Source organism: Sus scrofa, chromosome 1 (assembly GCF_000003025.6).
Source record: "Sus scrofa isolate TJ Tabasco breed Duroc chromosome 1, Sscrofa11.1, whole genome shotgun sequence".
NCBI lineage: Eukaryota > Metazoa > Chordata > Mammalia > Artiodactyla > Suidae > Sus > Sus scrofa.
In genome coordinates this window covers 138,397,462-138,541,640 of record NC_010443.5, presented here as the reverse complement: position 1 = coordinate 138,541,640, position 144,179 = coordinate 138,397,462, and the positions used below count along the sequence as shown (strand labels likewise).

The 144,179-nt window shown below is 36.5% G+C and overlaps 1 protein-coding gene across 2 annotated transcripts; it reads right to left on the bottom strand.

Annotated features, from left to right (window-relative positions):
- On the bottom strand, window positions 33,002–143,371 carry MEF2A (myocyte enhancer factor 2A; the record flags this gene model as incomplete). Of its 2 annotated transcripts, none has more annotated exon segments than NM_001097421.1 (10): window positions 33,002–34,414; window positions 35,908–36,034; window positions 39,584–39,710; window positions 43,644–43,667; window positions 55,340–55,425; window positions 69,228–69,287; window positions 70,289–70,508; window positions 73,082–73,213; window positions 110,726–110,929; window positions 143,348–143,371. In NM_001097421.1, coding segments are annotated over 9 exon segments (1,362 nt in total), but the record flags the coding sequence as incomplete, so codon positions are not given.

Here is a 144,179-nt window from a genome sequence, read left to right as displayed (position 1 = left end):
TGTATATATATGTGTGTGTGTGTATATATATATATCTGAACATGTTTGTAATATATTTATACCTAACATCCTTATCTCATAATTCTGTCATTGTGGGTCTGATTCTATTTGTAGATTTTTTTTTCTGGTTATGTATTATTTTTCTGCATGCCAGGTAATTTTTGGTTGGGTGCTAGACATGGTGAATTTTATACTGTTGGGTATGAGATTGTCTTCACTTAAATATTTTTTATACTGTATAATTTTATACTGTATACTGTATAATTTTATACTGTTGGGTATGAGATTGTCTTCACTTAAATATTTTTGGGCTTTGTTTAGGACTGAGAATCAGTTTTTTCCTTTTGAGGGTTGCTTTTAAACTCTGTGAGGGCCAGGCCAGAGAATCCTTTAGTCTAGGGATAATTCAGTCCCACTACTATGGTGAAATACTTCTGAAGATTCTGGTTAATGCTGCATATGTTATGAGGTTTCACCACTCTGGCTGGTGGGAGCACAGATTATTCTGGCTCTGGGTGAAATCTGGGAATTGCTGCACCTGTTTTTCTCTACTGTTCTTTTTCTAGCCTTTGTGATTTCCTCACATGCATGAGTGGGTCAGTCCTCAGCCAGAGACTTGGGGGAAATCTCTGTCAAGTTACCCCTCTTTCCCCACAAATTCTAGATGGCTTGGCCTCTTTGAACTTTAAACTGTTTCTACTTAACTCAGCAAGATTGCTGTTGTCATCTGGAAGCTTAGGCAGGCAATGAGCTGTGGCACTCATCACTTTTACCTGGTTTATTTCTCTTTTCTCAGGATCTCTCTCCTGTATTGCCTGTTGTCCAGTGTTTCAAACATTTTGTTCAGTTCTTTAAGGTGAAAGAATATATCTTATCCCTGTTACTTCCCTATGGCCAAAAGCATTATTAGAGGAGGGGCAGCCAGAATGGTGGCACAGGGGGCAAGACTGGATCAGAGGTAGATCCAGTAGAGCAGGTCTGTCATTGGACACTTGATTTGTGGCTCTGGACCAGATCATGTGAAAGTAAGTCGGAAGGGCAGATTTTCTTGAAGGGGCTTCAAAATGAGTCCACTAAATTCCATGCACTGCAAGACGGCTGTACTGGAGGCCTATAGTTAATTTTGTTCAGGAAACATTATTGCATTCCCCTATGTGCCAAGCGCTAGACCCCCTGGGATTGAATCTATTGTCTCAGCTGGGTACTTAGAAAGGAAGGACAGCCCATGTACCAGTAGTCCAGGCTGTGGCACTGTTTTCCTCTTTCTTTACTGCTACCTTGAGATCATTGTTCCACCCTGTTCCCTAAATCTCTTGCTCCTTTGAAGCATGTGTCACCAGAACAAGGTATCTACTACCCTTATGTATTACATCATCTACAGATATTCTGGTCTTTCCCTCTCATCCACTGAAGACTTCAGCCCCTGTTCTTATTCTTGCTGTCCATGTAGATTCTCATCTTTTTCAGGTCACATCACATATAGAAAATAATAAAATGTGTACATCACTTTGAAGGAAACTGGAGGGAATTTGATGATTTTTCTATGAGCTCCCGATAGCCAGAGGGGGTCGTAGTTAGAGAGTTTGTACTTTCTGTGGGTTTTTTAAATGGGTGATCAAAAGGAGTGCTTTTTTGCTGATGGGAGAGATCTTGAAGAGTGGGAGAAATTGATGCTACCAGAGAGAGAGAGGATTGTTGCAGGAGTGAAGACATGGAGAAGGAGAGAGGTGGTGTGGCCCAGTATACAGCATGAAAGATACCTTTGCCTAATATAAGAGCAAAGGCTCCTTGAGGGAAGGTAGAGTTGGTACGTACAGGTACAGGCAGATGCCTGGATTTTATGGTGGGAAGACCAGGTCGGTCTCATTTGATTGTATCTATTTTATCAATGGAAAATTTGAAAGAAGGTGATCAGCTGAGAAGAAGAGGAAGTGGTCTTTGAGGTTGGAATAGAAAGGAGAAATTAGTAAAGAAAGAAAGCAAGGAAGTCAAGATACTAGAAAATTGGAGTTGCATTTCTGGGCAGTGCTGAGAACATTTTAAAATTAGTGATCATAGTGGAAACAAAAATAAAAAATCCAGAATTAGTCTCAAATGCATATAGAAACTTAGTAAATGACAAAAGGCATTTTTTTTTTTTTTTGATTTTTAGGGCCATACCCGAGGCACACAGAGGATCCCAGGCTAAGGGTCCAATCAGTCTACACCACAGCCACAGCAATGTGGGATCCAAGCCGCGTCTGTGACCTACACCACAGCTCACAGCAATGCCGGATCCTTAACCCACTGAGTGAGGCCAGGGTTCAAACCCGCAACCTCATGGTTCCTAGTCGGATTTGTTTCTGCTGCACCACGACAGGAACTCTGACAAAAGGCATTTTTAATCCATGGGATAATAAGTGGCTTTGGGACAACTAGCTAGCCATTTTATAAAACTATATCTTTATAAAAATTAAGTACAAATGGGAACTCCTGTTTTGGCTCAGTGGGTTATGAATCTGAATAGTATCCATGAGGATGTGGGTTCCATCCCTGGACTCAGTCAGTGGGTTAAGGATCTGGTGTTGCTGCAAGCTGTGGCATAGGTCACAGATGTGGCTTGGTTCTGCTGTGGTATAGGCTGGCAGGTGCAGCTCTGTTTGGACCCTCAGCCCAGAAACTTCCATATGCTGTGGTATGGCCCTAAAAAGGAAAAGAAAAAATGGATTAGGGATCTAAATATAAAAGATGAAACCATTCTAGCACTAGAAGAAAACATGGGTGAGTTTCTCTCTGACCTGGGTGTATTCTAAATTTATATCAAAATCCATAGTGAATAAAAGAAAAATGCTGATAAATTTGACTACATAATAAAAATTTTGCATAGCAAAATTATCACAAAGTCAAAAAGTCAACTGACAAGCTGAGCAAACATATTCATAGCATATATAACAAAGGGCTCATATGCATAATATAAAAAGAACTTAAAAATTGAAAAATTTTTATCAGACTAGTAAAAAATAAAAAAAAAAATGACAATATTCTGTTGGCAAAGTTGTGGGAAAAACAGGGATTCTTTTTTTTTTTTTTTTTTTTTCTTTTTAGAGCTGCACACGCAGCATTTGGAAGTTCTCAGGCTAGGGGTCCAATCGGAGCTTTAGCTGCCAGCCTACACGACAGCAATGCAGGATCTGAGCCATATCTGCAACCTACACCATGGCTAATGGCAACACCAGTTCCCTGACCCACTGAGCAAGACCAGGGATCAAATCCACATCCTCATGGATACTAGTCAGATTCATTTCCGCTATACCACAACAGGAACTCTGGGAAACAGGCATTCTTAAACATTGCTGGAGGCAATGCAAATTGATATGTGTCCTCTGGAGACAGGTTTGGCAATATTGACAAACTATACGAGAACTTAACGCAGCAGTCCCACTTCTAGGACTCCACCTTAAGGATAAATATCTAACAATATGAAAATACTCGTGAATAAGGTATTTGCTGATGGAAATAAATTAAATGGCTATTCATGATTGTAAACTAAAGGACCTACATGCCATGTGGAGTACTGTGCAGCTGTAAAAACTTAAGATTTCTATGAACTTATCACTTTACGGAGTGATTTCCAATTATGCTGGTTTTTTCCCCCAGATTTTGATGCAATCAAATTCATAAAAAATTTCATTATAGTTTGTACATTGAAAGTTTCTCACTCTACATCAGAAAACTGTTGTACTATGTCTTCTATAATGCCATTGTTGTGTTTTAACCTTTAGTTATTTAATCCATTTGGAGAATATTTTTTGGGTCATGTTAGATAGGAATCCACTTTTATTCTTCTTTGTGAAGTAAACTAATTTTACCAACACTATTTACTAAGCTGTCCTCTCCCTAATTATCTTTGGAATTAACTATGTTGTACATTAAATTTCATATAGGTGTACCTATCAGCTGTCAAATATATTCCATTTGTCTATTAGGCTTTGGGTTTTTTTTTTTGGGGGGGGGAATGTTTCACTTTGTACCAGTACCACCTTCTTTTATATTTGTGGCTTGGTGATGTATCTTAATAGGGTAGGACATTCCTACTTCACCCTTTAAATATTTGTAAGTAATTGTGGATGATTTTTTTTAAAAATGGAGATATAATTGTCATATATCATTGTGTAAGTTTAAGGTATACAATGTGTTGATTTGCTCCATTTATGTATTGTTGTATGATTATCACTGTAGGACTGGCAAACTCCTCCATCATGTCACATATTCATCATTTCTTCTTTTGCGGTGAGAACATTTAAGATCTAGCCTTTTAGCAACTTTGAGGTATAACACAATATTGTTAATATAATCAAAATGCTGTATATTAGATCTACAGAACTTACTCATCATCTAACTGTAAGTGTATGCTCCTTCACCAATATCTTCCTGTTCACCCACCCCCAGGCCCTGATAACCACCATTCTACTCTGCTTCTGCAAGTTTGGCTTTTTAAGACTCCACATATAATATATCAAGCAGTATTTGTCTTTCTCTGCCTCACTTGTCTAACTTGGCATAATGTGTTCAAGGTCTAACCACATTGTCTGAAATGACAGAATTTCTTTTTTGTCTCACAACTGAATAATATTACACACATATGCACACTCACCCCACATCTTTATCCATTTATCCATTGACAGACACTTAAGTTGTTTCTTTCTCTCTCTCTCTCTTTTTTTTTCTTTTTTGGCCATCCTGCAGCACATGGAGTTCCCTGGCCAGGGATCAGATATGAGCCACAGTTGCTGCTAAGCCCAGCCGGGACAATGCTTAATCTTCAACTCACTGTGCTGGGCCGGGAATCAAACCTGTATCTTAACATTCCCAAGACACTACCTATCCTGTTGTAGCACAGCAGGAACTCCATAGATCCCTTTTTGATACCTTGTTTTCATTTATTTTGTATATGTACCAGAAGTGGACTTACTGAATCATATGGCAGTTTAAAAAAAATTCGGGGGAAACTCCAGTTTTTCAAAGTAACCAAAGCAATTTATATTCTCACCAATTGTGCTTAGGGTTTCCCTTTTCTCCATACCCCTGTTAAACTTGTTACCTCACCTTTTTGATGACCACCATCCTAATAAGTGTGAGGTGATATTTCATTTGCTTTTGGTTTGCGTTTCCCTAATGATTAGTGTAGTGACGTTGAGTATCTTTTTGCGTTACCCGTTGGCTGTCTGTACATTTTCTTTGGAAAAATTGCCTATTCAAATCCACTGCCCATTTTTTAATCGTTTTTTTTTTTTTTTTTTTTTTTTTGCTATTGAGTTATATCAGTTCCTTAATGTATTTTTTTATTAACCCCTTATCAGATATATGGTTTACAAATATTTTCTCCCATTCTCTACTTTGTCTTTTCATTTTGTTGATTGTTTCTTTTGCTGTGCAGAAGCTTTTTAGTTTGATACAGTCCCAAATGTTGATTTTTGTTTTTCCTGCTTGTGCTTTTGGTGTTGTATCCAAAAAATTGTTATCAAGACCAAAGTCAAGGAGATTTTCTGTTGTGTTTTATTCTAGGAGCTTTAAGATTCCAGGTCTTATGTTTAGGTATTTAGTCAATTTTGAGTTAATTTTCGTGAGTGGTGTAAGACAGGGGACTGCTTTCATTCTTTCATATGTCAATATCCAGTTTTTCTCAGCACCATTTATTAGAAACAGACTATTGAGTTTTCTCAATACCATTTAAAGTATTTATTTAAGTACATTTAAAGGAAAGAGACCATCCTTTCCCCCAGAGTGTTCTTAACGCCCTCGTAAATATTTGTTGATCAAATATGCAAGGGTTTATTTATAGGCTCTTGATTCTGTTCCATTGAGTTGTATGTCTATTTTTATGCTAGTACCACACTGTTTTGATTACTATATCTTTGTAGTACAGTTTGAAATCAGGAAATATGATGCCTCTGGCTTTGTTCTTCTTAGGATTGCTTTGGCTATTCAGGATCCTTTGTGGCTCTATACACATTTTGGGATTGTTTTTTTCTATTTCTATGAAAATGCCTTTAGAATTTTGACATGGATTGCACTGAATTCACAGATGGCTTTGGGTAGTATAATCAATTTAACAATATTAATTCTTCCAATTCATGGACACTGATTATCTTTTTGTTTGTGTCATCTTCAGTTTCTTACATTATAGTCTTGTAGTTTTCCGAAATTTTACCTCCTTAGTTAGATTTATTCCTAAGTATTTTATTGTTTTAGATGCTGTTGTGAATGGGATTGTTTTCTTTTTTAGATGTCTTATTGTTAGTGTATAGAAACACAACTGTTTTCTGAATGTTTATTTCATATACCGTAACTCTACCAAATTTGTTGATTAGTTCTCGCAGTTATAGGGTTGTGTCTTTAGGATTGTCTATATATGAGATCATATCAACTGAAACCAAAGATAATTTTACTTCTATCTTTCCTATTTGGATGTATTTTATTTCTTTTTCTTGCCTAATTTCTCTGGCTGAGATTTCCAGTACTATGTTGAATTGGAGTGGTGAGAATGTGCACCTTAGATATTTTCCTGATCTTAAGGAAAAAACTTTCAGCCTTTCATTAGTTAAGCATAATGTTGGTTATGGGGATGTTATTTATGGTCTTTATTGTGTTGAATTATGTTCCTTCTATGCCCATTTTGTTGAGCATTTTTATCATGAAAGGATGTAGTATTTTGTCCAATGCTTTTTCGGCATTTACCTTTTATTCTATTAATGTGGTGTAGCAAATTGATTGATTTGCATATGTTGACCACCTTGTGACCCAGGGATAAATCTCACTTGATCATGGTAGATGATTCTTTTAATGTGTTGTTGATATCAGATTGCAAGTATTTCATTGAAATTTTTTCGTCTATATTCATCAGAGATACTGGCTTGTAGGTTTCTTTTCTTGAATAATCCTTTTTAGATTTGGTATCAGAGTAGTGGTGGCCCTATGGATGAATTTGGGTATGGTCCCTCCTCTTCTTTTTTTGGGGGGGGAGTTTTGATAAGGATTGTCATTATTTTTTAAATGTTAGATTGAATTCACCAGTGAAACCATCTGGTCCTAGGGTTTTCTGTGTTGGAGATTTTTGAGGTATTTAAAAAAATTTTTAATGAAATATGATTGATTTATAGTAGATTTATTCTTTATTTTACATTCTCTTTCATTATAGTTTATTACAAGATAATGAATATAGTTCCTTTTGCTATACAGTAGATCCTCATGGTTTATCTTCTTATATATAGTTGTGTACACATTTTAATCCCAACCTTGTAATTTATCCCTTCCCCATGCCGTTTGGTAAACATAAGTTTGTATTTATGTCTATGAGTCTATTTCTGTTTTGTAAATGAGTTCATTTGTATCCTTTTTTAAAATTCCACATATAAGCAGTTCATATGATATTTGTCTTTTGCTTACTTCACTTTGTATAATAATATCTAGGCCCATCCATGTTGCTGCAAATGCCATTATTTCATTCATTTTTATGGCTGAGTAATATTCCATTGTATATATATACCACATCTTCTTTATCCATTTCTTTTCAATGGATATTTAGATTGCTTCCATGTCTTGGCTGTTGTAAATAGTGCTGCTATGAACTTTGAGGTACATGGATCTTTTTGAATTATGTTTTTCTGCAGATTTATGAACAGGAGTGGGATTACAGGATCATATGATAGTTCTATTTTTGTTTTTTTAAGGAACCTCTATATTGTTCTCCATAGTGGCTATACCAATATGTAGTCCTACCAACAGTGGAGGTTTTCTTTTTTTCCACACCCTCTCCAGCATTTATTATCTATAGACTTTTTAATAGTGGCCATTCTGACTGGTATGAGATGATACTTCACAGCAGCTTTGATTTGCATTTCTCTAATAATTAGAGATGTTGAGCATCTTTTCATGTGCCTTTTGACTATCTATATGTCTTTTTAGATCTCTTCCCATTTTTTAATGGATTGTTTGTCTTTTTGATATTGAGCTGTATAAGCTGTTGTATATTTTGGAATTAATCCCTTGTCAGTCACATCATTTTCAAATATTTTATCCTGTTCTATAGGATGTCTTTTTGTTTTGTTTATGTTTTCCTTTCCTGTGCAAAAGGTCTTAGGTTTAATTAGGTCCTCTTTGGTTAGTTTTGTTTTTATCTCTATTATTCTAAGAGACAGATCCAAAAAGATATTGCTGAGATTTATGTCAAAGGGTGTTCTACCTATGTTTTCTTCTAGGAGTTTTATGGTATCCAGTATTATGTTTAGATCTTTCATCACTTTTAGTTTATTTTTGTGTATGATGATAGAGAATGTTCTAATTTCATTCCTGTACATGTAGTTGTCCAGTTTTCCCAGCACTATTTATTAAAGAGACTGTCTTTTCTCCACTGCATATTCCTGCCTCCTTTGTTGTAGATTAATTGACCATAAGTGTGTGGGTTTATTTCTGAGCTTTCTATCCTGTTCCATTTATCCATATTTCTATTTTGTGCCCGTACCACACTGTTTTGATTACCATAGCTTTGTAGTATAGTCCAAAGACAGGTAGCCTGTTTCCTCCAGCTCTGTTCTTTCTTTCTTTTTTTTTTTTTTTTTGGTCTTTGTGCTATTTCTTGTGTTCTTTCTTGATGATTTGTGTATTTGGGGTATTTTTTATTTCCATACAAGCTTTAAAATTATTTGCTCTATTTCTACGAAAAATGCCATTGGTATTTTTATTGCATTGAATCTATAGATTGCCTTGGGTAGGTAGTATATCATTTTGACAGTATGGATTCTTCCAATTCAAGAACACAGTTTATCTTCCATTTATTTATGTCATTTTCAATATCTTTCTTCAGCATCTTACAGTTTTTGGAGTTCAGATCTTTTGTTTCCTTAGATTTATTCCTAGGTATTTTATTCCTTTTGATGCAATGGTAAACGGTATTGTTGACTTAATTTCTCTGACTTTTCATTGTAAGTGTATATAAATACAAGAGATTTCTGTGTATTAATATTGTATCCTGAAATTTTACTGGATTCATTGATGAGATCTAGTAGTTTTCCAGTAGTGTCTTTAAGATTCTCTATGTATAATATCATGTCATGTGTAAACAGTGACTTTTACTTCTCTTCCAGTTTGGATTCCTTTTATTTTTTTTCCAGTCTGATTGCTGTAGCTAAGACTTCCAATGCTATGTTGAAAGTGACAAGAGTGGACATTTTTGTCTTGTTCCTGATCTTAGAGGGAATTCTTTCAGCTTTTCATCATTGAGTATGATGTTAGCACTTGGTTTGTCATATATGGCCTTTATTATGTTCAGGTATGTTCCTTCTATGCCCACTTTCTGGAGAGTTTTTATCATAAATAAGTGTTGAATTTTGTCATGTTGCTTTTTCTGCATCTATTGAGATGATTTTATGTTTTTCATTTTTCAGTTTGTTGATGTGGTGTATCACACTGATTGATTTGCAGATATTGAAGAATCCTTGCATCCCTGGGATAAGTCCCACTTGATCATGGTGTATGACCCTTCTAATATAGTATTGGATTCATTTTGCTAGTGTTTTTGTTGAGGATTTTTGCATCTACATACATTAGTGATAGTGACCTGTAATTTTCTTCCTTTTTTTTTTGTGCTATCTTTGATTGGTTTTTGTATCAGAGTAATAGTGACCTCATAGAATGAGTTCAGAAGTGTTCCTTTCTCGGCACTTTGTTGGAATAGTTTCAGAAGGATAGATGCTAACTCTTCTGTAAGTTCTTGTTTGAAACCATCTTGTCCTGGGGTTTTGCTCGTTCAGAGTTCTTTAATAACAGATTCAATTTCAGTACTTATAATTTGTCTGTTCATGTATTCTCTTTCTTCCAGGTTCAGTCTTGGGAGAGTGTGCTTTTCTAAGAATGTGTCCATTTCTTTCAGGTTGTCCACTTTTTTGCATATAATTGCTTGCAGTAGTCTCTTATGATCCTTTGTATTTCTATGGTGTGGTTGTAACTTCTCCTTTTTCACTTCTAATTTTATTTATTTATTTATTTTTGCTTTTTAGGACTGCACCTGTGTCATATGTAAGTTCCCAGGATAGGGGTCAAATTGGAGCTGCAGCTGCCAGCCTATGCCACTGCCACAGCAACACTAGATCTGAGCCACATCCATGACCTACACCACAATGCATGGCAATGCCAGATCCTTAACCCTCTGAGTGGGGCCAGGGATCAAACCCACATCCTGTGGATACTAGTCAGATTCGTTACCAATGAGCCACAATGAGAACTCCCATTTCTAATTTTATTGATTTAGACCCTCTCTCTTTTTTCTTGATGAGTACTGCTAATAGTTTATCAATTTTATTTATCTTTTCAAAGAACCAGCTTTTAATTTACTTGATCTTTTCAGTTGTTTCCTTCTTCTCTATTTCATTTATTTCTGGTCTGATCTTTATGCTTTCTTTCCTTCTATCAACTTTGGGTTTTGTTCGTTCTTCTTTCTCTAGTTCCTTCCGCTGTAATATTAGGTTGTTTATTGGGTATTTTTCTGGTTTCCTGGGGTAAGCGTGTATCACTATAAATTAAATGTCCCTCTTAGAACTGCTTTTGTGGAGTTCTTGTTGTGGCTCAAATTCATTCCTGTGTGGTTAACAAATTTGACTAGCATCCATGAGGACTCAGGTTCCATCCCTGGCCTCGCTCAGTGGGTTAAGGATCTGTCATTGCCATGAGCTGTGGTGTAGGTTGCCCATTGCTGTGGCTCTGGCTTAGGCCAGCAGCTATAGCTCTGATTGGACGCCTAGGCTGGGAACCTCCATATGCCTTGGGTGCAGCCCTAAAAAAAAAAAAAAATATTGCTTTTGCTACATCCCATATATTTTGGATCTTGTGTTTCCATTTTCATTTGTCTTCAGATATTTATTCCCTTTGATTTCTTCAGTGATCCATTATTAGTTCAGTAACATATTGTTTAGACTTCATGTGGCTTTTTTTCTGTTTTTTTTTTTGTCTTGTTTATTGGATTTTATTTTATTTTTAGTTTTTGATTCTTGTCATTGACTTTTAATCTCATAGTGTTATGGTCAGAAAAGATGCTTGATATAATTTCAGTTTTCTTAAATTTATTGAGGCATGCTTTGTGGCCTAGCAAGTGATCTATCCTGGAGAGAATGTTCTGTGTGCACTTGAAAAGAATGTATATTCTGCTGCTTTCAGGAATGTACTATGAACATATCAACTAAGTCCATCTGTTCTAAAGGATCATTTAAGGTCTGTGTTTCCTTGATTTTTTTTTTGTCTGAATGATTCATGCATTGATAAGAGTGGGGTGTTAAAGCCCCCCAGAATTTCTCCTTTTATGGCTGTTAGCAGTTGCCTTATGTTTTGAGTTGCTCCTATGTTGAGTGCATATATATTTAAAATTGTTATATCTTCTTTTTGGATTGATCCCTTGATCATTATGTAATATCCTTCTTTGTCTCTTGTAACAGTCTTTATTTTAAAGTCTATTTAGTCTTATAAAAGTATTGATGTTCCAGCTTTCTTTTGATTTCCATTTACATGGAAGACTTTTTTCAGTCCCCTTTCAGTTTGTATGTGTCCCTAGAACTGAAGTGGGTCTCTTATAGACAGTATATATACGGACCTATTTTTGTATCCATTCAGCCAGTTTCTGTCTTTTGGTTGGAACATTTAATGTATTTACATTTAAGGTATTTTTTTTTTTATTTTCCCACTGTACAGCAAGGGAGTCAGGTTATCCTTACATGTATACATTGCAATTACAGTTTTCCCCCCACCCTTTCTTCTGTTGCAACATTAGTATCTAGACATAGTTCTCAATGCTATTCAGCAGGATCTCCTTGTAAATCTATTCTAAGTTGTGTCTGATAAGCCCAAGCTCCCGATCCCTCCCACTCCCTCCCCCTCCCATCAGGCAGCCACAAGTCTCTTCTCCAAGTCCATGATTTTCTTTTCTGAGGAGATGTTCATTTGTGCTGGATATTAGATTCCAGTTATAAGTGATATCATATGGTATTTGTCTTTGTCTTTCTGGCTCATTTCACTCAGTATGAGATTCTCTAGTTCCATCCATGTTGCTGCAAATGGCATGATGTCATCCTTTTTTATGGCTGAGTAGTATTCCATTGTGTATATATACCACCTCTTCCGAATCCAATCATCTGTCGATGGACATTTGGATTGTTTCCATGTCCTGGCTATTGTGAATAGTGCTGCAATGAACATGCGGGTGCAAGTGTCTCTTTTAAGTAGAGCTTTGTCCGGATAGATGCCCAAGAGTGGGATTGTGGGGTCATATGGAAGTTCTATGTATAGATTTCTAAGGTATCTCCAAACTGTTCTCCATAGTGGCTGTGCCAGTTTACATTCCCACCAACAGTGCAGGAGGGTTCCCTTTTCTCCACAGCCCCTCCAGCACTTGATATTTGTGGATTTATTAATGATGGCCATTCTGACTGGTGTGAGGTGGTATCTCATGGTAGTTTTGATTTGCATTTCTCTTATACTCAGCGATGTTGAGCATTTTTTCATGTGTTTGTTGGCCATCTGTATATCTTCTTTGGAGAAATGTCTATTCAGGTCTTTTGCCCATTTTTCCATTGATTGATTGGTTTTTTTGCTGTTGAATTGTATAAGTTGCTTATATATTCTAGAGATTAAGCCCTTGTCAGTTGCATCATTTGAAACTATTTTCTCCCATTCTGTAAGTTGTCTTTTTGTTTTCTTTTGGGTTTCCTTTGCTGTGCAAAAGCTTTTCAGTTTGATGAGGTCCCATGGGTTTATTTTTGCTCTAATTTCTATTGCTTTGGGAGACTGACCTGAGAAAATATTCATGATGTTGATGTCAGAGAGTGTTTTGCCTATGTTCTCTTCTAGGAGTTTGATGGTGTCTTGTCTCATATTTGAGTCTTTCAGCCATTTTGAGTTTATTTTTGTGCATGGTGTGAGGGTGTGTTCTAGTTTCATTGCTTTGCATGCAGCTGTCCAGGTTTCCCAGCAATGCTTGCTGAATAGACTTTCCTTTTCCCATTTTATGTTCTTCCCTCCCTTGTCAAAGATTAATTGACCATAGCTGTCAGGGTTTATTTCCGGATTCTCTATTCTGTTCCATTGGTCTGTCTGTCTGTTTTGATACCAGGTTTTTTGTATTTCTGCTGTATCCGTTGTGATTTCTCCTTTTTCATTTATAATTTTGGTTATTTGGGTTCTTTCTCTCCTCTTTTTAGTAAGTCTGGCCAGGGGTTTGTCAATTCTGTTCACCTTTTCAAAGAACCAGCTCTTGGTTTTATTAATTTTCTCTATTGTTTTTTGAGTCTCTATTTTATTGATTTCTTCTTTGATCTTTATAATTTCCTTCCTCTGCTGACTTTAGGACTTTTTTGTTCTTCTTTTTCAAATTCGTTTAGGTGGAGGGTTAAGTTGTCCATTTGGGATCTTTCTTCTTTTTTAAGAAAGGCCTGTATTGCTATAAATTTCCCTCTGAGCACTGCTTTCGCAGCATCCCATAGATTTTGAGAGGTTGTGCCTTCATTATCATTTGTTTCAAGGTAGTTTTTAATTTCCTTCTTGATTTCCTCATTGACCCATTGGTTTTTTAGTAGCATGTTGTTGAGTCTCCATGTAGTAGGTTTTTTCTCTTTCCTTTTCCCATGGTCGGTTTCTAATTTCATGGCATTGTGGTCAGAGAAGATACTTGAGATAATTTCTATGCTCCTAAATTTATTGAGATTCGCTTTGTGTCCCAATATGTGGTCGATTCTTGAGGATGTTCCATGAGCATTTGAGAAGAATGTGTATTCTGCTTTTTTTGGATGTTGTGTCCTGAAGATATCAATTAAGTCTAACTTTTCTATTGTTTCCTTTAGGATCTCTGTTGCTTTATTGGTTTTCTGTCTAGAGGATCTGTCCATTGATGTGAGGGGGGTATTAAGGTCTCCTACTATGATTGTATTCTCATCAATATCTCCCTTTATGTCTGTTAATATTTGTTGTATGTATCTGGGTGCTCCTATATTTGGGGCGTATATGTTGATGATAGTAACATCCTCTCCTTGGATGGATCCCTTAATCATTAAGTAGTGTCCTTCTTTGTCTTTCTTTATGTCTTTTTTTTTTAAAGTCTATTTTGTCTGATATGAGCATTTCGACTCCTGCTTTTCTGTCATGTCTATTGGCATGAAATATTTTTCCCCACCCTTTCACTTTCAATCTATATGTATCTTTTGTCCTAAGGTGAGTTTCTTGTAGGCAGCATATTGAAGGTTTTTGCCTTTTTATCCACTCAGCCACTCTGTGTCTTTTGATTGGGGCATTCAGTCCATTGACATTTAAGGTGATAATTGATAGATGATTATTTATTGCCATTTGAACCTCGTGTTCCAGTTGATTCTATGGTTCTCCATTCTTCCTTTCTTTTTTCTTTTTTCTTTTTTCTTTTTTTTGGTTGGATGGTCTCCTGTTATTATCTGCTTGAGTGTATTTTTTTTTCATTTTTTGCAAATGCAATATTTGGTTTTGGCTTGTGGTTGCCCTGTTTTTTAAGTATGCTAACCCCTTCCCATAATTGTGTGTTTTAGCCTGATGGTCCTGTAAGTTCAAACACTTCATTACTATATTAAAATTAAGAAGAGAGACATACATACAAACAAAAAGGGTTATTTACCTCCTGACATCCCTTGCCCACATTTTATGGTTTTGATGACTCTTTTTTATTTTTTTCTTTTTAATTTTATTTTGTTTGAAGCATGTTCATATCTGTATGCTGGCTTATTTGAGTGACTGCTCTCTGATTGCAGTTTCCTCAGTCCTAGTTCTTCCTCTTCTTCTTCTTCTTTTTTTTTTCTTTTCTTTTTTCTTCCCTTTCCTTCCTTTCTTTTTGGTTTAGAGAAGCCCTTTCAATATTTCCTTTAACCTGGGTTTTGTGTTGCTGTATTCTTTAAGTTTTTGTTTGTTGGGAAAAATTTTTATTTCCCCTTCTATTTTAAATGATATTCTTGCTGGATAGAGTATTCTAGGTTGCATATTTTTTCCTTTGAGCACTTTAAATATCTCTTGCCATTCCCTCCTGGCCTGTAGTGTTTCTGTAGAGAAATCAGCTGATATTCTTATGGGGGTTCCCTTGTAGGTAACATTCTGTTTTTCTCTTGCTGCCTTTAGGATCCTCTCTTTATCACTAACTTTTGCCATTTTTATTATGATGTGTCTTGGTGTGGGTCTGTTTGGGTTCAGTTTGTTTGGGGCCCTCTGTGCTTCTTGTATCTTGAATCCAGTATCCTTTAGATTTGGGAAGTTTCCAGCAATAATTTCTTCAAATATATTTTCCATTCCCTTATCTTTTTCTACTCCTTCTGGAATTCCTATTATGCGTAGATTGGCCCGCTTTATATTATCCCATAGGTCTCTTATATTGCTTTCCAGTTTTTTGATTCGGTTTTCTGTCTGTTGACCGGATTGAGTGATTTCCATTATTCTATCTTCCATATCACTGATTCGTTCTTATGCATTATTCATTCTGGTTTTTACTGCCCCTAGTTCAGTTTGCATCTCTGCAAATGAATGTTCTAGTTTTTCTTGGCTCCTCCTTATCTTTTCTAGTTCCTTTCTGAGGGTATCTGCATTACTGTTCATATCTTCTCTTAATTCCTTCAGTATTTTCACTATTTCTCTTTTGAACTCCAGGTCTGTCAGACTGCAGAGATCTGTTTCATTGTTGACTGTTTTAGGTGAGTTCTCCTGTTGGTTTGACTGGGAGTGGTTTCTCAGCTTCTTCATCTTGCTTGTTGTTTTCTTTCTCCTGAGGGAGTTGTACTCTCCGTTATCGGGCAGTGTTTGCCTTGTCACTGCCGTGGACTATTTCCTGAGGGCTGGCATTGTTGGTCAATCTTTTTTGAGGCAGTGTGGCTTTTCTGGTGTGTTGATGGGGCTAACAGTGTTTCTTTGAAGCAAAGGAGGACTTCCTGAGGGCAGACAGGACTGGGAGGTCCACACCACGATGGTAGCAGATTTCACTTGGTCATGCAGAGCTTGCTCTGGTGTTTTTAGGCTGTGGGGTTCTTGCAGGGGGTTGGCGGTGTTGGGCAGCTGTTCCTCAGGAGTGCAGCACCCCCTGGGGGCTGGAGCAGCTATCTGGGTCACTGAGAACCTAAGAGGCTCTTCCCTAGGGCAGCCCAACTCAGAAGGACGGCCTGAGAATGTAGGCGGATCTTTTCACAGTCTGGCCAAACTTGTTGCAGCTTTTCTGGGCTGCAGGGGCTCCTCCAGGGGGCTAGTGGTGCTGAGCAGCTATTCCGCGGGAGTGGGGCACCCCCTGGGGGCTTGGGCGGGTAGCAGGGCTGTTGGAAACCCAAGAGCCTCCTCCCCATGGCAGCCTGAGTCAGAAAAACCGTCCGAGAATTAGGCAGATCTATTCACGGCCTGGTTAGGCTTGTTCTAGCTTTTCTGGGCTGCAGGCCTTTTCTCGGGGGCTGGTGGTGTTTGGTGCTGCTCTGCGGAAGTGTAGCCCCTCCAAAGGGCAAGCAGGCCTATGTAGGGACAGCCCCTGCAGTGGTAGGCTTCAGGCAATTGTTGAGGCCAGCCCTCCTGGATGGCAGGCAGCTCCAGGGTCAGTGAGAGCGTAGGGGGTGGTGGGGGTGGTGGGGGTGGGGGGAGGGGATGCACTGGGAAGCACAGCTTTCAGCTAGCTAGCGGGCCTGTAAGCTTGCTGTGGTGTGGGGGGTATTCTCTGGGGACCCACCCCTTTTTCTCTCCCCTCCCCAGCACGGGCACAGACCAGGCTCTTCTCCCAGGTTCCCTCTGATGTGGCTTTCCACTTCCCCGCCCCTAGAGTATTGCTCCCTTCCTCTGTGACAGCTTTGTTTTCTAGTCTCCCAGGCAGTCTCTGCCCCGTCAAATGGTTTCTAGACCTCCCAAGCTGTTTCCGCTCTGCCCCGTCCCCCCAGCCCGGGGACTAACCTCTGGAGCTGAGGTCTCAGTGCCCAGCCCCCACCCAGGCGTCCCCTGGCCCCCTCTCGGGGACTAACCTCTGGAGCCGAGGGTTCGGTGCCCAGCCCCCACCCAGGCGTCTCAGTTTTTGGTGACTGTGCCCGTAGTTCAGATGGTCCATTGGGTTATTGATCGGTTTTTCCATACTCCAACTTACTGCTACACTCTTCTCTGCATCTGGAGATTCCTCCGGTTCATTTGATCTTTCCCCCGGTAGGTGACTTTCCAGGGTGCGGGATCCCTTTCTCCTCCGCAGTTCCCTTTCGGGAGCACCCGGCCCGCTCGGATTCACCTTCTCTCACTCTCCTCTTTTCTCCCGTTCTGCCCAATAATGTCACGAACTTCTTGCCGTTATTGAAGTTTAGGTTCCTCTGCCAGCGAATGGTTGCTGTTCTGTGCGAGTCATTTATTCTGTAGATGTGCTTTTTTTGTTGTGTTTGTGGGAGAGGGCGAGCGTGTCTCCCTACTCCTCCGCCATCTTGTCCTCTCTCTCGGTAATTTTTGATATATATATTCTTGTTGTCATTTTGTTAATTGCTCTGGATTTGTTTTTCTCCTTTCTCTTTTGTTCTCTTATGATTTGATGACTTTCTTTAGTGTTGTGTGTATTCCTTTTCCTTACTTGTGTGTATATCTATTAGAGATTTTTGGTTTGAGGTTTTAATATAGTAATTTATATATGTTCAGGATTGCTTTAAGTTGCTGATCTCTTTATTGCAAATGCATTTCCAATATACTGCATTTGTATTCTCCTCCTTTCATGATTATTAATTTAGGTATCATACTCATATGTGGATGGTTTCCTACCTTTTCTGTATGTCTTCCTTTACCAGTGAGCTTTCCTGTTCATAATTTTGTTCTTTCTGGCTTGCAGAATTTCTTCTGGAAAATCAGCTGATAACGTTATGGGGAATCCCTTCTATGTTATTTGTTGTGTTTCCTCATTGCTTTTAATATTTTCCTTTTAATTTTGTCAATTTGATTACTCTGGTTCTGGATGTGTTCCTCCTTGGGTTGATTCTGTATGGTACACTCTGCTTGTCCTGGACTTGGTTGACTGTTTCCTTTCCCATGTTAGGGAACTTGTCAGTTATAATTTCTTTAAATATCTCCTCAGACATTTTCTTTCTTCTCCTTCCAGGGCTCCTATAATATGAATGTTACTGCATTTGACATTGTCCTCGAGGTTTCTTAAACTGTTTTCATTTATTTTCATTCTTTTTACTTTGTTCTGAGGCAGTGATTTTCACCACTCTGTCTTTCAGCTCACTTGTCAGTTCTTCTGTCCCATTTATTTTACTATTGATTCCTTCTAGTCTACTTTTCACTTTGGTTATTGTATCCTGAAGCTCTGCTTTGTTATTCTTTATTTTTTCTAATTCTTTGCAAAAAAACTTGTAACTTCTTCCTCTGTGCCTCCATTCCTTTCCTGTATTCTTGAATCATCTTTATGGTCATTACTGGGAACTCATATTGCCTATATCCACTTCACTTAGTTGTTCTTCTGGTGTTTTGTCTTGTTCCTTTGTCTGGAACATATTCCTCTGCCATCTCATTTTGTTTATATTTGTATTTTTATGAATGTTAAGTAGCTTAATTACATTTCTTAACTTTGGAGAAGTGGCCTTCTGCAGGGGATGTCCTATGTGTCCCAGCAGTACATTCCCCTTTCATCATCCAAGGTCCAGGAACTAGCTGATCCCAGGGTAGATTCTGACCTGTGTTTGAAGACTCAGTTCTGCAGGCTAAAGTATCATAATTGCCTTTCTTCTGGTGCGTGAGGCTGGTCTAGAGGTTTGTGCAGGCTTCCTGGTGGAGCTATCTTGGCCTTTTGGTGGCAGAGCCATGTCAAGGTGTGTGTTGAGAGGTAGCTGTGGGATCAGAAACTATTAAGGCAGCCTGTCTATTGAATTGGTGGAACTGTGTACCTGCCCTGTTGGTTGTTTGGCCGGAGGCATCCCAGCCCTGGAGCCTACAGGCTGTTGACTGGGGCCAGGTCTTGGTGCTAATGTCTTAAGCAAGACATCAGCCTTCAGATGAGTATTCCTGGATATGTTTACCACCAGCATTTATGTCCCCACAGTGAGCCAGAACTTCCCCCCATTCACCCCAGCTCCCCAAAGATGCTCCAAGACCAGCTCATAGGTCTGGCTCAGGCACCTATAGAATCACTGCTTTTGTGCTGGCACTTTTTATGCACAGGACCTTATGTGACATCTCCAAGAATGGAATCTGTTTTCTGCAGTCGTGTGGAGTTCCTGTGATCAAGCCATGCTGACCCTCAAAGCCAAATGCTCTGGGGGCTCATCCTCATGGTGCCAGACTCCTAGACTGGTGTGTGACCAAGATCTCTCACTCTTATGGGAGAACTTCTGTGATAAAATTATTCTCTAGTTTGTGGGTTGCTTGGCTCAGGGGGTAGGATATTTGATATTATTGCAGGTGTGTCCCTCCTACCATCTTGTGATTTCTTCTTTGTTTTTGGATTTAGATTTTCTATTTTGGTAGGTTCTAGTCTTTTTAAATTGATGGTTGTTCAGCATTTAGTTATGATTTTTTTGCTCTTATGGGAGGAGGTGAGCTCAGCATCTTCTACTCCACCATCTTGTCACTCTCTATATAATATGTGCTGGAGTTTTTTACTAATTCAATCACCTTACTAATATCGGTTTACTAAGATTTTCTATATCTTTATTTTTGGTAGGTTGTATGTTTCTAGGATTTTACTATTTCTTCTAGGTTATCCAGTTTGTTGGCATATACTCATAGTAGTTGCTCATGATCCTTTGTATTTTTGTGCTGTCAGTTATATCTTCTAATTCATTTCTGCTTTTATTTGACTAATTTCTTTTTTTTTCCAATCCAGTGTAGTTAAAGGTTTGTGTAAAAAAATCATATATTGATTACATTGATCTTTTCTCTTATTTTTCTGGTCTCTATTTCTGGTCTTCTGTTTCTGCTCTGAACTTTTTATTTCCTTTTTTTTTTTTAACTGAATTTAGGCTTTGTTCATTCTTTTTCTAGTCCCTTGAGGTGTAAAGCAAGGCTGTTTACATTAGCTCTTTTTTGTTTCTCAGTGTAGGCAGGCATTTATCACTGTAATCCTCCCTCTTAGAACTGCTTTTACAGCATCCCCTAGAGTTTGTTTGTTTGTTTTAGGGCTGCACCTGTGGCATATGGAAGTTCCCAGGTTAAGGTTCAAATTGGAGCTGCAGTTGCCAGCCTATGTCACAGCTGCAACAATGCCAGATCCAAGCCATGTCTGTGACCTACACTACAGTTCATGGCAATGCTGGATCCTTAACCCACTGAGTGAGCCCAGGGATTGAACCCACATACTCATGGATACTAGTTGGGTTCATAACCCACTGACCCACACCAGGAATTCCCCAGCATGCCATAGATTTTGATATGTTGTGTTTCCATGTTCATTTGTTTCAAGATATTTGTTAATTTCCCTTTCTGTTTCTTCTTTGACCCATTGGTTGTTCAGGAGCATGTTTTTCAATTTCCATGTATTTGGGACTTTTCCAGCTTTCCTCCTGTTATTGATTTCTGGTTTTGCACCATTGTGTTCAGAAAAGATACATGGGGAGTTCCCATCATGGCTCAGTGATTAACGAATCTGACTAGGAACCATGAGGTTGTGGGTTCGATCCCTGGCCTTGCTCAGTGGGTTAAGGATCTCGCGTTGCCATGAGCTGTGGTGTAGGTTGCAGACGCAGCTCAGATCCTGCATTGTGGTGGCTCTGGTGTAGGCCAGTGGCTACAGCTCCAATTCAACCCCTAGCCTGGGAACCTCCATATGCGGGAGAGGCCCAAGAAATTGCAAAAAGACAAAAAGAAAAAAAAAAAAGACAAAAAAAAAGATACATGGTATGAATCCATTCTTCTTAAATATGCTAAGACTTTTTGTAACCCATCATGTGATCTATCCTGAATAATGTTGCATATGCACTTGAGAAGAATGTGTATTCTGTAATGTTTGTGTGTATCTGTTAGGTCCATTTGATCTAAGATATAATTCAAGTCCAGTGTTTTCTTTTTGAGTTTCTGTCTGGATGATCTATGTATTGTTAAATATGGACTATTAAAACCTCCTTTTATTGAATTGTTGTCTATTTTTCCTTTCAGTCTATTATTTAATACATTTTGATGCTATATTGGTTGCATACATATTTATGATTGTTATATATTCTTGATTAATTGACCCCTTTATTATTATATAAGGATGATGATTGTTTCTTGTTACCATTTTGGCTTAAGGTCAATTTTATCTGATATAGTATAGCTATCCATGCTCTTTTGACTTGCACTTGCATGAAATATCTTTAGCCATCCCTACACTTTGAACCTATCCATATCCTTAGAACTGAGGTGATTCTCTTCTAGCCTAGAGTTGGGTGTTTTTTTTTTTTTTCTTCAATCCATCCATCCAGTCTGTGCCTTTTGATTGGAGAATTGATTCCATTAAAATTTTGAGAACTTATTGATATGTAAGGTTTTACTAATGGTATTTTACTATTTTTCTGGCTGTTATTATGGTCCTACTTTCTTCCTTTCTTATTGCCTTCCTTTGTAAATTGATGATATTCCATAGTGTTATGTTTTTATTCCCTTAATCTTTTATATATATGTTGTAGAGTTTTGCTTTTGAGTTCCCATAAGGTTTACAATAAAACATCTTATAACTGTATTATCTTATGTTGATTATAATTTAGTTTAATTGCATATAAAAATCCTATCCACTTATACTCCCTCTTTAGGTTTTTGATGGCACTATTTACATTTTTTTGTTGGGTACTCATTAACAAATTGTTGAAGCTAAAGCTGTATTTAATACTTTTGCCTTTGTCTAGAGTTAAGCAGTTAGCACATCAACATATTACAGTATTAAGGTATTCTAAATCTTATTCTGTGCTTAGCAGTGTGTTGTATATTTTCATTTCAAGCTACTAATTAGTGTCATTTTATTTCAGCTTGAAGAACTCCTTTCAGCATTTCTTGTAATGTAAGTTCAGGGGTGTTAAGTCCCTTCCGTTTTTATTAGGGAAAGATTTTGTTTCACCTTTACTTCTGAAGGGCAATTTTGCTGAGTAAAGTATACTTAGTTGGCAGTTTCTTTCTCATGTCACTTGGAATGTATCATCCCATTTTCTCCTTGCCTAGCATCTGGTGAGAAATTTGCTAATAGCCTTAGGGAGGTTCCCTTCTATGATAATTTTTTTTCTCTTGCTGCTTTTAAAATTCTTTCTAAAACTCAATGAATTTTATTATATTTATAGCTGTACAATGATCATTGCAACCCAAATCTATAGCGTTTCCATCCCAAACCCCACGCCCATCCCTTGCCTGCGCCTGTCTCCTTTGGAAACCATAAGTTTTTTCAAAGTCTGTGAGTCATTGTCTGTTCTGCTGAGAAGTTCATTGTATCCTTTTTTTTAGATTCCACATAAAGGGAGAGAATATGATGTTGGTGTCTCACTATCTGACTAACCACTTAGCATGATAATTTCTAGGTCCATCCATGTTGCTGCAAATGCCATTATTTCATTCGTTTTTATGGCTGAGTAGTATTCCATTGTGTATATGTACCACATCTTCTTTATCCACTCCTCTGTTGATGGACATTTAAGTTGCTTCCATGTCTTGGCTGTTTTATACAGTGCTGCAATGAACACTGAAGTATGTGTATCTTTTAACAACTTTTTTTTTTTTTTTGGTCTTTTTAGGGCTGCACCCATGGCATATGGAGGTTCCCAGGCTAGGTGCTGAATTGAAGCTATAGCTGCTGGCCTCTGGCATAGCCACAGCAATGCAGGAGCCAAGCTGCATTTGCAACCTACACCACAGCTCACCATGGCAATGCCAGATCCTTAACCCACTGAGCAAGGCCTGGGATCGAACCTGCATCCTCATGGATGCTAGTCAGATTCATTTCCGTAGAGCCATGGTGGGAACTCCACATGAACCTTTTTGAGGCATGGTTTTTGCTGGATAGATGCCCAGGATTGTGGTTGCTGGATCAAATGGTAATTCTATTTTTACTTTTTTGAGGAATATCTTTACTGTCTTCCATACTGGTTGCACCAATTTACATTCCCACCAACAGTGTTGTTCCCTTTTCTTCACACCCTCTCCAGCATTTATTATTTGTAGATTTTTTGATGATGGCCATTCTGGCTGGTGTAATGTGGTACTCATGGTGGTTTTGATTTGCATTTCTGTAATAATTAGTGAAGTTGAACATGTTTTCATGTGTTTTTTGGCCATCTGTATGTCTTCTTTGGAGCATTGTGTATTAGATCTTCTGCCCATTTTTCGATGGGGTTGGTGGGTTTTTTGTTTGTTTGTTTGTTTGATATTGAGCTACAGGAGGTGTTTATATATTTTGGTGGTTGATCCCTTGTCAGTCACTTCATTTGCAAATAATTTATCCCTATCTGTGGGTTGTCTTTTCTTTTTCTTTAGGGTTTCCTTTGTTTATTTTTGTTTTTATTTTTTTTTTTACTCTAGAAGGTGGCTCTGAGAAGATATTGCTGTGTTGTATGTCAGAGAATGTTCAGCCTATGTTTTGCTCTCAGTTTTATAGTATCTGGTCTCACATTTTGGTCTTTAATCCACTTTGAGTTTATTTTTGTGAATGGTGTTAGGAAGTGTTCTAATTTCATTCTTTTACATGTAGCTGTCCAGTTTTCCCAGCACCACTTATTGAAGGGACTGTCTTTTCTCCATTGTATATCCTTGCCTCTTTTGTCATAGATTAGTTGACTGTATGTGTGTGTGTTTAATTCTGGGCTTTCTATCCTGTTCCACTGATCTATATTTTTGTTTTTGTGTCAATACCATACATGTTTGATGACTATACCTTTGTAGTGTCGTTTGAAGCCAGGGAGCATGATTCCTCTAGATCCATTTTTCTTTCTCAGGATGGCTTTGGCTATCTTGGGTCTTTTGTGCTTCCAGACAAACTAAAATATTCTGTTCTAGTTCTGTGAAAGATGTCCTTGGTAATTTGATAGAGATTACATTGAATCTGTAGATGGCCTTAGGTAGTATATTCATTTTGACTATATTGAATCCTCCAATCCAAGAGCATGTCCATCTTTCCATCTGTTTGTGTCACCTTGATTTCTTTAATCAGTGTCTTATAGTTTTCAGAGTACAGGTCTTTTGTCTCTTTAGGCAGGTTTATTCCTAGCTGTTCTATTCTTTTTGATGTGATGTTAAGTGGGATTGTTTCCCTAATTTCTCTTTCTGATCTTTTGTTTTTAATATAGAAATGCAGTTGATTTCTTTGTATAAATTTTGTATCCTGCAACTTTGAAAATTCATCGATGAGCTTTAACAGTTTTCTGGTAGTGTCTTGAGATTTTCTAGGTATAGTATCATGATCATGTCTTCTGCAAACAGTGATAGTTTTACTTCATCCTTTGCAATTTGGATTCCTTTTCTTTCTTTTTTTGTCTTTTGTCTTTTTAGGGCCACACCCTCAGCATATGGAGGTTTTTATTCTTCATTTTGTTTTATTCAGGTTTTTATTCTTCATTTTGTTAATTTGGTGTATCACTCATTGATTTGCAGATATTGAAGAATCCTTGCATCCCTGGGATAAATCCCACTTGATTGTGGTGCGTAATCATTTTAATGTATTGCTGGATTTGGTTTGCTAGTATTTTGTTGAGGATTTTTACATCTGTGTTCATCAGTGATATTGGCGTGTAATTTTCTTTTTTTGCTTTTTAGGGCCAAATCTGCAGCATATAGAAGTTCCCTGGCTAGGGGTCAAATCAAAGCTGTAGCTGCTGGCCTAGGCCACAGCCACAGAAATGCAGGATCTGAGCTGCATCTGTGACCTACACCACAGCTCATGGCAATACCAGATCCTTAATCCACTGAACGAGGCCAGGGGATCGAACCTGTGTCCTCATGGATGCTAGCTGGATTCATTTCTGCTGTGCCAAGTGGGAACTCTTTGGCCTGTAATTTTCTTTTTTGTGTGTTATCTTTGCCTGGTTTTGGTGTCAGGATGATGGTGGCCTCATAGATAGAATGAGTTTGGAAGTGTTCTTTCTTTCCTCTGCAATTTTTTGGAATAGTTTCAGAAGGATAGGTGTTAGCTCTCCTTCTCTAAATGTTTGATTGAACTTACCTGTGAAGCCATCTAGTACTGGACTTCTGTTTGCTGATAGTTTTTAAATCACAGTTTAAATTTCAGTACTTGATTGATTTGTTCATCTTTTCTATTTCATCTTGGTTTATTCTTGGAAGATTGTACTTTTCTGGGAATTTGTCCATTTCTTCTAGGTTGTCCATTTTATTGGCATATAGTTGCTTGTAGTAGTCTCTTAATGATCCTTTGTATTTCTGTGATGTCTGTTGTAACTTTTTTCATTTCTAATTTTATTGATTTGAGTCCTCTCTTTTTCTTAATGAGTCTGGCTAACGGTTTATTAATTTTGTTGATCTTTTCAAAGAACCAGCTTTTAGTTTCATTGATCTTTTCTATGGTTTTCTTTGTTTCTATTTCATTTTTTTCTGCTCTGATCTTTATGATTTCTTTCCTTCTGCTAACTTCACATCTTGTCTGTTCTTCTCTCTCTAGTTTTTTTAGGTGTAAAGTTAGGTTGTTTATTTGAGGTTTTTCTCGTTTCCTGAGGTGGGCTCGTATTGCTGTAAACTTCCCTCTTAGAACTGCTTTTGATGAATCCCATAGGTTTTGGATTGTTGTGTCTTTGTTGTCATTTGTTTCTAAGTATTTTTTAATTTCCTCTTTGATGTCTTCTGTGATCTATTGGCTGACCCATGGATCTACTTCATGTTTAGTCTCCAAAATTTGTTTGCTTCTTTTTTATGTTTCCTGTCTCTTCATTGAGAAAGAGAAATGAAACGTCATTTTGTTTTTGTATTATTTTCTTCATATTGTCAGATTGTTTAACTGTGTTCTCTTATAGCTGTCTGAACATCTGTAGAGAAATTACTTTGAATTATTTGTCAGGCAATTTCTTGATCTCCATTTCTTTGGGTCTGGTTACTGGAGGTTTACTGTATTCCTTTGGTGGAGACAAGTTTTCCTGATTTTTTGTGATCATTGTAGCCTTGTGGAGGTACCTGAGCATTTGAAGAGGCAGTCACCTCTTGAACCTGCTGGTGCAGGTCTGGGATTTTGTGGGGTGGGGGGGAGTGGGGTGCAAGGTGGGGAGGAAGCAGAGAGGGACTGAAGCTTGGATGGCTGGTATTAGGGACGTAAATTCCTATGGGTTGGTGGCAAATCTGAGTAGATGGCTGGAGACTCCATCAGTGATGGAAGTTGCTGAGCTTCTCTGCAGGGCAGGTCTCCCACTCAGAGGAAGTTCCTTCTTGGCAGTGAATACTGTCTTGGGGGATGAAATGATATAGGCAAAATGAAGTTGTCTCCCTTCTCTTCTTGTGCAGTTAATTATGATTTTGTTGTTGTTGTTCCATAGTGGTGTAAAACTTTGTAAGTGGATTCTACAGATCTCTTTGAGCTGTTTTTGTTTGTGGATAGCAGCCTAATCATTGATTTTTGTTTGGGAAATGAGGATCTTCTACATAGCCATTATTTTTCCAGAATTTTTTTTGGGGGGGTGGGGGCATACCCTCAGCACATGGAGGCTCCCAAGCTAGGGGTCTAATTGGAGATATAGCCGCTGGCCTACACCACAGTCACAACAATGCCAGATCCAAGCTGCACCTGCCACCTACACCACAGCTCATGGCAATGCTGGAGCCTTAACCCACTGAGAGAGGCCAGGGATTGAACCCACAACCTCATGGTTCCTAGTTAGATTCATTTCTGTTGCACCACGGTGGGAACTCCTCCAGGATCTTCTTCTATTTTATTATCTTGCCTGATTGCTCTGGCTAGGACATCCAGTAGCATGGTGGCTAAGAATGCTGAGAGTGGGCACCCCTGTCTTGTTTCTGATCTTAGAGGAAAAGCTTTAAACATTTTACTGTGCATGCAATTGTTTGGAAGTTTGAGGATTGTGAGTTGGTTGGTTGTGGGTTTGTCATATAAAGACTTTATTGTGTAGAGGTTTGCTCCTTCTATACCCTTTTATTGAGACTTTTACCATGAAAGGATGTTTTGTAAAATGCTTTTTCTGCATCTATTGAGATGAGCATATCATTTTTACTTTTCACTCCATTAATGTGATGGAGCACATTGATTTGCTTATGTTGAAGCACCCTTGTATCACAGAGATAAATCCCACTTGAGCTTGGTATATTATCTTTTTAATGTGCCATTGAATTTGTTTTGCTAGTATTTTGAGACATTTTTCATCTCTGTTCATTAGGGATATTGGTCTGTAATTTTTCATGTGTTGTCTTTATCTGGCTTTTGTATCAGGGTAACACTGGTCTCATGAGTTTGGGAGTGTTCCTTCCTATTCAGTTTTTTGGAATAGTTTGAGAAAAATTGGCATTAATTTGTCTTTAACTGTTTGGTATGATTCACCAGCAAAACCATTTGGTCTGGGGATTTTCTCTATTGGGATGTTTTTGATTACTGATTTAATCTCCTTATTCATTATTAGTCAAGATAGGTTTTCTATTTCTCCCTGATTCAGTGTTGGTTAAGTTGTATGTTTCTAGGAATTTACACATTTCTTCTAAGTTGTACAATTTGCTGGAATACAGGTGTTCATAGCAACGTCTTTTGATCCTATGTATTTCTGATTATCAGTTATATGACCTCTTTCATTTCTGATTTTCTTTTATTCTTAGTCTAGCTAAATTGATAAACTGAAGATTTGTGATTTTTTTTTTTTTTAGAGCTCTTGGTTTTGAATCTTTTAGGTATCTTCTCTGATCTCTATTTCCATTATTTCCCCTATGATCAGTTATTTCTTTCCTTCTACTAACCTTGGCTTACTTTGTTCTTTTTCTAGTTCCTTGAAGTGTAATGTTAGGTTAATTTGGTATCTTTCTTTTGTTCATATATGCGTTTAACCCTATAAACTTCCCTTTATGAACTGCTTTTGCACGATCCCATTGGTTTTGGTATGTTTTGTTTCTATTTTCATTTGTTCCAAGATATTTTTTGATTTCTTTCTTGATCCATTGGCTATTCAAGAGTGTGCAGTTTATATCTTGTTTATACGAGATGAACCATTAAGTGAAAAAAAGCCAAAAAAAAAAAAGCTGCTAATTTATGCAAAAGAAATACAGGAAGGATTAAAACAGAAGCTAGAGACTGGTTATTGGTAGAGGGGTGGTTTGAAAAGTCAGTGGGAAGAGACTGACATTACTCAGAGCATCTTTTGTATAGCTCTCTTAGAAACATAGTAATATTTCACATACCATTTACTTCCTCCCCCCCAAATAAAACCAACTAGTATGGGGGGGTACCCAAAATGGGACAAAAACACCACCACATGATATAACTATGTTATAATGAGTAACACAACACTGAGGGTGGTTGGGAACTAAAAGTAACTGTGGAAAACACTATTTATTTTCACTGGATAATTTAAGGCCAAAGGAAAAACAAACTAAAAACAAATGCTCTGATCTGGTCAATAAATGTGTTTATCACTCAGTTGTGGAATGGTAGTTCTAAAACTACTTTATGTGATACTAGAACTGAACAAGTAAGGACAAAGATTGCAGATAATGTGAACCAGGTTCTTACCATAGGAGAAGGAATTAAAAATAAGAAAGGGAAAGGCTAAAATAAACCCTGTAATATTGAATTTGAAATAGGAAATATTAATATAAACTCATGTGTTTTTCACATACATATGTTTAGATAACTAGCTGTAGAATATGGATGTGTGACTGTGAGCGAGCATACCTACATTTATTTCCTAGATCTGGTTGCAGAGGGGACCAAAAAGCAGTGACACTTTAGTAGCAATGAGCACACAGACTGCCCAGATCTTGGTCTCTAAATGCCATTCTCCAATGAACAGAACTAGAAATCCTTGGAAAGGTAGTTGTTCCAGGACTGGGACAGGAAATGAATATATGAGTGTTTGACATCCAGAAAGGAAATCTTTAAAAAGTAGGGAGGAGAGTTCCAAATACAGGCGTCCACCTGAAGGAGCTCTTAATGGCCGAAGCTGGAATAATTTAAAGAAAAAAATGATGAAAGTTTACTGTTAATTTAAAAGTTTTAAAAAAGGGGGTGTTTGGGTGTAGAGGGATTATACAGTGAACCAGTCAGTATTACTGCGATCTTTTCCCGCAGGCAGACTGTGTGTAAGACAATGGCTAGAGCCTGAGACGTTCTCTAAGCTGGGTAAGTGGCCTTGTCAGTCTGGCTCCCCTGGGAGCAGACCCTCTGGGAAGAGATGGATCTATGTGCAGTTCTGGGCTAGGGGCTGCCTGGGGCTCAAGGTCCCCTCTTCCATGCCGGGTGAAGCACTCTCAGCTGCAAGGCTGTGCATGTCCACTCCACCCTTAGGAACCCCTTCCCGTGGTATTTAGGTGCCTGTTTGGAAGGTGGGACACCGCTGCTCTCCTCAGTTCTACAACTAAGTAGTTCTTGACTGCTGGTGCCCTGGTGAGATGAAACAGGCAGATGAGAGCAGGTAAGAACCATCCCTCTGGCAATAGACTGTACTGAAAACTCTTCTTGGCTGGTGCCAGTCAGACACAGAATCAACGTAGAAACAAGATAAAGCCTAGAGGAAGGCAGCACCCATGGGAGCTAACAAGGAAGTCTCAGTGAGTGGATTTTAAGCAGCTGCAGCTAAGATGATTTTTAGCCATAGGCCTTGACTTAGCTTTCAAAACCTGCCTCACAGTAGCCAGTGAGTAAAGTGAGCACAAAAATTTAGCTTTTAACCTGAAAGAATATGCTTAATTGGGAGATGGCTTAGAAAGCAAATCAGAGGAAGAAAACTCTCTTCATCCTAAGCTTAAGGTCATTTTTCACATCTCTCACTTTTGAAAATAAAAATTCATTTAGTAAATCTGTCTTCTGCCAACCCAGATCAGATCAGTATTGTGTATGCATTTTGAGTAAAATAAATCATTCCAACACCTAAACTTGAAAGACAAGTACTCTGATGATAGCTCTATGGATGCCCTGGCCCCACCCCCACCCCCTGGTAGCTTGTGTCATGATCAGAGCTTGACAGGGTTTAACAGAACCACACCAAGGCAAACACAACTGCCAGGCTGGCTGAGACTGGGACCTTTAGGCTGGCTGCTTCCTAAAGGGCCCAGAGCTGCCCCAGGATGAGAAGGGGCACTGGTAGGCACTGCAACAGCTGCCTTGACCACATATCAAGGTCAGTAAAAGGGACTTAAAAACAGAAAGGCCTCTGGGAAGGGAAGGGAAAAGAGGACGATGGTGGCAAACACGACAGAGTCTGGAGGACACGGGAAAAGCCAGTCCGTCTTTACTGTAGTGAGTGCAGGATACAAATAGTTTACAACAACCTTAACGTTTTCTTAACCATTTGATAAAAAGTTCACTATAATATTTATTGTATAATGAAGAAAAAAACAACACGTTCAGGGAAAAATTGAGATTAACTTATTTTTCTTAAAAGGTTCATCTCAAGGATGGCAACAAAGTCCAGCTTGTGCCGCCAAACGGTTTTACATGATCAAACCGTGTACAGCTTGTGTGAACTGTTGACTACAAACATTTACCAAATACATAAATCTCTTTTAAAAAAGCCATTTTAAATATAGCAAAGCAGTGTCTTCTTGCACAGCAAAGTGAAGAAAGTTTCTACAGAGAAATAAAAGTTTTACATTTGTAAAATCTTTTTCACATTCTAATCATCTAGCTTCTTATGATCCAATGCCAGGAGTTTTCTGGTTATTTACTATGTATTTCTTGTGCGCATGATGGTTAATACAGAAAATATGTTAATGCTTTATCAGCTGTTTTTACAGTAAAAGGAAATGGTAAAACATATGCTGTTCTTTTAGAACAAACCCCTGATTTAGTCTCTAACACAATGAACATAATTAGGGCTCACAGGATGGAGTTTTGGTTGGGACCATCTGTAGACATATGATGGTTGCTGACTCTCTCAGTGTAATACCAGGCAGAGTGCTGAAGGAAACTGTACTTTAACCAGTGCAATGTACTCTAAGCTTTTTTTGTTTTTGTCTTTTAGTAATAAAATACTGCATCTGCAGGGATGAAATTTTCTTGCAATGGTGTCATACAAAATGCATGAGTCTAAAAGGGTAAGAAAGTAGGCTCTCAAGTACCACGTCAGTGTCTTCCCCACTCAGAGGGGGTTTTCACCAGGTGCGTGTATGTATATGCGTTGGTACACGGGGTCTGGCTGAGGGTGTCTCTGTCAAGTCCACATGCTCTAGGTCACACTGGGTGTGTGGGGAAAAGGGTTAACAGTCAAATACTCAGTTCCTGAAAACGGAATATATTGTTACTTGGTCAGTGTAATTGAAATACAAACTCCGAGCCTTGCGTAATGTTATTTTAGAAAACAGTAGTTGTACTGATTATAAACCTGCATAGAAAGAAAGATTATTGAGATACAGTCAGAAAAGCCATCTCGTAAGGCACACAAGAAAATAGACAGTAAATGTGAATGTGTTAACTCCTATCCCGTGTACAGCAGAAGTTCATGAACATGCATAAATAACAACCAAAGAAGCACTGAACACTCTCAAAGCTATAAATGGTTTACAAAGTGGTAAGGATTATCTTGGAAATTCAGTGTTGGGAGACTGTCTTGTTTCAATTAGGTGTGACCTCATGAAGAAATGTGCCTGTAAGTGGTACAGCAAAATAAATACATTTTAAAGAAAAATAAGTAAGAGCCAAATGTCTAAACTGACGAGAGGAGAGAGAATATCGCCCTCCCTTTTTGGCCTCTATCAAAATTTACTACCCAAACTGTCATTAAAAACAGAATGCTACTTTGCAGCTGTGAATGCTACAAGATTATCCTGTACTTACTACCTATGTGTCAGCCAGGAAATCTGGCTGATGATTTGTCACAAATAGCATATATAAGGAAAATGTCAAAAGGAACACAATTTAGGGGGAAAAATAAAACATAAGTAAAAATTGTAGGTAGCTGCTCAATATTAAGTTTAAAATGTAAAACAGCAGTAATCTAAACCCTTATTTTGAGTTTCTCAAGAAAAGGAGTATTTAAAAATCGATGATGAAAGATATACAGGACTTTGAATTTTGTTCATGGCACAAGCCCAGGAAACTGCCCAACTCGCTGTCTCCACTTAGCTGTCTTCTTGTGAGAGTAAGGCCTTAGCATCTCATTGAGGGCATTTGGGTGGCAAGAGTTGTGCCAAGGATCTGCACCATGAGAGGCTTTCTCCCCACACTGCAGTGTCATTCAACGCACAGAATGTCCAGAATAGCAATATTTTGTAACCGGCTGCATCATTCTCTTTTAGAGGGTCAAGGATGAAAGATCCCTTCCCCCACAAATATTTTTCCCTAATAATTTACCACTTATAAAACCTTTGTGCTCATCTACTATTTTGCCATTTTCTCTAATATTAATTAAATTAGGTCAGCTTTTCTACTATATTCTTTTTCCTCACAAAAGGCAAGTTTTAAATAATGCCTTATAAACTCTGTTAACAACACATTTTACATTTATGCAGGATGAACTTAACACCAATTTTTTTTGCCACTTTGCTATTTATATACACATATAAAATATATAATGATGCTCAACCCATACAGCACAAAGATTACAATGTAACATCACACATTCACCACCAGTGAGGGGAGAAACCCCTTTATACAATCTTCTGAAAAGACTGGGCTAATAATTAAAATCCAAAGTACAGTATATTTAACAAAATAGTAAATATTAAACAGTGAATACTCTACTTAATAAGGATCTCGCCTTTTCCCCCCAAATTGGCGGCAATCCACAAAAATATACTTTTTAATCTGGTGACCATACAATACATAGGTACTTACATCAAAGGTGATAATATATTTAAGATGCTATATACACAAAGAGTTTGGCTCAACTTTTAATTTACATATAGAATAATAAGTATTCATGGCTTTTTTTTTCCAAGGTTCTGCTTGCAAGATATTTTTGTTTGTTTTTTCCCCCTCTTAAAATAAAAGTAAAAAGTTAAAACAAGATAAAGCTATTCTCTAAAAAAAAAAAAAAAAAGTTACAACATACAGCTTTGGCTTATATAAATAATTCATAGCAGAATGTGTTCAAAAGTAGTGAATATAATTTTATATATAGTCATCAATTCATAAGGGTGTTTTCTTTCATATAAAATATACATGAGCTAAAATCAGTTTCTTTCATTTTTATGATATGAATGTAAAAAGAAACTTCTGACATATTCCAATTATAACTTAATATATTAATTTACTGTTAATTCTCTATATTTCTAGGCTAGTATTTTCTGAATATCTCATGCGTGTTTTCTATTCTTTCTTTTTTTATTAGCTAAAGATCACTTCTTTGACCCAATACATTTTTGCACGTGCAAAACAGTTATGTGTGGGGCTTTTTTGTTTTGTTTTTTTGTTTTTTAATATCAACAGCCCTTTCCCATGCACCTCTTTGCAATAGAGACCCATGCCAGGTTGGGTAATTAATATAAACGACATTTTATGTACAGTATTGCTTTCTTGGTTCCTGCTTTTCTACTGCTCTGTTCTACAAAGCATTTTTCTTAAGTAACTACAGTCACCGCACAGTTAAATTAAACAAGTAGGGGCCCTCTAGGTTTCTGCAAGCTAGTGTGGGAGAATTATATATATGGGTACATGTTTCTCTGCAAAAACTGGTTATCTTATGAAACAAGTAGTCCAAGGAAGTGCCAGGCTAGACTCTGCCTACAGGGTGCTCTGTTTGCCATGGGATGCACAACTGCACATCTATGAGAGTTTGCAGGTAAGTGCCTGATTCTGTGTATGCAACACACACCCACACATACACACTCACACCCACATACATATATATGTAAAGGGATATATATGTATGCATGTACATATAAATATATTTAACTCATGTCCTTATTTACCAATTTAGATATGTAGGGCAGTTCACCGCAGTAACACAAAGTACAAACACCAGCCTGGAAGCCTTAGGTCACCCATGCGTCCATCCTCATTCGCTTTACTGAAGGGCTTTCTCTGTCCTCAGTGTTTGGGGGTCGGCCGAGCACAACCGGAGAATGGAAGTCACCCCGTGGATCCTCCCGGTCGCTGCCATCATAGGAGCTGCTGGAGCTGCTCAGACTGTCCACAGGGGAGCGGCCCATTTCCTGCCGGGCCTGGGGCTGAGGCTGAGGCTGGGGCTGAGGGGGCTGTGGCTGGGGGGCCTGTGATGGCGGAGGTGGCTGCTGCTGCTGGAAGCCTGATGGGGTCATTCGATCCCGGGGAGGTGAAATTGGTTCTGACTTAATGTTGATGTTTTGGTTGGTATTAATGGATAAATTCGAACCCTGAGATAGCTGTCCTCCAGCACTGAAGGGAAAAAAAGAGTTGTTAGATGGTTTGTATATGCAGCTGCATACGTGGAGTGTTACAGATAGCTCCTGCCTGACGGGAGCCTAGGGTCTGAAATACTGTCAGAATTCCTTCCCTAGGACCAGATTTGGTGTTTCCTGTAGTGCAAGTACTCAGAAATCACAACTCTCTGCGAGGGAAAAACCAGTTGAGACTTTTAGTGGCTGGTCGTACTGCCCACAGTCTCGGTATTTTTGTAGCTGAGTCAGTGACTAGTGCATGGAAATGGCAGAGGACCAACAGGGCAGCTTGAACTCTGCCTCCTCTTCCTCAGTTTCTCCTCTGCTCTGGCTCTGTGTCAGGCACAGCATCTCGCCTAGTCTCACAGTAGCTCCCAGAAATCAAGGGTGTCATCCTGTTCTCCGATGGGGAAGGAGATTCAGGAAGGCCTAAGGAACTTGTTCAGGGTGGGACATAGTAGGGCTGCACAGGCTCCCCCTACACCACCATCTGAGCACCAAGCCATTTCCACTGGCTTTTGCAGGGCTATTTTGTGCTCATTTAGGATGTTCTGCACAGGTCGTAGGGCCAAACAAACATCCATGCACACGAAGAGATTGCCCTCAGATCCTCCACACCTCTTTCCATGACATAATTCCCAAAAAGACTACTGATAAGATGCAGGGAGGCTCTCTGGGGACTTTCCTGAGCAGGGGTGAGCCCCTCATGGAGGCCCACTGGGCCTGCTATGCTGTCCCCACTTCTGGGATGCTCTCTTCCACCTGCTCCATGGCCTTGCCATTCCTTCTTTCTGCCACTGAGCTCTGGTCTTACCTGGGCAGCACTATAAACCCTTTTCAGTTATATCCCCATACGCTGTCCATAAAGAACACTCTTTTGTGAAACTTTCCTCGTGAGGCAGTATCTGCAGCAGGCTGGGATCAACCACATGAATCCCATACAGCCTGACTCACCCCTAAGATGCCCACCCTACTGCTGCTTTGCTACAATCCAGAGAGAGAGAAAAGGTACAGCTCATCTTCTCACTCCCTTTGTCTGTTGCTATTGAGCAAAGTAACAGAAGAGAAGGGCGGGAGGGAGGTCCGGATACCTTCTGGCTGCCATTCTTCAAACACTGGATGAGACACAGGGTTGGGAAGCAGGGGGAGGGATAGGCAGCCTGAACAGTGGTCAGTGGGCAGAAGGGGTGCCTTTGGGTGACACCTGTGCCTTGGCATCTCCTTAGATATGAACTGAGTCTCTGCCTCAGTGTATCTGTATCAGAGAAGCCTTGCTCCCCGAATCTCTTCAAGGAATGCCTGGTTTGCTCAGTACCCAAGCTATTAACTAGAGCCAGGAAAGAATGTTTTCTCCAAACACTTGCACCACCTAAAAAAGAATCACTGCAGGATATTCATATGAAAGTCAACAGAGCAAAAGATTTTAACTGACAGAAAAAGAGAGAGCGCAGGCTGGGAGTAGAAATTTAGGGAAAATTTCTAGTTACTCACACAAGAGAGCTGAGGGCTGCTTGTCCTAAATGGTGCTGCTGCCAGGCTGACACCTGTCCCAGAGACAGCATTCCTGGGGAGTTGAAGCCCTGCAGGGCTGACAGGTCTGCACTAGTCAGTGAGTAATCTGAAAAAGAAGGGAATGTTGCTCGTGTGTGTAATAAAAGGGCCACACAAAATCTGTTTTTCAAATAGTTACTTCAGAAGTTTTCTTAGGTTGAGAGAAGCCAGGTACTGATTAGCATAAACACCACAGTATGGATCTAAAATCCACAAAGATTTTCTTTTGGGAGGTTTATAGGACCTAGCTATATTCAGTTGTCTGGGATTATTTCAATAAAAAAGGTTTCAATTTTATACTAAATGTTTACAGTTTTGTATTAAATGTTTATAGATTATTATTTCCAAAAAACTGAGATGCTTTTTTCAGACTTGTAAATAGAATAATAAAAATGCCATCAATAAAGGCTGTTCCTATATAATTGTTATTTTAGGCAAGTATGCTCACCACTACCCTCCTGAACAAAGACAAACACTCAGGCTCACCCTGACTATATCTAGATCATCTCGAAGTATAGGGGGAAAAGGACAGACAGTTCCCCTTCTCATGGGGCCAACCTTAGTGACATGGACAGTCTATCCATTATCACATAATTAATTAATTGCATTTGTTCAAAGTTCAAGAACTGTCAAAGATCTCTGACTGCATGCAAAGTAATTTCAAGTTTATGGGAAGATTCTGTGTTACGAGAATATAATACAGCTCATTTCACATACTTCAGTCATAATCACTTCGACTATGACTTAGGATATTAGTTATCATACACTCGTAGTTATTTCAGTTCATCATTCACAGTTGTCTTTTCCACTTAGTTCTAAAGAGAGGTGGTAAAAACCCTTCTACTTTTAACTTCTTTGTCATATCTCAAGAGAGGTGTTTAAAGAAATTGGTCTCCCTTGTGAATTAGCATCTTAAAAAAAGAAACTGAGTTAAAATAGCATAGCTGGTGCTTAGGATTCTGTTCCGACTGTATTTTCCTCATTCAGTGTTCAAATTTGACATGACCCAAACTGGACTCATCATTTCCTCCAAACCTGCTTCTCTTCAGTAATTGGCACCAACTTTCACCTAACTGTTTGTGCCAGAAACCTGTGGGTGTTATTGTTGAACATCCCTCTCACTTCCCCCACCAGCCACCAAGTCTGGTCAATTCTACTACTGTCTCTCAAAGCCTGCCCCAGATTCACCATCTCTACCACTATACCCTAGATCAAGCTATATGCAATATCCATTATGTGGACCATCAATAGTAGCCTCTTGTGTGGTGTCCTTGAATTCAATTTTGCCCCATGCCCCACTGCATACTGTAGCCAAATGATCTTAAAAAACAAATATGGTCATGATACCTCTCTGCTTAAAATCTTTCTATGGCTTCCCAGTGCCCTCAAGATCATGCCCACCATCCTCAACAAGGCCTGTGCAACCCTACTTAGCTCTGCAGATTCAACTCTACCACTGTTCTGTCCCTCCAGCCATGCTCTGCAGCCTCCCAGCCTTTGTGCACAGCACTCCCTCTTCCTGGAACTCTCCCTACCGTGCCTGGCTGAGTCACACACGTGCCTTCAGGTTGAAGCTTCAATGTAGCCCTAACATGACTAATAAATTATTCCTAGAGCTGTCTGTCTTGTGTCCTTCTCCTCTGATAGATCCCACATTCCATGTTAACCATGCACTCTTGTATTTCCAGTGCCTAGCACATCGTAGGTGTTCAATAAACATGCGCTGAATGGATCCAGAGTAAGTCTGAGAAGCTGGCAGTGTTTTTACTGATGGGCATGAGGAAGGATGTGTATGGTTCCTCCACACAGAACTATTGTTCTTTTTGAAGTGTTGCTGCTCACTTATTCATTCCTTTACTCACTGACTGGCATGTGTTTGACTCTTAACAATGTACAGAAAGGCAGCTGATATACTAACAAAAGACACACATGGATGCTTGTTTTAAAAAGATAAATACGATAAAGATAATGTGGTAACATTAAATAGAATAGGTGCTCTGAGAGAGAGAGCAAAGACTCAGTGGTTAAGGAAGGACTGAGACCAATGCTAAGTGACAGACAGTTTTGAGAGAATCTGACTTCTAATTTATGTTTTGGTAATTCCTTCAGGACTTTTAAAAAACAGATTCTTTCCAATCTAATGGCATTTCTAAAAACAAATACAGTGGAGTATCTAAGTTCCATACTGAAGAACCTGTCATGAAACGTTCAGTAAATTGTAATCTAACCTTGACACCCAAGCTCAAGCCCCATCTTCTCAACCAGCACTCCTCTGAATACTCCAGCTCAGAGATTTCTCTCTTTTCTGCCTTCTCGGGATCAGAGTTTGAGCTGGTCACTTCCACTACTCAGGATTTCCCCCCACATTTACCAACTTAGGTGTGTCCTGCCTCCTTTCCTAGAATAAATGTGGGAGAGAAGGTTGTCCCTAGAATAGCATCGCTCATATAGCTGGTGATCAGGATGATTTCTATGAAGGCATAATCCCTGGCTTTACTCTAGATTTAGACTTTTTTTTTTTTTTTTTCAATATTGATTGTTGGTAAAGGTTACGGTAGACATTTCCTAAGAGGCTTTTCTTTTTCAACAAAACCTTTTACACTTGTTTCTGTTTTAAAAGAATGATTTGGGATTAAAGCAGCAATCAAATGGATTGATGGCTCTGTACCCCTCAGGGAGCTCCAGAGAGCAGTGGAAAGCATTTACCCTGGAGTCTAAAATTACATGATCTTTATTAGTCTACTTACTAGAATCACAAAAGAATAAATTCCCTGCACTGTAATCTCTGAAAAACAGGCAAGGTATTTTTAACTATTTCTGTCTTTCCTTCTTTTGAAGCTCAGGTGTTTGGCTCAGCTGGTGAGATAGTGAAACCACACATGTCTCCTGCATGCCCAAGAATGGCAAATCTAAACAAAACCTGCCCACACTGGGTTATCTACACAGCCTGCATGGTTACAAGCACCCCTCCAATCAGTGCAGCACTCTTAAATTTGCCTAATTTACCCTCCAAGTAGTATTTTGGAGAATGAAATCTCTAAATAAACATGAATGAGTAAAAAGCTCCACTTGGAGGTGAGAAGTGACTGACTGAGGAGAAACAAAAAAGCTCCTGGTCTTGCCCCTCAGGCACAAACAACAGAAGCTAAGTGGGTTGTCACATGGAGGAAACCACCACCCGTTAGCCCAGCCACCCAGCTACCACCTCTCAAGTCCTCAGGTCCAAAGGGATTCAGTCTTCCCCAAAGTAGACTGACACAACAATGTATAGAAAACACCTTATTTCACAGGCCTCAGAGAGTGAGATATTGCATAATGAGAACTGCATAGAAAATGTCGAGTGTATTCCTTGGTTTGCTGCTCACCGTAATTTTCATGACAGCTAGTTTTTCTTTGTCAGGTGGTAAGTAAAAGTTCACACTTGGAAATCTTTCTATGGCAAATGTGTACTTTTTTTAAGACTAGCAGGTTTTTTTTTTTTTAAACATATGTAAAATGTGAATCTAAGAAACTGGAAATAATTCATTTCAATAAACATACTTTTAAAAAAATCACAAAAGCATATATGGAGCAAAAACAAAGAAATAAAACCAACAAAAGGTAACAGCAGGCTTACCGGTGTTGTAGGCGGTTGGCATTGCTGAGTACACCAGCCCTTGCTGAGGCAGACTTGGGGTGGTCACAGACACCACTGGGGTAGCTAGGGGCTGGGGGGCTTGAGAACTGCTTATCCTCTGGGTATTCTGTGAGAGAGCAGAAAAAAGTAAAAGTGCTATTCTGTGAGTATTTATATTCAAACTTAATATTTTCAAAATAACATTCAATTTACAAGTGACATTTTTCACAGTTTTATGATGTGAATGTCATTATTTCCTAAAGCAGTGATGATATGAAAGCCCTAAAAATACTAATGGGAATAACTAAATATTTAATTATAAGGAACATATTTTACATTATTGTTCATTTTCCCCTAAAGTACTTTTCATAGAGTTTATTGATGTCCAAGATACATCCTTAAGATAGAAACTTGCATTAGGGGTGGACCTGATGCTGCTATAAAGATGTCAGTGACCTGAAATAAAGCAGATGTGGATTTTAAATACCCAGAGGTAGCAAGCCATTTGTATACATGGAGATGATAAGTTCTTGAGAATATAAGAATCAAAACTACTTTTATCTGCACCATTTATATATTAACATGGTTTTAAGTCATGCTTACTTAAGTGTGGCTTGTATTCCTATTTACTTCCTTGTGATCCTACAGCTGACACACAGATATATATGTATTATATATGTATATGTATGTATGTAGATAGATACTTTTATAAACATTTTTAAAAGTGCAGTTTTATTTTAAGTAGAAGGATATTTTATTTCAGTTTTAGTTCTTAAAATTTTATTGCAGTACAGTTGATTTACAATGTTTAATTTCTGCTGTATAGCAAAGTGATTCGGTTTATACATACACATTCTTTTTCATATTCCTTTCTATTACGGTTTATCACAGGATACTGAATATAGTTCCTTGTGCTACACAGTAGGATCTTGTTGTTTACCCATCCTCTATATAATAGTCTGACTCTGCTAATCCCAAACTCCCAATCCTTTGCTCCTCCCCCTTGGCAACCACAAATCTGTTCTAAAGTGCAGTTTAAGGGTCACAGCAACACTGAGGGGATGGTAAAGAGATTTCCCACTTACTCCCTGACCCCACACAGGCACAGCTTCCCTCATTCTCAACATCATCCACCATGACCTATTTTTTAACAACAGATTCAGATGTGTATCCCTTCCCTTCACAGTCTCCTGTTTTAAGAAAGGAAAAGCTCTGTGGATGAAACAATAGTAAATGCTTGCTGACTGACAGCACCTACACAGTATCCCATCTACAGAAGGAAATAAAAAAAAAATCAAGTATTAAATAATCAAGTCAGCTTAAGGTAGTCATCACTCTCTCTATGTGTAGGGCTATGACAGAGCAGTTTCTTACTGTACTGCCTTAAGTGAACACTTCCTAAAATGAAGGATCAGGAACAGAACTGCCTCTGAGTTCCATGTGATTAGAACACAAGAAGGCCAAAGCCTAACTCCAAGGTCAGTTTTTTCAAAGGAAGAAATTACAGCCAGATAACTGACATTTGAGGGTCTAAACCATATAAGTAAAAGTATAACTTGGAGCCTTAGAAATTATAAAGTCAGAATGTGATTCAATTTTCTCTATTACCATTTCAAAGGGTAATCAAATGAAGGCCTTTGGGTAGATCTAGTTATCTGAACACTGATCATTCGATCAGGATCAGATCTCAGTTTATTTCCTTTCAGTTTGTAACAAGTTTTCCAATCTTGTTAGAGGATGTTGGAAAGACCGACCATTCTGTATATGGTTATGCTGGTTTTTGTCCCATAGTTCCTAAGAACTGGGAAAATCATTCAACCTCTCCAAAACCTCTTTGTTTGCAGGGTAGAGAGGATAGTGATCACTGTGCTGCCTGATTTGTACTACTACTGTTAAGGTAAGGTAACCTAGTAAGGTAATAGTTCGGAAGTGCTTGAACAACAGAAATGTAAGAATGTATCCTTAAATCACTGTTCTAAGAAACCCTATGGCCCCAAATTCTTATGTAACTGTTTTTTTTAAAAAAAGGATAAACTTATTTATTCCTTTTTATCCACAGCTATTCCCCCAGAGCTGTCATGAAGTAAAGTTGTTCCAGAATTGTAAGGCTTCTAGAGGAATCTCTGTGGCCTGGCTCTAAGAGAATCTTCAGTGTAGGCTCCAGGGCATCTGTCCTTACTCATTTTGGGTCAGAGACATCTATGATTACATTTTAGAGCTCTAGCTAATTTGAAAAACTTGCTGAAATCAAACAGATTGTGCTTCTGATTGTATTTTGGTTCTGATACATAAAGCTCTGCATTTTACACTGATTAAGTTTTAGACTCTGAATTAGCTTAAGTTTTAGAACTATGAATAGCTGTTTATAGTTTTTGGTCATATATTTGTTTCTTAATTACAAATGTTTATTTTTATGATTACTAGACTTCATAGTTTTCAAATACTTAAAAACTTATCTTTGAGATTCTGTAATTGAGGGTAAAGTCAACATATGACAACTAGGAATATATTTTAGTCTCAGCATCAAGGTAAAAATTTTAATGACTTTATGAAACAGATACCTAATTTGGACTTAATTTGTTCTCACAGATTTGGTCACTGAAAATTCAAGAGTCAAATACTATGTGAAAAATACAGAATGATATGGTTTGGCCTGGCTCTATCCATGCAGCAGCTTCCATCTCCCCAGAAATTTCCTGGTGTGACCTCAAGATAGGGTGGTGGTGGTGGTGGTGGTGGTGTGTGTGTGTTTAACAGTGAGATTCCAATATGTTGGTTCTACCCATCACAGCTCCCAATCTCAAGGCCATTGATTTCCAGAGCCACTAGAGGGCAACATACTGCTAGATAATTACAAGTTCACAAGGAAGTATTCATGCTAATTTAAGGGTATAAATAGTGAGGTTTAATCTAAGATGAATCATTTTATATTGAACTATAAATTTCTACTTGCTAATCATTGCTGTATCATTATTTACCCCAAAGATATTAAATATCTGAACATGATATATAATCCAATACCACAGTGACAGCTAGCTAGTATATTTTAGTTAACTAATATAAAACCACATCCAAAACTGTGAGAGTGATCACAAAGTTAAAGAACCATCTCTCATTTTAAGGACAGAGCACAGACAACCTTAAATTTGTTGAAAAGAAACAAAATGTGCAAAACACACCAACATGCATAGTATGTAACAATAAAATATAAATAAAACCAACAGATGCCTTTCCCCCATGCTTTCATGCACTCTGAACCCCTGTCCATGCTAAAAACTAAACATTTTCAAGTTTTATTCCCCTTAAAGTCATATATTTAGCAGCTGACTTTGAAATCAGAAGATCAGTTCTGTGAAGTCTGAGTTTTAATTCCCAAAGAAATAGATCAACTGAAAGTTACTTTTAATCAAATTTACTTTCATGAAGAAAAGCCAATAGAAATTGTTTTGGAAAAAAAGGTAGCTGCTACTTTTAAGAACAGAATATCTTCTGATAGAAAAAAAAGTAAGTTTGTGTATGTTCAATTAAAGACATTCGTTTTGGTAAACAGGGAACCCCCTTGTGGTTCAGATCATTTCATGCAGGATGAAATAATTCTAACTCTGTGAAAAAGGTGACCTCACCAAAAATGATGTAATCTTTTTGAAAGAAAGAGAAACAACACAAGACAGTGTGTTACAATCTGAGGAACTGTGAGGGTGAAGTCATTTTCTAAAAATATGTTAATAATTTGGGGAACTATATAAGGTATTTTGTATCTTTCCTTAAAAAAATTCTTTAAGGTGTCTTGTGATCATGGACAGTTATGTTTATAAAGGCTTTATTCCAAAGTTCTCTCCAAGAAATAAAATGGGTCAAGATATATAATTATAAATATAAAAATCAGACTCTGCAGTACCAGCAGGTTGGTTTAGTTATTCAAAATGTTTGGACAGTACTTAATAACAAGAAAAAAAAATTCTGTGTAACAAGGGAACATTAGTTAGAAAAAAGACTGAAAAGAATTAGTACTTTCTACATCTTTTGCAACAACTCCATTTAAGCAGAAACCCACACTCACCAACTCCAATTCCTCTTCCTCCGACTGTACTCAGCACATAAGAAGGATAAGAGAATTAAAACTAAGACTGTTGGTACTCAAAAATAAAATACTGCTTTAGAAAAACACGTTATCTGGACACTAGCAGTTGTTTGGAAGTCTAAAAAAATGATTAAATGCACAATGAGTACAAATATAAATCATTCATTGTCTCTGTACCTGCAGTTGACTTCAAAAGACTGAAAAGATTCTGTTAAGTTTTCTAGAGCCAGGATTTACAGACACTCCTACTTGGTCTGTCCTTATGCTGGCCTCGCCTGCACGGCCCTGCTACTGTGACAATATACAAATGGATTTCCTAATCATGATACTAGTTTCTATCTGGAATCTCAAGAATACTAAGTCTGCATTTACATCTTAATCTTCCCATCCTTACCCTACCTGGTCACACATGTCCATTTATCTTATCCTAGATTCTGTACTCCTTAGTGGGCAGAAATTATTTTGTTTCCTTATTTCCCACAATAGCTAGGATGGTGTTTATGAAACAAGAATTCAAACATTTGTTGATTAATGTAATAGTTTAAAATAATACAAATTTATATGTTTATCATTTGCAAATGTAATTTTCAAATGAATACAATTAATTACAGTGGAGAAAGACCACATATATGAAGAAAATGAGACTGGAGAAGAAATGAACTGATAAATTACATACAGAAAAGGGATGAACGAAACATTTGCTCCTATTTTCATACACATTTAGAAAATATTAACATGCTAGAAATAATTACTAGTTGTTTTCTTATTTCACTTTAATAAGTCAAGCTCCTTTGTCAATCCGTGAATGTTATCTTGATAAGCATCACTAATACATGAAGCCCCAGCCTGAAAGCAGATTTATCTGCAGACAATGTGTAAAATAGGAGGAAGGCTCATTATTTACTCTGAAAAATAAATATCTGGCCTACAACTGCTATTTCAAATATGGGCAAACTGCTCATCTTTTTGTTAGTAGGTATCTTTACCCATCTTCACCTATACAAGAGACATCAAAACACTATGGGGGTCTATACAGTTTTCACTTTAACCTACAGGGATAAGGGTGGAACTAGTTACTGTGGCAAATTTAAAAAATTCCACAAAGATGCTTCATGATATCTTAAAAAAAGATTGAGAAAACTGACAAGTGCTAAATATCAAACTTGTAGTTTGTCTTTGCAGAATATTAGTAATTCTTATCAACATATTTCTGTTCCTTAAATGATAAAGTTCCTGTAGTTTTTATTTCTGAAAGATAGTGGCAGGCATTCCACATCCAGGTCCCGAAAGGAGAACCAAAAGACTATCCTAATTGCCATTTTTTCTCAGCTCCTTTTCTTGGGGTGTATTTGTTATACATATGTGTGTATTTTTAACTCTGTATTCTGAAATAATTTGACTTGGAGAGCACATCATCACAACCTCACCAAGTTTCCCACAGTTTTAACATCTTGAAGAAACGTGACGCAGCTGTCAGGACCAACGAAGCAATGCAGTCGTAACCAAAGCTACCGACTTTCCTTGGATTTCACCAGTCTTTTCATGAATGTCTTTTTTCTGGTCCAGGAGCAGATCCTGCATCTCACATACCTTTTGTCATCAGGTCCCCACAGTTCCTGGTTTTTCATGACCTTGACAACTGTGGAAGACTACTGGTTGGACATCTCATAGATTGTCCTTTGGTTTGGGTCTGTATGATACTTCCTCAGGCAAAGAGCATGGATTTTTAGAAAAAGACCACAGAGGTGACATAATTCTTCTAGCACATCTTATCAGCAGACACATGTAGTTCCCTTGTGGTTCAGTGGGTTGAGGATCTGGCATTGTCACTGCAGGGGCTCTGGTCACTGCTGTGGCACAGGTTCAATCCCTGGCCCAGGAACTTGCATATACCACAGGTGTGGCTAAAAAAAAAAAAAAAAAAAAAAAACCCACAAAAAAACCCCCAACAAAACAGATACATGTCCTTCCATTACCAGTGATGTTAACCCCGCTCTTCTAGTTCAGGCTGTGTCTTCCAGGATTCTCCAGTGTAAAATCACTATTTTCCCTTTTGTAATCAATGATTATTTGAGGAGAGACATTCTGAGATTTACCAAATATCGCATTTCTCCTTAAATTTTTTTATAATAAAAATTTTAACATTCATCCATTAACCCTGCTTACAAGGTCTGCACCATGATGTTGTAATAGTAATTTGCTATTTCTTTCATTTTTCTACACATATATATTTCTTATAATGATTTTTATTTTTTCGCTTATAGTTGGTTTACAGTGTTCTGTCAGTTTTCTATTGTACAGCACCCTTGGTGTATATTAATTAGAAATCTTCCCTAAGCCGCAGTTGTTCCTTCCCCTTTTATTTATTTATTCAAACACTTATTTAGTAATAGTATCAGCATTTTTTTATTCTTTGGGTTAGAATCCAAAAATATTGTTATTCATTTTGTGGCTTAAATTGTTCTAGTTCTGGCCACTGGCAGCTCTTTTGAGAGGTTCGTTCCTATGACTTCTGACATTTACTTTCTTATTCTTGGGCACCTTTGGCTCAAGGTGTATTTATTATTTTAAAAAAATCAGTTCATCCTAAAACCTACAACTACAACCCCAAAAACCTGGGTTAATTCCACCCTTCTCCATCCTACCACCTTGCTTAACTGCGACTTTTTTTTTTTTTTTTTTTTTTTTTTTTGAGAAACCTGGCTTTCTTTACCTACAACTACAATATTTACTTATTTGTTTAAGGGTGTGTATTTAACAAATTTACCAACCTGAGCACCAAGATTTCATATAATTTTTTGTGGTCTCCCTCCTTACAGTATCCAGCCAAAACAGTTTCCAAAGTCATCTAAACTAGTTCCTTTCTTTCTCAGCCCCTTTGATGACATCATGTCACTCATCTGTAATACAGTTATGTTCATGTATTATGGTCTGTATTCCATCTTAGGTTCCCCTGGAATCTGGTTGATTTTTTTTTTACTGCACAGAGTTGCAGTAATGTACAGTTTTGTATTTTGTAATAAAAGCATGGATTTGTGCATCCAATAACACAGTATCTCAGGATGGTTCCATCCTCTCAAAACCTCACTTATACCACCCCTTGGTAGTTAACTCCTCTCCCCACTCCTGCAAACCACTTCTGTTTTGTATTTTCCAGAATGAAATATAAAATGTAGTCATATATTATGCAGTCTTTTGGATCTGGCTTCTTTCAACTAACAAAATTCATTTAAGATTTATCTCTACTGTGGTGAATAAACAGCTCATCCCTTTTTACTGCTGAGCAATATTCCTTTGTATGGATGTCCTAGAGTATGTATACCCATTCATCTGCTAGAAAGACATATATCTGGGTTGTTTTCAGTTTTGGGAGATTATGAAAAATACAGGATTTTGTTTTTGTTTTTTTTATAAGCATGGTTTTCAATTCACGTGAGTAAATACTCTTAAGAGCAGGTCACATGTCTGTATAAGTCTATATTTAACTTTATAAGACACTGCCAAACTGTCTTCCAAATTGGCTGTACTGTTTTGCATTCTAAGCAAGAATATATGAGGATGCTTCTTGCTCTGCATCCTCACCAGGAATGGGCATTTTTAGTTTCTAAAAATTTTAGCCAGTCTAACAAGTGTGTAGTTCTATCAATCTGGATACAAGTGTTTTATTAGATGGGTGATTTGCAAATACTGTCTCCTAATCTATAAATTCTCTTTTTATTCTCTGACCAGGGCTTTTCGCATAGTAAAACTTACATTTTGGTAATAACTATGTATCTTTTTCTTTATAGATTATGATTTTGGTTTTGTAATTCTCCAATGTTTTCTTCTAAAAGTTTCAGAGTTTTATGCTTTATATCTGAATCTCTAATACATTTTCAGTTAATTTTTATATAAGGTATGAATTATACATCAAGGTTCTGTTTTGCATATGGATACTGAATTGCTATAATATCATTAGTTGTATTGACTATCCTTACTCCTCCTCTAAACTGCTTTACCTCCTTTGTAAAAAAAAACAAAACAAAACTGAATATATTTGTATGGGTCTATTTTCTGGGCTCTCTGTTTTGTCCTTAGATCTATGTGCTCATCTTTTTGCCAGTACCAAACATTAGCACAGCTTTATAGTAGGTCTCAACACCAGGTAGTGTCAATCTTCCTATTCTGCTCTTTCAAAATTGTTTTGGCCATTGTAGTTCATAGCTCTTTGCTCTGCCATACATATTTTTTAAAGTAAAAGAAAAAATTTTTTTTTGTCTGTGCTCATAGCAGTGATAATGCTGAGTCCTTATCTCACTGCACCACAGGGAACTCCTCCATATGTATTTTAGAATTGGCTTATTGACAGCTACAAAAAAACAAAAACAAAAACAAACAAACAAAAAAACTTGCTGTGATTTAAACTGGTGCTGTGTTTAATATATCAACCAATTTAGGAAGAAGTGACATCTTGACAATATTAAGTCCTCAGACCTATTAACGTGACATTTCTCTCTGTTCATTTCAGTCTTTGATTTCTTCCAACATTTTATAGTTTTAGCATGAAAACCATGCATATATTTTGTTAGAATTGTAGGTATTTTTCTTACTTTTGAATATTTAAATGGTATTTTAAAATTTCACATTCCAGAGTTCCCGTTGTGGCACAGCGGAAACAAATCTGACTAGGAACCATGAGGTTGCAGGTTTGATCCCTGGCTTTACTCAATGGGTTAAGGATCTGGCGTTACCGGGAGCTGAGTTGTAGGTCGCAGACGTGGCTTGGATCTGATGTTGCGGTGGCTGTAGTGTAGGCCAGCAGCTATAGCTCCGACTAGACCCCTAGCCTGGGAACCTCCATATGCCACGGGTAGCAAAAAAAAAAAAAAAAAAAAAAAAATTCACATTCCAACTGTTCACTGTTGGTACAAGAATATAAATTGACCTTGTACCCTACGACCTTGCTAAACTCACTGAAAGATCCCAGGAGTTGTTTTTCTACATAGATTCTTTATGCTTTTCTACACAGATATTGTATCTTCTGTGAATAGAGGCAATTTAATTTCTTTCTTTCCAACATGTATGCATTTTACTTATTTTTCTTGCCTTGTTCCATCTAGGACATTCAGTACAATGTTGAATATGGGTGGTGAGAATAAACATAATTGCCTAGTTCTTAATATTATTTTATGGAAAAACAATGTTTTCCCCTTATTAAGCATATTAGTTATAGAATTTCTGCAAATACTCTTTATTAGGTTAAAAAAGTTTCTTTGTAATTTGAAGTTATTTTTATTATGAATGAAAGTTGAATTCTGATAACATGGTGAATTACACTGTTGAATTTTCAAATTTGGAATCAGTCTTGTATTCCTGAAATGAAACCCACTTGGTCTTAAATATTATCCTTTTTGATATAATGATGAATTTATTTACTAATAAACTACTATTTCTTGAGCATTTTATGTCTAGAGTCCATGAGGGATATTGGCTTGTAGTTTTCTTTCCTTATAATGGAATATTTTGGTTTGTATTAAGTAATGCCAGTCTGATAAATGAGTTCAGAGGTATTCTCTCCTTGTCTCTTTTTCTGAAAGAAATTATGTAGAATTGATACCGTTTCTTCTTAAATGCTTGCTAGAATTTGCCAGTGAAACTATCTGGGTCTGGTTTTCTTTTTTGGAAGGTTTTAAAATTGGAATTCGATTTCTTTCTTTTTTTGGGCTCCATCCATGCCATGTGGAAGTTCCCAGGCCAGAGATCAAATTTGTGCCACAGCAGTGACACCACCAGATCCTCAGCCAGCTGCATCACAAGGGAAGTTCCTGGAATTCAATTTCTTGAATAGATATTTACTATTCGGCTTAACTATTTCTTCTTCAGTGAGTCTGGCAATTCTTAGGTAATTTGTATCTTTCAGAGAACTTGCTCATATCATCTAAACTCTCAAATGTATTAGAATAGAGTTGTTTGTAGTATTCCCCCCATTGCCCCACTTTTAACTACAGTGTTGTTTTGTTGTTTTTGTACAATAATTGTAGTGTTATCTTTCAGAGTTTTTTGGGTTATGTAATTCCTTCATTCTTGATACTGCTAACTTGTGTTCTCTTTTCCCTTGGTCATCTTGGCTAGAAATTTAGCAATTTTATTGATCTCTTAAAATAAACTAGCCTTTGGTTTGACTGTTTTTCTCTACCGTCTTTCTGCTTTAAATTTCATTAATTTCTACTCATTCTTTCTTTTCTTCTAGCTGCTCTGAGTTAAGTTCTCTTTCTTTAGTTTCTTAAAGTAAAAGCTTACTGACTTGGGATCTTCCTCTTTTCTAATATAAACATTTAAATGCTATGAATTTCCCTTCTCAACACTACTCTCGCTTGTCCCCAAAATTGCAATGTTGTATTTCTCAAAATTTTTAAATTTATTATTATTATTATTTTTTGCTTTTTAGGGCCGTACCCCCTAGTTCCCAGGCTAGGTGTCAAATTGGAGCTGTACCTGCTGGCCTACGCCATAGCCACAGATAGCAGTGTGGGATCCGAGCTGTGTCTGTGACCTACACCACAGTTCACAGTGATGCCTTAACCCACTGAGTGAAGCCACGGACTGAACCCACATCCCCATGGATACTAGTCAGATTCATTTCTGTGGCGCCACAACAGAAACTCCCCAGTGCTTTATATATGTGTGTGTGGTGTGTGTGTGTGTGTGTATACATACACTTTTTTTTTAAGTTTTCCCTTGAGAATTCCTCTTTGACCTATGAGCTATTTTAAAAGTATGTTATTTAATTTCTATATATGGAGATTTTCCTGTTGTCTTTCTGTTACTGATTTTGTTACAGTTAGAGACTAAAATCTGTATGATTTCAATTCTCTGAAATTTGTTGAGGTTTGTTTGATGGCACAGGATCTGGCCTATCTTTATGAATGTTTCAAGTGCCCAAGTGTCTCAGAATGTGTTCTGCTGTTGTGGAGTATTCTATAAACAACTCTTAGGTCAGGTCTGTTGAAGACTGCTCAGGTCACCTAGACTCCTGATTTTCTGCCTACTGTTCTATCAATTACTGAGAGAGGAGTGTTGAAGTTTCCAACTACAACTGTGGATTTTTCTCTTCCACTTTTCAGCTCTCAGTTTTTGCTTTATGTATTTTGAAGGTCTGCTATTAGGTGCATATACATTAAAGATTCTTCTTGGTAGATGAACTATGCAATGTCCTTCTTTACCTCTGATAATATACCTTACTGTGAAGTCTACATTGTCTGAAATTAATATGGCTATACTAACTTTCTTTTTGTTAATGTCTGCATGGTATGTTTCCCTCTATCCTTTTATCTATGACTTTCATATTTAAAGTAGGGTTCTTAGAATGTACAGTATGATCTTCCTTATTCAACCAATCTGATGTTTTGTCTTTTGGCTGATGTCTATGAACACATTTACTTGTAAGGCTGGATTAAAATCTACAATCTTGCTAGCTATATTTCATTTGTTCCAGTTTTTCCCTTTTTCTCCCATTTCTTGGGCTATTGGAGTGTATTTTTATCTTCTTTTTTTTTTTGGCATTTTAGGGCCGCACTCATGGCATATGGAAGTTCTGAGGCTAGGGGCTGAATCGGAGCTGTAGCTGCTGGCCTAGGCCACAACCACAGCAATGTAGGATCTGAGCTGTGTCTGCAACCTACACCACAACTCATGGCAACGCCAGATCCTTAACCCACTGATCAAGGCCAGGGATTAAACCTGCATTCTCATGGATACTAGAGTCAGGTTCATTAACCACTGAGCTATGATGGGAACTCCTGGAGCATACTTTATATTTCCATTTTATCTCCTCTATTGACTTACTATTTATACCTTTTTAAAATTTATTTTCTGTAGTTGTACTAGGGTTTATAATATACATCTTCATTTAATTAGAGTTTACCTTTGAAAATATACCACATCATGTTTAAAGACCTATAAGATCATATTTCCCCTCTCTGTTGTTTGTTATCATATATTTTATTTGTGCATGTACTATAAACACAAAATTCACTGCCACTATTTTTATTTCAGAAAGCCAACTATATTTTGGAACAATTAAAAAGTAGGAAAACACAGATCTTGCTTTCTAATACCATTCTCAAGAAGAGGAACCAAGGTTTCTTAGAGAAATGCCCAAGTCTAGGACTGGGGCAGAAAATAAACAAGATGAGCCTAAAACATTTTGCAGTAACCAGAAAATAAAATAGCAGCCCCCCCCCTCCCCTCAAAAAACCCCCACAAGGATGAAGTATCTGAAAGGGGCCCAGGAACCAACTAAAATAGTCCTCAGTAGCTAAAGCTGGAACAATCTGAACAACAGAATAAGCTAATATTGGTAGAATCATACATTGACAGGATTTAGTACTACTGACACAAAGTATAAAATAAATGTACATGAGTCCATATTAATTTAAATAAATGATTAAATAAATAAGAGAACAGATAAGTCACCTGTGCAGAAGAATCGCAAATAATTTACGTAGCTACTCTGCCCCCAAGGAGTTAGACCATAACCTCACTCCTTAGGTGTGGGCCTTGCAAAGTGACTTCCTTCCAAAGAGAACAGTATGGAAAGGGGGAAAAGAGTAACCTGTGAAACACTATACCAGCAAGGCGACACTAAGGTGATCAACAGCAGTGAGTCATGTTGATAGTATGTATGTACCCTGGATATGATGTGAAGAAAATGGCACTTTAGTTCCATGCCCTTCCTCCCACATCAATAATGCCAATCTAATCATGAGAGAAGAGAAAAACATCAGAAAAACCTGTTGTAGAGGAACTTTCTACAACATATCTGACCAAAACTCCTCAGAATTGTCAGGATCATTAAAGTAAGGAAAGTCTTACAGAAACTATCACAGCCAAGAGGAGCCTAAACAGACATGATTACAAAAATGCCATGTTGTGTCCTGCATTGGATTCCAGAACAGAAAAAGACGAGGTTAAAATCTAATGGTATCTGAATTAACTACGGACTTTAGTTAATAAGAACGTATCAATACTGATTCATTAGTTGTAACAAATATACCACACTAATGTTACGATGTTAATAACAGGCGAAATTTGGTGTGGAGCATATTGGAACTTTCTGTACTATCTTTGCAACCTTTGTATAAACTTAAAACTTTTCTAAAATAAAAGTTTACCAAATGTAGGGAAAAACGAATTTTATCTTCGTTTATTGCATTTCCATTGTTCTTTATTTCTTTTACTGACTCAAGGGTTTTCTGGTAGCAAATTCCTTCTTCCAAAGGACCTCCTTTAACACTTTTAGAGTATGTGGCAATACATTGCATGATTTTTGTTTGAGAAAGTTTTATTTGTCTTTCACTTTTTGAAAGATATTTTTGCTGGGTAAAGTATTCGAGGTTGATTTCCTGCTTTAAATTTCAGCACTTTATATTATTCCATTGTTTTGCAGCTTGCATAGGTTATGAACAGAAGTACAATATAAATTCTTATCTTCATTCTTCTGTATGTTCATCTGTTCCTTTTTTCTGCCTTTAAGATTTTCTTGTCTTTTGCTTTGAGCAGTGTGTGTGTGTGTGTGTGTGTGTGTGTGTGTGTGTGATGGCTGCAGGATTTACCCTATTTAGTGTTTATTATTTCTTTAAACATTTCTTCTGTTCTGTTCTCTCTCTCTTCTCTTTCAGAATTCCAGTTACAAACATGTTAAGCCATCTGATAAAGCCACACAATTCTTGGAGGCTTTGTTCCATTTTTTGCTTTATTTTGTTTGTTTTCATTCTTCTCTTTAAGTTTCAGCTTGGGTAATTCCTACTGACCTGTAGACCTATAGGCCTTTCCTCCTGATAGGCTTTTAGTGCAGAGTTTGAGTTAATTTAATTAGGAACAGGGCTGGGTCTGAACTTCACTGTTACTATGGTTACCCTCGGTATATCCACCACAGGTCTCAAATCCCTCTGGGAGGAATAAGAGACTGGTTTGCTAGAAGGTTCTGTTCGTCTGTTTTCCCCCAAGGACTGCTCCATTCTCAGTTTTAAGCCTTCCCCTTTAACAGTGCTGTGCCTCAGGCAACAGGCCTCTCAGTCATTCTGCCAGGCTGCTGACATTGTTCCTGCTCCTCCAGCAGGAGTTGAGATAGTTTTCCTTTATCCATTTCCCCAGATACAGTGGGATTTCATCAGTGCCCTAAGGGTGACAGCTTATGTTGTTCAGGTCCTCACAGATTAAGACTCTGATTACATTGGAGTGAAGGGGAGAAGGACCCAGGCAGAATTTTCTGCCCTTACCTCAGTTAACAGTTCTTCCCCATTCCTAGTTATAAACCAAAGAGGAGACTTTTTCAGCACATACCCAACTTTTTTTCTGTGAGCATCTAGTGAGGTTCATGAGGAAAAAGCCTACACGAGAGTTTAAGACTCTCCTTTATTGTCATCCCAGGAGTTTTGCAGTCCAACCACTGAAAGGTAGGCCTTCAGCAATTCACCACCCTCCAGAGCTTCACTCTTCTTATCTGTGCCTTACGCAGGTAAGTCAGTGCTCTAATGTCCTCTGCCTACAGTATTTGTCTCTCCCTAGAGTCTGGGCCAGGTGGTTGCCCTGAAATCTCAGCACTACAGTGTGTTTAAGGAAAACTATGAACTTGTTTGTCCAACATTTTTGAGGCTGGAAACAATAGTTTTCAGTTTTCTGTATCTCCAAATAAAAAAGTACTTCTCCATTTTCTGACTTGAAGGGTTTTGATTCTGGCTTTTGTGTTACTTTGGATAAGTACTAACCTTTACCTTGGTTGCCTCATTTTACCTAGCCAAGATCACAGTTTAAAAATCAAATGATACAGTATATATAAAGTTGTCTGGGAATCTACAAAGCATTAAAGAAACAAAGAATTATAATCTAAAGCTTGAGAGCTTAACTTTCACTTAGCAAAAAAGTCAAACCGTAAGTTCAGCAGCTACAGAGCAGAAAGAGCACCTGGCACATCATGTTGACAGAAAATAGTCAAACAGTTGCTAGAATAAGAATGGTTTTAAAACTTGAACATATATTCTATTTTCTTTTCTATAAAAGGCTGGGGGGGATGTTTATAATCTCCTTCATAAACACAGAATTCAAAAGCAAAGGAAGTTGGAACTATAAAGACATTTGTTAAGGGCAGAGGTGGGGAGACCTGTATTCTTTATAAAGTTAAATGGGAGGTTATTTGAGAAGGAATAAACAAAGAAAAACTATTAAGAGAACAACTCATTCAAGTTTTTACGCATTCTTCCCTATTCCACAATAGTTCTCTTTGGTATGTATAATTTTCTGACCATCTAGTGTTTCTTTCACGGAAAAGTATGCAATAGATTACAGAAAGTATGCAAAGTACAAAGAATAAATACTTAAGTCAGGTTTAATTTACCAAATTGAGGATGAGATCTCTAAGCAAAGATTTCCACCTGGTAAGTGAAAATTAAGAATAACCACTCCACATTTAGATTAAATTTTAAATAGCCATTAAAGCAGATTTAGTTCCTGCTTTTTGATAATTGATTTCTACATATTTACGATGGACTTGTCTCTTCAAATGCTAATTTCAAATAGAAATACTCTTTAGGAAAAGGTCTAGAATCTAGGGAAGTACAGAAAATTCCAAAGGAAAATATACAATATGTGTAAAATACATGTTTTAAAGAATTAAGCTGGAGAAAGGTTTAACGTACCAGTGGAGGCATCATGCCCTTGCTTGAAGGGGGGATGACAACGCGAAGATCTGGTTTCCGACTGTTCATTCCAAGATTGCCACCACCTGGAGGAGGAGGAGACTTTGTAGGCATGACTTTGCCTAAACTATTTGCACCAGTAGTTCCAACCAAATTTGGAGAAGCTCTTGAGTTTACAAATCCATTCCCTGAGAAAAAGAAGTATCATTCATTAACATGAAATAAATCATTAAAATACTTTGGTACAAGTATGATCCAAGTTTTCCCCAGTCCTGGTTTCAAGTGAATTTTAAAATAAAACTCATGAGTACACAACGGTGTATCTTTGAATACTTAAAAAATATGCAAAGAAAGTCAACCAAAGTCTGAAATACATAGACTAATGCCATATGCTTCCAGTCTTACTGTTTAGAACTGCTGAGAGAAATTTAAAATACAAGCTATGTTCCTAATAGGGTATCTCCCACTGTGGACCAAGATAATGGGGATATTTTAAGAAAATACCCAGTCCCTTGGGACAGACCATAACGTAAGATAATATGAGAAAAAGAATGCATATATATATATATGTGTGTGTGTGTGTATATATATATTATGTGAGTGTGAGTATATATATATATATGTGTGTATATTTATGTAGGACTGGGTCACTATGCTGCACAGCAGAAACTGACTCAACACTATAAATCAACTATACCCTAATAAAACATAAACTGAAAGAAAATGACTGAGACCAGCCTATTCATTCATTCTAAGGACAACAGAAGCACTCCTACTAGGTTTTGGATGCAAAACTAGGCATGCAGGCAACCCCTTAACTAAAGCTTATTTAGCACTCAGCTCCTATTTTCACCAAGTATTTCTTCCTTATAATTCTACCCATACTTATTCTGTTTCTTTAGCTGCCATTAAGGTCTTCGTTAAGTATCTGTGACTTATCTGACTTTAATCATCTTGTTCCTACTTTTTAACCTTCCCTAAAAGAACTGTCTATCTCTCTTAGAGGAAATAAGTACATTGTGGTATATGTTCTATATAAATGGTATACAGGAACATAAAATGTTCATTTATAAATAATAGGCTGTATATGCTATTTTAATTTCTAAGTAAATCTTAAAGAAGAATAGAAAACATATATTTTAAAAGTATTTTGTGAAAATTTAAGTACTAAATTTAAGATATAGTGTTAACTGGCCATATAAAATCCAGCACTGGTCACTCTACTAATCATATTTTAAAAAATAATCAACAGATTTATGACCAAAACATAAAAACTAAGTTTACTATGTGTATAGTGTACTTTTAGCAACAGAGACTGAATGCCACCAATGCTTTGCTATTATTAGTCTATTTTGAATAGGCCTTCATATCTAAGTCTACTCTATTACAGTACATAGATGTTAATTTAAGAGTACTGGATAAAACAATAAATTTGTTAGCTAAAGAACTCCATTCCAGAGTTTGCGTCATGGCTCAGTGGAAAATGAATCTGACTAGTAACCATGAGGATGCAGGTTCGATCCCTGGCCTTGTCAGTAGGTTAAGGATCCAGTGTTGCCGTGAGCTGTGGTGTAGGTTGGTCGCAGCTTGGCTCTGGTGTAGCTGTGGCGTAGGCCAGTGGCTGCAGCTCCAATTCGACCTCTAGCCTGGGAACCTCTATGTGCTGTGGGTGTGGCTCAAGGGGAAAAAAATCCATTCCTAATGTTTATTACAAAGCTGACTAAAAACAAAATATTCAGAATAGTGAACTAGAAGTTCCTGGAGGGCTGAATAAAGCTGTTGAATTATCTGAGTGGGACTCAGCATTCACACATTAGTAGCAGCAACCATCTAAAAATCAGACAATACAGAACCACTTTTAGAAATGAACCTTTAAATTTCTATTAGGTGTATAGCACTGTGCAATGAGGTATAGGAAGGGAGGAAAAAAAAAACCCAACATGGTCCTCAGGCAGCTTTTCAGCTAGTCAGCAAGAGCAGGCATACACCATAGAGGCACAAAGGTGTCAACATTTTATTTAAGATACGAGCAATGCAATGAAGTATAACTACACAAACTTTACAAGCAAACAGAAAGCAAAGCACTGATACAAGTATGTAGGCTTTAAATTAAAGGAAGACTTGGTGCGAGTAACTAAGCAGTCTGAAAGGGCAAAGACAACAGAAGGCATGCATTATGAATAAATATGAGAAAATATACTAAAGCATGAATGAACAAGGTCTGAGTAAGGAATGGTGGGGTAGATAAGCAAAGAATCCACAACTTCAGTTCAAAAGGAAAGGGTAGCTATATTTATTTTTTTCCTTTCCTTCCAGTATAAAGCAAAAAAGGCAACTTTAGAATCCACCAAAAATAAACACATATAAGATATTAAAAAAATATATATACATGTCTATGTTAAATATATATGCAAGGACTAAGGCAAAACTGAGTGTCTCCTGTGTGCTTAACACTGGCCTAAAACCTTCATAAAATCTCACCCAGAGAAGACTGTACTCTGAGAAGTGAAATGATGTGCCCCAAAGTACGGCAAAGAGTTAACGACAAAAAACAGAGTTCCCGTCATGGCTCAGTGGCTAACGAATCCGACTAGGAACCATGAGGTTGCAGATTAGATCCCTGGCCTTGTTCAGTGGGTTAAGGATCGGGCGTTGCCATGAGCTGTGGTGTAGGCTGCAGACACCGCTCGGATCCCAAGTTGCTGTGGCTCTGGTGTAGGCTGGCAGCTACAGCTCCGATTCAACCCCCTAGCCTGGGAACCTCCACATACTGTGGAAGTGGCCCAAGAAAATGGCAAAAAGACAAAAAGCAAACAAACAAAAAAACCAATTATGTATTTGTACATATTGTTCACTTTAAGAGCTTTCATATTGGGTTATCAGAAGATTTTACTCCCATAAAATTTGAAATTTTCTTGAATGGAAGAGTGATATTTAAACTCTCTCAAATACATATAGTGTTTGGTAGTTTATAACAACCAAACATTTTCAGGAACTGTATATAATGAATAGGGTTGACTGATGAATAGATATGTTCTAAAGTTCTAAAATTAAGAACATATAACGAGAAAGAGATTAAGTTCTTGAAGATAATCTGCTGAAGGAAATGGATGCTACAGTGTATCTGCTTATTATATATTAGAGTGTGAAAAAAAATTAAGTGAATTATTTATATAAGAAACTAAAAACTAATGTTTTTGGAGTTCCCGTTGTGGCTCAGCAGAAGTGAATCTGACTAGGATCTGCAAGGAGGCAGACTGGATCCCTAGCCTAGCTCAATGGGTTAAGGATCTGGTGTTGCTGTGGCTGTGGTGTAGGCCAGCAGCTGCAGCTCCAATTCAACCACTGGCCTGGGAACTTCTATATGCTGCGGGTGCAACCGAAAAAACAAAAAAACAGAAAGAAATTAATGTTTTGCCAATGTGATATAATCACCTTTGCTGGATCTTAAGCAAAACATTTTCAAGAGACAAAACAGAGAAGAGAGATGTAGCACTTAGGAACTGGCCTGTACCTCTTCGGCAGTTGTCCTTCAAAATACTGGGATTCTGGGTACCTGTGTTCCCTTCTCCACTCAATTCCTCTTACTTTCTCCAAAACTTTCACCAAGTGACCCACCAGTCTTAATTCATTAAGCGGTCTAATTCTGCTGTGAGGACTGGTATTTCAGTTACCCTTTTGAGGCTACTTCCTGCATTCTGCTTCCATTATGTTGAAAGGGTACGTACTCAATCTGGGCTGAATCTCCTTTCCACAACTCAGAAAGCAATTTCCTGCACTCTGTTAAGCTTCAGAAAGCAGTGTTGTTATAAAAACAATCTCTTCACTAGGCCATCCCCTGTGGAGTAGAGCTCATCCATGAATTGGGCAGAAGTAACTGCTAAGCAAGTTATCTGGATATAAAACACTTACAGAAAAACAGGAAGGTTTAATAGAAACCAGTGGAATGTAAGAGTCACATTAATAAGCACATATTAAAAATGTTTCTCTTAAAAAACAGAAGGTGTGTTCTTAATTTCTCCAATAATATTTACAAGATTCTTTCTTATTTACTTAATTTGCACACAAATCTGAAGGATAGTATTTCCTCTCAAATACATTTTAAGATGATACAAAGATATAATTTAGAAAAACCCATTATCAAGAAACACTAATACTCTTTCCCCAAACGGAATCTATGATGCTTTTCAGCTAGCTATGGCGCCACAGTAACCCATGAGAATCAAATTTGAATGAAAGGGGACCTACAGTATGATATTTCTTTAGTGTGAAGTTGGAGTCTGAACAGATGATTACAGGATGATGTAAGCCTTTGGTAACTTGCCAGGCTGAAACAAGGTAATCTTACATGTACCATTTGTTATTTTATAGACTGTAGTGGTATTCTATAATCACTACAGTAGTGAAATGAACTTACCTCCAGTTCATTTTTTATGACAAAAAAGAAGATATTGTTGGGAAAGATTTTTCAGGTATATACTTTAAGTATAACTCATCTTGCTACAGCTTAAAAATTTAAGTATAAAATTCCTACTCTAAATGAATAAACCCAAATTAATGTGACAGTTGTTAAAATGTGTTTTCAGGGAGTTCCCGCGGTGGCGCAGCGTAAACGAATTTGACCAGGAACCATGAGGTTGCAGGTTTGATCCCTGGCCTCACTAAGTGGGTTAAGGATCCGGAGTTGCTGGGAGCTGTGGTGTAGATCGCAGAAGGGGCTCAGATCTGGCGTTGCTGTGGCTGTGGTGTAGGCCGGCAGCAACAGTTTTGATTAGACCCCTAGCCTGGGAGCCTCCATGTGCCACAGGTACGGCCCTAAAAAGACAAAAAGACCAAAAAAAAAAAAAAGGTGTTTTCAGGCTTTATGATAACTTATGCCCTGACACAAATGTGACAAAAAAACACTTTTTGAGCAAACTGCATGCTATGCCTACAGAAACCTGACAAAGCAAACCTTTAATTACAGTCTTATAGCTCTAAAGCAAATCATTCCATTACACCAATTTGGCTCTTATTTCAGAATACTGTATCATCCGAAACACTGCACTGAAGTGGCTGCAAAACACTCCCACATTCTTAATATACTCTTTTAAGGCTATTACTATGAATCTATTTGAGAAGTTAAACTGATACGCAAAGGATTTTGAAAATCTCAAAAGATTCTTAAAAATTCATCCAAAGGAAGGTTCAAGAATTAATTTTATCATATTTGACAAATTTCTCATAAAATCTGACAACTTTCAGCTAACTATTCAATAAGTAGCAAATAAAATGCATTTAAAAGTCTATAAAATTACGTCATTTGTATAAAGAAATCAATGAGGTTTCTAAAATTTAAAAAGACCATGGACTTTAAAATCACTGATGACATTTACTTGACTCAATGGAAATTCCAATATGATGAATAACATGGATTCTGTCAGTTAAAAATTTGTAATCTAAAACAGACAATCATGAGATTCTGGTTCTTCTATATTCCCTCTTAGTCTCTCCTGTGTGCACAGCCCCAAAGAGGCTACATTTCTCCTTCTCTTTTGGACTTCAGGCATGCCCCTGGCTTCAACCATTGCTTCAACATGACTTTTAAATCTGTGTATCTGCTTTGTGCCTCATTTCCAGTCCATATGCAACCATCTGGTAGGCACTGTTCCCCAGATATGCTGCTGTCATTTCAAACTCAATCTATTTTAAACACCTGTGCTACTGTCATCCTCCATCACTCCCATCCCCTCTTTCACAGCACTAGCAAGCCTTGCTATTCCTTCTTTGTCTTTCACCTTATCCACCTCTTCTTTTCAGCTGCCATTGCCTTTGTGTAATGCAAACCCTTATTACCCTCCCTCAACCCCACTTAACTCCAAGAGCTTCCTGAGCTCTTTCCAGTCCAGTATATTTTTTTCTCTTTCTCAACATGTTTTTAAAAAGTCAAATTACTGGATTTTGGTCAAGTTACTTTATGCCTGATCTTTGAACATGGGCTCAAAGTTAAAAAGAGTTCCCAAAGTCCCCTGAACTACAGCATATCTGAGTATTAGATATAAATTCTCAGTAGAGAAATTTACCTCATAAACAATAATCAATAAGCAGAATGCCTCCATGAAAGATGTATACAATTTACAATATACATCAAACTAGCAGGTTTTATTTGGATGATAACATAGATCAAATACAAAAAAATCACTTTACAAGGAAAAAGTGTATGTTCTAATTTACAATAAAAATTTTATGACTATAGAGGTGATATATCAATACAGCATCACAGAAAGTTCAGAAACTAGAAAAAGACAGGGAAAACATATTATCACTACCCTAATTATTATAATCATTTTTGGTTTCCTCTTCTTTTTATTTTCTCATGTGCATATATTTTGCATAGTTTTAAATCAGAACTAAAAATGAATTCAGTTGAAAATTTCAATTTACTTAATTTTCACACTGTTGGAATATGTTAATTTCCCCCTATTGTTCCCTACTGTAAATAAAATTGCCATGAACCTTTGCATTGTCTGATTTCTTCAGGGTCGCACCTTCCACATACGGAAGTTCCCAGGCTAGGGGTCAAATCAGAGCCACGGCCACAGCAACTGGGGATCCAAGCCACCTCTAAGACCTACACCACACAGCTCATGGCAACACTGGATTCCAGACCCACTGAACAAGGCCAGGGATCAAACCTGCATCCTCATGGATCCTAGTCAGATTTGTTTCTACTGTGCCACAATGGGAACTCCCTGATTTATTTCTTTAGGTGAGATTCCTAGAAATGGGATTACTAGGCTTAGAGGTATGTAGGTTTTTTTTTTTTTTTTTTTTTATTACTAGTGAAACATCTTGTCAAAAATTTTCCAGAAAGATTCTAATTTATAATGCCCCAAGCATTTACCAGTTCATTAGGTTCACCACATCTTCACCAGCTTTCCATGTCACAATAAGAAGTGGTAATAGCTGGCAATTACTGGGTGGGTATGAGGGGAGGGTTTGCATTTTTATATGAATTTCATGCTGATGAGCAATGATGAACATCCTTCTCAATTTTTAAAACATTAGTTGAGTTTTTTGAGTTGTGTATTTAAGCACATTAAATGAGCATTCACTTAACAAATATTCCTCCAGCTGTGGCTTGTATTTTATCTTATTTTCTCTGTTAAGAATGAGAACATAAAATGATTTCACATAAAAGGACTAGGGGAAAGTGGTTGTGGGCTCTGTCCACCTTTCCATTTTGCCATCCTTGGCTTGCTGGCCTGCCCTCTATACAAATTTGCTTCATGATCTCAAGAGAAAGGTACACATCTAGCTGCCACATGCGGACAATAATGTTCAAAGACTCAAAAGGCAGAGACTGTGAATGAGTGTGAGTTTGTGAATTTTTTCATAATTCAGTATAGCTATTATACAATGTACATTACCTTCTCTTATAATTTTATAAGTGCCTCCATGTTTGTGGTTATAATTTCTTTTTTATATCAAAGTATTATGTTTAGTTTTAAAAGTTTTAATGTAATACATTATAGAAAGGTGTACAACACAAAAACTTAAAAGACCAAGGATTTATCATAACTGAATTCCATGTAACCATTAATCAGAACAAGAAAAAGAAAATATTGCTAGTCTCTATAATAGGGGCCCCGACACTCTACTGTTCCACCTACCAAAGTGATATAAACCACAACTTTCACAGTAACTTCCTATTTTCCTTTGTAATTTTACCATCTTCCTTCACAGACATCCTTAACACTATAGTTTTGCTCACCTGCTTTCCAAACTTTATGTAGATAGTATCATTTAGTATTTGTATCTATCTTGTTTCACTTGTATTAGTTTGGTAAAACTCATCCATGTTGTTGATTACTGCTACATTTCCTTCATTTCCACTGCAGTATAGTCTTACTTCACATAAAGGTACTATCACATATTTATCCACTCCTACTGAAAGAAACCTGGATTATTTCTAGATGTTGACTGTAACAAATAATGCCATGCATATTTTTTTACATATCTCTTGGTGCTCTTGGTGCATATATGGATTTCTCTATATAAGGATGAATGCAAGTATTGAGGACGAATGAAAATGCTAGGTGATGGAATATACAATTTGCATCTTTAGTAGATTATGTGAAAATTTGTACTGCCATCATCAGTGTCTGAGAGTTTGGGCTTTTCCATACCCTTGTTAACACTTGCTATTACCTATTTTGCTTTAGCCATTCTGGTAGTTAATACTGTTTGTGGTTTTAATCTTCTATTTCATTCTTTACTGAGATAGAGCATCTTTTCACATTTACTAGACACCTGGATAGCTTCTTTTGTGAAATGTCTATGTTCTCATGCATATTTTATACAACTAGATTTTTTTCCTTTATGATTTATAAATGATTTTTCATAAAATGTTGTGATAAGTATATCACATTTATTCTCTCACTGTCTTGACTTTTCGTTCTCTTTATGGTGTTTTGCTGAACAAAGGTTCCTAATTTAAGTATAGGCAAATTGATTCCTTTATAGTTAAGCTTTCTCTGATTTCCTATGTAGCAAATCTTCCCCTACCCTGAGTTTATTCAATGCTTAAAAAGCTTGAGGATGTTTCTGCTTTCAATACTACATGGGCCTAAAGCTTTCTAGATTTGGGAAGCAGGCAGAAGACTCCAAAACAATTAAAATAGGAATGAAGCAAATGGATGGCTCTTTTGTAAAGGGTTATGCATTTGAAAATGAAAGGATCAGTAAAACAGAAGCAGTTTAAATGTAAAGTGAAACTACCTGGAAATGGCCTATCACAAGTCTCTAAACATGGCTGATACAATAAAAATAAGTTATTGTATATATTATGTATAAAAAAATCTGTTTAAAACAGTATAAATTATAATCTCTGCTTATTGTAGAGAATGAGAATAAACATTTTTTTCAATGTTTACATTCCTTGTGTATAAAACCCCAAAGTTTTCTTTTGTGTATAAAGAACAGACAAAAAGTAAGTATATGCTGAGCCAAAAAAAAAAAAAAAATCAACAAATTTCAGAGAAGTTAACCATATGGAAGTAAGTACTCTGGTAATAGAACAATTCAGCTAGAAAACAATATCCAAGATAACCAGAAAACTCCATTCATTTGGAATTAGGAAATCCACTTCTAAATAATCACAGGTCAAAAAAAGAAGTTATAATGGAAATTAGAAAATAAAATTTAGAAAATATTTTGAATTGAATGTAAATGAAAAAATAACATTCAATTCTATTAGTCTTTTCAAATAATCAATTTTATATAATTCAATTTACATTAAGTTTATTTTTCTATTCCAGTAACTTCTGCTCTTATAACTTACTTCTACTCTCTTTAAACTGTTTTTTCCCTAACTTTCTGAGTTGCATGCTTGGCTCAGGATTTCTTAGCTTTCTGTTCTGAAAGAGTTACTAGCTTTACTAGTATTTCACATGGGTTTTATAGGGCTTCTTGAATTTGTGGCTTGATACGTTTTGTCAGGTTTAGAAAATTCCCAGTGATTATTTCTTCAAATACCACTTCTGGCCAATTTTTTCTCTCTTTGCCTCCTAGGACTCCAGTTTTAACTATCCTCTAGGTCTTATTCTTCTGAATTATCTATCCTTTTATGTCTCAAAAATTCTGAGTATTTTCCCTCTCTTTTAATTCACCATTTCTCCTTTCCATTTGTTATTAAATCCATCCAGTAGGTTCTTAATTGCATTACTTTTTTCAGTTCTAAAATATCCATTTTTAAAGTTTCCAGTTCTCTGCCCAAAATCTTAATCTTTAAAAAAAAAAAAAAAATCTCCTTGACAAGGTAAACATTGTTATGTTAAAAGTCAAGGTCTGTGCTTAATAACTCCAAGTTATGGAGTTCCCAGGAGGCTGATTCTACTGTCCATTTATTCTGCAGGCTTTCATTTATGTTGTGCTGCTCCTGACTATGCCTAGTTAGTAATCTGTTTATATGTCAAGTAGAAATAATAATGCCTGGGTTAATGTTTTATTCTTATACTATTCTTTTCCAGAGTATCTGCCTTCCCAGGCATCTTGAGGCCCCTAACAATGGGTCACCAAAATCTGACTTCAGGAAGTGGGATGATGAAAGTAAGAGATGTAACTACCATGAAGGGATGTTTACTCTGATTCATGCTACTTCCAGGGTCCATCCAGCCTTTTGGGAGTTCAACTCAAAGTAGGAAGAATATACTAGGCCCTCAATTCTCTGTGGACTCTGAACTTTCATCTTTCTGTCCTCTATGTCTCTGAGGCTATCATACTCAAGCTTCTTAGGCACCCCACTGTGGAAGCAGCAACCACCACCTGAGGAAAAACAGCTATAAATGCTGGGCACATCTCTCTGAATCTCTTTGTTCTTCCTTGAATCTTGAGCCAATAATTCTTCATCTTCTCTTTAGCTCTCAAATGCTTTCAAACAGATTTTTAAAATATTCTGCCTAACATTTCTAGTTGTCCTCAGAGAAAGGCTGGTACAAATGACAAAGTATGCCCAAATAACCATCTTTCCCAAAATATGTTTTATATGACACTAATTCTGAAAGATGCTTTTTCATGAGAAAAAAATGAAGCGTTCTACTGTGAAATCACTCTGAGTAACCATATGTTACATACTAAGTTTAAGGATTCACAAAACAGGTTGGCATCTTAAAGGCTCTGTAAGTCCTACAGTAAAGAAACTTGTTTAGTTTTATTTAGTACAAGGTTGCTAAATACAAATACATACGTAAGTCTTCCTTTTCATATAGTTTTAAGAAACATGCTTTGAAAAGGGTACCTGAGAAATCATACACACAATTTCCAATGATATTCCTTTAAAATTCCCTGGGAATTTAAATGCTTAATCTTTTCATTCATAAAGGCATAAAATAAAATTTAAAATATTTTTCCAAACTACTAAACCAAAATGGCACCACTGTTGAAAATGAGCTAAAATATATTACCTAACTCTTCCTCACAAAAAATACTAACATTCCTAAACTATCTATTACAGACCATTTGTTTTTGGAGGCAATTTATGGCAAGAAGTATTTAAACTCATATATGCTATAAGTACTGCACAAAAATAACTACTTCCATTTGGTATCTGAATTAAATGATATCAGATGTCTACTTACTTGAATCTGAATTCTCAGGTGGAGGATGGTAAAAAGCAGTTACAACAAAAATGTCATTTAGGATATAATACAAACAAAGTAGAATTACACCTAGTGCAGGTAAAATAGGTATATAAGAGTATGAGGCACTGAAGAATCAAGATGTCCAATTTTTATATAAGATTGAGGTGTACACTAAGAAACAGATTTCTCTCTATCTATCTATATATAGCGATGGAAACAGACTTTTTTGGCCACACCTGCGGCATGGGGAAGTTCCTTGGTCGGGGTCTGAACTGATGCCACAGCAGTGACCCAAACCACTATAGTTACAACACTGGATCCTCAACCTGCTGTGCCGCAAGAGAACTCTTGTTAATAGACTTTTAAGTAACTCACAAAGCACTTCAAATATTTTAATACTTAATTTTTTAATTTTAATAAAAATTCCTGTTCACTACTAATGGTCATTAACATGATGATTAACACTATTTTTAGCACTAAACATATTAAAATAGTTACCAATGACTGGGGAGTGGGGATAGGAAAGAAAGGGAATGGAAGTGGAACAGAGGTGTAAGAGGGATAAATGAGGAACATGCTTTATACAAACCAATGATGATGTGCCATGATCTTTAGAGTGTGACTAATGTGACTCTCTAAACCTGAAGGTCTACATAGGGTGGAGGAGGCTTACAAAAGAAGAAAGATGAATTTAAAAGGAAATAAAAGAAACAGCATTATATGTAGAAGGTCAGATTAGGATGATGATGCCTGTGTCTGAGTCTGAAGTTACCAAAAGGAACTAAGCAACAACAACAAAAAAGGTCTAGATTTATAGTTGCATGGGAGATAAGAACAAATAGTGGAAAAGCTTTAGGGATGTGTGGAGAGAACAAGCCAGAAGGATGAGGAGAAAAATGAAGGCATCAAACAGTTAAACACCATAAAATAAAAATAGTTTTGGAAATAAAACCAAGAGCTTGTCAAAATTAACATTAAATGAATTAAAGAGCAATTAATAGAGTAGCAGATATAATTAGGCATTTTTTCTTACTTTAGGCCACTATATGTTTTATAACTTTTCTCACTCAACGTCTTTTATTTCTTTCTCATCATTTTCAATTAAACCATTCAATTATCTCCAAAATTTTCTTAAAGCAGAAGCTCCTCACATTTTTGGAATAAATAGGTTGAATACATGTAATTGGGAATTTTTTTCTGTAAGTGATCTGTTTTCAGATGTCTCTGAACACACAGTATAGTATCTAGAAACAGGGAGGGGATTCCTGCCCTTGCTCTCAGGTAACAATAACTATGATTATCACAATGAAGAGACCAAGTGACTAAATGTGATGGCAATCCAAAAGGATATAGTTATTCTTGTCACTATTTGACATACATACTATATTTTTATAACCTTAAGATCGTAATCTAGGAGTTCCCACTGTGGCTCACTGGTAACAAACCTGACTAGTATCCATGAGGATGTGGGTTCCATCCCTGGCCTTGCTTAGTGGGTTAAGGTTCTGGTGTTGCTGTGAGCTGTAGTGTAGGCTGGCAGCTGTAGCTCTGATTAGATTCTTAGCCTGGGAACTTTCATATGCCACAGTGGAAGCCTAAAAAGTAGGGAAAAAAAAATTCATAATCTATCTTTACCAGCAGTTCAGGAGGGCTGGGCAGACACATTTATGACTTTTTTTTTTTTTTTTTTTTGGTCTTTTCTAGGGTCGCTTGTGTGGCGTATGGAGGTTCCCAAGCTAGGGGTCTAATCGGAGCTGTTGCTGCTGGCCTATGCCTGAGCCACAGCAATGCAGGATCCAAGCCTCGTCTGCAACCTACACCACAGCTCAGGGCAACGCCAGATCCTTAACCCACTGAGCAAGGCCAGCGATGGAACCGGCAACCTCATGGTTCCTAGTCAGATTTGTTAACCACTGTGCCACAACGGGAATTCCTATGACATGTTTAAACTGCTAGTCATCTTGAGAAGGATCCCAAAGTAAACAGGACAATTTGGCAACAACCCTGACAAAATGCGAATGTTTTACATGTGACCACCAAAACAGATCCTTCAGAGACAAACTTCTCAATTTTCTCTGTGTCTCTAGAAGTAGGCCCACCAATTCTTCATATTGCAATCTCTCTAAAAACATTTCATGTAACTGTAAGAGATGGCAGTCTGCTAACAGTCTAACTTCAGGAAGGACAGAGGACACAGAAACTGTACTTATAAATGAAGCTATCTATGAAACAGAAACAGATTCACAGATATAGAGAATGGTTGCTACGGGGGAGGGATTTGGGGGAAGGTTGAAGTGGGAGGTTGGGGTCAGAGATGTAAGCTATAATCATGGAGGGGATAATTAACAATGTCCTACTGCATAGCACAAAGAACTATATTGACTGTCCTATGATAAACCAGAATGGAAAAGAATATATAAAAAAAAGAAATTATCTTGATGTAAAAATTGTATTAAAGCAATTTAGTCTTTAGAAAAGGACAATGTCTGTTATGAAGGAGGCACTCATAAACATTTACTGAACGAATGAGTAACTGAACTTAAGGCCAAGGTATGAGGAATACCACAGGGATGAGAAAAAAATGTTAAGTATTAGAGAAATTACCCTCAGAAGGAAATTAAATAAAGCACAAAGGGACATGTTTACTCTAGTCATACATCCCCATATTTTCCTCTTCATTTGGTAGAAGCCCTTGTTTGAGGGACAATATTCTTTTTATTTCAGACAGAATAGATGCCTACAAAGTGAAATGGTAGGAATTCACTCACCCACTGGGCTGCTTCCAGCTCCATTTGGCACCGTGAGGTCTGAAGTGCTCAACATCCCACCTAACAAAATTTTAGAGAAGAAAGGGCAATGAATGAATGCAATCTGGCTCTCCTTACCTCAGTGGCAGTGAACTGAACAGAGGTAACCCTTCACTCCATTCGTAAAAATACAAAAGTTAAAACTAACCCAGTCTAAACCTGGCATTCATGTGTATTATGATGTATATCTATATAGATATAAATTTATATAGAGAGATAGACAGAAGACAGACAGAAGACACTCACCTATCAAGCTTTGGACATATTTCCCTTCTTGTGTATCAACACCAAATAGTACATATTGATGAGGATGGGGGCAGTGTTAATGGAGTGCTATAAAATCTAGGACATATAGGAGAGGAGATACTGTACTACACACGGGAATGCAATGCACTTCAAATTTCCGATGAATTAACAAATCACAAAGGGGGAAGATGCAGAAAACACTGACTCCACTTAGGTCAGTGTATCTTTCCAAATTTTTAACATGAGTGGCCCATACTCGCTTTTAAGTCTTTTTTCATAACATCCTAATTAAATTTCCTTCCTGTCTAGGCATGGCTTTCCCATGATAAGGAAAGTTTATAGATGGCAAGGAAAGCTTATAGAACAAATATAGTCTATTTGTTTCACAATGCTACAGCCACAGACTTTCAAAAGAAAAACACTTTAAAATGGAGGCAATTATTACTCTTGTTCATCAAAATAATAATATTAAGAGTAGCAGAATAGGGAGTTCACATTGTGGCACGATGGATTTGGTGACATCTTTGAAGCCCTGGGATGTAGGTTTGGTCTCTGGTCCGGCTCAGTGGGTTAAGGATCTAGAGTTGCTGCAGCTGTGATGTAGGTCACAAATGTGGTCTGGATCTGATCCCTGACCTGGGAATTCCATATGCCACAGGGTGGCCAAAAAAAACACACACAAAAAAAAGAGTAGCAGAGTAAGAAACTGTTTGTGGTAGCGATAGTTTCTTCATTCTTTAAGTTAAAGAACTGGCAGAATACACATCACTACATACCTGCACTGCCAGTACTTGGTGGTCTCTGAGGGGCTCCAGGGGATACATTTCTATGTAATGTGGCTTGAGGTGGAGAGAGCATGCTTGAATCTGCTAATGTTGAGCTGGCTGCCAAAGACGGGGACACAAGTGAACTCCCTGGGTTAGTGTAGGACAAAGCATTAGGGCTGGTCACAGGGACTGTGACAGACATTGAGAAGTTTTGAGGTGGCAAACCGGGCTGTAAATAAAGAACAAGGAACACTGTTAGTCTGATTTTCACCTACACTAATAACTTATAAACTTTACTTTGATAAGGTAACTCTAGTTACTAAAAGTAGAGGATAGATTCTTACCAAAGCAATTTGCAGGTTTAAGCTATTTTCTTTACAATTATATTTGAACATCAGAATGCTTAACATGAACATTTTCAATTTTTAATACATTAACACACATATACTTGTATAATGTATATATTATATATTTTAAATACTCATAGAGATGAAAATGAGAGGTCAGAACCTGATATTAAAGTTACGTTGTCAAATTTAGACATTATAAAATATATCACTGTTATCAAATAAACATAAATTAGCACTGTAATGCAAACTAGTTTTGTAAGGTTACATTTCTATTGGGAGATTCCAAATATAACAAAAGGGGAAAAATGCGTACACATACTATAAACTTCATACAGCAAATCTGGGACATTATAAATAAGGCCTGGTCTTATTTAATTCATTGACATTTCTAGTGGACAAAAAAAAAATCAAGTTATATATATAACACAACGCAATCTGAGTGTGATAAATATGCAAAAAAATTCTAAACAATTAAATTAACTATTGGGAGTTCCCATTGTGGTGCAGCGGAAACAAACTGGACTAGTATCCATGAGGATGTGGGTTTGATCCCTGGCCCCACTCAATGGGTTAAGGATCCAGTGTTGCCATGAGCTGTATAGTGTAGTGAGCTGTGGTGCAGGTTGCAGACGTGCTTGGATTCCGCATTGCTGTGGCTGTGGCATAGGCTGGCAGCTGGAGCTCCAATTCGACCCCTAGCCTGGGAACTTCCATATGCTGCAGGTGTGACCCTAAAAAGCAAAAATACTGATAAGCTATCTTTTAATTGTTTAAAGATTAAATTACAAATATTTTAAATGCTATCTTTTTCCCTCCAAAATATTCCATAGTTCCTTAAAAATAGTGTTTTCCATTTTCCTCTAGCATTTTCTCCATAGACCCCTTGTAATATAATAGTTAACCTTGATAAATAACAATTCTCTTTATAATTTAAAGTGAGGGAGAAAAAAACTTTCCTCTCCCTACATTCTAAAACCATAATTTGCAAAGTAAGGTAACATTGCTAACTCAAGGTTGGAAGAATATAATTATATACTCTATTGAGTAGTTTATTTCAGATAGAAAACTGTAATTCACTAAAAGATATAAAACAATGGATAAAGTTTTTTCAAATGTAAATTTTATTTACACAACGTTTTTGTAGATTAACATTAATTGCAAGGTCACCAACATCTATGTGAAGTCAAAAGAAATTTTATTTTGTTTTTTAAGAATGGTATTAGCACAAAAACATCTCCTTAAATTTGTTTTTCCTGGGCTTCTTAAAGCATAGGATTACTCTGAAGAAATCATCCATGATGCATACTTTAGGGGATAGTTTCAAGAGAATTAACTCTGACAATGAAATACATATCAGCACTGGAACCAATTTGTTCCACAAAGGCTACAACACATATATAGTGTTAGAAAAATTGGATCCAGAATAATTGTCTTAAGTAGCTCTTGCCAGTGGAGCTTCAGTGAGAACTCTGCAGAACTATCAAAGGGGCATGAACCCAAAGTACTGTTTAACTATGGTTAGATGTGCATGCATGGAAAAATTTTAAACCAACTATTTGTTTTGCAATCAGTTTAAGAACAGTGCTTCCTTAAATTAAAACTGAGCCAAGGCTCTCTTCCTCAATACCTATGGTGTTAGGAAAGAACAGGAATTTGAAGGTTTTATCATCAAGTTGTTTTGGAACATTTCTAAAGAGCCAAATAGTAAGCTATTGTTACAGCACCTATAAAAATAATTTAAAATAATTCTGAAACACCAAATCTCTTTAATAAATCCAGCCATTTTATATGTTATAGTCACAAGATTTTACTTAAGTCCATGTAATATTTTAAGAGTCATAAGAAGGAGAGGGAATGTCTCCTTATGCACCCCATATTTAATATCATGGAAATTTAAAGCTGGAAGGGACCTTACAAATTATGTGAGCCAACTGACTCACTTGAGAGATGAGGAAATTGGAACCTAGGATGCTTAGGTCCCCTATCCAAAGGTATGAGGATAGTAAGTAGCAGAGCCTGAATTAGGATGTTCTTTTCACCTATATGTTTAACACACTGAAGAGTAAAATCTTACTACTGTAACAAGACTTCCTCAGTTTTAAAGTTCCAGAAAATCGAAAGAAATTAATAGAATACTTTTCCCCCCTTCTACTTATGTTGTGATCACCCACTGTGAAGATAAACAACAAGATGTGTGGTCAATCTCTTCATGCACAAGATAAAAGCACAAACCATACTTTAGTACTCACTGCGATTTTATGATTCCGCATCATATTATCAAATTCCTCATTAATTTTTTTATATTTTTCTTCTGTATGTGGAGTTAGCACATAGGAAGTATCAGGGTCTGGGCTGTCGCACCCTCTGTGTTCCTTCTTGTTCAGAGCCTAAATAATGAAGTTAACAAAAAGGATCAACAAATAAAAAGGAGAGGTAAAGTAAAAGTACTTACAGGGCCTCGTTTGAAAATAAAATCACTATCTTCATTTAGTTTGCTGAATCTGTCCTCCGAGAGTGGACTGTGCTCAAAGTAATCGTCAGCATCAGGGCTCTCACAACCATTAAGGCCTTTCTTTCTTAAAGTCTGAAATACAATTGGAAAATTCACACACAAATGATACTAACTTGCCATGAGTTTTTCTGTCAGTTTATTAAGAGAGCACAGACTGAATGAATTGAGTTATACAAGAGCCACTGAGATGGTTTTAAATGATCACAAATGTATTCTAATTCTTCAAGAAAGGTAAACCTCAGACATAAGCAAAATTATTCTCCTGTTACACATTAAGAGAATATTTATGTATATTTGGAGTCTTCCTTTCCAAACTTCCTAGAGAACTAAATTACTCACTGCTCTAACAGTTACGATCCAAATCTGATTACATTCTGATTATCTGATAGATAGGTCAATGAGTATGAGAACTGAAATACAAATGTATCACAATGATGCTTTGAGAAGTTATCCAGTACGCTTTATAAAACATTTTAGCAACTTCATCTACTGACATTCTTTTCTGAGAGTTTATCCTATTTACCAGAAAGGATATGTACAAAATCCCAATAATTTCCTTCCTAATCTGATTTTCCCATGGAACTTTGAAGTATAAAAACTCAAATACTTACTTACAAAGGACAATAACGACTCTTTCCTATGTAGAATGTTCATATTATTAGTGACTTCACATATCTCATATAAAAACTAATTCAGTGTGATCTTTCCCATCCTTTGCTGGTTCTTACTATAGAGTTCATTCTTAGATTGATTTAATGATTTACCCACGGAACTTTCCGGAGAATTTTCTTGAGTGTATCCCTGGACAACACTGACTTTTTTGTTCTTCTTACTTTGGGGTAAAAAATACAATGAACAGTTGGTTTCCCGATTTTTAATTTCCTTAAAATTAAAATCATCACAAAATAACTTGTCCAGTATTTTTAAAAAAACACATTTAAAACTAAAGGCTCAGGAGTTCCCGTCGTGGCTCAGTGGTTAATGAATCCGACTAGGAACCATAAGGTTGCGGGTTTGATCCCTGGCCTTGCTCAGTGGTTTGAGGGTCTGGCATTGCCGTGAGCTATGGTGTAGGTCGCAGATGCAGCTTGGATCCCATATTGCTGTGACTCTGGTGTAGGCCAGTAGCTACAGCTCTGATTAGGCCCCTAGCCTAGGAACTTCCATATGCCATGGGTGCGCCCCTAAAAGGACAAAAGACTAAATAAATAAATTTAAAAAACTAAGGACTTACAATCTATGGAATATTAATTTACTTCCAGAATGTCTAAAATTTTAAAAAATCCTGATGGATTTCTATTTTAAAATAGAATTTCTGGGTTCAAGAACTTAGATATCTTTGAGAAGTTGAAAGTTTTCCAAGTAAGCCCATCTGCTTAGGTTAAGAAACGTTTGAACAATACACAAGGACTAGATGAGTTCATTTATAAATGATTATTTAGGAGTTCCCGTCATGGCACAGTGGACACGAATCTGACTAGGAACCATGAGGTTGTGGGTTCGATCCCTGGCCTCGCTCAGTGGGTTAAGGATCTGGTGTTGCTGTGAGCTGTGGTGTAGTTCACAGACACGGCTCGGATCCCATGTTGTTGTGGCTCAAGGGTAGGCCAGCAGCTATAGCTCAGATCAGACCCCTAGCCTGGGAACCTCCATGTGCCATGGGTACGTACGGCCCTAAAAGGACAAAAGACAAAAAAAAAAAAAAAAGGATTATTTATATTAGATTTAAGGCATGGTCTCTGAAATCTATTTTAAAATTTTCTTTTTTTTGCACGCGTAAAGAAACATGGTATAGATATATTTGTTAGCTTAACTTGCTTGGCATGCACTAGGAATCCCACACACAATGCCTGAAACCCCTACCACAACAATCACTAAACATGAGCATATGGCGAACAATACACCTATTTCACCAACATGGGCCCCATGGCTCTAAGTTCTGTAGATCTAAGTAATCGCATGAACTTTTATGTGTACTTAGCCATAAATGGTCCTGCAGTTCAGCACTAAAGCATGGTAACAGTCCCCCATTCATAGTATCAAGTTGTGCATGCCAAAGCTCTGCAACTTGCTATCAGCAGTGAAGATGTTAACACTAAATACTGGAACACAATGAACCTTTATAACCTACACAGCTCTAGACACAGAACAAACAGATACCCACACACAGATTTTATCATGAAGATGATTTATTCTAGCCTGAAACCTCTAGATATCTTCCCCTCATAGTCATATATCTTAAGACCAGATAATTCATAGTCTTGCTCCTATACTAACAGCAATCACTAAGTATATCTCTTTAAATTGCAGAAGAAAAAGAATATGGCCTTCGTTTAATAATAACACAAACATTTTATTCTACAACAGTAGGGTTAACCCTACTTGTACTCATGAGAAAGAATAGCGCTCTGGTATCTCCAGCTCTGCAAACTTTCACTTGAGATGGGGTTCCTGTCAGTGTGAGAGAATTTAAAAGGCTGTATCAGCTCTGCAGATAAGAAGCTAATGTACTTCTGTTGGCTATCCAACTTGTGTCTTATCACTAGAACATGAAGAGTTGTTTTGAGGACCCAACTACCATAAAAAGACTTTTTCTGTCTTCTTTATCATTACCACATAGCATAATTATAAAAGTTTCTCCTGTGTCACTGGTACTAACAAGTGGAATGCTGTAATCTATTAACAAGGCCAGGCGAGGCATATAAGAAACAGGCTAGCTTCAGTTTTTTCATGTGCTTCAAAGTCAGCCACAATAAAAACACTTGCCCAGTGAAGAAAACAGTCAGTAAGGTCACCATTAATGAGGAATCCATTTCAAGTGGGAAAAAATTCAAAAGTATTAACATTGTACCCTCTCTATTGCTATTACTGATGACTATAATATTCCATTCTAAAGCAAACAGGACTTTATTCTTACACAAGTGATTTGACAGTTTTTCAGTGCTATTATGGCAAACTTAAGGGGTAAACTCAATTCTGCCAAAGTAATTTCACATCAATAGTGAATACCATTTAAGTTGATATACCCCAGTTGTTTTTCTTAAATGGTATTCTGAAACATACATTATAAATTGCTAAAGGGATCAGTTGTGATAAAAAATTAATCAAGTTAAGCTGATTTGTTATAACTTGTTCTACATCCTTTAAATCAGTGTTCCAAACATGTTTAAAGATTCTAACTAGTGAGATTATTTACATTAAGTCATAAAATTGGTGTACCTATAATTTTTTCTTTTTTTCTTTTTCTTTTTGCCATTTCTTGGGCCGCTCCCACGGCATATGGAGGTCCCCAGGCTAGGGGTCAAATCGGAGCTTTAGCCACTGGCCTACGCCAGAGCCACGGCAACGTGAGATCTGAGCCACGTCTGCAACCCACACCACAGCTCATGGCAATGCCAGATCCTTAACCCACTGAGCAAGGCCAGGGATCAAACCCACAACCTCGTGGTTCCTAGTTGGATTTGTTAACCACTGAGTCACGACAGGAACTCACAACCTGTAATTTTCATCAGTCTTTTTCTATAGAAAACAGAAATTGTATTTTTGGAGGTCTGTTAAACACCTTTAACAAATTTTTTCTACTTATCACAATAAAGTTAAATTCTATTATGATTTTAATGGCTTTTCTCTTTGTGATCTTGTGAAATTTTATATAGGCATTAAACAACAAATATCCTTATGTAACATTTACCTTTAACATTTAGTTATGCAAGGACAATTTGTGAAAAATTTTAAGTGGATCAAGAAATAATTGCTAAACGTCTTTAATGGAAAACTATGCACTGGTTAGGACACATTCTCTCAGGTTATCTGATTCTGTGTGGTTTGTTCCTGTCTTCTAGCTATTTCACAACTCTGTTCATTTGCTCTCTCTTGCAATGAGATAGAAGTTCATCAGTAGAAAGCTGATAGTAATGCAAATAATTAGTGTTTATAGACATGTAAATAGATTCTGTCTAGAGGAGGTTTCAACTGACCTCTTTCCTCACTATGGAAGCTATCAATTTTCCATCTATGAAGCAAATGCATTTTGCCTCCTTGATGGGCTTATGCATTTGTCTAATCTTAGGATTTATCTGTAAACCAGCTGTAACATTTTTTTTTTTCTGGTTCCCTCAGTAATTAATGAGTTAAAACTTTTGACTCAGGTTTTATAGTTGTATGCAGGTACTGATTCTACTTTCTTCCAAACTGAATCTGAAACTTTGAAGCCCTACAGTCCCAAGTAACTACTGCACATTTCCATTCGGATATCTGACCAACCTCTCTATTTCAACTTAACCACAATGGAACTCATTATCTTTTAGTAAGTAGATCTCCTCTTTGGACTTACCTATTCTAGTCAACACAGCCAGCATCTTGCTGTTCACTCTTTGTTCTCTCCTTGCATTAACATGGCATTCCAATTTTTTTTTTCTTTTTCTCTTTTTTTTTATGGCCACACATGAAGCACATGGAAGTTTTTGGGCCAGTGGGTGAATCAGAGGTACAGCTGCAGGCCTACACCACAGTCATGACTACACCAGATTTGAGCTACAACTGTGGCCTATGCCACAGCTTGTGGCAAGGCTGGATCCTTAACCCACTGAGGCCAGGGATCAAGCCTGCATCCTCAAAGAGACAGCATCAGGTTCTTAACCTGCTGAGCCACAATGCTAACTCCTGGAATTCCAGATTTTGTAGATCATTATTTCTATCTCCACTGCCACCACACTCATACAGGTCTGCCTGCCTTATGTCTGGACTCTTGTCTTTCACTTTTCTCCTCTCTTCTAATCTGTCCCATAAACTGCCATAGGTTCAGTTCACTTCAACACAGCTTTGCGTTTGTCACCCTTGTTTTAAATCTTTAATGGGGAGTTCCTGTCGTGGCTCAGTGAAAATGAATCTGACTAGTATCCATGAGGATGCGGGTTTGATCCCTGGCCTTGACCAGCGGGCTAAGGATCTGGCGTTGCTATGGGCTGTGGTGTAGGCTACAGATGCAGCTCAGATCTGGCATTGCAGTGGTTGTAGCTCCAATTTGACCCCTGGCCTGGGAACATCCATATGCTGTGGGTGCAGCCCTAAAAAGACCAATAGATAAATAAATAAATAAATCTGTAATGGCTCTCTGTGATCTAAAAGCAACAGTCTCAAAGCTTTTTAGATTATCTACTCCATCTGCAAACATATTTCACAGATTTAAAAAATTATATGCATGAATAATTGTCAATCTTTAAAAATATGAACAGACATATATTAGGATAAAATAGTTTCTATTATTTTCTCCCTGAACCTCAACAGATTTATACATTTTACATCCTTGAAATAACAGATGTAGAGTACAAAATCAAAATTCCTTGGCTTCACTCTAAGTCATCTAACAGCCTAGTGCTTACTTTTTTTTACCCCCCTTCGTTTCTTTGTTTCTTGAAACCTCTGACCCAGCCAGAGTAGTCAAAATTATTATCCTAACAGTCACAAAAATCCCTTCACTGGTATCACCCTACTTGTTTGAAATCCTGTCTTCTCTCTTATGTATATGACTATTTTATAGATCATTATAGCCTAGTTTGAACTCTGTCTTTCCCTGAAACTTTCTTTCCCCACTGCTTCTTATGCTGAAATTTTAAGAGCACTTACTCTATATAACATTAGTTTAATATATGCTACCTTGTATTGACTTATCTTCTATGTATTTCCTATATCCTCAACTAATCTATGAACTTTCAAATCAAAGAATGAAGTCTAAATTGCTTTACATTTTCATAGTCTAGACAAAGTACTACACACACAAAACATGTATTTTATTAATACTTGCACAATAAAAAAAATATAAAGAAGAAACCAGGATGCTATGAGTTACTTCAGACGTCCTTTGTTATGAATTTGCTAAAATATACTTAAGTAATAAGGCAATCCAGAGACATTAGTTTATATTAGGTTAATCTACTCTTGATAGTTAACTGCTTTTGAACTATAAAAAGACAACTTCATACATAAGTTTAACTTACAATAGCCTATATTCTGAATGCTACTGTGATACTTTCCAGTGGGCTTTAGGATAGGAAAGATTAGAATCAGCAGTGCAAGAAGACTTTATATGCTGAATATATAGTTAGCTGGAATCAACTAACAGGTAAAGGTTATGATTCTGGATCTTATTTTGAACCCAGAAGCTAAAGTATAAGCCTGGAAATCTAAAAAAACAAAAGCTACACTTTTCTTAAGTAAGGAAAACTCCATGTCATTTATAGAGAACAACCCAGTTTTTTTTTTTTTTTTTTAATTTATATTAGCACTGAGGTAAGGGTCCATAGCTCACCAAATCTTCTCTACTACTGAGAAAGTATTACATTATCATAATTAAAGTTTTTAAAATTTGAGAATTATGATCTGGTTACAAAAATCATTAATTAGATACAGACCCAGAACATCAATTACTTTTACATGATGACCATCAGTTGTGCCTTCAGGAGAATCATCTTGCAAAGCAGCCTTGGTGGCAGAGATGAGGGACCATGTAGACCTTTGGCTGGAGTTCCTGACTTCAGGCCAAAGAAGCCGGGTATCCCTTCCTGCCTTAGCTGCCATCTGCCTATACTCTTTCAATAAATACCCCCTTGGTTGAGTTACTTTACATGAATTTCTATCTCTTGTAATCAAAGAACCTTGATGGAAAAAACTGTCACAACTCTTTGGGTCATGTGTTAACAGTCTCCTTACCTAAATCATATAAGTCCTAAAACAAGTCTGGCTAGTGTCTCCACAACCTGGAGTCCAGAAAAGGTCACAAACCTGGAGATAACTGACTCAAATAGCAGTATATACACCAACAAAGATATTTAAAGTTATGCGTTCTACTGTTCTACTTACAACCTTATAATTCAAGTTCAAGGAAACACTTTCAGAATTCTAAGTTTATATAAAATACTGCTTCGTGGGCCCTGAACACTTGCCTCTCATTTTCTAGTCTACATTAGCAAATCTGCTGGTGAAACTGGAAACAGAATAAGGGAAGAGTAGGAAGGAGATAGGGAAAAGAAACTAGAGGAGGCAAGAACAATGCTACTTAGACTTTTTTCTAAGTATATCCAGGTTTTCTTTTATACAAATTTAAAAAACAAACATTTCAAAATGGATTATAAATTAGACAGAAACAGCTAATTTAAACTAGATTTCTTTTAGCTTAGAGTCTCTCATCAGCAAAAAAAAAAAATACTTAAAAAAAATTTTTTAGACATTTATTCTTCATGGAAATTACATGTATGTGTATGCACTAAAATATATATACACACTATAATAATTGGTGTTTGTTTACAGAGATAAGTTATCTAGTATTCAGGATATTTTCCATTGTAAGTATGCTTAAATAAATATTTAAACTGTGTGGAATCTGAAATAAGAACTGATAAAAAAAAAAAAAAAAACCCAGGGGACTGGCACTTTCTGTAACCTTGAGATATGTTACTGAATTTTAGATCTAGAAGTCTATATATGCTGCCTGTGTCAGACAAGATTGCATTTTTAACTACTGCCAACCAAGAAATGAAATATTCTTTAATATATGCTCAACTGTATAACAATAATTGGCAAATCCAATTTCAAACCAGTACAGTCACAGCACTTAGAAGTGAAACTATGGAAATAAAAGTACTCAAAAGGCACATATGCATAGTTTTAAGTGCACAATGAGCTCATCAATTAAAGCAATCCACACTATCACCACCCACCTTAATCTCATTTCTGTGAAGCAGCTGGGCAGCTCCACAAACACGGGCTGAATGGATAATTTGTCAGCTCTAGCAAAAGGTATAAATGAGTGCTTGTAAAATAAGGGAATGATTGTTTTAAGTTCCAAGGAACTTAAATTACACTTTGGAATTTTTTTTATGAGAAAAGTTCTCCTTTTCCCCATTTTTAATAATTGTTTTAGTTTGAAAGATACTTAATATTCTTCCTGGACACGTTGAAAACACATGAAAACATTTAGTTTTTTTAAACTGTGATATATATAAAGACAGGTGCATCAGAATTTATATAAAATTCAAAAATTATAAAATGAACAACAGTATTTTCTAATCAGGTCAAAAAATAGACCAGAACCAGAACCTTCTATGACTCCCTCAATTACAGAATCCTCCCGTCTACCTTCTATAGGTAATACCATTCTGACTCTGTGATGACGACTTTCTGTACTTTCTTTATAGGTTTACCAAATATATATATATTTGGCATTTGGTATTTGTGCCAATGCCACAATATCTTCATTACAATAGCTATAAAATTAGTCTATATATTGCAGTGCAAAGCGTTTCACTTTGTTATATATATCCCTAAGATTTAATTTAGCTTTGCTTATTTTTAAATACTATATGAATATATGCAATATATTGTCTGGCCCCATTAAACCTTATGGTTATAATATTAACCCATAGAGCTGCATATACTAACAGTCTGTTCATTTTCACTGAATATTCTATGATAGTGTATGAGAAAAAAAAACTTTATCCACTGTATTACAGAGAGACATCGGAGCTGCTTCAATCTTTTGGCTATTATGAAAATGGCACTTGCACACTGTTGCAGACATAGTGTACTGCGTATATACACACATTCCTCTACATACATTCTTAGGAGAAGAACTGCTAGTTCACAAAACAATATCGTTATACTATATAATGCAAAACTGATTTTTAAAGTAGTTGTATCAATGTACATTTCTATCTGCAATGCAGATTTAGCTTGCATTCCCTAGATTACCAAGAAAATGCAAATGTAGCACATTCATAACTACTGTCCATTTGGATTCTCTTTCTTATGAAGCCAAGTGTTTTAGTACTTTGCCAATTTTTCTATTGAGTTGTCTTTTCTTATTGCTTTATAGACATTCTTTTATTGTAATCAACATAAGTCCTTTGTTAATTTTATGCATTGTAAATAATTTTTTTCCCATTCTGTGGCATATTTAACACTTGTCTCTGGATGAAAAATAGGTTCTTAATTTTAATAAAGTCAGATTTATCAATTATTTTTCTTTAGTTATCCTTTATGGTGTTAATGTTTATGTCTTATGTAAGAAATCCTTCTCTACCTCAAAGTCAGGAAGATTTTCTCCTACATTATATTCTAAAAGCTTTATAATTTTGTCTTTCATATTTAAGTCTACAAACTTTCTGAAGGTAGATTTTGTGTAGATAAGAGGTATGTTCACTTTCAGTTTTCCCATATATTATATATCCAATTGTCCTAGCATCACTGCTTAAAGTTTGCTCTTTCCATCTCTGATTTGTGATACCACAGCCACCTATGTATGTACAATGTTCTGAGTTATTATTCCATTGATATATTTGGCATTTGGTATTTGTGCCAATGCCACAGTATCTTCATTACTATAGCTATAAAATCTGCCTCTATATATTGCAAAGCTTCTCACCTTGCTGTTCTTCAGAGTGTCTTTTCCCCTTGAATTTCCCTGTGTATTTCAAAATCAGTTGTTGAATTCTTAAAAAAAAATTCTTGGGATTTTGACTGGCATTTCCTTGACTCTATATGGATTATTTATGTAGCACTGAAATATACAAAACTGAGACTTCCAGTCCATGATAGAAGGATACTCTGTTAAGTCAACCCTGCACTCCTGGAATAATCCAACTTAGTCATAATGTATTATCCCTTTTATATACTGCTGCACTTAATTTCTATATCAGTTTAGCATAAGTGATGTTAGATGCTTTAACAAACACAAAATTTCAGTGGCCTAACACAATCAAAGTTTCTTATTCATACAAACCCTAATGAGGATGTTTCTTATCTCAGCCTTGAGTGAGATTATTCAGAACCCAGTCATTTATGCTGTGGTTCCACATACAAGATCTCGAGAGTTCTCATACAGATTTCTGCACCCAGCTGGCAGGTATTTCAGACGTGAGACTCAGAAGCAGCATCTATCACTTCTATTTGCATTCTTTTGGCCACCTCAGTCACATGGCCCCTCTAGTGCAAGGGAGGCTGACATAGTCTAGACATGTGCCCAAGCAATGGAGAAAAGGATTCATTGTAAAAATTACAATGTCCACGATAAATAATTTAACTAAAAAAGGGAACTAATACCATGTTCAGGAGTTTTGCATTTATGTTCAGTGAGACTGACTTCTGAATCTTCTTTTTAGAACTTTCCTTAATTTGCTATCAAGGTTAGACTAGCCTCATGTAATGAGAGTTCCTTTTTCTATTCTCTGTAAGAGTTTGTGAAATAGTGGCATTATTTCTTCTTTTAAAAATTGGCTAGTACTACTAAAGAACCAAGTGGATTTGGAGTTCCTTTGTAGTAAACTTGACAACAACACCATCCAGATTTTCTCTCTTTCATGATTCCATCTTGTTAAATTATGTTTTCCTTGAAATTTGTCAACTGAGTCAAAATTTTGAGGCAATGGGATCTTGGGATTATATGTGCTCAAAAAAGTATATGAAAAAATAGCTATTGAATAGAAAACTAAGTGCTACCTTTGTGATCATCTAGTTCACCTTCTACCTTTATAGAGGAGAAGATTAAACTCAGGAGAGATCCAATTCCTCACCCCTATTAAGTAACAGAACTGGGACTAGAATCTAAGTCTTCTTATGTTCAGTTTAGGGTTCTTTACACCACACACTGTTAGTTCAGACTGCATCAATCAATCAGCCATCAAACAAAAGAGAGAATGCACAATGTTGTGATCAGGAACCACCTCAACCACTGGAAAGAGAGAACATTTCATATACATGTGGTTGTAAGCACTGCCCTCCTCAGCCTCCTTCTCCAAACGTTCCTTGATCTTACTCTTATCTTCGGTTAGAAGTGTGTGACATTCAGGCCATGATTTCATTGCATTTTGTGGTCTTACACAGTTCTATGATATGCATAGGTTTGAAGGCAAAGATCACAGCAAATGGTAATATTTCTCCCCTCGCCACCTAAAACCAAAACTGTGGGAGCCTCATCTCCCAGAAGCTAGATACGAGGCAGCCCAACAGTATCAATGTACCCATGGGGAAAGGTAACTCTGCTGAAGACCTCCACATATAAATGAGTACTTTGACTGAGTTGGCTCCCGGTGCACTCTGAGGTCAGGAAAGTACATCTTCAAAAGCCCTGGCTCTTGGTTCTTCACTATCCTCTTGTATGTGTGTGTGTTTAAACTGTACAAATGACTTCATTTACTTTATCCTTTTTTTTTCTTTAATCCAAAAAACTTATTGACAGCACCCTAAGTTCTGATATTCTAATAAAAGAGACACAGGCCATGGTCCACACAAAGCTTCTCATATGATCTTCCCTGGAAGACTGCTTTACTACCACAGCAGTCACTTACTTGGTTCAGACCCCTTCTTCAAAAGCCTGAGATGTTTTAATTGCAAAGTTGATACACAGGTGTTCTGCGCTTTTGAAGATACTTTCTCTAGATATACAATTGTAGGTTGGATTTCAACTTTCCTTTCGCTAGTACATTTAGAATAACATTTCACCAACTACAGATTTCATTTGCTATTGTTTAGAACTGGTCAGCACTCCTTTGAAGATAATCTGTTTTTCTCTATGTCTTTTGTTTTCTGCAGTTCCACTATGACATGTCTATATATAGATTTTTTTATTCTGCCTGGGATTTGTTGGGCTTCTTAAATCTGAGGACTGTGGACTCTCACTGATCTTTGAAAATTCTGTCATTATCTCTTCAAATACAGCCTCTGCCCCATTCTCTCTCTTTTCCCTCCTGGAATACCAATTAATATAGGCTAGAATTTCTAACCAGTCCTCCTTTTCTCTCAACTTCTCTGGGTAGGATGGGAATAAGATGGCAGAATAGAAGGACTGGAGCTCAAATTTTCTCCTAAAAACAACAAAATTCACAACTAAATGCTAAGTAATCTTCAACCTAATGGACCAGAAACCTTAAAAAAGATATCCTACTTCAGAAGAAAAAGAGGCGGCCACATCAAGAGGTCCGGAGGGGCGATTTCACAATATGAACAACCCCCATACCTCCTGGGTGGGAAGCTCACAGACTGGAAACTAACTGGTTCACAGAGACTCACCTATAGGAGTGAGAGTTCTGAGACCAATATCAAAATCTCATGTGTGGGGATCTGGCACTGGGGAGAAAGAGCCCTGGAGCATCTGGCATTGAAGGCCAGTGGGACTTGTGCAAGGAGCTCCACAGGACTGGGGGAAACAGACCCCAATCTTAAAAGGTGCATATGGACATTCATGTGCACTGGGTCCCAGGGCAAAGCAAAGTCTCCATAGGAATCTGGGTCAAATCTGACTGCAGTTCTTGGAGGACATCCTGGGAAAACAGAGGTGAATGTGGCTTTTTGTGAGGGAAGGACACTGAAAGCAAAGCTCTCAGGAATATTCAGCAGCATGCCTTTCTCTGGAGGTGGCCATTTTGGGAAAGTCTGGCCCCACCCATCAGTCAGCACTGAGAAGCCCCAGGGCAAACAACAACCCAGGTGGGATCACAGCCCCACCCCTCAGTAAACAGGCTACCTAAAGACCCCTCAGGCACACAGCTGCCTCTAATCCCATCCAGAGACTAAGCCCCACCCACCAGAGGGAGTAGAATTGGCTCCTCCTACCAGGGGGCAGGCATCAGCCCCTCCCAGCAGGAAGCCTACACCAAGCCCCCATATCACAAGGAGGGCAGACACCAGAAGTAAGAGAGGCTACAACTCTATTATCTGTAAAAAAGGTCACCACACCAAAAACCTATCAAAATGAAAAGACAAGAGAACTATAACTCAGATAAGGGAGAAAGGGAAAACCCCAGAAAATCAGCTAAGTGATGAGGAGATTCTCAGCCTCCAGGAAAAAGACTTTAGATTGTTGATGCTGAAGATGATGCAAGACATTGGAAATAAACTGGACACTCCAAAACCTATGGGATGCAGCAAAGCCATTCTAAGAGGAAAGTTTCAGGAATACAAGCCCACCTCAGGAAACAAGAAAAAGATCAAATAAAAAAAAAAAGACAAAAAGCTACCTTTACATTTAAAGCAGCTCGAGAGTGAAGAACAGACAAGACCTAAAGTTAGTAGGAGGAAAGAAATCCTAAAGATCAGAGGAGAAATCAATGAAATATAAATGAAGAAAACCATAGAAAAGATCAATGAAACAAAAAACCGGTTCTTTGAAAAGATGAACAAAATTGATAAACCCTTAGGCAGACTTAGCAAGCAAAAAAGACAGAAGACTCAAATCAATAAAATTAGAAATGAAAAAGGAGAAGCAACAACTAACATCACAGAAATACAAAGGATCGTAAGAGACTACTATACGCAACTATATGCCAATAAAACAGAAAACCTGGAAGAAATGGACAAATTCTTAGAAAAGTACAATCTTCCAAGACTAAACCAAGATGAAATAGAAAAGATGAACAGACCAATCACAAGAACTGAAATTGAAAATGTGATTAAAAAACTTCCAACAAACAAAAGTCCAGGACCAGATGGCTTCACAGGCGAATTCTATCAAACACTTAGAGAAGTGCTAACACCTATCCTTCTGAAACTATTCCAAAAAATTGCAGAGGAAGGGATACTCCCAAACTCATATTATGAAGCTATTATCACCCTCATACCAAAACCAGACAAAGATACCACAAAAAAGAAAACTACAGGCCAATTTCACTGATGAACATCGATGCAAAAATCCTCAACAAAATACTAGCAAACCACATCCAACAATACATTAAAAGGATTGTACATCATGATCAAGTGGGATTTATCCCAGGGATGCAAGGGTTCTTCAATATCCACAAATCTATCAGTGTGAAACACCACATTAACAAACTGAAGAATAAAAACCATATGATCCCCTCAATAGACATGTAAGAAGCCTTTGACAAAATCCAACACCCATTTCCGATAAAAACCCTTCAGAAAGTGGGCATAACGGGAACCTACCTCAACATAATAAAGGCCATATATGACAAACCCACAGTGAACATCATTCTCAATGGTGAAAAGCTGAAAGAATTCCCACTGAGATAAAGAACAAGACAAGGATGTCTGCTCTCGCCACTCCTCTTCAACATAGTTTTGGAAGTCATAGCCACGGCAATCAGAGAAGTAAAAGAAATAAAAGGAATCCAAATTGGAAAGGAAGAAGTAAAACTATCCCTATTTGCAGAGGACATGATACTATACCTAGAGGATCCTAAAGACTCTACCAGAAAACTGTTAGAGCTCATCCATGAATTTGGCAAAGTCGCAGGATACAAAATTAATACACAGAAATCGACAGCATTTCTATACACTAACAATGAAAGAACAGAAAGAGAAATTAGGGAGGTAATCTCATTTACCATCCCATCCAAAAGAATAAAATACCTAGGAATAAACCTACCTAAAGAGACAAAAGACCTGTACTCTGAAAACTATAAGCCACTGACGAAAGAAATTAAAGATGACAAAAATAGATGGAAAGCTATACCATGCTCGTGGATTGGAAGAGTTTTAATATCAAAATGACTATACTACCTAAGGCAATCTACAGATTCAATGCAATCCCTATCAAATTACCAAGGACATTTTTCACAGAACGTGAACAAAATATTTTAAAGTTTGTTTGGAAGTACAAAAGACCCAGAATAGACAAAGACATCCTGAAAAAGAAAAATGGAGCTGGAGGAATCAGGCTCCCGGACTTCAGACTATACTACAAAGCAACAGTCAATGAAACCCGTATGGTACTGGCACAAAGACAGAAATACAGATCAGTGGAACAGGATAGAAAGCCCAGAATTAAACCCATGCACCTAGAGCCAACTCATCTCTGACAAAGAAGGCAAGAATATGCAATGGAGAAAGGACAGCTTGTTCAATAAGCGTTGCTGGGAAAACTGGACAGCCACATGGAGAAGACTGAAATGAGAACACTCCCTAACACCATACACAAAAATAAACTCAAAATGGATTAAAGACATAGATATAAGACCAGACACTACAAAACTCTTAGAGGAGAACATAGGCCAAACCCTCTTTGACATAAACAACAGCAACATCTTCTCAGATCCACCTCTTAAGAGTATTGACAATAAAAACAAAAATAAACAAATGGGGCCTAATCAAACAAAAGTTTCTGCACAGCAAAGGAAACCCTAAACAAAACGAAGACAACCCACAGAATGGGAGAAAATCTTTGCAAGTGAATCAACTGACAAGGGATTCATCTCCAAAATTTATTAACACCTCCTACTGCTCAATTCCAAAAAAAAAAAAAAAAAACAAAAAAACACAACCCCATCCAAAAATGGGCAGAAGATCTAAACAGACAATTCTCCAAAGAAGACATATGGATGGCCAAAAAACACATGAAAAGATGTTCAACATCACTCATTATTAGAGAAATGCAAATCAAAACCACTATGAGGTACCACCTTACACCAGCCAGAATGGCCATCATCAAAAAGTCTACAAACAAGAAGTGCTGGAGAGGGTGTGGAGAAAAAGGAACCCTAGTACACTGTTGGTGGGATTGTAAATTGGTGCAACCACTGTGGAAAGCAGTTGGAGATTCCTCAGAAAACTAAACATAGAACTACCATTTGATCCAGCAATCCCACTCCTGGGCATCTATCCAGAGAAAACCATGACTTGCAAAGACACATGTACTCTGATGTTCATTGCAGCACCCTCTGCAATAGCCAAGACATGGAAACAACCTCAATGTCCATTGACAGAGGAGTGGATCCAGAAGATGTGGTACATATACACAATGGAATATTACTCAAGCCATTGAAAGGAAAGAAATAACAGCATTTTTAGCAACATGGATGGACCTAGAAATTATCATGCTAAGTAAAGTCAGCCATACAATGAGACACCAACATCAAATGCTTTCACTGACATGTGGAATCTGAAAAAAGGACAGACTGAACTTCTTTGCAGAACAGATGCTGACTCACAGACATTGAAAAACTTATGGTCTCTGGAGGAGACAGTTTGGGGGGCGGGGGGATGTGCTTAGGTTATGGGATGGAAATCCTGTGAAACTGGATTGTTATGATCATTATACAACTACAGATGTGATAAATTCATTTGAGTAATAAGATAAAAAGGAAAAAAAACTTATCTGGGTATCTTCCACCTTTTCATCTCTTTGTGCTGAATTCTAGATAATTTCTTCTATCTTTCAGTTCACAAATTCCCTCTTTAGCTGTGTCAAATTTACCTCCAATATGTCTACTGATTTTTTAGTTTTGGCTACTGTGTTTCTTTTTTGTTTCTAGAAGTATTTTATTATTTTCAAGCCTGCTCTATCACTTCTTTTATAATTTCCTAATTCATGCAGATATTTGCATGCTTTTAAGAAATTAAAACACAGAAAGTGAAATTGCTTATAATCTATGCATAATAAAAATAGTATCTGAAATATTTACATGTCACTTTCTGTAATTTCTTGCTGCATTTTGCATACTGGTGCCTTGTTTTCTTTTATGTTTGGTCATCTCTGTATGATGGATGCTCAATGGCTTCGAAACCTTACTTGAAGATTTTTCATGCCTACAATAAGGTGCATTTCTTCAAAAAGGCTGTATCTTTGTTTTATGCAGGTAACTAGGGCACTAATTTTCTTGGACTTCTTGTGTTATACGACTTTGGCCTGCGAATCTGCACAATGCTGGTACTTATTTTACAACCTCTTAGAGATAAGTTTTCTTACTTTTCTTCTTCCCTTTGCCCCATCTGTTCAGTACAAAAGAACTTTCCTTGCAATCCTTTCAAGTAAGGAAAAGGCAGTGGGATTCCCTCTTCCTGACATCCCAGTTTGATGTTGGGAGGCAATCTATTAGACTCAGAAACTGAGAAATAATAACTGTCCCTTTGTCTCTGAATCCACTAAAATCTGACGCTTAGTTTTTCAACTCTTTTATATAGATGGGCAAATGATTCAGGGTAGCCAGAGCTTTAAACATTCTTTATCTTTTAGGTCTAACCTTTTCCTAGATTTTGACCTGGCATATTCCTTAACAATTCTTTGATGCCAGAACACAGTTTTTGTACAATTCATTTAGCATTTTTAGTTGTCCTCAACTGAAGAATTGGTCCAGAGATAACTTGGCCCAATATTACTGAAATTAAAAAACAAACAAAAAATCAACATTTTAAGGAACAAATGAGTCAAGTATTTTTCTTCATTTCCCTTCCTTTCCTTCCTTCTTCTTTATTAAATGGCCACACCCACAGCATATGGACGTTCCTCAGCTAGGGATTGATACTGAGCCACAGTTGTGGCAATGACAGATCTTTTAATCCACTGTGTCAGACTAGGGATCAAACCAGCACCTCTGCAGCACAAGCTTCTACAGTCACATTCTTAGCCCCCTGTGCCACAGTGGGAACCCCCAAATATTTTCTAATGACTTCCTTAAAATTGTTTTTTAATGATTTTTTTTTTGTTTTAAAAGTTAAATGTAGAAGAGAATTCCACATTTCCCACAGAGTACCACCACCAACTTCCCCCAAAAGAAACATAGAGCTACCAGCAAATTTCACTTGTGTTGAGAAACCCAAGAAATTGAAACTACTTCCATACAAAAATGTACACAAGCTCAATTGGTGCATTTTCACAACAGTCAAAAAGTAGAATCCAGGAGTTCCCATCGTGGCGCAGTGGTTAACGAATCCGACTAGGAACCATGAGGATTCGGGTTCGGTCCCTGCCCTTGCTCAGTGGGTTAACGATTGGGCGTTGCCGTGAGCTGTGGTGTAGGTTGCAGACACGGCTCGGATCCCACGTTGCTGTGGCTCTGGCATAGGCCAGTGGCTACAGCTCCAATTCGACCCCTAGCCTGGGAACCTCCATATACCGCGGGAGCGGCCCAAAGAAATCGCAAAAAGACAAAAAAAATAAAAAATAAAAAAATAAAGTGTAGTTCTTGGACTTTAAAAAAAAAAAAAAAAAGTAGAATCCATCCAATGTTCCTCAACTGATGAATGGATAAGAAAAATGTGGTATATCCATACAAGGAAATATTACTTAGCCATGGAATGAAGTACTAATACATGCTACAATATAAATGAACCTTTAAAACATTCTGTTGAATCAAAGAAACCAGTTACAAAAGAAAACATATTGTATAATTCTGCCAAAACAAATTGTATAATTTTGCCAGAACAGGCAAATCCATAAACACATAATGTATATTAGAGGCTGCCAGGATGTGGCGGGGGTGGTGGTGGGGGAATGATTGTTAGTGGGTACCAAGTTTCTTTTTGGACTGATTAAAATGTTCTGGAATTAGTGTCTGTGGTTACACAAACTTGTGAGATGTTCTTTACCCCAATGAACTGTATAATCTAAAATGGTGAATTTTATGGTCTGTGAATTACATATTAATAAAAGGAAGACAAATTTAATCTCAGATATATCTATAACACTAGTAACACAAAGTTGCCTCACTGAGCATTCAATTTCACATGATAATGAAAGATATCTGGGGCAATGATTTATAAAGATACCTAGCAGTGTGAAAGCATTTATCATTTATACAGGTTACTAAAAACTTCAGAAATGTTTACTACAATAAACAATGTAAATAATCATCACATTGGAATTTATACCTATTGAGTCCCATATCCATATATGTTAAGACTACCAATGAACAGAACTTATGAAACAAAAACCAATAGAATCTAGGAAAGCAACTTTCTTTATACCACAAAAGAAACTAGAAAAAGAATACAACTTCTGTCTGAAAAATTTTATTTTATATAGCAGCCATTTATTCAGATAACATAAGCTGATGAACACGACATTAAGGGAGAAAAAAAAAACCCTTCTATGACTGAACAATAATAGCCTGCTCTACTATAATATATTCTGGAATGCAGATTATTATATGAAACTGACAAATAAAGAATGATGTCAGTATAATAAGTCACTTTGGTTCACTGGTGATTTTTCCTAGGAAATGGGAACCAGGAAAGAGGAAACAGACTTACAAGCTTCAGCAAGAAAGAATAAAGCTCTATATGGAAATTTAAAATGAGGCCTTCAGAGTAGTACACAGCCTTGTTGCTGGTTCTCATGCCACTTTAATGGTAGTCCCTTACCCCCATGGCTCATTGCTACATTGCCATATGTACTGTCCTAAGACCTAGTATCTCCATCCTAATTCAAGTGTTGCCAGCATTTCCATTTATGTAATTATTTTGTAAATTTACTATACCCACAGTGGTAGCCAGTAGCTACACTAAGAGGCCTCACTGAAGAATTGAAACTATGTTTTTGACTATTTTTTAGTTTGTGTTGGTGTTTAAAACACAAAGTTGCAGAGGTTTTGCAGTCTATGACATTTTTTAGGATTCATAAATTGCATTACACCAGAAACATATGTCCTTTTTTCTTTTAAAGTCTGTTTACTTCTGTAAGTTAGAAGTAATATATACTGGGAAAAGATTTGGAAGAAAGTGAGATATGGAAATAAAGGCATCACTTCTGGTGTTACAGAGTGAAGAAAATCATATCCTCTTCCATCTTGAGCTTTATTTCCATTTAAACATAAAGTATGCTTTTGTGCCTACTAGCTTTGGGTAAAATTTAACAGATTTTTAAGGGTATCATAACGAATTAACACTGAGCAACACTGCTTTTAGCTCAATTTTTTAGGTTATTATTAAGCTATGTGATAGACCTGCGAAGAGCCACTGGGAAGAATGCTAACACTCTTTAACAAAGTCTTTGCCTCCAAGGATCCATCCACAGTCTTTCTGAGCAAGACCCAAGATCTTCAAGACAATATTATTTGTCTTGGTTTGTCATTTTGTACTGATATGACCCTGGACAAGTCCTTTACTTTGTCTGGACCCCAGCTTCCTTATCAATTAAATGAAGTAATAAACTAGACAGAGGGTTTTTTGTTTTGGGGTTTTTTTTTTTTTTTGGTTTTTGTGTTTTGTTTTGTTTTGTTTTTGTTCTGTTTCTTTAGTCTTTTTAGGGCCGCACCACAGCATATGGAAGTTCCCAAGTTAGGGGTCAAATAGGAGGTGTAGCACTGGCCACAGCCACAGCCACACCAGATCTAAGCTGCAGCTGTGACCTACACCACAGCTCACAGCAATACTGAGCCTTGACCTACTGAGCGGGGCCAGGGATCAAACCTGCATCTTCATGGATACTAGTCAGATCATTTCCACTGAGCCATGAAGGGAACGCCCTCCAAACCTTTTATTAACACATAAACGCCTTTTCACAATAATTTGGTCATTTAGTCACTTTTGCAAGATAAATGAACTGCTTTTAAGGAAAAATATTTTAATTTAAAATACTGTATTAAAGGAGATAATACTGAACAGATTATTTATAAAATGACTTTTATCATATTCACATTATGGCCAAATTATAAAAATTTCCTTTTCACAAATGATGTACTCTTAAATTTTTTAATACCTCAATTAAGAAAAAGTATGATGTATAAAATACCTAGAAATAAACCTGACCAAGGAGATGAAAGACTTATAACACTGAGAACTATAAAGCATTAATAAAGGAAATTAAAGAGGATCCAAAGAAATGGAGAAATATTCTATGGACTAGAAGAAATAATACCATTAAAATGGTTGTTATACTACACAAAGCAATCTACAGATCTAACGTGATCCCTATCAAATTACCTATGACATACAGACCAATGAAACAGAATAGAGAAACCAGAAATAAACCCAGACACTTATGGTCAAAATTCAGCTTTGACAAAGGAGGCAAGAATATAAAATGGGAAAAATACAGTCTCTTTAGCAAGTGGTGCTGGGAAAACTGGACAGCCACATGCAAATCAATGAAAGTAGAACACACCCTCACACTATGCACAAAAATAAACTCAAAATGGCTTAAAGATGTAAACATAAGACATGATACCATAAATCTCCTAGGAAAAACATTCATAAATCAATCATACAAATGTTTCCTTAAATAAATCTCCCAAGGCAATAGAAATAAAAACAAAAATAAACAAATGATACCTAGACAAACTTAGGAACTTTTACATAGCATAGGAAATCATAAAACGAAAAGACAACCTACAGAATGGGAGAAAATAGTTGCAAATGATGTAACTAACAAGAGCTTAATCTCGAAAATATACCAACAACTGATACGATTCAAAAACAGAAAAACAAACAAAATGGGCAGAAGACATAAATGGACATGTCTCTAAAGAAGAGAAAAATTACTGAGGGCCAGCAGGCACATGAAAAAAATGCTCAACATCACTAATTATCAGAAAAATGCAAATCAAAAAACTACAATGAGGTATCACCTCACAATAGTTAGAATGGCCATTATTAATAAGTCTACAAACAACAAATGTGGGAGAGGGTGTGGAGGAAAGAGAACCCTCCTACACTGTTGATGGGAATGTAAACTGGTACAAACACTATGGAGAACAGTACGGAGGTTCCTCAGAAAACTAAATATAGAACTACCATATGATCCAGCAATCTCACTCCTGGGTATATATCCAGATGAAACTATTAATTTGAAAAGATTCATGCACCCCTATGTTCACTGCAGCATTATCCACAATAGCCAAAATATGGAAACAACCTAAATGCCCAAAAGATGAATGGAATAAGATATGATACATATATATATACAATGGAATACTACTCAGCCACACACAAAAAAATGAAATAATGCCATCTGCAGCAACATGTATGCAACTAGAGGTTATCATACTAAGTTAAATAGGGCAGAAAGTGAAGGACAAATACTATATATGATCACTTATAGGTAGAATCTAAAATATGGCATAAATGAACCTATCTACAAAATAGAAATTGATTCACAGACATAGAGAACACACTTGTGGTTTCCAAAGGGGAGGGGGGTGAGGGAATAGGATGGACTGGGAGTTTGGGGTTAGTAGATGCAAACTATTACATTTAGAATGGATAAGCGATGAGGTCCTACTGTATAGCACAGGGCACTATATCTAATCTTCTAGGATAAAGCATGATGGAAAACAGTATTTAAAAAAGAATGTATGTACACATATAACTGAGTCACTTTGCTGTAGAGCAGAAATTGGCACAAAACTGTTGATCAACTATACTTTAATAAAAGAGAAAAAATATGTGTCAATATATTAGTCTTGGAACACTAGCTCTACTTTAATCCCTTTTCCTCATTCAAACCAAGTGGAATGGCATTCTTCATCATACACATCTCAACATTACTAAAAACCTATCATAATTAAGAGATGAAGTAAGTCTAGTTTTAAAAACTACAAACTTCTTTTAAGAAGTTAATTATCTGCTGCCAGATTAGTATTCTTACAATTATTTGACTATCTAAACTTTTAAACACCTCTAATGGCTGCCCAATGCCCACAGACAAATGTATAGTATTCAAGGTGTTCCATCAACTATACTTAATGTGTTTCTTCCTTATCTTTATTACTCCACTATACAAACTTTATTCCACAGAAGTTCTACGTATGACGTGAAATAAATATTGAGGTTTATTTTTTTTCTATAACCAGTTTTTCTAGTACCATTTATTGAAAGACCTCTTTTCTCGTTGATGTACCTTGTCACATTTGTCAAAAATCAATTAATCACATGTGTGTATCTCTGAGCTCTCCATTCTGATCCGTTGAATGACATGTCCTTCTCTTTGCAAATACCAAACTTTCAGGACTACTGTGGTGGAATATCTGGCTAGAATAGACCAACCAACACTGTCCATCTTTTGACTTTCCATCCTCTCTCCACTACCATGATTAATGAATTGGGCCTGGGTGGGAGTGAGGATGGCTGTGAAGACGTGATCTAAACCAGTTCAATCAGAATTAATATTAGGGCATTTTCTGGGAATTACGGAACACAACTGACCTCTGATGTTTTATATCAGTGCTTAACAACGTGGTAGCCACCAACCACACGTAGTTCTTTAAGTTAAAATTGAAAATTCAATTCTTATCTGCTTTAGTCATATTTCAAGTGCTCATCAGATACACATGTCTAAGGCTACCATACTGGACGGCACAGACATAGAACATTTCCATCATCACAGAAAGTTCTCCAGTGCTAATTCTGAATGATGCTACATACAGATGAAAGATCTAGAGCAGCCACTGTCAACATGAAGAGCCAGGATCAGGACAAAACTGATCCTATGTGAACACAGAAATCAGGAGCCCACTTCAATAGAAACTAATATCTACCACAGTGCTATAATTTTTTTTTTTTTGGTTTGTAATATAACAAATACCTTTTATTTTAAACATCAGCCACAGTCAGGTCTACTTGTTGCTTGTCACCAGAAACAACTGAATGAATACGGAATAATTTCTAAAATGGTTTCACATATATTATTTTACTTGATCCTCAAAACCCGTGAAGTTTATATCTTTAATAATGTTCCCTCTTTCTATTAAACACTGAGCTTAGTATTGGTACCAGAAGCATTCAGTAAAAACTAATTAATACAGAAAAGAAATGCTAATTGCAATACCAACTATACCTGAATTGTTAATAAGTGAAATATCAAATCACAGAACTTATATTCACCTCTAATGAAAACACCAAAATTACAAATAACTGCTGAACAACCATCAGCAAAATAGACTGGAAGCTACCAAAAAAGATATCCTATATCCAAAGGCAAAGAAGAAGCCACATCAAGATGGTAGGAATGGCACTTCTGCAATATAACCAATCCCATAACAGATGGGTGACCCACAGACTGGAAAATAACTATATCGCAGAGGCTCTCCCACAGGAGTGAGAGTTCCAAACCTCACATCGCTTTTCCCAGCCTGAGGGCCTGGCATTGAGAGGAGGAGCCTCCAGAGCATTCAGCAGGGCTTGAGTAGAGGGCTCCAAAGGACTGGTAGAAATGGAGACTACACTCATAGAGGGTGCACACAGGATTTAATGTGCACTGGGTCCCTGAGCAAAGGAAAGACTTCATAAGAACCTGGATCAGACCTAAGTGTGGGTCTTGGAGGGTCTCCTGGGAAAGCAGAGGGAAGCTGTGCTTCACTGTGGGGGCAGGACATAGTAGGCAGAGGTCCCAGGAAATATTTATTGGCATAAGCTCCTATGGATACTGCCATTTTGGAAAAATTTGGCCCAACCTATCAGGGCTCAGAGGCCCCATGCCAAACAACAAACAGGGTAGGAACACAGCCCTACCCATCAGCAAACAGGGTACCTAAATCCTCCCAGGCACAGAGCCATCTCTTATGACATCCAGAGACAAAGCACTACCCACCAAAGGGACAAGACTCTCCACCTACCAGTGGGCAGGCACCACTCCTGCCCATCAGCAAGCCTGCCACAAGCCACTGTACCAACTTCACTTACAAAGGCACAAGACACCAGAAGCAAGAGAGGCTACAACCCCATAGCCTGCAGAAAAAGAGACCACACAAAAAGCTATACGAAATGAAAAGGCAAAAAATATGAGCCAGATGAAGTAACAAGACAAAACCGCAAAAGAACAGCTAAGTGAAGTGGAGATAACCAAACTACATGAAAAAGACATCAGAGTAATGATAGTAAAGATAATCGAAGATCTCAGAAAAAACAAGAGGGAAAGATATATAAATTACAAGAAATGTTTAACAAGGAAATAGATCTAAAACTTACACAAGTAGAAATGAAAAAAACAATAACCAAAATAAAAAATTCACTTAAAAAAAGCTAAAAAAACCAAAAACACAAAAGAACAAAAGAAGGGAAGAAAAAAGACCAACAAAAACAAATCCAAAGCAATTAACAAAATGGCAATAAGAACATACACATCAATAACTACCTTAAATGTAAAAGAATAAAAAGCTCCAACCAAAAGACACAGAAGGGCTGAATGGATACAAACACAAGGAACATATACATATGCTCTCTACAAGAGACCCACTTCAGTTCTAGGAACATATACAGTCTGAAAGTAAGAAGATGGAAGAAGATAATCCATGCATACAAAAATCAAAAGGATGCTTGATATGTAACACTCATATCAAGCACAATAGACTTTAAAATAAAGACGTTTACAAGAGACAAAGAACATTACATAATGATCAAAGGTCAATCCAAGAATAATATATAACAATTGTAAATATATATGCACCCAAAATGGGAGCACCTCAATATATAAGGCAACTGCTAAAAGCCATAAAAGGAGAAATTGACAATAACATAATAATAGTGGGGGACTTTAACACCCCACTTACAGCCATGAACAGATCATCCAGACAGAAAATCAACAAGGGAACAAAGGCCCCAAATGCTGCATTAGATCAGATGGACCTAATAGATATTTATAGAACACTGTACACAAAAGCAGCAGAATACACATTCTTTTCAGGAGCATACAGAACATTATATCAGATAGATAACATTCTGGGCCACAAATCAAGCCTTGGTAAATTTAAAACTGAAATCATATCAAGCATCTTTTCCAACCATAACAGGATAAGACTAGAAATCAACGACAAAAAAAAAAACCTGCACAGAAAACACAAACACATGGACATTAAACAATATGCTACTAAACAACCAATGGACCACTAAAGAAATCAGAGAGGAAATAAAAAATACCTAGAGAAAAATGACAACTAAGACACAACAATTCAAAACCCCTGGGATGCAGCAAAAGCAGTTCTAAGAGGGAAGTCTAGAGCAACACAAGCTTACCCAAGGAAATAAGAAAAATCTCAAATAAACAACCTAACATTACACTTAAAGCAACAAAACCCAAAGTTGGTACTAGGAGAGAAATAATAAAGATCAGAACAGAAATCAATGAAATAGAGAAGAAAATAAAAAGTAAACGAAGGAAACTAAAAGCTGGTTCTTTTTGAAAAGATCAACAGTGTTGATAAATCCTTAGCCAGATTCATCACGAAAAAGAGAGAGGATTCAAATCAATAAAATTAGAAATGAAAAAGGAGAAGTTACAATAGACATCACTGAAATACAAAGGATCATAAAAGACTACTACAGCAACTATATGCCAATAAAATGGACAACCTAGAAAAAAATGGACAAATTTTTAGGAAGACTAAATCAGGAAGAAATAGAAAAGATAAACAAACCAGTCACAAGTACTGAAACTGAAACTGTGATTTAAAAACTTCCAACAAACAGAAGTCCAGGATCAGATGGCTTCACAGGCGAATTCTACAAAAAATTTAGAGAATAGTTAACACCCACCCTTCTGAAACTATTCCAAAAAAGTTTCAGATGAAGGAATACTCCCAAACATTCTATGAGATCACATTCTATGGTACCACTACCCTAATACCAAAACTGGACAAAGATAGCACACAAAAAGAAAACTACAAGCTAATATCACTGATGAATACTGATGCAAAAATCCTCAACAAAACACTAGCAAACTGAATCTAACAATATAGTAAAAGGTTCATACACCCTGATCAAGTGTGATTTATCACAGGGATGCAAGGATTTTTCAATATCCACAAATCAATCAGTGTGATACACCACATTAACAAGATGAAGAATAAAAACCATAGGATCTCCCGACAGACAAAGAAAAAGCTTTTGACAGAATTCAACACCTATTTCTGAAATAGTGGGCATAAAGGGAACGTGCCTCAACATAATGAAGGCAATATATGATACACACCCAGCTAATATAATTCTTAAAAGTGAAAAGCTAAAAAACATCCTGCTAAGATCAGGAATGATACAATGTCCACTCTCACTTTTATTCAACATAGTTTTGGAAGTCCTAGCCATGGCAATCAGAATAGAAAAAGAAATAAAAGGAATCCAATAAAGAAAGGAAGAAGTAAAACTATCACTGTTTGCAGATGACATGATATTATACATAGAAAATCCAAAAGACACTACCAGAAAACTGTTACAGCTCATCAATGGATTTGGTAAAGTTGCAAGATAGAAAATTAATAAACAGAAATCTAATGCATTTCTATACACTAACAATGAAAAATCAGAAAGGGTAATTAGGGAAACAATCCCATTTACCATCACATCAAAAAGGAAAAAATACCTAGGAATAAACCTACCTACAGAGACAGAAGACCTGTATTCTGAAAAGTATAAGATGCTAATGAAGGAAATCAAAGACGACACAAACAGATGGAAAGATATACCACGTACTTGGACTGGAAGAATCAACACTGTCAAAATGACTACACTATACCAAGGCAATCTACTGATTCAATGCAATCTCTATCAAATTACCAATGACATTTTTCACAGAACTGGAATAAAAAAACTTTTAGACTTGTAAAAACAAATCTGGTGGAAACACCAAAGACCCCAAACAGCCAAAGCAATCTTAAGAAAAAAAAATGGAGCTGGAGGAATCAGGCTCCCTGGCTTCAGGCTCTACTACAAAGCTACAGTCATCAAAACAGTATGGTTATGTCACAAAAACAGAACAAGAGATTGATGGAACAGGATAGAAAGCACAGAAATAACCCAAGAACCTATGGTCAACTAATCCATGATAAAGGAGACAAGAATATACAGTAGAGAAAAGAAAGCCTCTTCCATAAGTGGTGTGGAAAAACTGGACAGCTACATGTAAAAGAATGAAATTAGAACACTCACTAACACCATTCATAAAAATAAACTCAAAATGGATTAAATGTTTCAGCTGTGATTCAGCAGGTTAAGAACCTGATACAGCAGTGTCTGTGAGAATTGAGGTTTGATCCAAGGCCTCACTCAGTGGGTTAAGGATCCAGTGTTGCTGCAAGCTGTGGCATGGGTCACAGATGCAGCTCAGATCCAGCTGTTGCTGTGGCTACAGTGTAGGCCTGTAGCTGCTGCTTCAATTCGACCCCTGGCCTGGAAACTTCCATTAGCCACAGGTGTGGCCATAAAAAGAAAAAAAATCAATTAGAGACCTAAATATAAGGCTGAATACCATAGAACCCCAAGAGGAAAATAGGCAGAATGCTCTCTGACACAAACAGCAGCAATATCTTTTCTGATCTACTTCCTAGACTAATGAAAATAAAAACAAAAATAAATAAATGGGACCTAATTAAACATAAAACCTTTGCACAGTGAAAGAAACCATAAACAAAACAAAAAGACAATCCCCAAATGAGAGAAAATATTTGCAAATGAAGTGACTGACAAGTGATTAATCTCCAAATTACATAAACATATCCTACAGCTCAATACCAAAAAATCAAACAACCCCATCAAAAAATGGGCAGAAGATCTAAACAGACAGTTCTCCAAAGAAGACATACAGATAGCTAAAACATACATGAAAAGATGCTGAACACCACTAATTACTAGAAAGATGCATATCAAAACTACCATGAGGTACCACCTTACACCAGCCAGAAGGGCCATCATCAGAAAGTCTACAAACTATAAATGCCGGAGAGGGTACAGAGAAAATGGAACTCTCTTACACTGTTTGTGGAAAGGTAAATTGGTACAACCACTATAGAAAACAGTATGGAGTTTCCACAAAAAAACTAAAACTAGAACTACCATATATCCCAGCAATCCCAATCCTGGGCATCTATCCGGGGAAAACCAAAATTCAAAAAGACACATACATGCACCTAATGTTTACTGCAGCAGTATTTACAAAAGCCAGGTCATGCAAGTAACCTACAAGTCCACTGACAGAGGAATGGATAAAGATGTGGTACATACATACAATGGAATATTATTCAGCCATAAGAAAGAATGAAATAACGCCATCTGCAGCAACATGGATGGACCTAGAGATTATCATACTAGGTGAAGTTAATTAGACAGTGAAAGACAAACATCATATATCACTTATATGTGGAAGCTAAAAAAGGATACAAATGAACTCATTTGCATAATAGAAACAGTATCATGCACTTTGAGGACAACCTTATGGTTACCAAATGGGTCACATGGCACAGGGGGTGAGGGTGGACTGGGGTTTGGGATTGGCATATGCACACTGTGGTATATGGAATGACTAGCCAACAAGGACCTGCTGTAAGCACAGGGAGCTCTACCCAATATTCTGTGATAATCTATATGGAAAAAGAAACTAAAAAGAATGGATGTGTGTATAACTGAATCACTTCATTGTACAGCATTACCACAACATTGTACATTAACTATACTTCAATAAAACTTAAAAAAAATTCCTGTACAAATACTAGTTGATATTTCTAAGTTCTTTTTGCAGAACATAAACATTTTTGATGTTTTCAAGACAGATTCTAGAAATAACAATGCAATCCCAGGAATTACCAAAATAACTAACCAGTTATATGAAAAGAAAATTTCTATAGAACCAAGGTATGACAGAAAAATATTCTCCACTGAATTACAAGAGGTAAATTCCAATATGAATAATCAAACTTTCATACCTTTGTAAAGACTCAAGCATCTAGTTTACCAAGTTCTAAAAATCAGTAATATTAAAAAAAAAGTATTAAAAGTTTAACTTCTTCTGTTTTACTGCTAATGAACTAAAATAAAAATTATGAGAAATATTATCTGAATAATGTGCCCTCACATACAGTAACATTCTTTATAGAATAGCCTTAGGATACACAAGGATTAAAGCATATGTTAAAAGTTTTGAATCAACCTATAAAACAAAAACCCTAGATAATTACAATGTATTCAGAATTGTTTACAGGTACAGCACTGACTGCAAATTGTCAACTGAAAAGTACAGTTATGACTATCTAGCCAAGAAGATCTCTCTTTCTTTAGACTTTAGATCCCCAAAATGAATTCCTCTCAGGACCAAGTTGCAAAAATAACTTCAAAAAAATTTTTTAAAACTACGTAGTTATCTCAATTTCAGATTATGTCTTTGAGTAGCCAAATTTAAAAAAAAAAACAACTATATGTCTGTATTAGCAACCTATAGAGCAATCATAATACCACTCAGACTACAGCTATACCTCATTTTCCAGGCATACCCATAACATCATTAAATATGGTAAGTACACTACACCTTTAGCTCTAAATTAGCTTCTATCTCTAGTGATAGTATATTTATAGGCTGAATGGTTAATCTGGTGGTAAACATCAAAATCTTGGGATGCTAAATGACTTAAATCAATACTGAAGTGTATCCAATGAAGGGACTTTTGAGGTAAGATAATAAAATAGCACACATAATCTTGTTAGGAAAACAGAAGGAATATGGGCAGTTACCACCATATTCCCAGTGTGTAGCATAATGTCTCTCACCCAGTATGATAAATATCAGTGCAATTAATTAAACAACAAAGAAATAATGCATTTCCTTCAATACGTTTACCCTTTCCTCCTCACTTCTCTTCAAACTCTTTCCAAAAAAAATTAAAATGTAGTTCTAAGAGAATTTATAGCTTGGGAAGTGCAAGAGAGTCAGTAAAACCCAGGCAGGTATTCTGTTAGGCTCTTTCAGCATGTACCCAAACTTTTAGGAGAATGTCAAGGGCACTGAACATCTCTGGGATCTGGTTTACTTCCTAGGTCTTAGCTATTTCCACTCTTCACACTACACTACAGCTATATTTAGCTGATTTTAATCAGTAAAATAACTATGTTATATCTCATTTCCTACTCTCTACATAAACTGTACTCCCTGACCTACAACATCTTTTTTCTAAGCCCTGTCCTCTCTCCAATACTATCCTTAAAAGGACTCAGGTGATGGGGTCACCTCTAGAGGACATTTTCTCTGACCACCCTCACAATCCTCTGCACCTTCCTTTCCTCACTGGTCAAAAGTTTGTTTATATATCAAAGAACTTCCCAAGAGAAAACAACAATCTACCTGATTGTAAGTACTAAAACACTCAATCCATGACACAGAGGGACACAAAAAGCAAACAAAGGTATTTGTCAATAGTCGCTAGAAGTGCATTACAGAGATGAGATATATACATATACATACATATATACATACACATATATATATATCTCACCCTTTTCACACATGAACCCCTGTTTACATACCAAAAGCATCAATCACTGATGGAGAAAAGCCTGACCTCAAGAAATAAGAATTACACGCAGAAATGCATAGTTCCTTATAAAAAGCACATAAATGAAAATCAGTAAGTGTATGATAAATAATAATATTCAAATACATAGCAAATGAAAATAGTACAACTGAAATTGCAAGAGCTATGGTGATTGCTGTGTGAGGTGATGGTGCAGGACATGTGGGAGGAGGAGGGGGGCCATGAGGATTGCATGCCTCACCCTGTGAATCACCATCCTGCTGCTTCAGGCTCTGTTAGGAATAAAAGAGCAGGGCAGGGGACTGGAGGTGGAGGGAAGCTTTGTCTTGTCTTCAGATGTCTCATTATTTTTTCCCTTCCCTGCCGCTCCACTGTAGCCCTGTAAAACATTAGGCAAGCCTCTTAAACACTCCCTGTCTGTTCCATTCCTCATCTGTAACATGGAGAGAAAAAACTGATTGGCTCAAAAAGGCTCAAAGGACACAGTGATGCTGTCAGAAAACCTAAACATAATCACACCTCCAGTTTTGTAACTAGATGACCTCTGGAGACAAGTCATTTATCTTTCTTTCCTGCTCAACTGAGGAACCAGAGTCCATCTCCCCACACATCCCCCACCTGATCCTATAAATACACACAAAAGAGCACTTATAAACCATATAGAATTGAATCAAAATGGAACCCATTAAAAATGTGTTTCCTACTTTACAGTTCACACCAATATCAGCATAATATTTTGAATTACCTTTTGGAAGGTCTTAAAAGTTACAATTTGTGCTTGCTCACTGTTGAAATTATTTCAAAGGACAGTCTTAGGGATAAAAATATTTTAAAAGCTAGTTAACTACTGACAGGAGACTACATATTAACTTGAAGCTTTTAGTCTCACTACCTTTAGGACAAGTTAATTCAAGTTATACAAGATCGTTTAGGCCTCATCTCAAAAGTTTCTGATTCAGTAGATCTGAGGTGAGGCCCAAGAACTTAGATTTCTAACAAGTTCTCTGGTGATACTGATACTGCTGGTGAGGGCAGCACATTTAGAGAACCACTGATTTTAAATAATATACTCCTGGCATGATCACTTGTTACTACAAGTTGTTTTTATTTAATAATTGATAGACGCATCTTCTTTGGTTCCCTATCTCCTTTTTCTTTAAGATATTATTCCAAATCCCTTTGTACTCTGAAAACAGGGAAGAACTATTAAGACTCAAAAAAGCAGGTTTTGGAGTTCCTCTCGTGGCTCAGTGGTTAACGAATCCGACTAGGAACCATGAGGTTGTGGGTTCGATCTCTGGCCTTGCTCAGTGGGTTAAGGATCTGGTGTGCCCTGAGCTGTGGTGTAGGTTGCAGATGCAGCTCGGATTCCGAGTTGTGGCTGTGGCATAGGCCTGCAGCTACAGCTCTGATTCGACCCCTAGCCTGGGAACCTCCATATGCTGTGGGTGTGGCCCTAAAAAGACAAAAAACAAACAAAAAAGCAGGTTTTCTCTTCTTTTAGAATTCAAATTATCTTCGTTTACCACTGTGCCTCAATTTCCTCAAGGGTGAAATGGGACAATTAGAGCTCAATAAGATAGTAAGATAATATAAATAAAAGCCCTTGGAAGAGCCCAGGGTCATATTAAGTACTTGATAAATGCTATATTTTATTCTTACTGCAATTACCTAATTTTCTGTTAACTATTGAGGAAAATTTATTCAAGTCTACTACATACTATACATTACTGATATATGTATAAAATCTTATCTATGTATGGTGAAATGCGCTCCAGGGCTCCAATGGGTTCCATAAATGGAGGAGCAAAGGGAGGCGCTACATCAAAGACCCAGGTTCTAATCCCAGTTCTTCCACTAAATTGCTACACAACTCTGGGCAAGTCATTTAAGCTTAGTCTCAATATCTGCTTCTGAAAAAGCTTACCTTAGATATGAAGATCAAATGACATAGCGCAAGTGAAAAAAAAAAAATTTAAGTACTGTAGCATTCCTGTTGGTGAAGAAAATTCCTCTATTTGGGAACATTTCATAAGATACTAACAAGAGAGAGAAATGGCCATGCCTCTTGTATTTATACCCTTAAATGACAGCACACTGATGTGAATCACCACATAAGCCATTTACTGAATTTTCTCCAATGCTACCAAGTCATAGCTCTTTTAAATGTTATAAGTAGAAATATTTAATGTTTCAAATATTACTGCAAAGTGAAAGAAAAAGAGTGGATACAAAAGTAATTTCAGGTATTTATTGTGTAGCAGCTGCAAACATCCTCACTTCATGCCTTTAGCATAATTTTTATTTTGACGCAAATTTGTACTGGTTCTAGGCTTTTATTTAGCATAAATTCAATTTATACACACACATGAATGAACAATGGCAACTAATCAGATTGGAGATTTTCATTTCTACTTTCTAATACTCTCGGATATATCTAATGTTTATATAAAATCACATAACATGTTTTTAAATCTTAATTTACTAAAAAGAAAGTTTGGGAGCTATAACATTTTATTCGTACATTTCAATTAAATTACTACTTTTTGTAGGATCAAACAAAAATTGGCCGCCTTTCTTTGTGGCAATGCTTACCAACATGAAAAGATACAATATGTTATCTTTCATGTTTCCTATGGAACTATAGGAAATAAAGTAGTCAAATTCATTTTTATAAGGAACATATTCCTGAAAGCAGTACACAAACATTTTCAAATAAAATGTTATATTAACTCAGCAGTGATAATCCCCATTTCAAAGAAATCCAGTTATGAAGTCTCTTACAAAGTTTAGCTCGATGATAATCTCCTAGTCTACCAATGTGTACGGTACCATTCTTATGTATTTACCTTTCTCAGCATAGGAGATATACATACAAGACACTGAAGACCTTAATTTAAAATACCTGAATGCAAAATATATAACTTCCACTGATGAACAAAAAAAAATCTATGATCAAACTGTTAAACTGATTAAAACTATGATTAAAATGTTAAACTGATTAAAATTTTAAGAGACTAGTGTTAAAATATGAATAATATGAAATAATGAAAAGCAAGGACAGAGCACCACTCTGTAGATGTGTTCCTCACATCTGTGGTCAAAACAGAAAGGAAGAGTTCCCATCATGGCTCAGCAGTTAGGGAACCCGACTAACATCCATGAGGATGTAGGTTCGACCCCTGGCTTCGCTCAGGGGGTTAAGGATCCTGCATTGCAGTGAGCTGTGGTGTAGGTCACAGACGTGGCTTGGATCTAGAGTTGCTGTGGTTGTGGCGTAGGCCAGCAGCTATAGCTCCAATTCAACCCCTAGCCTGGGAACCTCCATGTGCCATGGGTGTGGCCCTAAAAAGACTAAAATAAAATAAAATAAAAACAGCCTCAACTTTAAACAAAAAATAGAAAGGAGAGCATCATGTTTTTCTCTGTTTATCATCACAATATTCAAATACAAATGACTTCTACTTTTATTATATTACATTTATTTTACACTGCTCTCAGAAATTACACTAGATCTAATTCCACAGGCATGAAATATATGCAACATTACGCTGTAGAGTACGCAGTTGTGGTTAATAGGTCAGGGCACCCATCTTCCTCCTCATCGTGGTACAACCCAAAGGGCCTGTGTGTAGGATACTATAGAATAAAAATACATCTACAGAAGACTCCATTTTAATATACTCGAGACTCTGCAAAGGGTATTTTAATAATATGGGGCAAGGTAAAATCCTGCTGATTTTAAAGACTAACATATATGCAAGAGGAAATAGGTGAATTCAGGTTAGAGGCCTTCTGAAAGTTATTAACGAAGTTTTCAGTTAGTTTCACTGTTGATCATACTGCATAAGGAAACACTCTAAAGCAGATCATTTATCGCTGCTCATGCCTCCATTTACTGCTGATCTACTTAGCCTCATGAGACAGTCAAAGAGTCCAGAACCACACATCAACTTGTTGGAAGTTTATAGATAGAAAATCTTCAGTTGGTAAAAGTATATCTCAATGATTTACAAAACTGTAAGTAGACAAAGCAGTCTTGTGGCTTGAATTAGAAATCTGACATCACTTTGCACACAGGAGACCCTCAAATATTTTGTCAAATGAACTAGTGGATGTCAAAGTTTGCTTCCAATTATTACAAGGAAACTCTAATGTAAAAGGAAAAAAATACTTAAAATGGTGTTCTAAAAATATCCTTAAATAAGATATTTGTAAAGCACTTAGGAAGAGGCCTATTGGAAGCTCTATATAAGTATTTGCCATTACTGTTATCCTGTTAACTTAGTTTAATTCACCACAATCTCAGAAGCTGCATTAGTCTAAAGCCATTATCACAACCAATAAAAAGAACACAGGTATGTATGCATTACTAGTGAGGATGTAGTTCCATCACCTTTACATGCGGAGGAAAGAATATCTTACAAGGGTAACCTCTGTCTTGTCATAAAGATTAACTCAGTTAAGACAGTAACAAAAGGTGAATCAAGCCTTACAATTTCATCCTACCACAACAAATTAAATCTCTCATAATCCAACATGTCTTTTGTCCATTGAATTTATATAATTCAGAACTTCATAGAGAGCTATTGGTAAAATTCATGTTCACTTATATCTAAGAAATTCAATTAAAAAATAAAACATCAAGATGCCAATTGATAACTGAACTGCAAAAGTTTTCCTTCATACTGAGGCAAACTATAACATAGGATACTGCTAAAAAATGTTTGGGATTTACTCTCTTACACTTTGACTGCTGACCACAACAGAGATGAAGACTGAGGTAGTTTGAAAATTCTGTGAGGATTAAATCACACTATTATCTTCATATTCTCTAAGGAAGTAAGCTTTAGGCTGTGCGAAGCACCCTCAACTTCCGGGGGCCAAGAACAACAACTGCTGCAATGAAAGAGCAGAGTAGTTAGGGTTAAGGAGGTGGTTGCCTTTTATAATGAAACTAGCTTGAATATCTATTTGTTGACACATTAAAGTCAACTCTATTTCTTTGTTTGACTTAAGACAGTGGAGCTTTTGATAAGACATAGAGGTTTTTAAAATAAGATGTCATTTTAAACTAAACACCAGGGATACTCTCTATTTCAAGGAAATCCAGTAATGAAGTCTCTTATGAAGCTTACCCAAATGAAGATCCCGGAATTTACACAATCATAATTCAAAATGCATTATGATATATAACAGGGAAAGAGTCCACTGAACAGTTGATATTGCACATAAGTGAAAAAAATACCGTAAAATTAAATGATATAAAATAATTTATAGTTGATGAAAACATAACTGCATCAAGGAGGTTGGCGAAAGATGCAACAATGGAGTTTAACTGAAGTGATCAACAAAGGCAAGATCAAAAGCTGCATAAACTCTCCAGGGGAGGTTCGTGGCAGTGGGCCACTTAAATAATACAATGGATAAATCAAGCAACAGAGGAGGTGTAGTTCTAATTATAGTATACTTTTACTTTTCATTTTAAACAACTGATTAATTGCTAAATAAAAAAGGTTTTTTTAAATATAAGTAGTGGAATTTTTTTTTTTCAGTAACAATCTATCACTGTCCAAAAAGCAATGGCTAAGGCAGAAAAACATAAGAAAATTTAAAATGCATTTCCAAAACTATAACATTCCAAAACTAATTTGTAAAGGCAAATAAATTAAGATTCCTGTACAATAAAATATCTTTATCTTATGAAATTACGATACTAATTTTTTTTCAAATAAAATCTAAACTGGGATTTCATTTCTTCTTTTATGGTTAGTTCTGCATCATTTCACATGGTTTCTTTCAGTAATTTATTTAACCAAGGAAATCTCTAATTTACTGAAATAGTTTTCTAATATTACAAAACTAAGTCAAAGTAGGCTTTTTGAAGGAGAAAAAAAATCCACTTCGAATAATAAAACAAAACCTCTATAAATAAGAGCTAAAAGTAAATAAGAAACTAATTTAAAATACTATTAGAAATATACACAGAAAGTTATCTTTCATAAGAAGATTTTTGTAACCAAAAAGAATTAAAGGGGAAAGTATATTGGTTCTCCTTTTTGAAGGTTTTGTTTTAAAACACTTTCTAAATAGACAGAAATCATCCTAAGAAACTCCTTTGCTTTATTTTCACTAATTAGGCTGGTAGAACCATGAGAGATACCAAAAGGCAACAGATTTTAAAAAATGAGACCACCCTACCGCCACAACTAAGCTCTAGTTTAAGATCACTTTCTTCCATTTCATTAGTGTTCAAAGTTGTGGGTAGTCATTGAGATAATGAAATGATTAAGACATTAAAACTCTAACTTCATACTATCCAAAGTGATATAGTCTCTTATAATATTAATTTAAAAACCGATACAAAATAAGTAATCACAGACGAAATGTTAGATAATGCTGAGGTACATAGTACAACAACCTAGTTTATTTTTTTATCCCTAATTAGGATATGTTTAAAACATAAATAAGTCATCCTACAACAATAATTATATCCTTCTAAGAAACAATTCAGAGAAAAGATGTATCTATAACTGATTTCTATTTTGGATATAAAAAGCAATCTAACAGTTAAAGTTAACTAAATGAAGATTTAATTATCATCAGCAATTCAGGCATTACTAGGTATATGTGTTACCTCAACAATATCCGAGTTGGTTCTGCTCTCGTGAGGTTCATTATATTCTGTATACTTGAGAAGAACTTTGTCCATATCAGTGCTGGCATACTGAAACAGTTTGTTAGAGCTGTTGAAAATGATGAGTGCTATTTCACAGTCACAGAGCACACTAAGTTCATAGGCTTTCTTCATTAGTCCAAACTTTCTCTTTGTAAAAGTGACCTAGACAATCCAAAATAAAAAAAAAAAAAAAGTGTATTTTTTATTAAAAGCATTAATAGTACTACTTGAATATAGGTTACCTGAAGAAGAGTCTTCTTTTAATACCAAGACTAATTTCAAAGATGAAAAAAGTTCCTAGCTTCATTCTCCACAAGTCTCTTCCTCTCTGATATGCCAAATGAATCCAGTCCTACAGATATCTTACATCTCCAAGGGCTCTGATAAAGCAACCTCCTGAGGCAGGTTTCTTCATCCTTGGCTGCCACTCCACTTTGGGGGGCAAAGAACCAGAGAAGGAAACAACTGGCCAACGGCCCCATCATCCAGCTTAAAATGGCACCAGAAAACCCAAATCCCACCTCAAATAATCCATCATCATTCAGACTTTACTCCCTGAACAACTAAGTACATCCACTAGTCTAACTTATATTTCTCCTCCTTCCTAAGCCCTTCTATTGCACCCACTGATATTCAGAGTCTAGATCACCAAATACCCCAATGTCCTCAAATTCTTCCTGGAATTTTTTTTTCCCAACTGAAACCTGTCACCTTCTGAAGCCCTCTCATATACAGACTAATTTGTTTTTTACTATTACCTTTCCTATACTCAAGGGCCTGGAAGATAAGTCCTTTTTGCTCCCCATTCTCTCAATTTTCCTTTCTCCTCTAAAAACTCCAGATATTTTGAAGCTCAAGTCATTAAGTTTATACCACCCAATAACGCTCCTTGTAGTGACCCTCTGGTTACTCTTGCTCATGCACCAGTCAGTACCACATAACTGCTTCTCTTGCTTATCTTGCTCTTATCTCTGGTGACTTCAGCATCTGTGTAAAAAACGCAAACACCTTGGTCTCTCAGTTCCTTTGTCTCCCAACCTTCAAATGATAAGCCATCACCCCATGTCAAGCACTACCTATTGTCATATCTTAACTCTGCCATCATCGATTAATCACATTAGCTTCAAAATCTCAATTTCACACATTCCATCCTGACTGCCTCCTACCCAGCTCTCCTATTTTGTATTATCACTCCAGAAAGTCTTTAACCTTCATCAAGTCTTCCAATCGATTTACTTCACCACTGTTACCATCTACATATTCTCATGCCCTTTCTTCTCTTTAGATTCCACAGTCCATCACTATTTTTCACTCCCTCACAAAAACACAACTTTTTTTATCCTTCTCTCACTGACATACTTGCCTAGCACAGCCCCAACCAAGTACTGACACCCACCCCCCATACACACACACACACACACACACACACACACACACACCCATTTATCCTTTGATCTTTATGCAAGGAGCTAACAATTACTGAGAACATAAGTGCACACCCACACCCCCTCAGGTGTTTCTAAAAGTGATGACATTAAATCCAAACTAACACTTAACACTGTTTGACAGTATTAACTTGGCTTGTTTGTCTCACTAGCCCATTCTCCAAGTCAGCTACTTCCTACCTCCTCTCTCTCAAATCCTCTCTCCACTGGTAACCTGCCTCAAACTACTGAGAAAATAGAAATAAACAGCATCTATATCACTTCCCATCACTAAATCTATCAGTTCAAAGGCTTAATATGTACTTTTCCACACTCCCCCTTCTCTGCTGTTATTACTGATATCTCTGTTCCTATTCTTTCCACATGCTTCACTTTCTTCCCCCATCATGGTTTCCTTCCTGTCAAATCAAAGATCTTATAAACATACTTTAGGACTTCCTTTGACTCCATGCTGCCCCTCCAATTACCACCTGTCTTGTCACCCTCTTTATGCCATTTCTCACAGCAAAAATGTTTTAAAGAAATGTCTATAGTTATTGTCTCCCAATTCTCACCACTTGTTCTCTTCTCAACCTACTGCAGACTTCTAGTCGCCACAATCCACTAAGACCTGTCAATATCATCATCGGTGACTTTCAATTTATGTGATTAAAGTTAAGGGTCAGTTTTTCTTTCATATCCTACTATATATCTCAGCAGCATTTGACAAAGCTGACCATAGTCTCACTCGTCATTTATTTTCAGTTGTTTATGTAACAACACTGTCCTGGTTTTCCTCCTGCTTCCTGCTGCTTCCTTTCAGCCTTTAGAGTGATACCCTCTTCCTTTGCTCAACCTCCACATACTGAAGTGTCTGTGGGCTTTAGATGTGGGCTCCCTTCTCCATTTCCCTCACAGTCCTTGCCAGGTAACTGTATCCAGCTTCATGATTTTAAAACCAACAAATACACTATCTCCATAGTCTTCTCCATTTCAGGAAAGGGCACCATCACTCATTCAAATAAAACCCAATGATATCTAAGAGTGAGCCTTGATCTTTCTTATCACAATAATCTACCCTACCCAATCCTTCAGCAAACTGAGTTAGTTCCACCTCCAAAACATATCCCAAATCTATTTACTTCTATCTATGCCACTACCATTCTAGGTAAAGATACATAATTTCTCAGGTATATTATTTATATAATCATCTTACTAGATTTCCTGCTTTACTTACTGCACTCTACAGTATACTTATTTGCCACATACCTGCCAGAGTAATTATATCTGAAACATAAATCAAAATGGGTAAGTGGGAATTTAAGAGTTATTCACTGCACTGAAAGTAATAACCAAACTCATTAAGAAAACAAAATAAACGATCTGGCCTCAAACTATCTGTCTGACCTTACTTCTTTTTTTTTTTTCTTTTGTCTTTTTGCCTTTTCTAGGGCCGCTCCCGTGGCATATGGAGGTTCCCAGGCTAGGGGTCTAATCGGAGGTATAGCCACCAGCCTACACCAGAGCCACAGCAACGGGATCTGAGCCGCAACTGCGACCTACACCACAGCTCATGGCAACGCTGGATCCTTAACCCACTGAGCGAGGCCAGAGATCGAACCCACAACCTCATGGATCCTAGTCAGATTTGTTAACCACTGAGCCATGAGGGGAACTCCTGATCTTATTTCTTATCATTCTCTCTTACACCCACTATGCTGCACTGGTGCATGATGGTGCATGAATGAGTGAGAGCATGCATGCACGCATGCATGCATGTGCATGTTTTCCTTAACCACCAGCCACTTTCCACCTTAGGAACTTTGTTATTTTCCTTCTCTGTGGAACACACTTTACAACAAGTTTTTTCCTAATAGTTTTTCCTAATAGTTTTTAAATCTCATCATTATTTAATCTTTTAAAAAAGTCCTTAATGCATATAATGTGTTTTGCCTGCCCCTTTATTTTCCCTTGCACCAACATAAACCCCTTAAGCCTTATTTTCAACTTAGAATCTTTCATTCCACCATATAACCATATGCACATTTACAGGTATACATACGCATGTAAGGGATCTTGTCAGCATTTTACAAAACAGGGCCTCTATCAATACTCTTTATTTTCCTTATTTAACCACACTTTGTAGATATGTCTCTAAGTTCAATAGCACAGTTCTAAGATACTCCCTTAAATAATTTCATAATTTTTCATATAAATGTTACTCTTTTTTTGCTAGTATGAAAAGTGCAAAATAAAAATCTCATTTAATATGCATGTTACTAACTAGTAATGATTATTCCATATAAGGAAACAGCTCACCTCCCTTCTCGGGGAGTGAGCAAGAGAACCACTTGTGTTTTCCCTCTCCACTGCTACAGCAGTGGCCCCAATAAAGTCTTGCCTGAATCTTCCTGCCTGGCCTCTTACCAATTTCTACTGATTAAGGAGGCCAAGGGCCTGGGATGGTAACAATTTCATTGATAACGCTTGGACATTTCATTGTCACTTTAATATTTTAATAAATATTTAAGTTATACATATTATGTGTATTTCCTATTTCTCCTCTCTAAAAATAATGTGTTTTCTTTGCTCCTTTAGAAGAAATTTAAGGAAGATTAGCATTTTTGTTCTAGTGGATACCTTTGTAGTCACTATTTGGTCTGTCAAATCTTAATGACATTCTTTAACTCTCACTTATTGCCTAAACAATAACCAGTGTGCGTGTTCTACTTTCCTCTTTCTCTCTCCTTTCTATCATGTCTCAGTTGCATTATTTCTATTTTGTCAAAATAAAGTCATATATAATAAATATGACATATTATTCATCCACCCTTGCCCCCATGTTGCTTTAGGCTCAAATCTACAATTATGTATATTAAATGTTGGTCATGGACCGTTTGGCCTTAGTTTCCTGAGGCATCTCTCAGTTATATGAAGCTTATCCACCACTATACTATACAATAATAGTTCATAAGCACAAAACTCCCTGAACTCTAGTATGTTTAAAACTTGTTTTTATAACTTTTGTAGTTGAATACAGCTTGACTGCAAATTAAATCCTTGCTTCAGACTTTTCCCTCGCATTTTCAAAAAATGCTGCCCTATTTTATTATCTTCATTTTATATATTCATTTTGCAAAAGTTAGTATCAGTCTAATTCTCTGTACTTATAAATGTGTGGTTGTTTATACCTAGAAGCCCTGAGGATTTTTTCCTTATCTTAAGATCTAATCATTTCAGTAGGATATGTATCAAGGTTCATCTCTGCATTTCCACCTAATCCTTGATGTCTTGTTTTCTCTTCTTTATGAAAACTTTAATTAAAAATATTAGTTCTGGTTCTAAGGTTTTGTTTTACTTCTTTAGGGACTGCAATTACACATAAGTTGGACCTTCTTTATCCATATCCTTTTTCAACCAACTTCTCTCTAACCTTCTGAAATTACTTGTCTCATTTTCATTCATTTAGATTTTTCCCTACCTCCTTTCAACTAATAATAAGATTTCACTTGAATCTATTATTCCCTAATCACTGCGTAATTTAGTCTTTGTTTCAATATGACTTTATCTTTTTTCCTTCTGGAGTTTAATCACTTTGTTTCAGTTATGCTTTTTCTAAAAATCCACTTTCTTTCAGAGTATTTCAAAATTCTTAACCATGATTTTTTTTTGTCTGTAATATTCCTAAATATTTGTTTAAGGAAATTTATTCCAGCTTGGAAAGTCATATAAGCTTTTTCCTACTTTTTCATTGTTTGGGGGGGGAAACAACCTCATCACCTAAATAATTTGAATATCATTTTGTTTTCTTCTTTACAATAGTTTGCACAGGAGAAGAGTATTTATAGCACTGAATTTCTATGGAAAGAAATAACAGTGGAGAGTGGTTTAAAATATTCTTAGTTCAATAGCACCTCTCCTTTTAAAGGAATTAAGAATAGTCTCTTTAATGGAAGATATCGGTAGTGGGGAGAGGAGTGTTGTGTCCTTTGATAAATATATCCTTTGCAGGATTTGAAGGATTTGTATCTATCTCTTCTCTTCATTTCCATTCAACTAGCATTTTCCAAAGAGTACTTCTGCCTTCCTTTTTACCCTCTTTCTCCTCAAACAGTTGCTTTATCAAGACTACATACTTCCTTGAGCCCCATACATTTTAAGTCCTTTCTTTACCTGTGGTCTCTTATGATCTACAAAGAATATTTTTCAAAATTTCTGGACTTAACAGTAGACTTCCTCTTCTTGGTGGTGATCTCAAATCAATCTCAAGATACCTACATGGTCGGTCTCCTGTTCTCATTTCCACATACTTTTTCCTGAAGTACCCTTGCTCACTACAAAGACTTGCAGTATAAGTTCAACAGTATACTGTGACTTGCTAATAATTTTCCACTTGGAGGTAATGTGAATTTGGACATTCTTTTGCCTTCTAGTCGTGCCAAGGTTGTAAGTTTTATGTAATTCTATTTGCTCTTTTTGTTTTTCAGTATTTATTTTTGAAGAAATTATGTTGAGAGTTAGGATTTACAAAGCCACCATTACTTCAATTACTAAGAATTCTTCTATTACTTTGATTACTAAATCGATCTTTGTTTTGCAACAGGCTTTATTTTTTATTTATTTATTTTGCTTTTTAGGGTCGCACCCTTGGCATATGGAAGTTCCCAGGCTAGGGGTTGAATTGGAGCTACGGCTGCCAGCCTACCACACAGCCACAGCAACACAGGATCCAAGCTACGTCTGTGACCTACACCACAGCTTACAGCAATGCTAGATCCTTAACCCCTCGAGCAAGGCCAGGAATCAAACCTGCATCCTCATGGATCCTAGTCAGGTTCGTCAACTGCTGAGCCACAAAGGGAACTCCTGCAACAGGTTTTAAATTTTGATACTTGAAACATATTAAATATTTTATTTCATTTTATTTTAAATATTATAAAATTTAAAACTTAAAATATCAGTATTAATAAACCTATTTCAGTATCAGGCAAAATAAACATAAATTTTATTTTTAAATTGTCATTTTACTCAGTGTTGCAATGACTATAAAGAAAAAGAATAAGACTAAAGGGCTAGCCCACAAAATCCAGTGCCTCTATAAATGGAGATAGCAAATATGTAAGAACTGACATATGTTAGTTCTGGATAACAAATGTAAGTGTTTGAATATTTTTCTCTGTATTTTTTAAAAATTTACTTCTTTTTATTTTTTTTTAAAGTATAAGAGGATGTCCGTCTCTAAATAAGATGAAATAACCGGTAGAAGATCAAAGAACTCACTGAGATAAACTATAAAAACAGACTGGAATACACCAAATACATGAGAAAGCTGCTAAAGTGGGAAGTACTGAAGATGCCAAGACTCTAGAGGAATGAGAGATGGTGCTCTGCAGCTGCCTTTGCCCTGCAGGTATTTACTGATTTTGGGTATAGTATCTAGTCCTTTGGGGCAATGGGTTGCTACTGAGAGACAGAGCTTTTGTCCTGAGGGGTTGAAGACACAAAATGGAAGACTCTAGGGGCTAATATACCAGTGAGAAGGGAAGGACTGAGCTGGTCACTCTGACGCTCTGTGGAAGGGTTGGGGGGAAGAAAGGAAAAGAAGGGAATGAGTGAGGGAGGGAAGGGAGGAAAGGGAGGGAGGGATGGATGGAGGAAGGAACATATTCATAGATTACAAGTTTTCAGTTCTCCCTAAATCAATTCATATATCCAAAGGGGGAAAAAAAATCTAAATTCCAGTAAGTTTTCTTTGTTTGTTTTCTTGGGATGGTTTGTGCAATAATTTGCACTGGGTCAACTGAATATCCATATGAAAAATAAAAAATTTTGATCCCTACACCTCAGGCCACACACAAAAACAAATTCAAAATGAATAGCAGATCTAAAACATGATAGGTGAAATAGAAGAAAGCACAGAAGATGATCTTCATGGCCAGGTGTCAGGTAAAGATTTCTGAAATATAACACAAGGAATACTAGTCATAAATGGAGAAAAAAAGGTAAACTGAACAACATTAATGTTATTCACTTAAAAATAATTAAAGTAAAAAGGTAAGCCACAGTGTGAGAGAAAATATTTATAATGTAGATGATGGATCAAAAACTCAGAATAATTTATGTATATATAGGATATATCCTAATTCATATGAAAAAGGCAGGGAGGCAGCCCATTTGGAAAAAAAAAAAAATAGGAAAGGAAGTAAACAGGTAAGTCACAAAAGTAGATGGCCAATAAAAATATGAAAAGACAGAAACTTCCCCAGACATTAAACAAACTTAAAATGTTACTGTTGCTCACCTACTGAATGTCTAAAATAAAAAGGACAATACCAAGTACTGGTGAAGATTTAGGAGAGCTGGAACTCTTACACACTGTCAGAAGAGTGTAAACTATAAATCAGCACAACCACTTTAGAAAACTCCTTGTCAACTGCTATTAAAGTTCATCACAAATATACTCTGTGATTTAACAACTAAACACCCAGATGTCTGTGGGTACCAAAAGACATAGGTATATACAAGAATAGTCAAAATAAGAGTCATCAAAATAGTTGCAAAGTAAAAAACAACCCAAAAGGCTATTTACAAGAGAAAAAAATATATGCATTGTATTCTATTCACACAATAGAATATTATAAATTACTGAAAATGTACAAAATCTATCTCCATGCGATAGTAACACTGATGAATTTCACAAACATAATGCTGCAGGAAAGAATGTATGCTATTTATAAAAAATTTAACAATGGGCATAAATTAACCTCTGGTGTTAGAAATTAGGTTAATGACTTTCCTTGGGACAGGGTGATAACCACTGGGCAAAAGGTCAAAGGGTGTTTCTGAGGTGGTACAGTGAAGTATGCTGGCTACATGGCCATGTTCTTTTTTGCAAAAATTCACTGAGACACATACTTAGAATTTGTAGACTTTTCTTTTTGTCATACTTTAATATAAAGTTTACTTTTTTAAAAGTAGTGTGTTCACCCAAGGACAAACATACAGTTTTACCAGAAATTTCTAAGTGGAAGTGACGTGAAAAAGCTATTTAAGTGCATAATAGTGTCACCCCCAAGATTTTTCATTCACTGTTCCAATGACTTAAAGTGTGATATTTATCTTACTAGCTCAAAAACTCTAGTAATTCAAAACTCTATTTGTTATTACCTCCTTCAATAAATGCTCCTGAAGTATCCCACCAATGGATATTGGGTGGTTCCTTTCATAAACATTCCCATTACCAAAGATTACTTCTATTTGCAAAATACTTAAATCTTACACGTAGGCTATATATTTTTAATGAGTTTCTGGTGCCCAACAGTCTCTCAAATATAGGAGGTATTCAAATTTGTACGAAATAAATGACGGCTCTTCTGCACAGAAACAATTTTTCCCCTTTTAATTAAAGAATAATGAAACTTTTAACTCAGAATCCACAAATTCCAAAATCAGTAAAACTTTATTTATTTTTTTTTAAATTTACATTTTTAGGACTTCACCTGTGGCACATGGAAGTTCCCAGGCTAGGGGTCCGTCAAATGCGAGCTGCAGCTGCTGGCCTACACCACAGCCACAGCAGCTCAGGATCCAAGCTGTGTCTGTGACCTATGCCACAGTTCATGGCAATGCAGGATCCTTAAACCACTAAGCAAGGCAAAGGATTGAACCAGCATCCTCATTGGTGCTAGTGGGGTTCATACCCACTAAGTCACAATGGCAACTCCCAAAATCAATAAAATTAAGATACTGTTTTAGCTTATGACAAATTGTGTCTGTGACCAATCTAACCTTAGAAATAAACTGCCCAACTACCTTTTTTTATATCTTTCCTGCATTTTTTGCCAAAATCGTCTGAGGAGGAATTCAGAAACTCTTGTCCCATTTGGCTCTTGGCAAAGTGCTGACTTATTAGCAAATAAATTCAACATAGGTACAGGCTAATTCTTGTTACTGAGATAGAGTGGCAGGCTCCATTTTTTCAACCAGGACATTTCCTTAGCTTAAAAGTTCCATTACACAGTCACTTACATATTGCTAGTTCTCCTTTCCTCTAAACATGTGGAGTCCTCTCTACTGGTACTTCTAGTCTATTTATGCTCATTTTAAACATGATTCTCTATGGGATAATGAGAGCTCACAGGATCTTGTGTGCTTTATGTATGCTTGTATGTAGAGGACTCCCTAATAAGCCCTATTTTACATATATACCATACCTGTTCATGAAACAGGTCCCCAGAGCCCTCTACATGTCACCATTCTCAGACTTGTGAAGGGAAATTTACTTGCAATCTTGCTTAGAATCATTCCTTTGGAATCTTGGAATGGTTATTTTTTCTTCTCTATTTATCGGTCCTTATAATGAATCATACTGAGTGAGCCTTACACTTTAACAAATCTTCATGAACTGAAAAAAGGGCTTTCTTCAATTTGGTCTAACCCTAATCACTTCCACTAAAATCTTTACCAGCTGCTCACTTGAATTTCTGTCTTCAATTATAGATGAACTACTGCTTAGGCTTTGCAGAACACATTTTCAGTACTGTTCTGTTCCTGGTAAGATTCCAAAAACCAGCTGTTCTTGAAACTTCTGATATGCAACCTTTTTGGAGACAGCATTCTATGATATTATTTTTCCTTCTTTATTTTTTAAAATAAATTTTACTGGGGTACAGTTGACTTAGGAAGTGATAGTGATAGATACTCAGCTATACAGCAAAGTAAATCAGTTATACATATATGTTTCTTTTCAGATTACCTTCCCATATAGGTTATTACGCAGTATTGAGTAGATTACCTTGTGCTACACAGTAGGGCCTTGTTACCTATTTTATATATAGTAGTGTGTATATGTCAATCCCAACCCACTAATTTTATCGCTCCTACCTCACATTTCCCCTTTGGTAACAATATCTTTGGTTACAAAATCTTCAAGGCTGTTTCATAAGTTCTTTTGTATCACTTTTTGTTAGATTCCACATATTAGTGATCACATATTATATCTTTCTCTAACTTACTTCAATTAGTATGATAATTTCTAGGTCCATCCATGTTGCTGTAAATGGTGTTATTTCATTTTTTATGTCTAATAGTTCATCATAAATATGTACCACATCTTCTTTATCCATTCCTCTGTTGATGAACATTTAGGTTGCTTCCCATGTCTTGGCTATTGTAAATAGTGCTGCAAGGAACACTGAGGTGTGTGTATCTTTTCAAATAATAGTCTTTCTGGATATGCGTCAAGGAGTGGGATTCCTGGATCACATGGTAGTTCTAAATTTAGTTTTTTGTTAGTTTTATGGCCACACCTCTGGCATATGTAAATTCCCGGGCTAGGGATTAAATCCAAGCCTCATCTGTGGCAATGCCATATCCTTTAACCCACTGTGCCAGGCCAGGGATCAAACCCACAACTTGACAGCTACCTGAGCTGCTACAGTTGGATTCTTTTTTTTTTGTCTTTTTGCTATTTCTTGGGCCGCTCCTGCGGCATATGGAGGTTCCCAGGCTAGAGGTCCAATCGGAGCTGTAGCCACCGGCCTACGCCAGAGCCACAGCAACGCAGGATCCGAGCTGTGTCTGCAACCACAGCTCACGGCAACGCCGGATCGTTAACCCACTGAGCAAGGGCAGGGATCGAACCCGCAACCTCATGGTTCCTAGTCGGATTCGTTAACCACTGCGCCACCATGGGAACTCCTACAGTTGGATTCTTAATCCACTGCACCATGGCAGGAACTTTTGTATTCAGTTTAGGTTTTTTTTTTTTTTTTTTTTGTCTTTTGTCCTTTTTAGGGCCTCACCTGTAGCATATGGAGATTCCCAGGCTAGGGGTCGGATCGGAGATACAGCTGCCAGCCTACGGCAGATCCAAGCCGCATCTGAGACCTACACCACAGCTCACGGCAACACCAGATCCTTAACCCACTGAGCGAGGCCAGGGATCGAATCCACAACCTCATGGTTCCTAGTTGGATTCGTTTCCACTGCGCCACGACGGGAACTCCTATATTTAGTTTTTTACAGAACCTCCATACTATTCTCTACAGTGGTTGCACCAGCTTACATTCCCACCAACAGTGTAGAAAGGTTCCCTTTTCTCCATACCCTCGCCAACATTTACTATTTGTAGATGTTTTTTTTTTTTTTTGTAGATTTTTTTGATGGCCATTTTGACTGGCACCAGGTGATACCTCACTGTAGTTTTGATTTGCATTTGTCTAATAATTAGCGATGTTCAGCTTCCTTTCATGTGCTTTTGGCCATCTGTATGTCTTCTTTGGAAAATGCCTATTTATATACCTCCTGCTCATTTTTTGATTGGGTTGTTTGCTTTTTTGATATTGAGCTACATGAGTTGTTTCTATATTTTGGAGATTAATCTGTCAGTCACTTCATTTGGAAATATTTTCTCCCATTCTTGTTTTGTTTACAGTTTCCTTTGTTGTGCAAAAGCTTTTAAGTTTCATTATGTCCCATTTGTTTAGTTTTGTTTTTATTTTCATTACTCTAGGAGTGGATTTAGGACCTAAACATAAGACCAGATACTATAAAACTCTTAAAGGAATACATGGGCAGAATACTCTTTCACATAAATCACAGCAGTATCTTCCTTCTTTTCTTTAAAACGAGTGGTTGGCAAACTTTTTCTTAGAAGGCCAGAGTAGATTTTAGGTTGATGGTCCATATAGTCTCTACGGAAACTACTCAACTTTGTTGTTTTAATGTGAAAGCAGTCATGGACAATATGTAAAGAAATTCACATGGCAATGTCCTGATAATGCTTTATTTATAAAAACAGGGAGCCAGCCCACAGAACATAATTTGCTCACACCGGCTTTAAAAACTTACACTTCTCGTGTTCACATACCAGTGTCATCACAATTATCTTGAATTTGTAAGGGTTTACTTACATTGTACTGAAAACTAAGTTTGATATATTTTATCAATTAAAGTTGATATATGTATGTCTGTGTGTGTATATATATATATATACATACATATATATATAACTTAGAAATATTTGATAATAAGAGCTGTAAAAAAAATTCACTATTTGTTGATTAATCAGAAAAATCTAACCAGAACACACTCACTGGTAACCATAGTTAATTTAGGAATTATCAAATCATGAAAATAGAGGTGATAATTTAAAATGATTATCAATGCCTATAAAACTAACAATCAGACAAAATCAAATGTACAGAAGACTAAAGCATATTATGATAAATCTATACAATGGATTTTAGCGGTGAGACTAGTGATTTTTCTTTTCCTATTTTGATCACCTATGTTTTCTATAATTAACAAAAAAAAATTTTATAATTAAAAGTTTCTTTAAGGCACATGATGAAAAGTCAAAAGTTTTTGACTTCTAAAAATTTTAATGTAGTACAGAAATAAAAATATTTTTCTGAAATTAAATTTTTTTAAAAAACCAACCATTCTATCCTGCATCCCTTTTTAAAAAATGTTTTACATCAATTAAATAAATTAAAATTTATATTTACCTGTCGGTTCCTTTCATCCATTATGCGTGTGATTTGTATTTTCTTCCGCCCCATTTTCAGTCACCTTCCCTTCTTTATATTCCAAATATTTAACTCAAAAATTAATTTTCTTCAATACCCTAATGCATTGTAAACAGCTTCTATTATTTCAGCTTCTAGTTCAAGAGCTACAGTTGAAATTTTCTATAAACTCTAAAAGAAAACACAAATAGAAAATTTAAATTTTATAAGTTTGCAAATCATGAAAATGTTACACAAATTTCAAACCTGCCTTTATAGTGCACACAGAAGCATTATTAGTTGAGCTTTTTTATTACATAAAATCAGTAAACAAGTTGAAGACTTGTTAATTTTACCGTTAAAGTATCTCTTGAACCTCTTCATACCTCTAGTTCTGTCTGGCTAAAAGAGTGAAATTATAATCTTTGAGGTTTTTCCTCAATGTATATAAAAATAGCAGCAATAAAAGCCAACACTCAAAGAGATTTTTCTATGTGCTAGGCACTTTTCTAAGGACATAATACATCTTAACTCATTCAATGATAACTTCCATCTTCTGAGTTACAATTATCCTCTCTACTTTATAAACAGGAGTATTAAGGCAGAGAGGTTAAATAATGTGTTCAAGGTCACACAGTGAGTGAGTGGCAGAGCTTGAAATATGAACTCAGGAAGTCTAGTTCTAGATCTTCTAATTTGAAACATTATGGAATATCTTTAAAAGCTTTTTATGGTCAACATGTCCAAGGATGAACTAATAATCTAGGTAGCCCCAATCTGCCTTTATAAATTCTTCTTACAAAATGCCCTAGCTACCAGCAAAATTACTGTTTGTCCATCCACAAAGACAATACATACTTTCATAACATGCACCTAAATGAAATATTATTTCTTTCCTTTTTTTTTTTTTTTTTTTTTTTTGACTTCTTAGGGCCGCAACTGCGGCTTATGGAAGTTCCCAGGACAGGGGTCTAATCGGAGCTGCAGCTGCTAGCCTATGCCACAGCCATAGCAATGTCAGATCCAAACCATGTCTGTGATTTATACCATAGTTCACAGCAACACCAAATCCTTAACCCACTGAGCAAGGCCAGGGATCAGTAAACCTGCTCCTCATGGATACTAGTTGGATACGTTACCACTAAGCCACACTGGGAACTCTGAAACGCTATTCCTTTAGCCATTTAATTAACTATCCTTATGAGTCAAGATTCAGTTTGAAGGTCTCATCTCCCTGATGCAGCCAAGACCAATTCCCCTTGATAGAATAAACCATAGCACCTTACTTTGTGGGTATGTGTTTATAAATTCCAAGATCAGTTTCCTCTGAGACTGTGAAGCTTTCAAGAACAATGATTTTTTATTCCATTTATCTCAGTAGTAGAATGACCGGCAATGATATAATTTGTTGTCCTCTGAATGATAGCTGTGTCAAAAACCTAGTGCTTTCAAAGTTTATGTAATAAAATATTTGCAGGGGAGGGGGATAAATGTGAAAACATTCATAATAATAAATTCTCAGGAATTTTTTCAAGTATTTTTAATACTGTAAACGTAACGGTATAAAACTTCAGCTGTATTGTGCAAATCCAGTGTTTGACTAAATCTGGCTTTTGCTCAAAAGCAGTGTTTTTCAATTTTTATCACAACCACCATTATTATCAGCACAGCATTTCTTACATATCTTTCCTTACTTTATTCTGTTATTTCTTCATTTTTACAAATATTAATTGATCATCTATTAACAACTGACAACCTATTAACTGATCACCTGTGAAACAGGTACTTCCAAACACTGAACTAGGTATATATGATAAAATGGTCAAAAAAAAAGTCCTAATTTCTGATCTCACCGAGTTCAGAGACTGGTGGGGAAAACAGACATTTTTCAAATCATCATACAAATGAGCTTATACAAAAGTTCACTTATCTGATCTAAATTCATGGTCAGGACAGGCTTCACAGAGAACACATTTCATACTCAAACCTGAGTATGAGGCTGTACCTACTACCCAGAGAGAACAGCATGTGCAAAAGCCTCACAACAGAACAAGCGGGAAACATAAGAGCACTGAAATATGGCTAGTCACTGGGAGTAAACAAGCAGCTGTGCTGTAAAATGCTCCTATTTTCTCAACAGACTACAATATGAACAACAGAAGTTAGCTTACTGCAAATCATGTTACCCAAAAGATCACAGTGCATCCAATTCCCATTATGAAAACTTGCCCTGTAGCAGGCAAGATAATCACACATATCACCACAGACATAATAGGCTAAATCATAAAAGTATATCACTATATTATGTTGTATACCCTGAGAAATTATGAACATATCTGAGCATTTTGCTTTGCAAATGGTGAAGTGGGTTCTTCAAACCCATCTTTCCCTGAGAACCACTAGGAAAGCAAAACAAAAAGTAATCTGTTTAAAACCAATGAGTAACTTTCAAGACAAGAAGGATTTGCAGGGCTGAGATCTAAAAAAATAGGTGAGACCAGACTTTAGACTCATTTTTCCCCAGAGTCATCTGTAGATTGATAAAACACTGGCTGAGAGGTTGTGAAGCTAAGCAGAGCTTTCAACAGTTTTGTGGGTGGGAGCACAAAAATTCAATTCAGGGCCTGACTCAGGGGAACAGCCTCAGTAAACACATTGGGAATCTGGAGGGAATCCAAAGGATTATACCCTAGGTATAAAGATAAACCAGAGAGAGACCAGGTCACACAAAGTAAAGAAATATAGCTTCCAAGCATCTCAATCTCTGATTAGATTAAGGTAATCTGGGCTAGCTAGTGTCATTAGTCTAGGTGCATACCAGTAATTAATAATCCAAATTAGATTTAGAAAAACAAAACCCAATTATAATGTGACTGAAGAGGATACATCTTAAATTTGAAGCTACAGAAAAAATAAGAGTAAAAGCATGGAGAAATATCCTATGTAAAACACAAACCAAAAGAAAACTTGTGTAGCTATACTTTAGCATAGAAAATGTTGATGTATGAGATAAATACACAGAGAAATATGAATAAACATATACTGGGGTATTTTATTTCAATAAAAGTTCAATTCCCCAGGAAGGCACAGCAATTATAACTCTGAATGCACCTAAACACTTAAAGTCAGTTATCGTCTCCTGAAGAGCAGATGTTCTGTGCAAAACCCTAACCAGGAGCTTGTTTTCCATTATTTTATATAGGAAAAATTATGTTACGTATTAACTGATAATCTCCAAGCACTTCTCTTTTAAAATTTAATTAAACACAGAAAATGTCCATTTATAATAGTAAATTATCATGGTTAGATGTAAAATGCACACTATATTACCTCACATGCAGTAACTTTCCCAGTGGCTTTGTTTTCCTTCTCCACAATTAAACATTTTCTCAACATGTTTGGTGTTTTCTACAAATCTAAGCAAAACCAAGAACCAAACATGAAAGGCAATTAGAAACTTATTCAGGACAAACACACATGGCAGCTACTAGCTCAAAGGCTTATAATACTGTAACATCTTTCTTATTGCCAGCAACATTAGATATGCACATTCTCTTTGCTGACAATCAACAAATGCTTCAAATGTCTACATGTGCATCTAATGTTGAATAAATTACATGTGGAGTGTAAACATTTATCATAAGTGATCACATGGCTGGACCCAAACTAAGGGTTAAATTTGAAAGGGCAGACACGTTTCTCTGACCTCGAATTAAGCTATGACTGACTGATTGATTGACAGATTTGCCACACTGGAGCACGTGGAAGTTTCTGGGCCAGGGATGGAATCAAGTTGCGAGCCAAGTTGCTTCAGTGATAATGCTGGACCCTTACCCTACTGTGCATTGAGAGAACTCCTAAGGTATGAATTAATAAAAACAATATATCTAGAAAACATATATGAGAAAATTAAGCAATAAACTTCTACATAACCCATCAATCAAAGAAGAAATCATGGTGAAAATTAGAAAAAAAAATGAGTGAAATGCTATTAAAAGCACTTCATATCAAAATGTATTGGATGCAGCTGAAACTATACTTAAGGGGAAATTTTTAGCTTTATAATATATATGGTAGAAAGGCAAAAACCAATATTCTAAGCAATCACTTGAGTTAAAAGAACCACCAAGTTAAACCCCCAAACAGTACAAATGATGAAATAAAGGTAAGAGCAAAAATTAATGAAATAGAAAACAAACACAGAAACAACAAAGCCAAAATGTTTTCTCTTTTTTTGAAAAAATAGTAATAACTGATAAACTCCTAGAAAGCATAATACAGAAAAGAGAAAACCAGAAAATAATCCAAAACATATCTGTCCCAAAGATCTTGGATAAAGGAATATGGACTGTATCCTATATTTTTCACACGAAGACTAATACAAATAACCAAAAAAATCTGAAAGTATGGTAAATTATTTACTGACATGAAATTAAATTGGCATGTTATAACTTTAACCACTACCTCCTGTATTTCCAGCTCACACACCCTAATAACCTAACTGCAACAATTTTTTCATCCCATTAGGTCCTACAACTTATTTTAAGGCTATTGCCTTCTTTTCACTATCCTTCACCCACTTTGTTTCTTATATCCCTCCTTATCCAGTTTAATTTCCATACATTCTTACTCCTTTGGTCCCCCACATTCCCTCTTCCCCCATCCACTTCCTGGGAAAGAAAACCACCCCAAGAAGGGCCTGCTCCCATGTAGGTGAATATACCTGAAGAATAAACAACCAGGATAACTAGGCTAATTCAAGCTGAATTCATGAAGGTCATGAACATCAAACCTTAAATATTTGCTTCATACTGCCCAGCAATCTTCCAGTTCCCAATTTCCTAGTTGATTATGTAATACCATATCCTATCTTCTCATATCTCCAAGACTCATCCTTAATCCTCACATTCAGCTAATGACTTTGCTACATATTCTACCAATGGGGAGGGGGGGGGAGTGGGGGTAGGCAATCAGAAGAAAAGCCCTCCAAATTCCTGCCATCACAACTATTATCCCATCAGTACCTGTCTCATATATTCAGACTTCTTCCTTTTTAGATCCTGGCTCCCACGATTCTTTTCTACAATGTTAAATTATTCTTCAAGATATACCATACTCTTAGGATGGAAAAATTGATAATGTCAAAATGACTATACTTCCCAAGGCAATCTACAAATTCAATGCAATCCTTATCAAATTACCAATGGCATTCTTAACAACACTAGAATAAAAAATTTTTAAGTTTGTATGGAATCACAGAAGACCCCAAATAGCCAAAGCAATATTGAGAAAGAAAAATGGAGCTGGAGGCTCCCTGACTTTAGGCTGTACTACAAAGCTAGTCATCAAAACAGGATAGTACTGGCACAAAAACAGAAAGAAAGATCAGTGGAACAGGATAGAAAGCCCAGAGATAAACCCATGTACCTATGGTCAACTAATCTGTGACAAAGGAGGCAAGAATACACAGTGGAGAAAAGACAGTCTCTTCAACAAATGGTGCTGGGAAAACTGGACAGCTATATTTAAAAGAATGAAATTAGAACATTCTATAACACTGTACACAAAAGTAAACTCAAAATGGATTAAAAGACCTAAATGTAAGGCAGGATAGTATAAAACTCCTGGGGGAAAAGCACAGGCAGAACCCTCTCTGACATAAGTCTCATCAATATTATTTTATCTCTTAAGAGTAATGAAAATAAAAACAAAAATAAACAAATGGGACCTAATTAAACTTAAAAGCATTTGTGCAACAAAGGAAACCATAAACAAAATGAAAAGACAACCAACAAAATGGGAGAAAATCTTTGCACACAAAGCAAATTATTCTCCAAAATAGACAAACATCTCATGCACCTCAATACATGCAAAAAAAAAAAAAAATCAAAAAATGTGCAGAAGATCTAAATAGGCATTACTCCAAAGACAGATGGCCAAAAAGCCCATGAAATGTTGCTCAGCATCACTAATTATTAAGAAATGCAAATCGAAACTACAATGAAGTATAACCTCACATCAGACAAAATGACCATTATCAAAAAGCCTACAAACAATAAACACTGGAGAGGGTGTAGAGAAAGGGAACTCTCCAACACTGTTGGTGAGAATGTAAATTGGTGCAACCACTATGGAGAACAGTATGGAAGTTGCTTAAAAAACTAAATATATATTAGAGAAATGCAAATGAAAATTACTATGAGGTAGCACCTCATACCAGTCAGAATGACCATCACAAATAAGTCCACAAATAACAAATGCTAGAGAGGGTGTGGAGAAAGGGAACCCTCCTACACTGTTGGTGGGAATGTAAATTGGTACAACCACTATGGAAAATAGTATGGAGGTACCTTAGAAAACTATATATAGAACTATCATATGACCCAGAAATCCCACCCTTGGGCATATATCCAGACAAAATTTTCCTTAACTTCAGGCTATATTACAAAGAACTTTCCTGTATGTTCATTGCAGTGCTATTCACAAAAGCCAAGACATGGAAAAAACCTAAATGTCCATTGACAGATGATTCGATTAAGATAATGTGGTATAGATACACAATGGAAAATTACTCACCCATAAAAAAGAATGAAATAATGCCATTTGCAGCAACATAGATGGAACCAGAGACTCTCATACTAAGTGAAGTAAGTCAGAAAGAGAAAGACAAATGCCATATAATATCATTTATATGTGGAATCTAATATACGGCACAAATGAACCTTTCCACAGAAAAGAAAATCATGGACTTGGAGAACAGACTTATGGTTGCCAAGGCGGAGGGAGTGGGATGGACTGGGAATTTGGGGGTTAACAGATCCAAACTATTGCCTTTGAATGGATAAGCAATGAGATCCTACCATATAGCACTGGGAATTATATCTGGTCACTTATGATGGAGCAACGATAATGTGAGAAAACAGAATATATATATACATATATATATATATATAATATATAATATATATGTGTGTGTGTGAGAGAGTGTGAGACTGGGTCACCTTGATGTACAGTAGACAACTGACAGAACACTTGTAAACTAGCTATAATGGAAAAAATCATTAAAATAAAAAACAAGCTAAATATAGAACTATCATATGATCTAGCAATCCTACTTCCGGCCATATATCTGGAGAAAACCATAATTCAAAAGGATGCATGCACCACAATTTCACGGCAGCACTACTACAATAGCCAAGACATGGAAGCAAGCAGCGGAGTGGATAAAGAAGATGTGATACATACATACAATGGAGTATTAGCCCTAAAAAAAAGAACTAAATAATGTCACTGGCAGCAATATGGACGGACCTAGAGATGACCATACTAAGTGAAGTTAAGTCAAAGACAAATATCATATATCACTTATATGTAGAATCTAATAAAAAATGATACAAAAGAACTTATTTATAAAACAGAAAAAATTCATAGATTGCAAAATCAAACTTACCATTAATTACCATAGGGGAAAACGTAGGGAGGAGGGATAAATTAGGAGGATGGGAATAACATACACACATTCCTGTATATAAAATAGATAATTAACAAGGACCTATTCTACAGCACAGGGAAATCTACTCAATAGTCTGTAATGGCTTATATGGGGAAAAAAATGGATACATGTATATGTATAATTGATTCACTCTGCCATACACTTGAAACTAATACAACATTGTAAGTCAACTATACCCCAATAAAATTTTTAAAATACATAAACATATTCTTCTTCTACACTGATGGCTTCTAAGTGGAAAAAAAAATGCCATTATTCTGCTCACCTAAAACACAGGAGATATATAATAAATCTCAATTCTGAGAGAAAGTTAAAATATACTACCTAACAAATTCATGTTTGCAGACTCTCAGATGTTTCAATTGTGCAAAGATCAAAGTTCTCCCCAAAGTGATCTAGAGATTCAACACAATCTGAATTAAAACACAAGCAGGTTTTCTTCACTATATACAGTAACTGACACTATTCCTCCAAATTTCATTTGGAAATTCAATAATGCAATGAAAGTTCTGGCCAGAGCAATCAAGCAAGAAAAAGAAATAAAAGGCATACAAATTGAAAAGGAAGAAATACAATCATCTGTTTGAAGATGACATATTCATATATATGAAATCTCTTAAAGATTCCACCAAAAAAAAAAAACTTTTTAATGATTCATTGAAATTTTAATGATTCATTCAAATCAACACACAAAAATCAGCTGCATTTCCATACACCAGCAACGAACAGTCTGAAATTAAAAAATAATTCCACTTGCTCAGTGGGCTGGGGATCCAACATTGCCTTGAACTATGGTATAGGTCACAGATGCAGCTTGGATCACACGTTGCTCTGGCTGTGGTGAAAGCTGGCTGCTATAGCTCTGATTCGACCACTAGCCTGGGAACTTCCATATGCCACAGGTGCAGCCCTAAAAGCCAAAAAAAGGATAAGATAAGATAACATAACATAACATAACATAAAATAAAAATAATTAAAATAATTCCATTCACAATAGCATCAAAAATAGTAAAATATTCAAGAATAAACATTTAGTCAAGAAGGTGAAAGACTTGTACACTGAAAACTAAAAAAGATTTTGATAAAAGAAATTAAAGCAGACACAATAAAAAGAAAGACATCCCATGTTCAAAGGTTGAAAGACTTAATTTTGCTAACATGTCAATATTACCCAAGGCAATCTACAAATTCAATGCAACCCCTACCAAATTTCCAATGACTTTTTTTTTTTTACAGAAACAGGAAAAGCCATTCTAAAATTCATATGTAATATCAAGGAACAATAGCCAAAATGGCCTTGAAAAAGAAGAAACTGAAAGACTCACATCCCCTAACATCAAAATTTTCTACAAAGCTACAGTAAAGCAAAATAACATAGTGCTAGCATACAGAAATACATACCAATGGAACAGAATAGAGCAGCCAGAATAAATCTGTACATACATGGTCAAATATAAAAAAAGTCAATGGACATTACCAACAGAGTAAAAAAAAAATTCACAGAATGGAAGAAAATAATTATAAATTATTGATATGAGATTAATATCCAAAATATATAAAGAACACTTAAAATTCAAAAACAAAAAATAACCCCATTTTAGAAATCAGCAAAGGACTTAAATAGACACTTCTCCAAAGAAGATACCCAAATGGCCAATAACCACATGTAAAGATACTCAACATCACTAAATTACTAGGCAAATGCATATCAAACCCACAAAATACCACTTTACACCCACTGGATAGCCATTTTATCAAACAAGGAAAAAAAAAGATAAAACAAGTATTAAGGATGTGGAAAAACTGAAACCCTTATGCATTATTTGGGGAAATGTAAAATGGTACAGTTGCACAGAAAATAGCATGGCAGTTATTCATAAAACTAAACATAGAATTACCAATTGATCCAGCAATTCTACTTCTAGGTATACACACAAAAGTATTGAAAGGAAGGACTCAAATAACATATTTGTACAGCAATGTTCATAGGAGCATTATTCACCATAGTTAAAAAGTGGAAACAACTCAAATGTTCACTGGCAGATGAACAAAAAAGCAAAAGGCAGCATATACATACAATGGAATATTTTTCAGCCTTAAAAAAGGAAATCCTATCACAAACTACAGCATGGATGAACTGTGAAAATATAATGCCAAGTGAAATAAGCCAGTTACAGAAAGACAAATACTATATAATTCCATTTATATGAGATTCCTAGAATAGTCAAACTCAGAGACCGAAATAAAATAGTAGCTGCCATGGACGGGAAGAGATAGAGCATATAAGGAGGAATGGGGAATTAGTGTTTAATGAGTACAGAGGTTCCATATGGGATGATGAAAAAGTTGCAGAGATGGACTATGGTGATCGTTGCACAGCAATGTGAATTTACCTAACACCACTGGACTGCACATTTTAAAAAGGTTAAAGTAGTAAATACTACATACATTTTACCACAATTTTAAAAAATAAAAATACTCCTTCAAAAAGTATGTACACACCTTTAAAATAACTGCAATATTCAGATTTTATCAAGCTAACCACTACCTCTTTAGGTTAAATATACCTGATTTTTCTATACAACAAAGTTAAAAGAGTTTTACTAGAAATGGCAACATTTAAAACCTGCCTTTAGAACTAAAACCTATCTTTAGCAAACATAGATTTGCATTTTTCCAACAGAGGAAATAATATATATCCTAGAGGGGAAAAAAAGAATCTAATTAAACCCTAAGGCCTAAGCTGTGTTTAGGCAAAAACTTAGTTAAAAGTGAACTGTCAGTTAACTGAAAAAATTTTTTAGTATATTATTTTATTTAAAAAAAAATCAGGAACTAGATTTTTAAAAAAGATTCCCTATAATAACTACAAATAGAGTGTAATATTTAAAAACTGTGAATGTTGTGCACCTGAAAATTATATAATAATGTAAATCAACTGTACAATTAAAAACTTTAAGAAATTAAAAAAAAAATTCCAATAGGGGCTCTGCTGTCCTAATTAAAAGAGATTTCATCAAATCAAGCTCTCACATTCAGGACAATTCTTACTAACACTTATCGCAGACATTCAGTCTTTTAAAATGAATTTTATTTACTGTTTTAAAGAACTTTGCTGCTTAAGTAAATAAATATTTTAAGAAGCATGGACTTTAAACAGAAGGTGAACTTTACCTTTTAAACCTGGCTCTTACTAACAACTATTTTTGAGTTTATTGAAACACCCCCTTTTGCTGATTCGATTATTTTTTAAACTTTTTCAAAAGCTACTAAAATAAAGTTTGTAATAAAATAACTATTTTCCATCAACAACACTACTTTTTCAATAAATAAACAGGTATCTATCAAGATTAGCTCTTTCAATAATTCATTAGTTGTTTTAAAAAGGGGAACTTAAAAATTCCATTTTGGACATAATAAACTTGAGATGGTCATGGATCATACATTAGAAATGTCAAAAAGGAAACCAGAGGGAAAAAATACACTTCGGGAGTCTTGGGCACATAGATAATATTAATGTTATGGGCAACAATGTGCTCATTCAAGGGTAAAAGGTAAAATAAAGAGGAAGAGTGAAAGCTCAAAGTACATGTATTACTGTTGCAAGCCCCAAACTATTCTCAAGACACAGGGACTTTAAATAATTTGGCCAACATTAAAAAAAAATTCAAAAAGAAATCTGTCTCTCAGCTCCCTTGAAAAATTCATTCTAGTTTTAAGAATTTATTCTAAGGAAATAATAATATTGATGATGAAAAAAATATATACGTATATGGATAGTCATCCCAACGTAACCAAAAGAGTAAAAACATGGAGGGAAAATACTCTGCAAGCATATAGGCATGAACTGTCCATATGATAAAACACCAAAAAGTTGTTTACATTTTAAACATTTTACAACAAATGTTCACATTAATGTGGAAAGAAAATATATAATTCTAGTATTTTTAAAAATTCTGCAGATAGTGTGCACAGAAAAAAGAGGCACTGTATATTCACATCACTGAAATTAATAACCTGGAGACAGTTTTTTTAAATTTTCATTTTGTTTTTTATAAAATAAACGTCATTGTTGTCATAAAGAAAAGAGTTATTACAAACATATAATGGTCACTTTTTAAATTAAGAAAATTAAAATCCTGAAAGCTAGAAAACATGAACTGTTTAAATGTTCCTTCTACTGTAGCATTTTGTGCAATTTCCAGTTACTCTTTCTTCATAATTGCTTCAAATTTCAAAGCACTATCTGACTGCAAAGGTCTCTCATAACTGAAGTGAAAAAATGTGGATCCTAGCCCCAAACTATGTCACTAAATTAACTACACAACCCTTGGTACCTGACAATTCTAAGTAACTTTTTATAACAGGAAAATTAAAATTATACACACACACACACACACACATACATATATCACATGAGGCTAGAATAAAATACTATACATTTGCAAATATTTGAGGGAAAGTGATTACTATTACTACTAAGAAATACATTTCTAGGTATGGTATGTTGTATATAATACTTATGATTAAAAAATAAAATGTGTACTTTATATTTACTGTGTGCCTGCTATTTCACATATTTACTTTCCTTGAAACGTATTTATACCTTTTTTGAATATACAATAGAAATCAGGAGAAAAAAATGAAATGGAAAACATTACGTTACAATTAATTTTTAATAATTGAATGTCAAATTGGTATTTAAGGTTATATCTTAAAAAGCAAATTAAACATGAAATATATATTAGTAATATATGATGTATTAATACATGTAGTATTAAAATGTCTATATAGTTTGTGTGTGTGTATACATTTGCGTGTGTATCTGTACAGCTGGCATATTTTTCCTTAGGCGTAGTAGATATTCTGATTTCCTTTTCCTATAAATAATCTATCAATGAAAAGGGGGGAAGAAAGAGTTCTGAGTCAATCTGCTCCAGGACCTGTTTTAATCTATACCTTGTTCTTCACCAGATTTCAATCAAGATGCTTAAAATAGGGTAGAATCCTATAATTTTCAAGTTACCTTAGAAATCATCCTGTATTAACTCCTAATCCTTCGGCAAAGAAGAAACTGATATCTGAGGCAAACAATGATCCCTCCAAAAATCTCAGTTCCAACAGCTATGAACTTTTCTACTATAACATGGAAGTTGTTCCATTAGTCACTCAAATATTATCTTCTCAATCTTTCTCTTAATTATGCACTACTCTGCATATCATTATTTTTCCTCTACATCAATTCTTTTTCACTTTAATAAATGTATGTAAAATAAAACCTTAGTAAAGCTATAATCGAAAAATTAGTATAACTTGCCACAAATGGAAGAGTGCCTTAAAAATAATGAAAACATAACCAAATACTAAATAAAATAAAAGCAATTAAATATATTGTTGGTATGTATATATGTATGTGTATATCATGGTATTATTACCTATAGCTTCAGTGATTATATGGTAAATCTATATAACATATATATATAATATATAAAGTATAGAATATTGCTAACTATAAGTACCATGATTATATAGTAAATCTATATATATAAAGCACATATAATATGCATAAAAGCATATTAACTATAAGCAAAACAAATCAAATTACCTGACTCATAAAAATGCATACCTGAAAATAATTTCTTCAGTAAGAAGAAAAGGATTGTAAAAAATTAGTATTAAAGAGGGATTCTGCTTCTTTTCACTTAGAAAGACAACAGCAATTTTTAGTTTTAAGTAAACCAGATCAAAGAATGCCATCTCACGTGTGTACTTAATCAGAGATGGAAAGGTTTGGGCAACCTTCTTTGATAGGGTTGGAATATTGAAAATTAATTCCTAATCATAAAATTACCTTTTGTTCAATAAGGTTTTGCCTCAAAATAATTTCTGAAGCCTTCTTCCTAAATGCAAAAATGTACTTGGCAATTTTCGAACAGTAATAGGAAATGGGTATTATTTCCATTCATTTCTGCCATCCAAGTTTGAGAAAATACTGAAAACAAAACAAAACAAAACTTTTTCAGGCTTCCCAAGTATCTTTACATAACATTCAAAACATTCAAAATATGTTCAAAGCCAGCTCATCAGCTAAGTACACAGCCACAGGATTCAAGACAACTACATTTTCTATTATGTATTAGATGGTTGAGCAGAGAAATGAAGTTTTTCTTTTTTTTTTGCCTTTTTTTTAGGGCTGCACCTGCAGCATATGGAGGTTCCCAGGCTAGGGGTCGAATAGGAGCTGTAGCTGCTGGCCTATACCACAGCCACAGCAATGCTAGATCCAAGCCATGTCTGCAACCTACACTACAGCTCAGGGGAACAATGGGATCCTTAACCCACTGAGCGAGGCCAGGGATCAAACTCGTAACCTCATGGTTCCTAGTCAGATTTGTTTCCGCTGTGCCATGACAGGAACTCCGAGAAATGAAGTTTTTCAAGAGCCCTGGTACAAAGCATTTTACACACGACGTCGTTATATTGTTCCCACCTCATTATCAGATGGGCGTTACTATTACTCCCATTTTAAATCTGAGAAAAACTGAAACTGACAATAAACAGCACTTCCCCAAGGTCACAGTGAGGCCAAGACTCAACCCCAGAATCTTGTGACTCCAGAACAGTGTTCTAATAGCTGTACTCTGATACCAGAGTAAGACAGGAGTAGAAGCTAAGGCTTTGCATCAGTTTTCCCAGAGCAGTTAGCATCAGGTTCCAAGTATCAGCCTTGACTAGGCATGCTGGGTTCAGGGACCCCAGGTCAACAGTCTGGCCACCACTAGCCTAAACTCTACCACAAAACCTGTTATCTCACTCTTGGCAAGGATTAGGTGGGAGCAAAGACTACCAATACCAGCCAGATAAAGAAATCTTCCACCACTCCCACAGCCTGGTTCCTCCAGACCTCCTTCCTTCTATCCTTAACAGCCATGCCAGGGACATGGCAATCCTTGAAGCTGTAGCTGCTGCCTCCTCCGGCTTGCCCACACTTTGGGATATAGAATTTCCCTGACCTACTATACTACTTTTGAACAATTTAAAATTCACATGTGCCTTAGAAGAAAATATAAAGAATGTCTTCAGCAAGAATACGAATGTCTGCAACCATTGATAACAATACTTTAAAGTACAGGCTATGTTCCATTTTTGTCAATTATCCCAATAATGCTCTTTAAGAGGTTTTTTTTCCCTCTTCAGTACATGATCTGTTCAGGTTCACCTATCACATTTAGCTGTCTTTTTCCCCCCTCTTTTGACTGCTCCATGACATACGGAAAACCCCAGCCAGGGATCAGATCTGAGCTGCAGTTGTAACCTATGCTGGAAACACCAGACCCTCAGTACCTGGGATCAAACCTGCGTCCTGGCACTGCAGAGACACCAGCTGAACCCATTGCACCACAGTGGGAACTCCCAGCTGTCAGTCTTTTTAGTCTCCTTTCATATAGAAGATTCTCGGCCTTCACCTTTCATGATATTGACATTTTGAAGAATATGAGTCAGTTATTCTACAGAATATTCCTCAGTTTAGGTCTGTCTTATTATGTTTCCTCACATTTAAATTCCCAGTCAAAACACTATATAAGAGAACTTGTATCCTTCTGAGGGTATCACATGCAGAGACACATCTCTGCCACTGATGTTTATTTTTGATCACTTGTTCCAAGTGTAATCCAATTTCTTTGCCGTATAAACCTATTCCCCTCTTGCAAATAACAAGCAATCTGTGGAAAGTTAAAACCATATAAATATCCTACTCCTCATGAAACTTTTTGAGAACCTCTGACAATTCTTACTTGAAGCAACTGATAACAACTATAAAATGACAGTCTTCCGATTTCACTACTCCCTCCACATTTATTAACTATAAGGAGGAGCCTTCTCCTTTGCTCTACATTATGTATTTATCTAGTTATTGTCAGTATGGATTTACATAACCCTCTTTTATTCAATGGGTTATAATTCACTACCTTACTAATTCTGATGCTCAAATTATCCTCAACTTGGCCAGTGGGACCCCCCCCACACACACAATTCAAGCTGGCTCCTGTATCTTTTTAACATTCTTAGAGCACTTCCTTACATTTTGGCCCAAAAGAATAGACTAGGCTCATCTGGTACCTTCCTGAGCCATCCCTAGAATAAGTCTTTTATCAAAGTGAACCTAGTTCTGTTTACTGGGGAATGGTAGTGAGAAGTCAAGATCTAGGTGGTGGTAGGTGTGCTCACTACTACTGTGGTGCCAACCTTCTAAGCCACTTTTAGGAAATGTATAAATAAAATGTGAACATACGTTCATCCCACTACCTGCATTCCCACAAGATTCTTCTCTGCCTTCCCTATGCCATGTTTGTACTTGTCTTCTTCCAGAGTAAGAACTGTGGCTTGCAATAACATCAATGCATCTACCCATTTCCCAAATGCAGAGTTTCTCAACTGCTGCACTATCAACATTTAAGACCAGATAATAATTCTTTGTTGTGGAGGAGAGCTGGAAATCCTATGTATTGAAGCAGGTTTAGCAGTACAACTTTCTGACTTCTACCTGTTAGATGCCATTAGATCCTTCCCTCCAGTCATGAAAATTAAAAGTATCTCTATCACCAAATATTCCCTAGTGGTCAAAGCCTCTGGTAGAGAAGCACTGCCTACAATATACATAAATCTCCAAAGGTAAAAAACTTTGCATGTTTTCAGGATAATCAGATTTCCAGACAGTAAGACAGACAAGAACCTAAGGAAAGTAATTCTTTGAACTCAAATTTGCCCTTTTCATTTAATAAGGTGTTTATTGACTATCATTTGAGAGACATGTATCTTCAGAATAGTCAAGAATAGGAATAAAACTTCAAGGGTTTCAATGGTTAGCTATATGTAAAAAATAATATAGTAAAGACATTAAAGCGCAGAAGCACAAAAAAACTCATGTATTCCCGTAAGAATATTCCAGCTCAATACAGCATCCTAGGTTATAATCAAGTTTCTTATAGACACAGAATGTAAAATGAGTACAGAACAAAAATATTTAATCTGCTTCATTTTACTTCATTTTACTGCAGCCATTATAAATGAGTTCAGCCTTTCATTCCTACAGGAAATCAAGATTGTTTATATAGCAGAAAGATTATTTTGTGTAATTAATTAACAATAAACAAACGCATCCTAAAAATTTTGGTACGGTTTCACTATATATCTTTTCTATAACATAAAAGATGTGATTCTTTCAATTTCAACTAATTTGTGTACCTCCAGAGGATTATGATAAAATTTAAATTAAAAACCTTAAAACAGTATTATAAACTTCACAGAATATCCATGAAACATTAATCACCTAATCAATATAACTTTTTTTAACACTCTCAATTCTATACCAGAAAAGATTCTATAGTCCAGCTACTCAAAAAACAGAAAAAAAATTCACTTTATACAATCCAGCTAAGGATGTTAAAAACTCCTAACAACGAGCGCCAAATATAATCTACAAAAGCATAAATTTTTGGAGCTCCTGTCGTGGCTCAGCAGAAACGAATCCAACTAGGAACCATGAGGTTGTGGGTTCGATCTCTGGCCTCACTCAGTGGGTTAAGGATCTGGCATTGCAATGAGCTGTGGTGTAGGTCGCAGACGTGGCGTTGCATCTGGTGTTGCAGTGGCTCTGGCACATAGGCCAGAGGCTACAGCTCCTATTCGACTCCTAGCCTGGGAACCTCCATATGCCTCGGGTGCAACCCTAAAAAGCACCCCCCCAAAAAAAGTATAAGTTTTCTTGAGCCCATCAAAAAGTTGAGGTTGTAAGGCAATCAAGTGAATTTGAAAGGCTGACAAGTCTGAGGAGACAGAACCATGAACTGATTTACTTTGGCAGAACATGGGGAAAATAAGCTGCTACTACAAAGGCTGGTAAAAAGAAATCAGCTGACATTTTAATATTTTCTTAAAGGCTGAGTGGGCTAGTATGACAGTTTAGAATCTCTGGAAAGCACAGACAAAGGGCAATGTATTCCTTTCTATATGCTCACAAGAAAGACCAGGGGATGGCAGAAAAGATATAAGAAAGGCCCCCTTGATGACATACAAATTCCTGTCCACTTTCCAGGCATCAGAGTTGTCTAACTAGATACATAACTCTCGGCTACAGTTAAGTAAATTTCTTTTATTCTTGGTTTTAAAATCTGTAAAAAGGGAATAATAAATTTCACAAGAGTTTTGTGGATGATTCATTAGGAGCTTAAAAAATTATATTCATTACTATTATTCAGTATTCCAACTCCAAGTACCCATTTGTTGATCATAAAATTAATGAGGGCAGATAGGCTTGGCTGCCACCTAAAGAACATCTAAAAGGCAAAGTCCCAAAACAGGGGTAAAGAAGCAAACAAAAGATCAATTTTTTTTGGTCTTTTTTTTTTTTTTTTTTTTTAGGGCTGAACCCTCAGCATATGGTGGTTCCCAGGCAAGGGGTCATATTGGAGCTGCAGCTGCTGGCCTATGCCACAGCAACACAGGATCCGAGCCGCATCTTTGACCTACACCATAGCTCACAGCAACATGGGATCCTTAACCCGCTGAGCAAGGCCAGGGATCAAACCTGCGTCCTCATGTATACTAGTCTGGTTTGTTAACTGCTGAGCCACAATGCGAACTCCCAAAAGATCAATTTTAAATTCTGCTAATAAGATATTTAGAGAATTCATCAGATATTGTAAAGCTATAAAATTTATACTTATAATGAGAGGAAAAAGGTAGTTATTTGGAAGAAAACAGTGATTCTCTTTTATGAAAGGAAGAATTATCTTTTAATTTACCTAGATTGAAAGTTCGTGATTTACATACACTGTTTTTCATCAAGAGCATTTACTCTTTTTAATACATTTTAATTTTATACCACAGACATCACAATAAATAAACTAGATTTATTGAAGGGATTCTTTTTTTTTTTTTTTTTTTTTTTTTTTTTTTAAGTCTTTTTACAGCTGCACCTGCAGCATATGAAAGTTCCCAGGCTAGGGGTCAAATCAGAGCTGCAGCTGCCAGCCTACACCACAGCCACAGCAACAAGTGATTAGAGTAGCATCTGCAACCTGTTCAGCAGCCAGTGGCAACACCGGATCCCTAACCCACTGACTGAGGCCAGGGATCAAACATGCATCCTCATGGAGACATCAGGTCCTTAACCCACTGAGCCACAGTGGGAACTCCTACTGAAAGTATCTGTAATTGTCTGAGGGTTTTCTGACTACAGAGAAACACTACTTATTCTCTACGCCTTTTTTAATGTTCATTTTCCTTAGTGTGTGTGTGTGTATACATAACCTCAAGATAAACATTAGATACTTAGAAGAAAATTCATATTCCTTTAGTTTCAAAGATGAAAATAAAAGTTGAAAGAAAAAATAAACTAGGATTTTAACCATCCAGAGCATTTGTTTCTCCCTATGAGCATAAACAGAGTCTAGGTCAACCACATATTGCCTAGGGACTACACTAGTAGGGAAGGATAACTAAATAAAGACGTTTAGGATAAAACACCAGAAAAAGTAGAACACAAAAATGACAGAGAAAAGACAGAAGAGGGACCCAAGTTAGGCAACTCTGAAACCACCGTAACTCTGAACTTCTTGTGGGATGAGATGATAAAATCCTTACTGTTTTGATTAGCCTCTCCGTTACCTGGAACAGAAAGCATCACATCTGATACATAAACACAGACAGTTTAAAAACTTATTATAATCTGCTCCCAAAAGAATAAGTAAATTACAGATCATTTCAAAATGTTTCAGTCACACCATTTCCACATGAAATCATAATTATTCTTTCCTTGATCTATCACTTCATTTTATAATTTTTATCCTAGCCATAAAAGACATGCAACAGCAGAAACTGTCACAACATTATAAATCAACTATACTTCAATAAAAATTGAATTTTCAAAAAAAGATGTGCAAATGCTCATAAGACCAAAACCTTCTAAGTCAAAATACCAGATGATAAAAAAGGCAGAAATAGAAAACAAAAATGCCTTGTGGGAGTTCCTATCATGGTTCAGTGGTAATGAACCTGCCAAGGATCCATGAGGATGCAGGTTGGATCCCTGGCCACACTCAATGGGTTAAGGGTCTGGCACTGCCGTGAGCTGTAGTATAAGCCACAGATGCCTCAGATCTTGCATTGCTATGGCTGTGGTGTAGGTCAGCAGCTGTAGCTCCAATTCAGCTCCTAACCTGGGAACTCCCATGTGCCGTACCTGTGGCCCTAAAAAGAAAAAAAAAAGAAAAAAAAAAAAAAAACCTTGTAAATATAAACCATACAACCAAATACACATATAGCCTAAAAAATGAGAGCCTCCTATGCAGTTCTTAAAAAGCTGGCTATTTTTTATATCTATAGTCACCCAGAACAGCACAGTCTTTATAAGAAATGACATGTGAACTGAGCACATAATTAAAAACTGCTTAACAGCAATATCGGGTGATAAAAGGCAGCATTCTAAAATGTACAATCAATTCTTGTAATATATATATAGATCATAATCATAGGCAAAATAAAAGGCAATAAGTGACTGTAGTAAAGTAGGAGATAGTGGATCAGTAAGTTTATTGATTTAGCTACTCATTGCTTCTGAAAATTCAAAAGTATCTGACAAGACTGCTTCAAAATTCTCTCACATCCAGCCAACTAATCAAAATTCAGCATCTGTTTCAGAAAGGTTCTGCTTGGCATAATGAGACAAGTTTTTCTTCACTGTAATAAAAAAATCTCATGGCCACAGCTCTCAACAGTTTACCAATCAACAAAAAGAAACCTGAATCTAGTATTATTTTACAGGCATTCAGTACCCAAAAGGCATTCTTTCTAATCATCAACTGACAGTATAAAAGTGAGGCAGCTTAATAGGTGATTTTTTTTTTTAATGTGCTTCAGACCAAGTTTTTCTGCAAAGGGCTTATTAAAAAGGAATTATTTAT